Below are 130,744 nucleotides of genomic sequence, written 5' to 3' on the forward strand. Positions count from 1 at the left end.
ACTGTGATAAATGACTGACACCGTGTATATAGTGTATTGCCTGGGGCTGCTTTTTGTCATTCTATTATGGACAACTGATGGTTATCTGTGGGACATTGACTTTGGTGACAATTTTTGACTCAGATATGCTGGGAGCCTACCAGTCTGGAGAGGGTAGTGGTGGGGACACGGAGTAGGACTCTGGTGTGGCTTTAAAGACTGAGCATCTCCGGACATTTTAGTTCTCTAACTGTACTGAAATGCTGATGATAACTTCTAAAAGGTCCTAAAAACTTTCTTGCTCTTTCTAAGGGTAAAAAGTTGATTGACACCTAGAGCCTGACAGCAGGGGATTATGTAATGTGGTCTTTGTTCTATCTCAGCATGAACTGCAAGGCTCTAACATTCAGTCTACTAGTCAGAAGTAGCAGAAGAAAAAGGGCACTTTGAAAATGATTATAGTGTTTATTGGTAAGTTGTAAAACGTTTCCTATGAAAGTTATCCAAGGCTTAAAGTGGAAAGATCCTTAGTGGGGAAGGGGAAAAATTCTTCTTTCTTTGTCCTCAGTACTTATACATCTTTCAGTATTCATGATCACATGTTAAAAAGTTCATCACAAGTTCACACAAAAAATTAAATCATAAATTGAGATAGAAGTTTACAACAGAGTATGTTTACATGCATACCCATTAGGAGTAAGTATCTGGCTAAACATCCCTCACCTGTCACAGCTCCACAGATTCGTTGTAAGTTCAAAACAATAATTAAGTTTTTAGTTAAGTTTTGTATAGATAAACCCCATCAATATGTTTTCTTCTGTCCTAACACCTATAATAAATTGATAGTTCCCTTTTTATGACATTTGGGTAATTGTTGTACAACCTCTGGCAATGTGTTCTGAGTAGGAGAAAATCTGGTTACACTTGGGAGACTGTCAGAGTTCTCATTTCAGTTTTGACTATCAGAAAAGGACTCAGTAGCAGTCCCAGTATAAAAGAGCTTAATACTCACTGATATCATTTTAGGAATTCTTATAGGATCATCATTACGACTGAAGAAGTCATGTGTTTGTCTATATAGCATCACTATAAGACAGTAAATCTTCGTAGATCTGCAGAGAACTGCTCTAAAGGGGTGGGATAATACCCAGTTATGTTATACATGTTTAATCATAACTGGAAAAGTATATTAACAGCATATTAAAGTATATTAAAATGAATTGTCTTATGGCCTTGCTTGATAAGAGTGAATCTGTCACCGGTTATATTGTAATCCTAAGCAAACCATCTCAGGAAGATCATCTGCTAGTTATCAGCCCATCCTATGGTGGCTCCTGACACAGATATTGTTGAAATCACTTACATGGTTGCTGGTGAAGTTTGGACGGCAAAGTTGGGAGAAGTTTGGCCTCGAATGCTGGTGAAAATTTGTGCTCAGACACTGGTGAACCTACTTGGACTTTGACAGTGATCCCTTTTCATACTTAACTGCCTGTGGCGTGAATGTTCTGTTCTGACCATGCTTTCCATGAAGTTTAAATGCATCAGTAGATCATTTGGGGCACCTTTTTTTAAAGTGCAGACATTTAGAACTATAGCTGTATCTCTTAGACCCACTTTTTTTCTTATTTTTAATTGGATTTTTTTAATTTACATTTCAAATATTATTCCCTTTCCTGGCCCAGACATAAGCCCCCTATCCTATCCCCCTTCCTTTCTTCTATAGGGGTGTTCCCCCTCCCCAACCACCCCAATGCTGCCCCCCCCATATTATTCCCCTGTACTGGGGATGTCCAGCCTTGGCAGGACCAACAGCTTCTCCTCCCATTGATACCCAACAAGGCCATCCTCTGCTCCATATACAGCTGAAGCCATTGGTCTGTCCATGTGTAATCTTTGTTTTAGTCCCTGGGAACTCTGTTTGGTAGGTATTGTTCTTAAGGAGTTGCAAGCCCCTTCAGGTCCTTCAGGTCTTCCTCTAACTCCTCCAATGGGGACCCTGTACACAATTCAATGTTTCCTGCTAGCATTGGCCTCTGTATTTGTCATACCCTGGCTGAATTTTAGGCTCACTTTTAATTCACTTTATCTCACATTACTAGTTGGTGTTGACACTGAACATTCCTATCAACAAAGACAAAGAGATGGCAAGGGAGTCTGGTCCTAAGGTCCAACCCTTTAGGTGAAGACAATTTAAGGGCCTATTAAAGAATCTTAAAGATCCATGGCCAAGGAGCACTCATCATAGTAAAACTGACTAGCCATGTCCTCATGCACACTATGGTAGCAGTTAAAATTCTATCAAAAGGGAGAAAGAACACCCTCATCAAATCAGAAATTGAAATTATAAAACCTCTGCATCACCCTCATATTCCTAAACTTTTGTACACTATAGACAAAAATCATTTATATGATTGCAGAACATGAGGTGGAATGAGAGTTGTTGCACAGAATTGGGGAGATTGGAAACCTACCTGAGCAAGAATCCCTTAGGCTATTTAAGAAAATGGTATATAGCTACTATTACTGTCACCAAAGTATATGGCCCTCAGAGAACAAAGGGCACAAATATTTTAGTGGAAGGCAAAAGGAATATAAAACTTAGTGATTGGTCAAGAAGACTATCATGAGCCAGACTAGCAACATCCTATGGCAATCTCCCTTACTGGGCCCAGAACTCTTTGAAGGTAAAGGGTATGATGGCCACGCAATTGATCTCTGGACCTTGGGGGTTGTGCTATGCCATATGTGAACAGCATGCCTCTCTTTTCATGGAAATAACAATGAAGCAATATAGCAGACAACCTTGACATGAAAGTACTTCTGTAAAAATCAAGCTATCACCTAAATTTTGTGACATGTTTGCTAACTTGTAAACCCTGCATAACAGCCGACTCTACATGACATTGTGAACTTAGAATGGTTAAAGAGTGACAATGAAGGTTCTTGCAGTTCCTTTAAAGAGAACACTGACTGCCATCCAAACCCCACTATAATGGACATAGTGTGTATCATGGTATAGAAACAATGAGAGATAAAATAAAGTTTATAGGAGAAAAAGGTTGACGATGTGATGGCTATAGATTTGATGCTGAAGCAAGAGTCAACACAAGAGGGGAAACTCGATTAAAAAAAAACCTCCTAGGTCCAGTAATTAGGATCAAACTGTGAAATACAAAGTGCCAAGCATGAAACAACAAACAGCTATCATGAAGGGATCTACTGTTCCTACTCCTCCCACCTTAAGTTTGCCTAGTTTACTTGAAAGTCCCAAGGAGGAAAAACAGAGTACAATGAGGTATCCTATGCTACCTACTCTGAACTACTTGAAGAAGAAGACCGTTCCCATTTGCAGAATCTGCCCTCAGTTTATCCACAAGTCTCACTTCACAAGCAGGACATGGGGTTAGAGGAGGAGAACAGTTACATCTCGGATGAAAGCTCTATCAGAATGTCTTCAGAGGATTCATCATTGGAAATCTACTCTAGCCAGTCATCCATGGATGTGTTGAAAGCTGGCTCTAACAATTTAAAGAGCCAGTGTCCTCATGAGGTGTTTTATGTTATCATGCCTCTGTGGAGGAAGCTCAGTGTAAGGGGACCATCATACCCAGTGAAAAGACCACAACCTCACATCAGGATGACTTCATGGGACACCTCCATGACACAACTACAATTGGTTCAAAGGACAACAGGACCTCATAGGATAGATCATCTCCATTCTCTATCAAGGAGGCCTCAGGTGAGGTTTCCTGTGTAGAAGAGTGTCGAGCCTGTCTTCCCCACATATAGGGACACCTTCATGACTGTTCATAGACTGAACCCCAGGATCCCTTTAAAAGGTGGGTCTCAAAGACCCTGAAAAATGGAGTTATAAAAGGCTTGTGTCAGTAACTAAGATCCAACCACTTTGAAGAAGCGGCTTTACATGACCATTAATAAATCTTAAAGACCTTTGGACAAGGAGCTTACAGGAAATTTACTTGTCATCTCCTCCTGCAGACTATGGTACCAGTTAAAATTCTATCACAAGGGAGACAGAACACCCTCGTCAAATCAGAAATTTAAATGATAAAAACTCTGCAACACTCTTATGTTATTAATCTTTTGCATATTACTCACAAACAATTTATATTTTTCTGGATTATGATGAGGGAGGAGAGATGTTAGGCAGAATTGTGGTCTTTGGCTACCTAAGAGAGGAAGAATTCCATAGGCTGTTTAAGCAAATGGTAAGCGTTCTCTAACATTGTCACCAGAAATGTATTGTCCACAGGGGTCAAAAGCCCAGAAAAATTTTAGAGGATGCTGAAGAAATAAAAAAAAACCTTACTATTTACAGATTAAATTAAAAAAATCTGTGGTCAGAAGTTACGAACTTTCAATGGGAGCCTTCTGTATTGTGCTGAAGAACTGTTTGAAGGTACAGGGTATAATGACCATGCTATTGATATGTGGAGCTTAGGGGTTATGCTATACTTTATGTGAACAGGATGCCTTCTTTTCCAGGGAAGTAAGTATAAAGACATGAGGCAGAAGACTTTGGCGGACAGTACTACGTAAAATTCAAGCTGTACCCAGAAATGTGAAATGATTGTCACTTTGTGAAACTGTACACCCTGAACAGAGGCCATGATAGTGAGATTTGAATGGCTAAAGCATGACAATTAAGGATGAAGTAGTTCCTTTAGAAAGAATACAGACAGCCACCCAAACCACACTGTAATGGTCATCATAGGTCTCATGGGATACAAGCAAGGAGAGATAAATGGAAGTTTACAGGGGAAATATAATCAAGCCATGGCAACTTATTTAATGCTGAGGCAACAGTCATCCTGGGAAGACAACTCAATAAAAAGCCTAAGCCCAGGTAGCGGGATCAATCCTTGAAACATACAGGGACAAGCATGAAACTCTAAAAGGCTATAAGGACGGGATCTAATGTGTCTTCCCTTCCCACCTTCAGCTGGCCCAATCGAACTGAAAGTCTGGAGAAGGAAGAAATAGTACAATGAGGTAGAGTACACCACCCACCCTGAACTGCTTGAAAAAGAAGAGAACTCCCATTGGGAAAAGCTGCCCTCAGCTTGTCCAGAAGGCTGACATCATGAGCAGCACATTGGAGGTCAGGGGAGACAGAGAGCAGTGACACTTCTTAGGAAAGCTCTACTGGAGTGGCTTCAGAGCTTCATCACTGTGATTCTACTCCAGGCAATCATCCATGCATGTGTCCAGAGCTGGCTCTAAGAATGCGAAAAGCAAGGTGTCCTCCCTGAGTGTTTCACTCCACCATTCCTCTGTGGGGAAGCCCAGTGTAAGGGCAACAACATATCCAGTTAAAAGTTCAACAATGTCTCCACAAAGGTTACCTCAAGGGACCCTTGCCAGACAGCTCCACACCATGACTACAATTGGTTCAAAGAACAACACAGCTTCACAGGCTGGATCACCTCTATATTCCTGCCAGGGGTCTCAGGGTGAGGGTCTCCCAGAAGAAGAAAGAGTCAATCCTTTCCTTCCCGTATATGCCCCAGTGACACCTTTCTGATTGGTGAAGACAGTAATCGGGGTACCCTTTAAAATATGAGCCTCGAAGACCCTAAAGAATGGGTTTATAAAAGGCCTGTGCCAGGTCTTAAAGTCCAATCACTTTCATGGAGAGGCTCTATCTAAATGTTATAAAATATTAAAGACTCTTGGCCAAGGAGCATTCAGGGAAGTCAAATTGGCTAGCCATATCCTCATGCAGACTATGGTGGCAGTTACAATTCTACAAAAGGGAGAAAGAACACCTTCATAAACTCTACACCACATTCATATCATTAATCTTTTGCACATTATCAACAAAAAACTTTATATGGTTTTGGAACACAAAGTGGAAGGAGAGTAGTTGGGCAGAATTTTGGAGTTTGGCTACGTACCTGACAAAGAACCCCATAGGCTATTTAAGCAAGTGTATGTGCCCTCCAGTATTTTCACTATAAACATTTGCCCACAGGGATATAAAGCCCAGAAATACGGTAGTGGAAGGCAAATGAAATATAAACCTTATCGATTACAAATTGTGCAAGAAGGTTATCACGGGCTAGAAGCTTGCAGCTTTTGCTGGGACCCTCCTGACCTGGCCCAGACCTCTCTGAAGGTAAAGGGTATAATGTCCTCATGCAGACTATGGTGGTTGATGTGTGGAGGCCAGGGATGTGCTCTGCTTTATGTCTAGAGGATGCTGGCCTTTCCAGAAAGATAACTGTGGCGACCTAAAGCAGAGTGCCTTGGCAGGACTTCAACAGAACTTTGTGATGTGACTGCTAACTTGTTAAGTGTGAACTCTGGACAAACGTCAACACTTCATTGCATTTTTACGTTTTCAAAGACTAAAGCATGAAAAAGGAGGTTCTCCCAGTATTTTTAGAGAGAAAAAAGACAGCAACCCACACCCGACTGTAATGGTCATCATGGGATATAAGCAACAACATACAAAGTAGTGCTTACAGGAGAAAAATATTGACCTTGTCATGGCAACATATTTGATGCCAAGGTAACAATAACCCGGGGAAGACAACTCAATAAAAATACCTAAGGCCCAGGCAGGGTGTTAATAGCTTGAAACATCCAGGGCCAACCATGAACCAACAAGTGGCTAAGGCAGGGATCTAGGTCGCCTGCCCTTTCCACCTTCATTTGGCCAAATCAACCTGAAAATACTTAGAAGGGAAAAATAGTAGAATAAGGTACATTATGCCATCCTCCCTGATGGCTTGGAAAAGAAGAGAGTTCCCATTCACAGGATCTGCCCCCAGCTTGTCTAGAGGGCTCGTGTCACGAGCAGCCCCTAAGGGAAGACGGGGGGCAGTGAGCCTCGATGAAAGCTGTACCAGAGAGTCTTCAGAGGACTGATCACTGGAAATCTACCCCAGCCAGCCATCCTGGATGTGTCCAAAGCTGGCACAACCAATCCAAAGAGCCAGTGTCCTTACAGGGTGTTTTACCTCATCATGCCTCTGTGGAGTAATCCCATGTCACTCCACCAACACCCCTTGAAAAGAATAACATGTTGTCCACAGTCCTCACCTCAGTAGGACCTCACAGCATAGCTCAGTGTCATGAAGACCACTGCTTCAAAGGACAACATGACCTCACAGGATAGAACACCTTCATTCTACAGGAAGTAGGCCCATGGTGAGGGTCCTCCTGTGCAAGAAAGACACTCAAGCCCGTCCTCCCTAAACACGCTCCAGTGACACCTTTTTGGCCACTATCCTCCTGTACCCAGAGTCCCCTTTAAAAGAAAGAGTCTGAAGCCCATGAAAACTGGGGTTAAAAGGGCCTGCCTCAGGTCCTAATGCTCAACCCCTTTGATGAAGAGGCTTTATCTGAACATTATAAAATACTAAAGACCCTTGGACAAGGAGCATTTATGGAAGTAAAACTGAGAAGCCATTTCCTCACCCAGACTTTGGTATAAGACAGAAAGAACTTTGACCAAATCAGTAATTGCAATTAGAAAAACTGTATACCATCCTCACATTATTAATCATTTGCACACTACATAAAAACGTTTATCTGATCCTGGAACAGGAAGTGTGGGCAGTTGTTGGGCAGAATTGTGGAAACTGGCAACCTACTTGATGAGGAATCCCACAGGCTATTTAAACAAATGGTATGTTCCCTCTAATAGTGTTATCAGAAGTGTATTGCCCTCAGGGAGAGAAAGCCAGGAAATATTACAGTGAAAGGCAAAGGAAATATACAACTTAGTGGTTCAGATTAGACAAAAAAGACTATCATGGTCCATGAGCTAACAACTCTCAAACAGACTCCCCGATTTTGTCCCAAAGAACACTTTGAAGGTAAAAGTTATCATGGCCATGCAATCAATGTCTGGAGCTCTCGAGTTCTGCTTTACTTTATGTCCACAGGATGCTTCCCTTTCCAGAAAAGTAATCACGGAGAACTAAAGCAGAAGACATTGTGAGGAAAGTACACTGTAAAATTCAAACTGTCACCAGAACTTGGTGACATGACTGCTAACAAGTTAACTATAAACACTGGACAAAGGCCAACAGTACATGATATTGTGAGCTGTGAGTGGCTAAATCACGACTATTACATTTGCCTCATTTCCTCTAAGGAGAATACGGACAGCCTGCCAGACCACACTGTAATGGTCAACACGGGTGTCATGGCATATGAGCAATGGGAGATGACAGAAGTTTTACTGGAGAAAAAGTTCGACCATGTGATGGCGCCAAAGCTGATGCTGGGGCAACAATAACCCTGGGAAGAAAACTCAATAAAAACCTAAACCCAAGCGGTGGGATTGAGTCTTGAACCATATAGGGCCAACCAGAAATAGCAAATGGCTATAAGGAGGGGATCTAGTGTGCCTGCCTTCCCACCTGCCTTTGGTCAACCCAACTGGAATTCCTTAAAATGGAAAAAGAGCTGAATGAGGTACAGTATGCCACCCACCCTGAAATGCTTGAGCAAGTAGAGAACTCCCCTTCCCAGAATCTGCCCCTGCCTTGTCCACAAGGCTCTCTTCATGAGCAGCATCTGAGGGGAGACAGAGAGCAGTGATACCTCAGATGAAGGCTGTACCAGAGAACCTTCAGGAGATTTCATCCTTGGAAATCTATTCCAGCCAGTCATCCGTGGATGTGTCCAAACTGGCTATAATAATTCAAAGAGTAAAATGTACAACCTCTTAATTGCCTCTGACCAGGAAGCCCAGTGTAAGTGCACCAACTTATCCAGTGGAAAAATCAACTCACTCTTCCACAAACTTCACCTCAGGGATCTTCCCACACTGCTTCCTGACATGACTCACTCTGGTTCAAGGAACAACATGACTTCTTAGTACAGATCACCTGCATTCTGCAGCAAGGAAGCCATGGGTCAGGATCCCATTGTACAAGAAACGGCATGGAGCCTGTCCTCCCACATATGCCCAAGAGACACCTTCACAATTGCTATAAGACTTTAGGAAGGACACCCTTAAAAGTGGGCATAGAAGACCCTGAATAATGGGGTCATAATAGGCCTGTGTCAGACCTAAGGTCCAAAAACTTTGATGAAGAGGCTTTATATGAACAGTATAAAGTCTTAAATACCCTTGGTCAAGGAGCATCTGGGAAGGAAAATTGAATAACCACCTCCTCATGCAGACTATGGAAGCAGTTAACAGCCTAACAAAAAGAAGAACACACTCATCAAATCAGAATCTGAAATGATAAAATTCCTATTCTACCCTCATATTATTAAAGTTTTGCAAATTATCGTGAAAAACATTTATATGCATCTGGAACACAAAGTGGAAGGAGAGTTACTGGGCATAATTTTGGAGTCTGGCTATCTACCTGAGCAAGAATCCCATAGGCTATTTAAGCAAATGGCATCTGCCCTACAGTATTGTCACTGTAAACATAGTGCCCACAGGGATTTAAAGCAATAAAGGAATGGTTACAGGAGAAAAAGTATGGCCATGTCACGGCAACCTACTTGATGCTGAGGCAACAGTCACCCTGGGAAGACAACTCAATAAAAAAGCCAGCAGTGGGATCAAAACTTGAAACGTTCAATTCCAACCATGAAACAAAAAAAGGCTATGAGGAGGGTATCTAGCCTGCCAAGCCTTCCCTCCTCCATGATCTCCAATCAGCCTGAAAACACTGAGAATGGAGATGAGAGTAGAATGAGGTACAATATGCCACACACCCTAACATGCTTAAACAAGAAGAGACATCCAATTTACAGAAACTGCCATCAGTTTGTCCACTAGGTTCAATGCATGATCAGCACACGTGGGTTAGGGGAGAGAGGCAGAGAGCAGAGAGCCTCAGGTGAGAGCTGAGAGTCTTCAGAGGATTCATCACCGGAAACTCCCTCCAGCCATCCATCCATGGATGTGTCCAAAGCTGGCTCTAACAATTCAAACAGCAAAGTGTCCTCACAGGATCCTTTATCTCCTCATGCCTCTTGGAGTAAGATCAGTGAGGGCACCAAGTACCCAGTGAAAAGTAAACACACATTTCCACAAACATCACCTCATCAGGAACCCATGGGACAGTTCCACAATGTGATTACCACTGGCTCAAAGGACAACATGACCTCACAGGATAGATTTCCTCCATTTCCAGCAAAGAGTCCCAGGCTGAGGATCCCACTATACAAGGAACAGAGTCAAACCTTTCTTTCCCAAATACACCTAGGGGACAGCTTTGTGGCAGATATCAGACTGCACCCAGGGCCCCCTCTAAAAGGTAGCTATGGAATACCCTGAAGAATTGGGTTATAAAAGACCAGTAAACCTTATGTTGCTGCTTGCCAATCTGAGAGGATGAATAGACAGCAACAAAATCCAGGCTGTGAGTTAAAAGGCAGGTGGTGGCATCCAAGGTGAGAGGCAACTGGAACAGGCTATAATGTACTTTTACATCTATCTTTTTAGAAAGATATCTGTTACTTTAAGGAAAAGGATTTATTGATGTTATCTGCATAAAGATTAACTTGCAGAATTCAGTTCTTTCTTTACACCATGTCTGTCCTGGGGAGTGGATTAAGGTTCCTAGGTAAGCAGCAAATTAACTCTCATAACTATTTCCTGGATTAAATGAAAGATATTATGAAAGTCCACATTTTAGGGCTTGGTGATAATATATTATCTCACCAGAAATCCAACCCCACAGTATATTTTTCCTGAGTAACTAGGCTTCATGTGGGGAGCAGAGAAATGTCTAGTGAGGCTGGGCAAGGATGCTGGAGAAGGGTGGGTGAAGGGATCCATGGAGAACTCAAGAGGAATCAGCCTGAGAGCGTGTGCCATCACAGGGCCTGCAAGATTCTACTACGTGGCCCCTTTCTATTTAAAGTGTACTTGGAAGCATTTTACTTTCTGGAAAATGAAACCAGAGAGTAGATAGCAGCTTGCTGAGAATGAGGACAGGTGTAGGAGAGAATCAGGTAGGAATTTCCTAGGGTTATGTGCCAGAGGGCAGCCATGACTACATCATAGGCTTTAACTAAGGGCGAACTATTTCTGTATCTGCACATGAGCAGTGGATCTATGGGTGCATACCCTTCTCAGATCCTTTGGGACCTGAGGACTGAACAAAGATTCTAAGAGATAGGTCTGAGCTCATGATTTACCTCTCTCTGCCCTCTAGGTAGGTTCATAATGGCTGGTGTTGTCACAATTGTGTCAGCCAAGTGAGGAGCTCCATGGAACTAAGAAGTATTATAAAGAAGGTACCAAGGAATGTGGGTCATCATCAGGAAAACAGGCCTCAATAGACCTTGCAGGCATGGTGAGAACTTCAGCTGCTTGCCTCCAGATGTACCTGTGAGCCATTAGGAGAGACAGTAGGCACTGGAAGCAGAAGAGTACCTCAGAGTGCCTGACCTCTTTGCATTTGTGTCCAAGATTATTATTGCTGACAAGAATAGAGAGAAACAGAGCAATGATGAGGCAGGGAATGTCCATCTAGTGCTCATAAGTGAAGAGAGGGGGGACAAGAACAGGCGAGTCCACTCCCTAGGGTGCAGCTCTCAAAACCATCCTGGCTTGCTAGACAGCTTGCTCCCAACCCACCAATATTCAGAACCCTTCACAATTCATCCAATCACTGTTGTTGGTGAGCTTCCTTTTTGCTCTGCATGCTGCAACTTCTGAATGCACTCTTCTGTACTGTATATCTGGACAGACAGCAAAACACAAACACCTATACAAACCCCCCTCCAGATGTACCTATAGACAGTTGATGCTGGTGAAATTTGCTTCAAATGGAGGGAATCTCCATGCTAAACAAAGTCATTTCATAATTCATGTGCCTGTAGATGTCCCTCCAAGTCAGTTTTCCCTCATGTCCATGCTCATTTGAAACACTTTCCACCTCCTCTTCTACTTCGTAGGAGACGTTTGCCATGCCACGCTGCACACTTTGTCTCGGGGTGTCTGACTGCATGAAAGGTGAGGCACACACTGTGCGTTGAGTAGAGTCAAGGTGAAGTCTGCAGTGTTTGACAGCTGAAGTCAGAGCGGGAGCTGGTTCCAAGCTTGATCCTGGATAAGAACCTGTTGATGGAAAAGCAATTGAGACCCTCTGGTCTGACACTGAGGGCTTTCCTTTGGGTGGCTTATGGTCTCCCGCCACCCTCATCTGCCCAAGAAAAGTCAGGGACTTAAGGTGTCAGATTCATACTCCTCTTTAGCCCCACTCTCTCGCATTTCTTATTTTCAACAGTATTTCACACAAAGACCTATGCTGCTTTTTTTCTGATATCCTGTAAGGATGTTGCTGCTATGAAGTTTTATGTCCCCAGGCAGCAGGCTCGCTCAGAAAGTCTGGTGCCTTTGCTGACTGTAAGACCCTGTGCTGAGGCCACCAAAGAACTCCTGGGACCACACTCAACAAGGCACAAAGCCTGAGGCCAGCCTCATCTGCATGGAACATAGGGAAGGAGGTGTCCCTCAATCCAAGACTCCGGTTAGCATGGGGACACACAGAGACACAGATGATGATCCCTTGTTCAAACATGGGGAAGGCATGGTTGGTCTACACTTGTTGATCTCACCCAAACCCCCCGTTTTCAGGTCTCCCTGATGGAAGAGTCTTCTGCTGATTGGCAGATAAGTAGTGCCAGATCTAGAAGAGCACAGAAGAATTCCATCAGCCAGATGGACTGGGAACAACAAGAGAAGAAAACCATGTTCTGATCCCAGGTCACCCATCTCTTTATCCTATTTGTTGTGGGAGAAGACTATGTGAGGAAAATTAGAGACCTTCCTCATTGTGTACACTTTTCCATTCTCTTGTCAGGAATCAAGTCATCAGAGTGAGGTGCTTCTCAAGCCCCCACCATCCACCACCTCCACTGTTGGGTGTATGGGGCAAGAAGAGTGGTTTTACTGACCCCTCAGTTTCATAAGGATGGACACCACTTCCCCTGTAAGAAGTCTCAATAAAGATGGCTACCTGCATGTGCCAGGCATACAAGTCAAATAGAACATCGAGGCATTGTGTAGGACACCTGGGGGACTCTTTATAGCAGTGACATTAACCAATACTTACAGCAGTGAAATATGGAGATATCCTGTCAAAATTTTGAGATATTGAAAGCTGAATGATTTCTTATCTTCGGCAGTCTATGTTTGAGAGAAGATCAGCCACTGAGTCCTCAGACAGCGGAGTTTAATTTCATAGGCAGAAGTGTTACCAAGAGTGTGACACACAGGAACCTGGACAGAAAAATAGGACATAACTCTGAACACGTAGCCTATTGCCTTAGTATACTGAACTTTGTGTGTTTAAAACATTTGGGGGTTGGGGATTTAGCTCAGTGGTAGAGCGCTTGCCTAGGAAGCGCAAGGCTCTGGGTTCGGTCCCCAGCTCCGAAAAAAAAAAAAAAGAACAAAAACATTTGTTGTGGTATAATAATTTATATCTTATAAATCTACAGATACTGAACTTAGCATGTATTTCTTGTGAATGAACAATTATCCCAGTGGTGAGAGCACAGTAATTCTCCAGGATGCACTGTGGACTTCATCCATTACGGCTCTGCCCACGTCCTCCTACATACTGCCTGTTCTGCATCCTAGAGACATCTTTCCATCCCACTATTGTTTACCACCAGTAGAGACTTGTTTTAGGCTTCAATTAGGCACCCTTTCCCTCTCCTTTGAACATTATTTTTCTTAGCATAATGTCCTTCAAGTTTACCCAGTGTGACCACAAAGCTCCATATCCCTCTCCCCTTTATATTTCTGAGACAATGTCTTGCTGTATAGCCGAGACTGACTTACAACTGCTGACCCTCCTGCTCAGAATCCTGGGTGCTGTGGTGAGAGGTTTGCACCTTCTTCCTCAAGAAACAGGTGGAAATAGGGTTGACACTTTTTTTTTTACAGGATTAGGTTTTGAGTCCTTTTGAAATACTGTCAATACTCTCTGAAGTCGCCTTATCCCAGTGTCTTCAAAAACCTACTTGTCATTGGGTGTGGAGAGTTTCACCAGGGCCTTGACAACTGTTCCCAAAGCACTGACTTATGTAGCCTCAACTTGTATTTCTGCCCTGCCATTCATATTCTGTTGAGGGGTCAGAGTTTTCTTCAGGGCACAAAGGATGCTCCGTGTGTCGTGTGAACAGGTAATGGAGAGGCTTCCAAGATGGCAGGAGTCCTGGCCTCTTGCAACCAAATCACTGTGGGAAGAAACAAAGAAACCAGTTAATGTGCCTACTTGTGGGGGTGCAGCCAGCTGGGGCCATCTGGCAGGTCCATTTTTGGTGTTGTGAGGGATCTTATGCTGTGCTGTATCAGTTCTTCACTCTCTGGACTCTGGTTGTCTCCATAGCTTGGCTCTCATATGTGTCTGACACATGGCCCAGTGCAGAAGTCTCTGACATTCTGAGATCCTTTTCTTGGTACGTACTTAATTTTGGGATGCCTGGATCACAGGAAAACATGGTTTCACCTTTTGAGGAATCTCCACACTGTGTTTTATGATTGTTATATCAATTTTTGCTCTGCCAGCAGTGTGCAAGGGTTGTCAATTCACACTCAGGTTATCTTTTGTCTTTTAATAATGTCCACACTAGTTCATATGTTGACATTTATGACAACTCAATTATCAATGGTTGGCCATATTTCCTGGACACATCAGTTCAGTTCACAAAGTTCTAACCTTGGTGAGTTTCTCCTACTTTCCCAATAGCAATTTCAGAATGTCAGGTCTTACGTTAAGGTCTTCTATCCTTTTGAAGTTGATTTTTATGCAGGCAGAGATGAAGATCTAGTTTCACTCGTCTACATTAAATGCCAAGTTTTTTCTATCACCATTTGAGGTGTATATAGGAAATTTGACACCATTCTGGGCTAAACAGTGAGACTCTATCTATATATAAATATATGAATAGAAAATGTAAAAGACAGATATCTAGATTTACCTTAAAATAGTTTTTCTTTTCTTAATAAACAATCTGTTTGTAAAACATAATCAGGAAGATATTCACACAGGAGCCGGGTCAGCTTCTTCATTCCTAAACTGTGCCATGGGTAGATGTGAGCTCTGTTTAAGGAATAATTTGAGTGTTTTGTACAGCATTTGTTAGTTAGAGACCTGGGAAAAATGGAAGTCAGTCTATATGCAGAAATGTTTGTCTATCATCTTTTGACATTAAAAAAAATTAAGAATGTCATTTAATTGATACAGTTGGATCTTTCTGTAATCTTGAGAACTTGGTCTACACTCACGACAGATTCAGGCAAAGATTTAGCAGAGCTTAAAACATCAATGAGCATCTCATCCACAGTTATAAAAATCTGGAGTCTGTGTCGTTTGAAAAATTGGTTAAGAGCCTTTTCTGCTGATAAAGGGATGGAGGTTCAATTCCTGGCACCCACAAAGGGTGGCTCACAACTGGTATAATTTTAACTCCATGTATCCAACATCTCTGGCCTCCATGGGTACCTGCACTCATATGCACTTGCAAAAGTTTCATCTTCCACGTTGATAGTAAGAACACTTTTGGCTTTCTGTAGGATTCCACTAAGGAAGTTCAGGCTGAGCCACGGGAAGCAAAATGCCATTCTGCAGAGCCCTTCTGAGGAAACTGCCATTGTATGCCCAGAGCCCTACAAATACAATGGTGCTGGAAGTGCATGAGTGGAAATGCCCAAATTTTACACATCTTGTGTTCTGCCTCCCAGTGCAAAGAGACCACCATGCTTGGGTCAAATCAAAATCATGGTAGAGCTAAGTAGATTTCACTACCATGTGCTCTTGGGATGCTCTCTTGTTCACAGTGTGGATGCATCATCTCTTAATAAATAATGATGGCTTATTACAAAGGGTAGGAAGTAGAAGGTGGGAGCTTCAGTAGAGAGATCAGAACTCCAGGAAATAGTCCGAGGTGGGTGATGTGACCCGGATGAACTCTGAAGAAGTTGGACATACGGAATTAAGGAGAGGTAACCAGCCATGTGGCAGATAGAATGTAATTTAAATGGGTTAAATAAGCAAAGAGAATAGATGAGCTCTTACTGTTGAGAATGCAAAGAAACATACCTGAAACCTTTAACCCCCCAAATGTTCAGGCTTTTCATTCAAATGTTTGTTCTTCTCCTTAACAGGAATGCCAGAAATGATATTTGTGCCTTTTATCTCAAATTTTTCATAATTATTTATTTAAACATTTATTTTTCTCCCTGACAGGAATTCCTGAAACTATTTTCATGCCTTCTAAATAAAATTGCCCTAAAAATTTACAAGGTGTTTAAAATTCCTTTTAAGCTTCAAAAACATATTTAACCTACTTGCCCAGGTCAAACCAAATATGTTAATAATTTAGTCCCTAATTAACAACCAATTTCCTTTTACAAACAAATTGTCACTGCCTATCCCAGATACATAATTAACATGGTTTTTTTTCCCCTCAGCTATATAAAGCAGATGAATTCTCAACTCTTTATCTCTGGTTTCTTTAATACAACACAGATAATTCCCCACTCAAAGGATTTCTACCAGGACTAAATTCCTCAAACACCCTTGTCTTTTTTCTAGGACCATAACGTCAGACCAGCAATGTGCTCACAATCAAGCTGTTTCAGGCTTCACATAGACCCTACCCACCCTATGCAGACGTCCTTCTGCTGTCATCCTGCTCCCCTGCTGTGATTACTCTACAGGTTTATCACTACAAAACGGGGAAATAGAGTGCGGCTGCCACAGCCAGACAGAGAGACCCATCAGCCATCTCCTTGGTCCTGCCTGGGGCTATAAAGTTACCTTGGTCCAGATACATCTGACTGAAGGCTTCCAAGACCAGCAGATGGTCAGACCCACAGATGACAGCTGAGACCCACAGAAGACAGACTTGGGAACTTGCAGCAACAGATGAACTCTTCTGCCTGAGCCTAATGGCTATGGAAGTTGGGAACATAATACATAAAATGTTATGTCTATATCAATAAATCAAATGTTGTTAAAAATCGATGTTAACACACAGGAGCATTCAAGGGAAATGCATGCAGAGAGTGTAGTGGTGAGGAGTCAAAAGCCAAGAGACATCTGGGATTGCAAACCAGCATCTGAAGCTTACATGCTCTCTAAGAGCTTCCAGTATGCCCATCCCTGACAAGACCTTGGTTTTAAACTCCTAGACACCAGAGTGTGAGACAATAGATTTATCTTAATTCAAGTTTGTTACAATAGATTTATCTTAATTCAAGTTTGTTACATCAGCCTAGGAATGCCAATTCCTCTCCCTCCCCTGACACCATTCCACCATCAATTGCTGGGATATCCTTCCATAATGAAAAAGAGGTCTTTAAAAACATGGAGTAACCTGCTAAGATAGGTACAAAAATGTAGTGGGCAAAGCTGTGAGCTACTTTACAAATCAAGTAAGGAAATGAAACAGTGCTAAACTGTCTACTACACCTAGCTTAAAAAAACAATCCTTGCACCCAGGAAGCTCATACAGGGAATAAAACAATAATGGTCTCCCGCGGTGAATACTTGTATTAGGTAGACATTAGATATTTTAGTTAAATGTGCTGTCTAAAATTTTAGACATATACTGCATTTAAACCCTTTTCACCTGAAACAACCGTCTCCCCGAGCGCACAGCCCAGGAGTCCAGAGGAGTCCTCCAAGTACAGGCAGCAGCACCGCACACCAACTGCTTCATCCAGAGGCCTTTGCGCAGGAGCAACAGCAAAGCTCGTTAACTGCTTTACCCAGAAGCCTTTGCGCTCAAATACAATGCACGCCAACTGCCTCACCCAGAAGCCTTTGCGCTCAAATATAATGCACGCCAACTGCCTCACCCAGAAGCCTTTGCTGCTCAAATATAATGCACCACAAGTGCCTCACCCAGAGCCCTTTGAGCCCCAGGCAGCCAGAGGTACTGAAGACATGCAAGGCCCATTTCTTTTACCTACGTGCATTACTAGAATACCTGTACATTAAAGACTAATGTCATCACCTCAGGCAGAAAACACTGCACCTGGACGTGGCTGTGAGCACACAGTGAGCCTCAGTTTTCCCAGTGGAGGAGGTGGGTGTGTAATGTTTGCTTCCTGAAAGCCGAAGTTATTTCTAATGAAGTTCGTGTCCCCATCAAGAAGAGCTGTGTATTCCATGATCCTCCAGAATTCCAGATGTGTCAGTTGCACAGCTCTTACGTTCTAAGAAAGACAGAATTTGTTTATTAGTGAGAGAAAATGAAATATTGGCAACATGGTACAGAAAGCCAAGTTTAAAGATCTCTCAGTATGGCTGGGTAAGTACTGAAGTAAAGATAAATAGCTAAAAGCATCAGTTATGCCCAGTCAGCACTTTTTATGTAAACGTTTTTAGGACGGACTGACCACCATTACAGGGTTCATCCCTAGAGTACACTCATTTAACCTCTTTTGGCAATTTTTCACTGCCTCTAACATTTCTTGTAGTGCTCTTGTGAGACTTCCTCTGATAATGTTGCAACAGCGTCTTGGGTTGTCATCATGCAGATCTTGTCAGGACAACCATATGGTTAAGAGTTATGGTTAGAGTTTCTTAGAATACAGAATCCTGGGCCACATAGCAAAAATAATTAAAGGAAGAGAGGCCACGGATTTGAGTTGGGAGACACAAAAAGAGAAATTACATAAATATGGAACACGTACATGAATTTTTAAAACACATAATGAAAGTGAAAGAGTTTCTCTAATATGAGGATTTAATGGAATATTTTCTAAATAATGGATTTTTGGATTTCCAATAAAAATACTTTTATCTAAATCTCAGTAAAAAGATCTGCAATTTTTCATTTTATCTATGTTGTACATAATGTTTTCTTCTCTTTAGTTCTACCTGACCGAAAGATTGCCCTAAATAGATTTGTGAGTATATTATTAGTTGTGACAGTATCTGTCCTTTCATAGTATTTTTTTCATTCAGTGTTGAATATTCTTGTAGAGAAATACACTTTTAAAATAGGCTATAAACTTCATGTATGGTAGAAATAATGATGAATCCATAAGTTAAGTATAAGAAGGCAATACTCAGATATTAATATTTTACATATTTAATGCTTGCTTGAAAACATCTTATGGATGTGTGGACCCACAAAGAAAATATCTAGTAATTTAAAAAAAAGATTTCTTAATTAAAAATAGATCATAGGCTGGTGAGATGGTACCAGCTGTTCTTCCAGAGTTCAGTTCTCAGCAAACACACAGTGATTCATCACTATTAATAAAAGAGGATCTGATGCCGCCTTCTGGAACTAACGTATACATGAAGACAGAGCACTCGTGAATGAATAAATACTTTCTTTAAAAATTTTAAAATATTTTCTAGTTCCATCCATTTGCCTATGAATTTCATGAAGTCATTGTTTTTGATAGTAGTATTCCATTGTGTAGATTTACCACATTTTCTGTATCCATTCCTCTGTTGAAGGGCATCAGGGTTCTTTCCAGCTTCTGGCTATTATAAATAAGGCTGCTATGAACATAGTGGAGCATGTGTCTTTGTTGTATGTTGGGGCATCTTTTGGGTATATGCCCAGGAATGGTATAGTTGAGTCCTCAGGTAGTTCAATGTCCAATTTTCTGAGGAACCTCCAGACTGATTTCCAGAATGGTTGTACCAGTCTGCAATCCCACCAACAATGGAGGGGTGTTCCTCTTTCTCCGCATCCTCGCCAGCATCTGCTGTCACCTGAGTTTTTTATGTTAGCCATTCTGACTGGTGTGAGGTGGAATCTCAGGGTCATTTTCATTTGCATTTCCCTGATGACTAAGGATGTTGGACATTTCTTTAGGTGCTCCATGGCCATTCATTATTCCTTAGTTTAGAATTCCTTCTTTAGTTCTGCACTCTATTTTTAATAGGATTATTTTATTCTCTGTAGTCTTTTGAGTTCTTTTATATGATGGATATTGTATATATTGTATATATCAAGTTTAGGATTGGTAAAGATCTTTTCCCAATTTGTTCGTTGCCATTTTGTCCTAATGACAATGTCATTTGCCTTACAGAAACTTTGCAATTCTATGAGGTCCCATTTGTCCATTCTTGATCTTAGTGCAGATGCCATTTGTATTCTGTTCACAAAATTCTCCCCTGTGCCTAGGTGTTCAAGGCTCTTCCCCACTTTCTCTTCTATTAGTTTCAGTGTATCTGGTTTTATGTGGAGGTTCTTGATCCTCTTGGACTTAAGCTTTGTACATGGTGATACATTTGCATTCTTCTACATGCTGACCTCCAGTTGAACCAGCACCATTTGTTGAAATGCATTTTTTCCATTGGATGGTTTCAGTTCCTTTTGTCAAAGATCAAGTGACCATAGTTGTATGGGTTAATTTCTGTGTTTTCAACTCTATTTCTTTGGTCTATGCCTTTCTCGGTACCAATACCATGCAGTTTTTATCCTGATTAGTCTATAATACAACTTGAGGTCAGGGATGGTGATTCCCCTAGATATTCTTTTATTGTTGAGAATAGTTTATGCTATCCTGGTTTTTTTGTGATTCCCAATGAATTTGCAAAATGCTCTTTTTTTCTTAGATATATTTCTTTACTTACATTTCAAATATTATTCTCTTTCCCTGTTTCCTGTCCATAAGCCTCCATCCCCTCCCCATCCCCCATACAGGTATTCCCCCATCCATCCCCCTTACTGTCACCCCCGCATATTCCCCTGCCCTGAGGGTCCAACCTCGGCAGGACTAAGGGCTTTCCCTTCCACTGGTGCCCCCAAAAAGCTATTCTCTGCTACATATGCAGTTTGAGCCCTGGGTCAGTCCATGTATAGTCTTTTGGTATTGGTTTAGTCCCTGGAAGCTCTGGTTGGATGGCATTGTTGTTTTTATAGGGTTGCAAGCTCCTTCATCTCCTTCAATCCTTCTTCTAATTTCCCCCAAGTGGTCCTGTTCTCAGTTCGGTGGTTTGCTGCTAGCATTAACCTCTGTATTGGACATGCTCTGGATGTGTCTCTCAGGAGATATCTATATCCGGTCTCTTTCAGCATGCATTTTTTAGCTTCATCAATCTTCTCTAGTTTTGGTGGCTGTATATATATGGGCCACATATGGGGCAGATTCTGAATGGCTGTTCCTTCAGTCACTGCTCTAAACTTTGCTTCCATATCCCCTCCTATGGATATTTCTCCCCTTTTAAGAAGGAACGGGAGCATCCAATTTTAGTCATCCTTCTTGAGCTTCCTGTGGTCTGTGGATTGCATCTTGGATAGCTCCAGCTTTTGGGCTAATATGCACTTATTAATGAGTGCATAAGGCTGCTATGAACATAGTGGAGTGTATTTGGTTTTATGTGGAGGTCTTTGATCCACTTAGACTTAAGATTTGTCCAGGGCAATAAGGATGGATTGATTTTCCATCCCACAGCTCCCTGCACCCAAATCCTGTGGGGGAAGAGAGCAGACCGCTCAGGAGTGCAGACATCCTGAGGCCATAAGACAGACTGCCACCTTTGCACGCCTCGGCCCACATCCCTGGTCCAAGGGGAAACTGCACAGTGCCTCTGGACACAGGGATACAGGAACAGACAGCCGCCAGTAAGCACAGTTCTGGTCTGTGCCCAGGATTGAACTGAAGTGGCCAAACAGCTCCCTGCACCCAAATCCCATGGGGGAGAGGGCTGGGTCCTCAGAAGTGTGGCTACTCATGAGAAGTAAGAGGAGAATACCCTCTGCCCACAGTCCAGACCCAAGAGGGAATTGCACAGTGGCAACTGTGCCTGTGGGGTGCAAGGACCTACACGAGCAGTCAGGGGCAGGACCCTTTGATTCCTACCCATGCCTAGAGCTGGAAGACAGTCTCCAGGAGTGCCAACACACCTGAAATAAGCACCTGTTCTCAGGAAAGGCTGAAAGAAAACAGGAAAACGTTCTACAGGAGTGCTGACACAGAGGCCTACAGCAGGGTCAAGTCACTCTCAGAAACAGCAAGACAAGCAAACACCAGAGACAACCCAATGGCTAGAGGCAAGTGCAGGAACCTAATTAACAGCAACCAAGACTACTTGGCATCGTCAGAGCCCAGTTCTCCCACCAAAGAAAACACTGGATATCCAAAACACCAGAAAAGCAAGGTTTAGATTTAAAATCACATTTTTGATCATGATGGAGGACTTTAAGAAAGACATAAAGAACTCAGATAAATGCAGGAAAACACAAGAAAACAAGCAGAAGTCCTTAGAGAGGAAACACAAAAATCCCTGAAAGAATTACAGGAAAACACAATCAAACAGGTGAAGGAATTGAAAATGGAAATAGAAACAATAAAGAAAGCACAAAGGGAGACAACCCTGGATATAGAAAACCAAAGGAAGAGACAAGGAGCTGTAGATACAAGCATCACCAACAGAATACAAGAGGTAGAAGAGAGAATCTCAGGGGCAGAAGATACCATAGAAAACATTGACACAACTGTCAAAGATAATATAAAACACAAAAAGCATCTAGCACAAAATACACAGGAAACTCAGGACTCAATGAGAAGATCAAATGTAAGGATAATAGGTATAGAAGAAAGTGAAGACTCCCAAGTTAAAGGGCCAGTAAATATATTCAACAAAATTATGGAAGAAAACTTCCCTAACCTAAAGAAAGAGATGCCCATAAACATACAAGAAGCCTACAGAACTCCAAATAGATTGGACCACAAGAGAAATTCCTCCTGTCACATAATAGGTAAAACACCAAATGCACAAAACAAAGAAAGAATATTAAAAGCAGTAAGGGAAAAAGGTCAAGTGACATATAAAGGCAGACCTATAAGAATTACACCATACTTCTCGCCAGAGACTATGAAAGCCAGAAGATCCTGGACAGATGTCATACAGACCGTAAGTGAACACAAATGCCAGCCCAAGTTACTGTATCCAGCAAAACTTTCAATTAACATAGATAGAGAAACCAAGATATTCCATGACAAAACCAAATTTACACAATATCTTTCTACAAATCCAGCCCTATAAAGGATAATAGGTGGAAAATTACAACACAAGGAGAGAAACTACACTGTACAGAAAGCAAGAATATAATTTCCTTGTAATGAAACCAAAAGAGAGACAAACAATCATAATTCTACCTCTAACAATGAAAATAACAGGAAGTGACAATCACTATTCCTTAAAATCTCTCAACATCAATGAACTCAATTCCCTAATAAAAAGACATAGACTAACAAAAGGGATACATAAAGAGGACCCAGCATTTTGCTGCATGCAGGAAACACATCTCAGAGACAAAGACAGACACTACCTCAGAGTACATGGCTGGAAAACAACTTTCCAAGCAAATGGCCCGAAGAAACAAGCTGCAGTTGCCATTCTAATATCAAATAAAATTGACTTTTAACCAAAAGTCATTAAAAAAGATAAGGAAGGACACTTAATTTTCATCAAAGGAAAAATCCACCAAGATGAACTCTCAATCCTAAATATCTATGCTCCAAATGCAATGGCACCTACATTCATAGAAGAAACCTTACTAAAGCTCAAAGCACACATTTCACCTCACATGATAATAGTAGGAGATTTCAACACCCCACTCTCATCACTGGACAGATCATGGAAACAGAAATTAAACAGAGACGTAAAGAAACTAACAGAAGTTATGAACCAAATGGATTTGACATATTTATAGAACATTCCATCATAAAACAAAAGGATATACCTTCTTCTCAGCACCACATGTAAACTTCTCCAAAATTGACCATATAATTGGTCACAAAACAGGCCTCAACAGGCACAGGAAGATAGAAATAATCCCATGCACCCTATCAGATCACTACACACTAAGACTGGTCTTCAATATCAACAATAATGACAGAAAGCCCACATACACATAGAAGTTGAACAATGCTCTACTCAATGAGAACTTGGTCAAGGAAGAAATAAAGAAAGAAATTAAAGACTTCTTAGAATTTAATGAAAATGAAGATACAACATTCCCAAACTTATGGGACACAATGAAAGCAGTACTGAGAGGAAAACTCATAGCTCTCAGTGCCTGCCAAAAGAAACAGGAGAGAGCATATGTCAGCAGCTTGACAGCACACCTAAAAGCTCTAGAACAAAAATTTATAAATAAACACAAGAGGAGTAGAAGGCAGGAAATAATCAAACCCAGAGCTGAAATCAAACAAGTAGAAACAAAAAGGACTATACAAAGAATCAACAAAACCAGGAGCTGGTTCTTTGAGAAAATCAACTAGATAGATAAACCCTTAGCCAGACTAACCAGAGGTCACAGAAAGTGTATCCAAATTATTCAAAATCAGAAATCAAAAGGGAGACATAACAACAGAATCTGAAAAATTAAAAAAAAATCATCAGATTCTACTATGAAAGCCTATATTCAACAAAACTGGAAAATCTGGAGGAAATGGACAATTTTCTAGACAGATACCAGGTACCAAAGTTAAATCAGGAACAAATAAACCATCTAAACAACCCCATAACTCCTAAAGAAATAGAAGCAATTATTAAAAGTCTCCCAACCAAAAAGAGCCCAGGTCCAGAGGGGTTTAGTGCAGAATTCTATCAGACCTTCATAGAAGACCTCATACCAATACTGTCCAAACTATTCCACAAAATTGAAACAGATGGAGCACTACCGAATTCCTTCTATGAAGCCACAATTACTCTTATACCTAACCACACAAAGACCCAACAAAGAAAGAGAACTTCAGACCAATTTCCCTTATGAATATCGACACAAAAATACTCAAAAAAATTGTTGCAAACTGAATCCAAGAACACATCAAAATGATCATCATGATCAACTAGACTTCATCCCAGGGATGCAGGGATGGTTTAATATACGAAAATCCACCAATGTAATCCACTATATAAACAAACTCAAAGATAAGAACCACATGATCATTTCATTAGATGCTGAGAAAGCATTTGACAAAATTCAACACCGCTTCATGATAAAAGTCCTGGAAAGATCAGGAAATCAAGTCCCATATCTAAACATAGTGAAAGCCATATACAGCAAACCAGTAGCTAGCATCAAACTAAATGGAGAGAAACTTGAAGCAATCCCACTAAAATCAGGGACTAGACAAGGCTGCCCACTCTCTCCCTACTTATTCAATATAGTACTTGAAGTCCTAGACAGAGCAATCAGAAAGTGAAAGGAGGTCAAAGGGATACAAATTGGAAGGGAAGAAATCAAAATATTACTATTTGCAGATGATATGATAGTGTACTTAAGTGACTCCAAAAGTTCCACCAGAGAACTACTTAACCTGATAGACAACTTCAGCAAGGTCTCGGGGTATAAAATTAACTTAAATTGGTTGCCTTTCTCTACTCAAAGGATAAGCAGGCTGAGAAAGAAATTAAGGAAATGACACCCTTCACAATAGTCCCAAATAATATAAAATATCTTGGTGTGACTTTAACCAAGCAAGTTAAAGATCTGTATGGCAAGAACTTCAAGTCTCTGAAGAAAGAAATTGAGGAAGATCTCAGGAGATGGAAAGATCTTCCATGCTTATGGATTGGTAGGATTAATATAGTTAAGATGACTATTTTGCCAAAAGCAATCTACAGATTCAATGCAATACCCATAAAGTGCCTACTCAATTCTTTATAGAGATAGAAAGAGCAATTTGCAAATTCATTTGAAATAACAAAAAACCCAGAATAGCAAAAAATATACTCAACAATAAAAGAACTTCTGGGAGAATCACCATCCCTGACTTCAAGCAGTATTGCAGAGCAATAGATAAAAACTGCATGGTATTGGTACAGAAACAGGCAGATAGATTGGTGGAACAGAATTGAAGACCCAGAAATGAACCCACACACCTATGGTCACTTCATCTCTGACAAAGGAGCTAAAACCATCCAATGGAAGAAAGATAGCATTTTCAACAAATGGTGCTGGTTCAACTGGAGGTCAACGTGTAGAAGAATGCAGATCGATCCATGCTTATCACCCTGTACAAAGCTTAAGTCCAAGTGGATCAAGGACCTCCACATCAAACCAGATACACTCAAACCAATAGAAGAAAAAGTGGGGAAGAGTCTCGAACACATGGGCATTGGGGAAATTTTCCTGAACAAAACACCAATGGCTTATGCTCTAAGATCAAGAATCGACGAATGGGATCTCATAAAACTGCAAAGCTTCTGTAAGGCAAAGGACACTGTGGTTAGGACAAAACGGCAACCAACAGATTGGGAAAAGATCTTTACCAATCCTACAACAGATAGAGGGCTAATGTCCAAAATATACAAAGAACTCAAGAAGTTAGATTCCAGAGAGCCGAATAACCCTATTAAAAAATGGGGATACAAAGCTAAACAAAACATTCTCACCTGAGGATTATCGAATGGCCAAAAAGCACCTAAAGAAATGTTCAACATCCTTAGTCATCAGGGAAATGCAAATCAAAACCACACTGAGATTTCACCTCACTCCAGTCAAAATGGCTAAGATAAAAAAACTCAGGTGACAGCAGAGGCTGGCAAGGATGTGGAGAAAAAAGAACACTCCTCCATTGTTGATGGGATTGCAAATTCGTACAACCACTCTGGAAATCAGTTTGGAGGTGCCTCAGAAAATTGGACATAGCACTACCTGAAGACCCAGCTATACCTCTCTTGGGCATATACCCAAAAGATGCTCCAACATACAACAAAGACACATGCTCCACTATGTTCATAGCAGCCTTATTTATAGTAGCCAGAAGCTGGAAAGAACCCAGATGCCCTTCAACAGAGGAATGGATTCAAAAATTTGGCACATCTACACAATGGAGTACTACTCAGCTATCAAAAACAATGACTTCATGAAATTCATAGGCAAATGGAATGAACTAGAAAATATCATCCTGCATGAGGTAACTCAATCACAGAAAACACACTTGCTATGCATTCATTGATAAGTGGATATTAGCCAAAAAGCTTGAATTACCCAAGATGCAATCCATAGACCACAGGAAGCTCAAGAAGAAGGATGATTAATATCGGATGCTCCAACTCCTTCTTAAAAAGGGAAAAATTATCCATATGAGGGGCTATGGAAGCAAAATTTAGAGCAGTGATTCAAGGAACGGCCATTTAGACCCTGCCTCACATGTGGCCCATATAAATACACCCACCAAAACTAGATAAGATTGATGACTCTAAAAAATGCATGCTGAAAGAGACCGGATATAGATCTCTCGTGAGAGACACATCCAGAGCATGTCCAATACAGAGGTCAATGCTAGCAGCAAACCACTGAACTGAGAACAGGACCCCCTTGGGGGAATTAGAGGAAGTATTGAAAGAGCTGAAGGAGCTTGCAAACCCATAAAACCAACAATGCCAACCAATCAGAGCTTCCAGGGACTAAACCAATACCAAAAGACTATACATGGACTGACCCAGGGCTCAAACTGCATATGTAGCAGAGAATAGCTTTTTGGGGGCACCAGTGGAAGGGAAAGCCCTTGGTCCTGCCAAGGTTGGACCCCCAGTGCAGGGGAATGTGGGAAGGGCAGTAAGGGGGATGTATGAGGGGAATACCCGTATGGAAGATGGGGAGGGGAGGGGATAGGGTTTTATGGACAGAAAACCAGAAAGGCGAATAACATTTGAAATGTAAGTAAAGAAATATATCTAATAAAAAATTTTAAAAAAGAAGTATGATTAGGCTTATGTGGCTCTCTTTTGTGGTTGCTGTGAGATGATTAATTTCTTGGTTTTTGTTTGATATAATTACCCTCTGTGTTTTGGAGTTTTCCTTCTAATATCCTTCATAGGGTTAGATTAGTAGAAAGATATTGCTTAAATTTGGTTTTGTTATAGAATATCTTGATTTCTCAATCTACAGTGATTGAGAGTTTGCTGGTTATAGTAGCTTGGGCTGGCATTTCTGTTCTCTGAGCGTCTGCATGACATCTGTCCAGGATCTTCTTCCTTTTAGAATCTCTGTTGAGAAATCTGGTGTAATTCAGATAGGCCTGCCTTTCTATGTTACTGGGACTTTTTCCCTTTAGATTTCTTTCTGTGTTCTGTGTATTTAGTGTTTTGATTATTTTGTGACAGGAGTTGTGTTTTGTTTTTGTTTTTTGTTTTTTTTTTTTTGTGGTCTAATCTATTTGGTGTTTTGTAGGTTTCTTGTACATTTATGGCCATCTATTTCTTTATGTTAAGTAAGTTTTCATCTATGATTTTGTTAAAGATATTTTCTGGTCCTTTGATTTGGGAATCATCACCTATTATTCTTAGGCTTGGACTTTTCATTGTGTCCTTAATTTCCTGGATATTTATGTTTATGAGCTTTTGCTCCTAATTTAATTGACTTTGACAATAACAGAAAGAACAGAAAGCCCACACACTCATGAAAACTGAACAATTCTCTACTCAAAGATAACTTAGTCAAGGAAGAAATAAAGACAGAAATAAAGACTTTCTAGAATTTCATGAAAATGAAGGCACAACATAACCAAACTTTTGGGATGCAATAAAAGCAGTGCTAAGAGGAAAACTCATAGCTCTGTGTGCCTCCAAAAAGAAATTGGAGAGGGCATACATCAATACCTTGACAGCACACCTGAAATCTCTAGAACAAAAAGAAGCAAATACATCCAAGAGGAGTAGAAGGTAGGAAATAATCAAACTCAAGGCTGAAATCAACCAAATAGAAATAAAAGAGACTATACAAAGAATTAACAAGACCAAGAGCTATTCCTTTGAGAAAATCAACAAGATAGATAAACCCTTATCCAGATTAACCAGAGGGCACAGAAAGAGTATCCAAATTGCAAAATCTGAAATCAAAATGGAGACATAACAACAGAAACTGAGGAAATTCAAAAATTATCAGATCTTATTACAAAAGCCTATACTCAACAAAACTGGGAAACCTGGAGGAAATAGGCAATTTTCTAGACAGATACCAGGTACCAAAGTTAAATCGGGATCAGATAAACCATCTAAACAGTCCCATAACCCCTATAGACACAAAAGCAGTCATTAAAAGTCTTCCAACCAAAAAAAGCCCAGGACAGACAGGTTTAGTGGAAAAGTATATTAAACATTCAAAGAAGACCTAATACCAATACTCAAAATATTCCACAAAAATAGAAACAGAAGGAACATTACCCAATTCCTTCTATGAAGCCACAATTATGCTTATACCTAAACTATGCAAAGACCAAAGAAAGAGAACTTCAGACTAATTTCCCTTATGAATATCGATGCAAAAATACTCAAAAATATTCTCGAAAACTGAATCAAAGAACAACACATCAAAACGATCATTCACCATGATCAAATAGGCTTCATCCCAGGGATTCAGGGAAGGCTCAATAAATGGAAATCCATCAACAGAATTCATTATATAAACAAACACCAAGAAAAAAAAAACACATGATCATCTCATTAGATGCTAAGAAAGCATTTGACAAAGTTCAATATCCCTTCATATTAAAAGGCTTTGAAAGATCAGGTCCATACCTAAACATAGTAAAAGCAACATACAGCAAACCAGTAGCCAACATCAGACAAAATGGAGAGAATCTTGAAGCAATCCCACTAAAATCAGGGACTAGAAAAGGCTGCCCACTCTCTCCCTACTTATTCAATATAGTTCTTGAAGTCCTAGCCAGAGCAATCAGACAACAAAAGGAGGTCAAGGGGATACAGATCGGAAAAGAAGAAGTCAAAGTATCACTATTTGCAGATAATAGGATAGTATACTTAAGTGACCCCAAAAATTCCACCAGAGAACTACTAAGCCTGATAAAAAAAAGTTCAGCAAGGTGGATGGATATAATATTCTAGAAACTTCTTTTTTTTTCTTGGAGCTGGGGACCGAACCCAGGGCCTTAAGCGCTCTACCATTGAGCCAAATCCCCACCCCCTTGATGGATATAATATTAACTCAAACAAATCAGTAGCCTTCCTCTACTCAAAGGATAATCAGGCTGAGAAAGAAATTAGAGAAAGGAGACCCTTCACAATAGTCATAAATACTATAAAATATCTTGGTGTGACTCTAACCAAGCAAGTGAATGATCAGTATGGCAAGAACTTCAATGTCTGAAGAAAGAAATTGAAGAAGATCTCAGAAGATGGAAAGACCTCCCATGCTCATGGATTGGCAGATTTCATAGAGTAAAAATGGCCATTTTTGCCAAAAGCAATCTACAGATTCAATGTAATCCCCATCAAAATTACAACTCAATTCTTCATAGAGTTAGAAAGATCAATTTTCAAATTCATTTAGAATAACAAAAAACGCAGGATAGCAAAAACTATTTTCAGCAATAAAAAATCTTCTGGGGGAATCACCATCCCTGACCTCAAGCTGTATTACAGACCATTTGTGATTTAAGAAAACTGCATGGAATTGGTACAGAGAAAGCCAAATAGATCAAAGGAATAGAATTGAAGACCCAGAAATGAACACACACACCTATGGTCACTTGATCATTGACAAAGGAGCTGAAACCATCCAGTGGGAAAAAATTGCATTTCAACAAATGGTGCTGCTTTATCTGAAGATCAGTATGTAGAAGAATGCAAATCAATCCATTCTTATGTCCTTGTAAAAAGCCCAAGTCCTAGTAGATCAAGTACCTCCACATAAAACCAGATACAGTGAAACTAATAGAAGAAAATGTGGGGAAGAGCATCAAACACAGGCACAGAGGAAAATTTCCTGAACAGAACAAAAAAAGTTTATGCTCTAAGATCAAGAATGGACAAATAAGACCTCATAAAATTGCAAAGCTTCTGTGAGTCAAAGGACACTGTGAATAGTACGAAACAACAACCAACCAATTGGGGAAAGGTCTTTACCAATCCTAAATTTGACATATACAGTATATACAATATCAATCACATACAAAGAACTTAAAAAGTTAGACTCCATAGAATCAAATAACCCTATTAAAAATGTGGTACAGAACTAAAAGCAAGAATCCTAAACAAAGAAATACTGAATGACCACGGAGAACCTAAAGAAATAAACATCCTTAGTCATCAGGGAAATGCAAATCAAAATGACCCTGAGATTCCACCTCAAATAAGTCAGAAGGGTTAAGATAAAAAACTCAGGTGACAGCAGATGCTGGCGAGAATGTGGAGAAAGAGGAACACTCCTCCATTGTTGGTGGGATTGCAGACTGGTACAACCATTCTGGAAATCAGTCTGGAGGTTCCTCAGAAAATTGGCTATAGTACTACCTGAGGACTCAGCTATACCATTCCTGGGCATATACCCAAAAGATGTCCAACATACAACAAAGACACGTGCTCCACTATGTTATAGCAGCCTTATTTATAATAGCCAGAAGCTGGAAAGAACCCAGATGCCCTTCAACAGAGGAATGGATACAGAAAATGTGGTACATCTACACAATGGAATATTACTCAGCTATCAAAAACAATGACATCATGAAATTCTTAGGCAAATGGATGGAACTAGAAAATATTCTTAAGATTTTAAAGAAAGGGGGCTGGGGATTTAGCTCAGTGGTAGAGCGCTTACCTAGGAAGCGCAAGGCCCTGGGTTCGGTCCCCAGCTCCGAAAAAAAGAACCAAAAAAAAAAAAAAAAGATTTTAAAGAAAGTATTTATTCATTCACGAGTGCTCTGTCTTCATGTATACCTTAGTTCCAGAAGGCGGCATCAGATCTTCTTTTATTAATAGTGATGAATCACTGTGTGTTTGCTGAGAACTGAACTCACGACCTCTGGAAGAACAGCTGGTACCATCTCACCAGCCTATGATCTATTTTTTTTTTTTGGTTCTTTTTTTCGGAGCTGGGGATCGAACCCAGGGCCTTGTGCTTCCTAGGCAAGCGCTCTACCACTGAGCTAAATCCCCAACCCCTATATGATCTATTTTTAATTAAGAAGTCTTTTTTTTTAAATTACTAGATATTTTCTTTGTGGGGCCACACATCGATAAAGTCTTTTCAAGCAAGCATTAAATTTGTAAAATATTAATAATAACTGAGGAATTGGCTTCTTATATTTAATTATGGTTTTGTCATTATTTCTACCATATATAAAGTCTATAGCCTATTTTAAAAGTGTTTTCTTTATAAAGATATTAAACTCTGAATGAAAAAATTATTATGAAGGGACAGATACTAGCACAATAAATAATATAATAATAAATCTATTTAGGGCAAACTTTAGGTCAGGCAGAACTAAAGAAAAAATATACAACATTTCAAATTAAAAATTGCAGGTCTTTTATTGCCATTTCCATGAAAGTATTTTTATTGGAAATCCAAAAATCCATTTGGAAAATATTCCATTAAATCCTCCTCATATTAGGGAAACTGCCTTTCATTTTTTGTTTTAAAAGTTCATGTAGGGGTTGGGGATTTAGCTCAGTGGTAGAGCGCTTGCCTAGGAAGCGCAAGGCCCTGGGTTCGGTCCCCAGCTCCGAAAAAAAAAGAACCAAAAAAAAAAAGTTCATGTATGTGTTCCATATTTATGTAATTTCTCTTCTTATATCTCCCAACTCAAGTCCGTGCCTCTCTTCCTTTAATTATTTTTGCTACGTGGCCCAGGATTCTGTATTCTAAGAAACTCTAACCATAACTCTTTTAACCATATGGTTGTCCTGACAAGATCTGCATGATGACTACCCAAGACGCTGTTGCAACATTATCAGAGGAAGTCTCACAAGAGCACTACAAGAAATGTTAGAGGCAGTGAAAAATTGCCAAAAGAGGTTAAATGAGTGTACTCTAGGGATAAACCCTGTAATGGGACATCCAGTACCAGGTGGTCAGTCTGTCCTAAAAACGTTTACATTAAAAGTGCTGACTGGGCATAATTGATGTTTTTAGCTATTTATCTTTACTTCAGTACTTACTCGGCCATACTGAGAGATCTTTAAACTTGGTTTTCTGTACAATGTTGCCAATATTTCATTTTCTCCCACCAATAAACAAATTCTATCTTTCTTAGAACTTAAGAGCTGTGCAATTGACACATCTGGAATTCTGGAGGACCGTGATTGAATACACAGCTCTTCTTGATGGGGACACGAACTTCATTAGAAATAACTTAGGGGCTCGAGAGATGGCTCAGCGGTTAAGAGCACCGACTGCTCTTCCAGAGTTCCTGAGTTTGATTCCCAGCAACCACATGGTGGCTCACAACCATCTGTCAAGGGATCCGATGCCCTCTTCTGGTCTGAAGACAGCTACAGTGTACTTGTATACATAAAATAAATAAATCTTTAAAAAAGAAAGAAAGAAAGAAAGAAAGAAAGAAAGAAAGAAAGAAAGAAAGAAAGAAAGAAAGAAAGAAAGAAAGAAAAAGAAATAACTTAGGCTTTCAGGAAGCTCACAGCCACCTCCAGTTGCAGTGTTTTTCTGCCTGAGTTGATGACATTAGTCTTTCCTGTACAGTTATTCCAGTTGCCTGGGGCTCAAAGGGCTCTAGATGAGGCACTTGTGGTGCATTATATTTGAGCAGCAAAGGCTTCTGGGTGGGGCAGTTGGCGTGCATTATATTTGAGCGCAAAGGCTTCTGGGTAAAGCAGTTAACAAGCTTTGCTGTTGCTTCTGCGCAAAGGCCTCTGGATGAAGCAGTTGGTGGGCGGTGCTCCTGCCTGTGCTTGGAGGACTCCTCTGGATGCCAAGGCTGTGCGCTCGGGGAGACGGTTTCAGGTGAAAAGGGGTTAAATGTAGTATATGTCTAAAATTTTAGACAGCTAAAAGTTTAAACATTTAACAAAAATATCTAATATCTGCCTAATACACGTATTCTCTGTGGGAGTCCATTATTGTTTTTCCCCTTTAAATGAGCTTCCTGGGTTCACGGATTTTTTTTTTTAAACTAAGTGTAGTAGACAGTTTAGCACTGTTTCATTTTCTTGACTGGTAAAGTAGCTAACAGCTTTGCCTGCCCATTAGATTTTTGTACCTATCTGTAGCAGGTTACTCCATGTTTTTAAAGACTCCTTTACTATGGAAAGATATCCCAGCAGTTGATGGTGGAATGGTGTCAGGGGAGGGAGATGAATTGGCATTCCTAGGACTGATGTAACAAACTTGAATTAAGATAAATCTATTGTCTCACACTCTGGTGTCTAGGAGTTTAAAACCAAGGTCTTGTCAGGGATGGGCATACTGGAAGCTCTTAGAGAGCATGTAAGCTTCAGATGTTGGTTTGCAATCCCAGATGTCTCTTGACTTTTGACTCTCCATCACTACACTGTCTGCATGCCTTTCCTTTAAAGGCTCCTGTGTATCTAGTCTATGTGCTTTACACTGTATATGAAAGCCAACAGATTAGAGCCCACTCTAGTCTCATGAACTCAGCTTGGTTACACCTTGAAAGATCCTTAATATGGTTTGAACCTGAAATGTGCCCTATAGACTCCTGTTTTGAATTCTTGGTTGGTCTTCTCTCCAGCTTTGCTATTTGGGGAAATTCTGGAAGCTTCTGGACAATGGAAGATGGCACTTACTGGTTTTCAACCATAAAATATCTCACGGATTCTCTCTGCTTGGCCCACAGCAATGTGTGTGAACAGCTGTTGTGTACTGCACACTGCTACCACTATGTCCTTGTCATCAAACTTACAGAGCCAAGCAAATATGAACAGACATAGTATGTCAAAATACATCCCTAGTCCCAACATTGTTGCATTAACAGGTTCTGTAAATAGAACGTAACAAATATTTTAAGAGCATGGAATTCTACCTACAGAAACATATAATCTTATTAGCATTGCTCATAAAAATACCTCTGATCTGAGGAGGATCTTGGTTGGTAAAATGTCCTTGGTTGTGAGAATGAAGACGTTATTCTTGATACCCTGTTCCTATGTAGGAGCCTAGGTTGGTATTTTGTGTTGATTACCCTGACCCTGACGAGAGGAAGACCTTCTCCCCTGGAGCTCACTGGCTTGCCACTCTAGCTAAGTTTGTGTTCCCCGGGTGCCAGTGAGTCTGCCACAAAGGACAAGGTAGACAATGACAAAAATAAGTATCTCCGGAAGAGGTTGGCCTTTGGTCTTTGTCCATGCACATGCCTGGACCTCCTGCCTCGAATACCTTCCTTTTAACTGTGTCCTTGCCTATTAGTACATTATCCACTTCTCATTGTTGAGCAAAAGTTCTCTGGGTTCTTTGTGTTCACACTCCCTCCTCCTACTGCCTTTCAGGTAGTTTTCTTTGGGATTGGAATGGTGTAGGCATTCATGTCTACTGATAATTCTTCAGGTCACAGATGGTCCAGTTTCCCTGTACTAAATCCAGTCATCCGTTCTTAGCCTAAACCTGGTACTGGGAGGGTCAGTGCCTGTTTTGTGACCCTCCCTTCAGCTTCCTCAGTGTTTCTACTCTCAGCTTTAGCCTTTGGCCTTTTGGCAACCACTGGTCCTGCCAACGTTTCCTGTCTGATCTAATGCTTTGATTGTAATTACTTTGACAATATAATTTCTTCAACATTGTTTTGGTGTTTTCCAGTTTCGTTTCATAAAGTTTCATTCCTGTACCATTTTTCTTATATCCCTTAATTTTACTCAAGGCATTAAGCCAAATTATGAGAAAAAATTTAATATGTGACAGAGATATTGGGCTTAAATTTTTCTTTCAGTATATGTAGTTAGGACTGAATCTTGCTATGTAGTTTTAGAATAGTCTTGAAGTAAGGATCTTCTTGACTTTTTGGTGCTAGAATTAGAATTCTGAGCCATGATATCTGACATTATTAGTTATTATTATAACTATTATTGTTATTGTTGTTGTTGTTAGTTTTTTTTAAAGGTGGTCTCACTATGTAGCTCTGTCTCTACTAGAACTCATTATATAGACCATGCTGGCCTCAAATAGCGAGAGATCTGCCTCGTTCAGGTGCTGGATTTAAAGGTGTGAACAATTATGTCAAGCTCACATTCGACTTTAAATTTTATGATGCATTTACTTTTAAAAAATTGTATTGTTTTGTGTATGGATGGTTTGTCTTCATGTACATATGAGCAGCACATGTGTGCCTGGTGCCCACGGAGGTCAAATCCCCTGGAAGAGGAAATAGAGATGTCACCAGTCGCTATGCAGGTGCTGAGAACTGAATGTTCTAAGTATTTCCTACAGCTTCTGCAAGTGCAGCAAGCGATTGCAACTGCTGCTGCGCCATCTTTCTACTTCCTATTATTACTTTTAAAAATCTGTCTATTGAGTGTAATTAGTGCTGCCCATGGACACATGGATGTGGGGCCATCCCTTAGAGCATTCTCAATCTACCATGAACCATACGCCTAAAGAAAAGTGACTCTCCTTCTCCTAGTAGCTATGAACTGTAAATTGTTCCTCGGAGTGGAGATTCATGTGCCCTTCCTGAACCATGCATCTGTGATTTGTGCGTGAGTGTGTGTGCGTGTACGTGTGCGTGTGCATGCGTGTGTATCACCTTTGACACCTTAACCGGTGGCTACACCACTGAAGAAAATGTCTTTCCCTCTCTCAGAACCATTAGCTACTTTAAGGTCCTCAAAGTGTGTGGTGGCCTCCTGAGCCCTTTCCCTTAGCAACTATTACCTTCCTATGAATCTTCGGAAGAAGTTGGAAACTGTGCGTCCATGATAGGGTGTGGATATGCTCCACCGTGTGGATGTCATTACAGTTGCTATGAGTTTAACACTGCCGCAAACATGTTATGCCTGGAAGACAGTGTTGTACAATTCCCAACCTTTCCTCTGTACAATTAACAATGTATGAGCTGTCGGTAGTAATGTTTCCTCTATTGTGAAATTCCTACAGACTTAATTTGGGGATTCACCATCTTCATATGGATATCTAATCCATAACTTTTTTTTTTTGGTTCCTTTTTTCGGAGCTGGGGACCGAACCCAGGGCCTTGCGCTTCCTAGGCAAGCGCTCTACCACTGAGCTAAATCCCCAACCCCTCTAATCCATAACTTTAATCTGAAAACTTCTCCATTATTTTGTGTCTCATGTATACAAACTTTTTGTGTGTCCCATAGTAAATACACCAATCCTTGGAAACCAAACAATGTGGTGAAGAGTAAGAGTTGTCAGTTTGATAAATTGCAACTTTATGCTCAACCCTTACTGGCTGGCTATGTGAGTCAGGTAGATGTGGTCTAATCACAAATAAGATGGGAATATATGAAACTATATTTTAGAATAAATACATACACTTTCCATTATTTGGTTATACTTCTTAGATTTAAATAACTTGATATTGTTTTCATTGTTTTAAGCAAATGCAACTGAAAATAATTTTTAAAAACATAGCTCTCCAGAAGTCATTTGAGGTACTCTGAACAAATTACTAAATTCCCTAAACAAAAAAAAAAAGTTACGGGATGTAAATTTAATCAGAATATCACTTATTCTGATTGATTAAATGGTATAGGGCTTTATTCTGAATCTTGCACTGTTTTATTTACAGGGAGGGGTTAAACTATTCATCTATAAATGGGAAGCGAAGCACATCACAAAGCGAAGCCAGTAAAGCTGGTCTCTCACTAGCCAAAGTGAAATGACTGGAAGATGCCAAGCTCCTGAATATGGCGAGACACCAGCTGGTTCCCATGATAGGGAGCTTCCCACAATGGCACCGGGTCTGGTGATTCTCTAGTAGGATATTCAGGACTCACCACACAGTTACACATGGATAAGATTTTCTCAGGTGCCAGTTTAAAGCCAATTTTGTGATAGCCAGACTTTGGAGGACAGTGTACTTGGTGCTTGAGTGTTCACGAACAGAATGGCTAGGCCTAGAGCAACCCTTCATTCCTACGAAATAGGGTGAAGCCAACTCTCCTTGGCGTCTTCCTCTTGATAAATGATAGGCAGGGGTTGGAAGTTTGTTCATGACACTGGCAGTAAGAACTCTGCTAAGGTCACGGCAGATGGATTCACATTTAGCTTTTCTAATATAATTTTAAGCTGTTAATTTATTTCATTTGCTTTGCACTTCTTCATAGGCTCCTTCAGTGGAAGAATCTATGGATTTAGCAGTGAAAATGAAGACAAATCATGAAACTTTGCTTCTTTATCTGTAAGTATTTTAAGTCTAACACAGAGGAGATTATAATGGAGAGGCTTACAATTGACTTTTGAGGATATATATATATATATATATACATATATATGTGTGTGTATAAATACATAATATATATATTCAAAAAGAATATATAACCCAAGAAATGATTCACTTAAGAAACTCTAATCTCAGTATTGAAATAAGTCATGTCTGTATTTTGAGTGTATATTTGTATAGTGGGAAATATTTTATTATATGGATAGAAAAGCTACTGTAAGATCTTTAGTTCGTTCAGAGACACTAAGGGGCATTCTCTCTCAAGCCAAGGATGAGTGCTGTGAACAGACGCCACCCAGCGTCACACTAAGGTGCAGAGAGGAGCTCTGGTCAAAGGCAGACTCAGCTCAGCCCTTTGGCTTCCAACTCCTGCCGAGTGACTTTGGCTAAGGTACTGGTGACATCTGTACCACACAGGTGTTCCGTGCTTCAGTAGGTGCAAGGAATCCTCCAACATTGGGAAGCACTTAAAATTGAGGGCCTTCCAGGGATCCCTGGCAGTGCTGTGAGGCAGCAACTGGAATTTTTAAAAATGCAGGAAAAGCGAAGAAAGCCTGTGTTAGTTTTACAATATGAACTAAAGACAGACAAGAGAGTAACCAGAAGGAGAGTGAGTGCAAGAAAGTTTTCGTTTCTTTTTTTTTGTTTGTTTGTTTATTTGTTTTGGTACAGTTTTTTGCTTTGTCTGTTTTTTCACTCTTGTCCTTTTAACCCTTTGTTGCTTGTTTATGGTGAGGTCATGAGAGAGGTCTCTAAGTACTTCTTCTTTTTTTTTTTTTTTTTTGGTTCTTTTTTTCGGAGCTGGGGACCGAACCCAGGGCCTTGCGCTTCCTAGGCAAGCGCTCTACCACTGAGCTAAATCCCCAACCCCTCTAAGTACTTCTTATATTCACACTCTCAGTCCCAGACAGGGAAAACTGTCATTATCCCCTTCCTTAACACAGTGTTTGTTCAATCTAGTTCATGGTGCTTTGGCTAAAGAACACTTCTTGTGGAGTTGTGAAGTCTCAATTTCTTAATGCCAACAATGTCCTCTTTCAGAAGATGTAGCCTTTCTTCTTCACACAGCTTATCCGCCTCCTGGAGGAACTAAGAAACAATGTCAAGGTTGATAATAATGACAACCTTCCTGTCTTGGGTAGTGGGCAGATTCCACGGAGACCCCAAGACTCCAGAGCAGACAAGCACAGTCAAATGGCCCTGAGCGCCCCCTTGTGCTGAGTTAGCTACAGTGCACACCTTCATTCTCAGCTCTTAAGTCTGCTTTCAGTCAGCTGAGGTGTAGAGCATCTCGGAGGAGAGTTATGGTAGGCTCTTTTCTGCAAGCATAAAAGAGCATCATTAATAGTGTCAGGGACTGGTCCTCATCCACAGGAAAAGTTTCAAAGTGGGCCATTTATTGATTGGCCATTCCATCAGTCTCTGCTTCATCTTTGTCTCTGTATTGTGTGTGTGTGTGTGTGTGTGTGTGTGTGTGTGAGTGTGTGTGAGTGAAAGCTGTTAACAGGCCATCGCCTGCAGCAAGGCCTCCAGCAGCAGCTTCACCACCTGCAGGTGGATTCCCTGCTACTGTGCCTGGGCAGCCAGGCCTAATGGCTCCACCACTGTGGATGTGACTGTGGTCTCTGTTGTGGGGCACCCATGGATCAGGCCCTCGCCAGAGACTTCAGTGCCTGTGGTAAGGAGGAGAACAAAGCTTGACATCAACCACCAGGAGCTCAACCACTGGAGCAGCAGCCTGGTGACTCTTGCTTTTTTGAGATCAAACATTTTCTGGAAAGCACTCAGAAAAATGATGTCAAGTTCTATGGGGTTTGCACAAGGGGCTGAGGGAATTCAGACTGCCAGTTAACTAATCTATCTCAGAAGTTCATTTTGAAGAACTGGAATATGTGGCTGTAATGATCAGAGACTTTGGTATAAAAAATAAACCTGATGGCACCGGTATGGGCCCTGAGTAAACTTTATTAACATAACAGCCCTGCTGCTTCAGAACTGCCTTGAAAGAGAGCTTTCTGTGTATAGAAGTTCACTGAGGTCTCTGCTCCCAGACCCCGTGAGAGAGAGAGACCTCACCGCCTGGTCAGGTGGGCACTCCTGAGGCTGCAGAGCGGAAGAGACCACCAACACTGCTCACCCCTGCCCACATCCCTGGCCCAAGAGGAAACTGTATAAGGCCTCTGGGCTCCCGTGGGGGAGGGCCCAGGAGCGGCAGGACCCCTGCCTGAGACACCGCCGGAACCTGAAGGAAACAGACCGGATAAACAGTTCTCTGCACCCAAATCCCGTGGGAGGGAAAGCTAAACCTTCAGAGAGGCAGACAAGCCTGGGAAACCAGAAGAGACTGCTCTCTGCACACACATCTCGGACGCCAGAGGAAAAAGCCAAAGACCATCTGGAACCCTGATGCACTGAAGCTCCCGGAAGGAGCGGCGCAGGTCTTCCTGGTTGCTGCCGCCACAGAGAGCCCAAGGGCAGCACCCCGCGAGCGAACTTGAGCCTCAGGACCACAGGTAAGACCAACTTTTCTGCTGCAAGTGACCTACCTGGTGAACTCAAGACACAGGCCCACAGGAACAGCTGAAGACCTGTAGAGAGGAAAACCAACACGCCCGAAAGCAGAACACTCTGTCCCCATAACTGACTGAAAGAGAGGAAAATAGGTCTACAGCACTCCTGACACACAGGCTTATAGGACAGTCTAGCCACTGTCAGAAATAGCAGAACAAAGTAACACTAGAGATAATCTGATGGCGAGAGGCAAGCGCAGGAATCCAAGCAACAGAAACCAAGACTACATGGCATCATCGGAGCCCAATTCTCCCACCAAAACAAACATGGAATATCTAAACACACCAGAAAAGCAAGATCTAGTTTCAAAATCATATTTGATCATGATGCTGGAGGACTTCAAGAAAGACGTGAAGAACTCCCTTAGAGAAACACAGGAAAACATTAATAAACAAGTAGAAGCCTACAGAGAGGAATCGCAAAAATCCCTGGAAGAATTCCAGGAAAACATAAACAAGTAGAAGCCCATAGAGAGGAGACACAAAAATCCCTGAAAGAATTCCAGGAAAACACAATCAAACAGTTGAAGGAATTAAAAATGGAAATAGAAGCAATCAAGAAAGAACACATGGAAACACCCCTGGATATAGAAAACCAAAAGAAGAGACAAGGAGCCGTAGATACAAGCTTCACCAACAGAATACAAGAGATAGAAGAGAGAATCTCAGGAGCAGAAGATTCCATAGAAGTCATAGACTCAACTGTCAAAGATAATGTAAAGTGGAAAAAGCTACTGGTCCAAAACATACAGGAAATCCAGGACTCGATGAGAAGATCAAACCTAAGGATAATAGGTATAGAAGAGAGTGAAGACTCCCAGCTCAAAGGACCAGTAAATATCTTCAACAAAATCATAGAAGAAAACTTCCCTAACCTAAAAAAAAGAGATACCCATAGGCATACAAGAAGCCTACAGAACTCCAAATAGATTGGACCAGAAAAGAAACACCTCCTGTCACATAATTGTCAAAACACCAAACGCACAAAATAAAGAAAGAATATTAAAAGCAGTAAGGGAAAAAGGTCAAGTAACATATAAAGGCAGACCTATCAGAATCACACCAGACTTCTCCCCAGAAACTATGAAGGCCAGAAGATCCTGGACTGATGTCATACAGACCCTAAGAGAACACAAATGCCAGCCCAGGTTACTGTATCCAGCAAAACTCTCAATTAACATAGATGGAGAAACCAAGATATTCCATGACAAAACCAAATTTACACAATATCTTTCTACAAATCCAGCACTACAAAGGATAATAAATGGTAAAGCCCAACATAAGGAGGCAAGCTATACCCTAGAAGAAGCAAGAAACTAATCATCTTGGCAACAAAACAAAGAGAATGAAAGCACACAAACATAACCTCACATCCAAATATGAATATAACAGGAAGCAATAATCACTATTCCTTAATATCTCTCAACATCAATGGCCTCAACTCCCCAATAAAAAGAAATAGATTAACAAACTGGATACGCAACGAGGACCCTGCATTCTGCTGCCTACAGGAAACACACCTCAGAGACAAAGACAGACACTACCTCAGAGTGAAAGGCTGGAAAAGAACTTTCCAAGCAAATGGTCAGAAGAAGCAAGCTGGAGTAGCCACTCTAATATCAAATAAAATCAATTTTCAACTAAAAGTCATCAAAAAAGATAAGGAAGGACACTTCATATTCATCAAAGGAAAAATCCACCAAGATGAACTCTCAATCCTAAATATCTATGCCCCAAATACAAGGGCACGTACATACGTAAAAGAAACCTTACTAAAGCTCAAAACACACATTGCACCTCACACAATAATAGTGGAAGATTTCAACACCCCACTCTCATCAATGGACAGATCATGGAAACAGAAATTAAACAGTGATGTCGACAGAATAAGAGAAGTCATGAGCCAAATGGACTTAACGGATATTTATAGAACATTCTATCCTAAAGCAAAAGGATATACCTTCTTCTCAGCTCCTCATGGTACTTTCTCCAAAATTGACCATATAATTGGTCAAAAAACGGGCCTCAACAGGTACAGAAAGATAGAAATAATCCCATGCGTGCTATCGGACCACCACGGCCTAAAACTGGTCTTCAATAACAATAAGGGAAAAACGCCCACATATACGTGGAAATTGAACAATGCTCTACTCAATGATAACCTGGTCAAGGAAGAAATAAAGAAAGAAATTAAAAACTTTTTAGAATTTAATGAAAATGAAGGTACAACATACCCAAACTTATGGGACACAATGAAAGCTGTGCTAAGAGGAAAACTCATAGCGCTGAGTGCCTGCAGAAAGAAACAGGAAAGAGCATATGTCAGCAGCTTGACAGCACACCTAAAAGCTCTAGAACAAAAAGAAGCAAATACACCCAGGAGGAGTAGAAGGCAGGAAATAATCAAACTCAGAGCTGAAATCAACCAAGTAGAAACAAAAAGGACCATAGAAAGAATCAACAGAACCAAAAGTTGGTTCTTTGAGAAAATCAACAAGATAGATAAACCCTTAGCCAGACTAACAAGAGGACACAGAGAGTGTGTCCAAATTAACAAAATCAGAAATGAAAAGGGAGACATAACTACAGATTCAGAGGAAATTCAAAACATCATCAGATCTTACTATAAAAACCTATATTCAACAAAACTTGAAAATCTTCAGGAAATGGACAATTTCCTAGACAGATACCAGGTAGTGAAGTTAAATCAGGAACAGATAAACCAGTTAAAGCTATCCTCAACAATAAAAGGACTTCAGGGGAAATCACTATCCCTGAACTCAAGCAGTATTACAGAGCAATAGTGATAAAAACTGCATGGTATTGGTACAGAGACAGACAGATAGACCAATGGAATAGAATTGAAGACCCAGAAATGAACCCACACACCTATGGGCACTTGATTTTTGACAAAGGAGCCAAAACCATCCAATGGAAAAAAGATAGCATTTTCAGCAAATGGTGCTGGTTCAACTGGAGGGCAACATGTAGAAGAATGCAGATCGATCCATGCTTATCACCCTGTACAAAGCTTAAGTCCAAGTGGATCAAGGACCTCCACATCAAACCAGACACACTCAAACTAATAGAAGGAAAACTAGGGAAGCATCTGGAACACATGGGCACTGGAAAAAATTTCCTGAACAAAACACCAATGGCTTACGCTCTAAGATCAAGAATCGACAAATGGGATCTCATAAAACTGCAAAGCTTCTGTAAGGCAAAGGACACTGTGGTTAGGACAAAACGGCAACCAACAGATTGGGAAAAGATCTTTACCAATCCTACAACAGATAGAGGCCTTATATCCAAAATATACAAAGAACTCAAGATGTTAGACCGCAGGGAAACAAATAACCCTATTAAAAAATGGGGTTCAGAGCTAAACAAAGAATTCACAGCTGAGGAATGCCGAATGGCTGAGAAACACCTAAAGAAATGTTCAACATCTTTAGTCATAAGGGAAATGCAAATCAAAACAACCCTGAGATTTCACCTCACACCAGTGAGAATGGCTAAGATCAAAAACTCAGGTGACAGCAGATGCTGGCGAGGATGTGGAGAAAGAGGAACACTCCTCCATTGTTGGTGGGATTACAGACTGGTAAAACCATCCTGGAAATCAGTCTGGAGGTTCCTCAGAAAATTGGACATTGAACTGCCTGAGGATCCAGCTATACCTCTCTTGGGCATATACCCAAAAGATGCCTCAACATATAAAAGAGACACGTGCTCCACTATGTTCATCGCAGCCTTATTTATAATAGCCAGAAGCTGGAAAGAACCCAGATGCCCTTCAACAGAGGAATGGATACAGAAAATGTGGTACATCTACACAATGGAATATTACTCAGCTATCAAAAACAACGAGTTTATGAAATTCGTAGGCAAATGGTTGGAACTGGAAAATATCATCCTGAGTGAGCTAACCCAATCACAGAAAGACATACATGGTATGCAGTCATTGATAAGTGGCTATTTGCCCAAATGCTTGAATTACCCTAGATCCCTAGAACAAATGAAACTCAAGACGGATGATCAAAATGTGAATGCTTCACTCCTTCTTTAAATGAGGAAAAAGAATACCCTTGGCAGGGAAGGGAGAGGCAAAGATTAAAACAGAGACTGAAGGAACACCCATTCAGAGCCTGCCCCACATGTGGCCCATACATATACAGCCACCCAATTAGACAAGATGGATGAAGCAAAGAAGTGCAGACAGACAGGAGCCGGATGTAGATCGCTCCTGAGAGACACAGCCAGAATACAGCAAATACAGAGGCGAATGCCAGCAGCAAACCACTGAACTGAGAATAGGACCCCCGTTGAAGGAATCAGAGAAAGAACTGGAAGAGCTTGAAGGGGCTCGAGACCCCATATGTACAACAATGCCAAGCAACCAGAGCTTCCAGGGACTAAGCCACTACCTAAAGACTATACATGGACTGACCCTGGACTCTGACCTCATAGGTAGCAATGAATATCCTAGTAAGAGCACCAGTGGAAGGGGAAGCCCTGGGTCCTGCTAAGACTGAATCCCCAGTGAACTAGACTGTGGGGGGGAGGGCGGCAATGGGGGGAGGGTTGGGAGGGGAACACCCATAAGGAAGGGGAGGAGGGAGGGGGATGTTTGCCTGGAAACCAGGAAAGGGAATAACACTCGAAATGTATATAAGAAATACTCAAGTTAATAAAAAAAAAGAAGAAGAAGTTCACTGAGGTATATGATAAACAGTACAGGCCATTTTTTTGTTTCCATGAGCCAGTCGTATTATTTGTGCATTATTTGAAGATGCCTATGCCTATGTGCAGACACACCAACAGTTGAGTGCACAGTATGACCAAAGTATACATCTATTCTGTTCCAGGGGCCTCCCTGCTCCTTCCTCCAAGCGTAACAGAACATTCAGGCCTTCACCTTGAGCTTCAAGTTTATCCCCGCTATGGTTCCAAGTGTCAGAAGGCCAGAAAATTTGCTGGTAGACTCGGGCCAATAGATACATGTCTCTTCTGCCCGTAAGGTTATGTGTTGTTGTTAAATATGTGTGGCTTGATAAAGATGTGGATTAGTACTGTGCCTGTAGCACCTCAGCTGACTTAGAGACTACCACATTGACAGTCCCCACAGTGGTGGCTGTCTGGGTCAAGGCAACAATAATTCACATAGTTGCCCCGAGTCAGGATTAGGGAGAGTGTCCTTTTGCACAGTCTATGAATAAGACCCACATATCTAGCTTTATTAGCATCAAGAAAGATCATAGTTGCCAGGGGAATGGGGCAAAAGATAAGGGGCTTGTGCTATGGGGTTTAGCTCTAACTGGCAGCTGGGATAAGGCAGTAAGAAAATTGTCCTGTGGCATGTGTTTATCCAACCAGACTGTGAACCATGCCACCATTTTTGAATGCTGATGGAACCTAATAATATGTTGGGGAATATCATAAGGAAAATGGTAGAATTCTTTAAATTCTCTTTGCCAAGCCACTTTCCTTAAGGGTAATACAGAAAGCAATCCCAATCATAAGGTAAATAAATCTGAGTGGACCTGTTATTATAGTGACGTCTGTCCCTGTGTTAACCAACCCTTAACAGGCATACAGTCTGAATGTACAATCATCATCAGGGAGTGTGGAAACACAGGCAAGGTCCAAAAGACTCCTTGCTGAGCAAGGGGGGTCCCTCTTACTGGTGGGGCTGAGAGGTGTCCATTTTAGAGTTTAAATTGTCTTCCTGGTTTTACGAACAAAAATCTTTAACCCAAGGTAAACTTGTGTTACAACAAGAACATCTGGTCTTGGGTCTAGCTGAGGGTCAGTCCTGTCTCAGGCGACTCCCATGGGGTTCATACCAATGCTGACATTTGGAAAGGTTGATACCAAACACCCTATCAAGAGACCCTGCCCAATATCATGTCTCTGCTGGAAGCTATCAGGTTCCCAGTGTAGGTGGTAATCGTTGCTTGCCAGGCTTCCCCAAAAGAAAGTGACTAGTTTTCACTCAGATAACACTAAACCATCAGCCAAAGCAGCAAGTGGGCTGCCACCTCAGCCATCATCCTTCCCCTTCCCATACCTTATGAGCACAATACCCAGGAAAAGACTGCCATCAGTAGCCAGATGTTTCACTCGTCTCTCTTTCTCCCGTGAGGTTGGTGAATGGGGAGCTAAATTATCCATTGAGAAATTCTGCACAGCCCCTACCAATTATGCCCCCCCACACTATCCCCAGAGCAGCCCTGTCCATGATGGAAATGTATTACAAAAGCTGTCTTGGAGCTTTGTAGAAGCAGCAGCCAGCAGTATGCAGCACGTGCTCTGGTCTCATCCCCGTAATTCTGATAACTCATAGTATGACCACACGTGGAGCCCAACAAAATCTCTGGTCCTATATTACCTTTCACTACAACTTACAGTCTTTTTCACATTTCTCAGCGAGGTCAAAAGCTGCCTCCTGCAATTAATCTGTTGAGTGATTTGTTATTTGATGGTGGCTATCCTAATCATAGTACACCATTTTTCTAACAGGCCTTAACCTACTCATTCCTCATATTGTCTGTGTATTGATTACTAGCCAATGTTTTAAAATGACATAGCACTTCTATGAGACTCCTGCCCTCTACATAAACAGTCATACTCTGAGTCCTCCTGGCATCTGAGAATCGTAAGTGCAACATAGGTTTTCTAGATAAAGACAGGAAAGCATTCTGTCATGGACCTCACTTGTCTACAAGTGCTCACAAGAGAGACCACAGGAATTCCTTATGCATATAACCAAGTTCAGAAGGTATGGCACACCAGCTTGATAGTGGATACCAATTAGTCCTAGATCTTTTTTTTTCTTTTATTTGATATTTTTTTTTTATTAACTTGAGTATTTCTTATATACATTTCAAGTGTTATTCCCTTTCCCGGTTTCCGGGCAAAATCCCCCTCCCCCCTCCCCTTCCTTATGGGTGTTCCCCTCCCAACCCTCCCCCCATTGCCGCCCTCCCCCCATAGTCTAGTTCACTGGGGGTTCAGTCTTAGCAGGACCCAGGGCTTCCCCTTCCACTGGTGCTCTTACTAGGATATTCATTGCTACCTATGGGGTCAGAGTCCAGGGTCAGTCCATATATAGTCTTTAGGTAGTGGCTTAGTCCCTGGAAGCTCTGGTTGCTTGACATTGTTGTACTTTTGGGGTCTCGAGCCCCTTCAAGCTCTTCCAGTTCTTTCTCTGATTCCTTCAACGGGGGACCTATTCTCAGTTCAGTGGTTTGCTGCTGGCATTCGCCTCTGTATTTGCTGTATTCTGGCTGTGTCTCTCAGGAGCGATCTACATCCGGCTCCTGTCTGTCTGCACTTCTTTGCTTCATCCATCTTGTCTAATTGGGTGGCTGTATATGTATGGGCCACATGTGGGGCAGGCTCTGATTGGGTGTTCCTTCAGTCTCTGTTTTAATTTTTGCCTCTCCCTTCCCTGCCAAGGGTATTCTTTTTCCTCATTTAAAGAAGGAGTGAAGCATTCACATTTTGATCATCCGTCTTGAGTTTCGTTTGTTCTAGGGAACTAGGGTAATTCAAGCATTTGGGCTAATAGCCACTTATCAATGAGTGCATACCATGTATGTCTTTCTGTGATTGGGTTAGCTCACTCAGGATGATATTTTCCAGTTCCAACCATTTGCCTACGAATTTCATAAACTCGTTGTTTTTGATAGCTGAGTAATATTCCATTGTGTAGATGTACCACATTTTCTGTATCCATTCCTCTGTTGAAGGGCATCTCGGTTCTTTCCATTTTCTGGCTATTATAAATAAGGCTGAGATGAACATAGTGGAGCACGTGTCTCTTTTATATGTTGAGGCATCTTTTGGGTATATGCCCAAGAGAGGTATAGCTGGATCCTCAGGCAGTTCAATGTCCAATTTTCTGAGGAACCTCCAGACTGATTTCCAGAATGGTTTTACCAGTCTGCAATCCCACCAACAATGGAGGAGTGTTCCTCTTTCTCCACATCCTTGCCAGCATCTGCTGTCACCTGAGTTTTTGATCTTAGCCATTCTCACTGGTGTGAGGTGAAATCTCAGTAGTCCTAGATCTTAAAAAAAGGACCCTTGCTCCAACCACAAATAAAGCCTTTAATGGTATGTCAATCATTCTTCCAATTACTCCTATAATTCATTACCTTGCAAGTTTTGATTTTCTTTACTCACATATACCCAATGTGAATAACCTCCCATTCCTAGGCTCTTAAGACAGATATGCATTTATGTCAAGGACATAACATTTATTTATTTATTTAACAACATTTATTCTCTTGGGTCATGAAACCATTCTTTCTCATTACCAGGGATGAGCTCCACCCAGCCTGGCTGTGCTGTAGCCATGTGAAATTACTTCTTCCTTCCTGTTTTGTTAACAGGAAGAAGGACTCTCTTCAGAATTGCAACTACCTTAGACTTTCAAGCACGCTGAGCAATTTTTTTGGGTGCCAGTAAGGGTAGGATAGGAGCCAAGATGGGTGCCTGGTAAGTGATTGGTATTACCAGGACTTGTCAGGAGGGTGTCCATCACATTGTAGTCAACTACCTATCCATTCTATATCCAAAATTATTTCTCCATTTCTAAACACTAGAAGACAGGTACAAGACTCTGAGGTAGGCACAGATTCCTAGGAAGGAGGTTCCTAGGAATGAGTGTAAGATTAGGTTAAGGTCCAAAGGGAGCAGGAGGCAGGTGTTTGAAACTTGGCTGAGAAGTGCCAGGCAGATGAACACTGTCCAAAAGGGTTTTATCCATCAACAATCCTGCTATCCAGGCAACTCTCAGAGGCTTTGAATAGCTTCCTTACAAAGCATCCCAGATACCAGGCAAGTTGTGTGGACACAGAGACTAAACCATGGACAGAATACCTAGTCACACTTATCACCCGACTTCTTCTATTTGCTGTTTGGCCTGACAAACAGCATTTCTCTAAAGAATCCAGATGCCTAAGAAAATCACTGCTCAGTCCTAGCCTGGATTTACTTTCCCACATTACCGTCATAGCAACTCAAATCACACTATCAGATATCTACTTTCAAGCCATACCTGTTCCTACTGTGAATCTCATGCCACCATGACTCAAACAGACTGAAGCATGCAAAGCAGGATTCTCCTTATCTATGCTATCCTGTACAAAAGGAAAAAACAGTTAGGAAACTGAGAGGCTGGACAAGGGTTCTGTCCCTGTGAATGAAGCTTTCCAGGTGGCAGGACCTAGGTGAGCTGATAAGTGGCACACACATTTATTGAGAGGACAGTGCATTATTCTCTGAGTGAAACCTGTCTGCCAATCCTTGATGCTGTGGGATTTCCTCAATGTTTAGCTGAAGCATGATGGGGCTTCCAATATCCTTGATACTGAAAATTGCTACTGTGTGATCTTACTGTTGCATGGGTAGATACAATGATAGATACAATACACAATAGAAATGTCTACCTAACTATATCTATATGTGTGTCTGTCTCCTTCTCTTTCTCCATATCTCTGTCTGTCTCTGTCTCTCTGTCTCTGTTTCTCACTGTGTGTCTCTGTCTCTCTCTTTCTCTCTCCATATCTCTCTGTCTGTCTCTCTGTCTCTGTCTGTCTCTGTTTCTCTCTGTGTGTCTGTCTCTATCTCTCTGTCTCTGTCTCTCTCTTTCTCACACACACACACACACACACACACACACACACACACACACTCATCAGTGACTTTCTCTAAATCTGACAGATGACTTTGAGTGGCCTGGTGAAGCTGAGAGCAGGACAGAGTTGTCAACTCCCTATGACTCAGACAGGTTAAAGTCTCCCTGATCCCTTATTATGAATCAACCAGCCCCCATGGACCAGGGCTGGCTCACCTGATTGCTGAGCATGGGTAACACTCCTGTTATCTAATGCAGTTCCTGGTTCATCTCATCCTTTATTACTTGTTGCTCTACAACATATTAAGGCTTTCTTCTCTCATGCTGCCTGCCTGAAGACATGTGTCTGGGCTCATCCATGGCCCTGATCTGTCCTAGAGTCATTCAGGGTCAGCTAACTTGGCTCTCTGATATATCATTCCTCATAATTTGAGAGATTTGGCAGGGGCACAATTGCTTCTCACCATCTAATGAGAGGTGGGAGGGGAGGAGGAATCTCTAGTAACAGCTTCTCTGAGCCTGTCCTGAGTGGGAACCCCAGCCCAGAGAGGTGGCCAGAGCCTTAGCTCTAAGGGAGCTGCTGTTTTCCTCACCTAATTTGGTGTTCCTTGATATCACTGGCATTGCTGCTATGGACCCCTTACCAGAATCTTGGCACTTGAAGGAAACTTGTAAACTTCAGAGACCTGGCTGACTCAAGGTTATGGTCTTTTTATTATTGGATATTTTTTATTTACATTTCAAATGTTATTCCCTTTCCCGGTTTCCTATTCATAATCCCCCATCCATCCCCTACCCTTTCTTCTACGAGGGTGTTCCCCCTCCCCAACCACCCACCCTTTCCTGCCTCCCCACCCTGACATTCCTCTACACTGGGGCATCCAGCCTTGGCAGGACCAAGGGCTTCTTCTCCCATTTGTGCTCAACAAGGCCATCCTCTGCTACACATGCAGCAGGAGACATGGGTCTGTCCATGTGTAGTCTTTGATAGTGGTTTAGTCACTGGGAGCGTTGTTTTGTTGGTATTGTTCTTATGGGTTTGCAAACCCCTTCAGGTCCTCCGATCCTTTCTCTAACTGTTCCAATGGGGATCCCATTCCCAATTCAATGGCTTGTTGCTGGCATTCACCTCTGTATTTGTCATGCTCTGGCTGAGACTCTCAGGACACAGCTACATCAGGATCCTGTCAACATGCAGTACTTGGCATCAGCATTATTATTATTGTCTGGGTTTGGTGGCTGTATGTATATGGGCTGGATCCCAGGTAGAGCAGGCTCTAAATGGCCATTTCTTCATTCTCTGCTCCAAACTTTGTCTCCATATCCCCTTCTTTGAATATTTTGGTTCCCCTTTTAAGAAGGGGTAAAGCATCCACACTTTGGTAATCCTTCTTCTTGAGCTTCATGTGGTCTGTGGATTGTAACTTGGGTAATTCAAGCTTTTGGGCTAATATCCACTTATCAGTGAGTGCATACCGTGTGTGTGTGTGTGTGTGTGTGTGTGTGTGTGTGTGTGTGTGTGTGTGTGTATTTGTGATTGGGTTACCTCACTCTGGATGATATTTTCTAGTTCCATCCATTTGCCTATTTAATTTCATGAAGTCATTGTTTTTGATAGCTTAGTAGTCCTCCATTGTGTAGATGTACCACATTTTCTGTATCCATTCTTCTGTTGAAGGGCATCTGGGTTCTCTCAAGCTTCTGGCTATTACAAATTAGGATGCTATGAACATAGTGGAGCATGTGTCCTTGTTATTTGTTGGAACATCATTTGAGTATATGCCCAGGAGTTGTATAGCTGCATCCTCAGGTAGTACTATGTCCAATTTTCTGAGGAACCTCCAGACTGATTTCCAGAATGGTTGTACCAGTCTGCAATCCCACCAACAATGGAGGGATGTTCCTCAACATCCTCGCCAGCATCTGCTGTCACCTGAGTTTTTGATCTTAGCCATCCTGCCTGGTGTGAGGTGGAATCTCAGGGTTGTTTTGATTTGCATTTCCCTGAAGACTAAGGATGTTGAGCATTTCTTTAGGTGTTTCTCAGCCATTCGGCATTCCTCAGCTGTGAATTCTTTGTTTAGCTCTGAACCCCATTTTTTAATAGGGTTATTTGTTTCCCTGCGGTCTAACTTCTTGAGTTCTTTGTATATATTGTATATTAGTCCTCTCTCAGACGTAGGATTGTAAAGAACTTTTCTCCATCTGTTGCTTGTTGTTTTGTCCTAACAACAGTGTCCTTTGCCTTGCAGAAGCTTTGCAATTTTGTGAGGTCCCATTTGTTGATTCTTGATTTTAGAACATAAGCCATTTGTGTTTTGTTCAGGAAAATTTCCCCAGTGCCCATGTGTTCAAGGCTCTTCCCAACTTTTTCTTCTATTAGTTTGTGTGTATCTGGTTTTAGGTGGAGGTCCTTGATCCACTTGGACTTGAGCTTTGTACAGGGCAATAAGAATGGATCAATTTGCATTCTTCTACACATTGACCTCCAGTTGAACCAGCACCATTTGTTGAAAATGCTATATTTTATCCACTGGATGGTTTTGGCTCCTTTGTCAAAGATGAAGTGCCCATAGGTGTGTGGGTTCATTTCTGGGTCTTCAATTCTGTTCCACTGATCTATTTGTCTGTCTCTGTACCAACACTATACAGTTTTTATGACTATTGCTCCATAATACTGCTAGAAGTCAGGGATGGTGACTCCCCCAGAAGTCTTTTTATTGTTGAGGATAGTTTTCACTATCCTGGGTTTTTTGTTATTCCAAATGAATCTGCAAATTGCTCTTTCTAACTCTATGTAGGATTGAGTTGGAATTTTGATGGGGATTGCAATGAATCTGTAGAATGCTTTTGGCAAGATGGCCATCTTTACTATACTAATCCTGCTAATCCACGAGCATGGGCAATCTTTCCATCTTCCGAGATCATCAATTTCTTTCTTCAGAGACTTGAAGTTCTGGTCATACAGATCTTTCACTTGCTTGGTTAGAGTCATCCTGAGGTTTTTCTATTATTTGAGACTATTGTAAAGGGTGTCGTTTCCCTAATTTCTTTCTCAGCCCATTTATCCTTTGAGTAGAGGAAGGCTACTGATTGTTTCAGTTGATTTCATATCATCCACCTTGCTGAACTTTTTTGTCAGAATTAGCAGTTCTCTAGCGGAACTTTTGGGGTCACTTTAGTATACTATCATATCATCTGCAAATAGTGATATTTTGACTTCTTTCGAATATGTATCCTGTTGACCTCCTTTCGTTGTCTGATTGCTCTGACTAGAACTTTGAGTACTATATTGAAAAAGTAGGGAGCTAGGGAGCAGCCTTGTCTAGTCCCTGATTTTAGTGAGATTGCTTCAAGTTTTCTCTCCATTAGTATGATGTTGGCTACTGGTTTGCTGTATATTGTTTTTACTATATTTAGGTATGGGCCTTGAATTCCTGATCTTTCCAAGGCTTTTAACATGAAGCATTGTTGAATTTTGACAAATGCTTCGTCAGCATATAATGAGATGATCCTGTGGTTCTTATCTTTGAGTTTATTTATATAGTGTATTACATTGATGGATTTCTACATAGTGATTGATCCCTGCATCACTGGATGAAGCCTACTTGATCACAATGGATAATCCTTTTGATGTGTTCTTGGATTCAGTTTGCAAGAATTTTATTGAGTATTTTTGCATCTTATTCATAAGGGAAATTGGTCTGAAGTTCTCTTTCTTTGTTGGGTCTTTGTGTGGTTTATGTATAAGCACAATTGTGGCTTCATAGAAGGAATTGTGTAGTGTTCCTTCTGTTTCTATTTTGTGAACTAGCTTGGACAGTATTGGTATTAGGGCACTTTTTTGATGGGAGACTTAATGACTGCTTCTATTTCTTTAGGGGTCATGGGATTGTATAGATGGTTTACCTGATCCTGATTTAACTTTGGCACCTGGTCTGTCTAGAAAATTGTCCATTTCCTCCAGATTTTCCAGTTTTGTTGAATATAGGCTTTTGAAATATGATCTGATAATTTTTTAATTTCCTCAGATTCTGTCATTATGTCTCCCTTTTCATTTCCGATTTTGTTAATTTGGATATTTTCTCTGTGCCCTCTGGTTACTCTGGCTAAGGGTTTATCTATCTTGTTGATTTTCTCAAAGAAACAGCTCCTGGTTTTGTTGATTCTTTGTATAGTACTTTTTGTTTTTACTTGGTTGATTTCAGCTCTGAGTTTGATTATTTCCTGCCTTCTACTCCTCTTGGGTGTATTTGCTTCTTTTTGTTCTAGAGCTTTTAGGTGTGCTGTCAAGCTGATGACATATGCTCTCTCCTGTTTCTTTTGTGAGGCACTCAGAGCTCTGAGTTTTCCTCTTAGCACAGCTTTCATTGTGTCTCATAAGTTTGTATGTCGTGCCTTCATTTTCATTAAATTCTAAAAAGTCTTTAATTTCTTTCTTCATTTCTTCCTTGACCAGGTTATCATTGAGTAGAGCATTGTTCAACTTCCATATGTATGTGGGCTTTTTGTCATTTTTTGTTGTTCTTGAAGACTGGTCTTAATCCATGATGATCTTCTAGAATGCATGGGCTTATTTCAATCTTTTTGTATCTTTTGAGGTCTGTTTTGTGACTGATTTTGTGGTCAATTTTGAAGAAGGTGCCATGAGGTGCTGAGAAGTCATATTCTTTTGTTTTAGGATGGAATATTCTATAGATAGCTATTAAATCCATTTGGTTCATAACTTCTGTTAGTTTCTCTGTGTCTTTGTTTAGTTTCTGTTTCCATGATCTATCCATTGATGAGAGTGGGGTTTTGAAGTTTCTCACTATTTATGTGTGATGTGCAATATGTGCTTGGAGCTTTAATAAGGTTTTTATGAAAGTAGGTGTCCATGCATTTGGAGCATAGATATTCAGAATTGAGAGTTCATCTTGGTGGATTTTTCCTTTGATGAATATGAAGTGTCCTTCCATATCTTTTTTGATAACATTTGGTTGAAAGTCGATTTTATTAGATGCTAGAATGACTGCTCCAGATTGTTTCTTGGGACCATTTGCTTGGAAAATTGTTTCCAGCATTTTACTCTGGGGTAAAAGCTTTCTTTGTCACTGAGGTGTGTTTCCTGTATGCAGCAAAATATTGGGTCCTCTTTACATATCCAGTATGTTAGTTTGTCTTTTTATTGTGGAACTGCATCCAATGTTGTTAAGAGATATTAAGGAATTGTGATTGTTGTTTCCTGTTATTTTCATTGTTAGAGGTGGAATTATGATTGTCTTTCTTTTGGTTTCATTACAAGGAAAGTATATTCTTGCTTTCTGTATGGTGTAGTTTCTCTCCTCGTGTTGGAGTTTTCCATCTATTATCCTTTATAGGGCTGGATTTGTAGAAAGATATTGCCTAAATTTGGTTTTGTCATGGAATATCTTGGTTTCTCTATATTAATTGAGAGTTTTGCTGGATACAGTAACCTGGGCTGGCGTTTGTGTTCTCTTAGGGTCTGTATGACATCTGTCCAGGACCTTCTGGCTTTCATAGTCTCTGGTGAGAAGTCTAGTGTAATTCTTTTTTTTTTTTTTTTTTTTTTTTTGGAACTGGGAACCAAACCCAGGGCTTTGCACTTCCTAGGCAAGCGCTCTACCACTGAGCTAAATCCCCAACCCCCTGTCTAGTGTAATTCTTATAGGTCTGCCTTTATATGTCACTTGACCTTTTGCCCTACTGCTTTTAATATTCTTTCTTTGTTTTGTGCATTTGGTGTTTTACCTATTATGGAATTTCTCTTCTGGTCCAATCTATTTGGAGTTCTGTAGGCTTCTTGTATGTTTATGGGCATCTCTTTCTTTAGGTTAGGGAAGATTTCTTCTATAATTATGTTTAAGATATTTACTGGCCCTTTAAGTTGTGAATCTTTGCTCTCTTCTATACCCATTATCCTTACGTTTGATCTTCTCATTGTGTCCTGGACTTCTTGGATGTTTTTGGGTTAGGATCTATTTGTGTTTAACATTATCTTTGACAGTCGTGTCAATGTTTTCTATTGTATCTTCTGCCCCTGAGACTCTCTCTTTTATCTCTTGTTATTTCTTGGTAATGCTTGCGTCCATGACTCCTGATCTCTTTCCTAGGTTTTCTATTTCCAGTGTTGTCTCCCTTTGTGATTTTTTTTATTGTTTCCATTTTTATTTTTAGATCCTGGATGGTTTTGTTCAATTTGTTCACCTTTTGACTGTGTTTCCTGTAACTCTTTAAGGGATTTTTGTGTTTCCTCTTTAAGGGTGTTACTTGTTTACCTGTGTTGTCCAGCATTTTTTAAGGGAGTTATTTATGTCCTTCTTAAAGTCCTCTAACATCATCATCATCATCATCATCATCATCATCATCATCATCATCATCATCATCATGAGATGTGATTTTCAATCCTAATCTTGGTTTTCCAGTGTGTTGAAATATCCAGTATTTGCTTTGGTGGGCGAATTGGGCTCTGATGATGCCAAGTAGTCTTGGTTTCTGTTGCTTCGGTTCCTGTGCTTACCTGTCACCATCTGGTTGTCTCTGGTGTTAGCTGGTCTTGCTGTCTCTGACAGTGGATTGACTCTCTTATAAGCCTCTGTGTCAGCACTTCTGTAGACCTGTTTTCTTTTAGCCAGATCTGGGAACAGAGAGCTGCTCCTGGGTTTGTGTGACCTGAAGCCTTCAGGCAGGTGGTTTGGCACAGAAGAGTTGGTCTTACCTCTGCTTTCACATGTGTAGGTGCTCCTGGTGACTGGCTTTCAGCTCTCAGCACAGGCAGAAACCCTAAGTGTCCTGCCCCTGACTGCTCCTCGGTTCCTGTGCTCAGAGGGCAGAGATGGCACTAGGCAGTTTCCTCTTGGGTCAGGAATGTGGACAGAAAGTAGTTGCCTCCTCTGAGTTCTCAGGTTTGTCTGCACTTCTGAGAGTCCAGTTCTCTCCCCCATGGGGATTTGGGTACATGGAGCTGTGGAACTGGTTCAGTTCAGTTATGGGCTTGGGCAGAAACCAGCAGGTTCCGGCTTCTGACTGCTCCTATATTCATGTATCCAGAGGCACTATGTAGTTTCTTCTTGGGCCAGGAATGTGAGGAGAAGTGGGCAGAGGTGGCACTCTCCCCTGAGGTCTCAGGATTGTCCTCACTTCTGTGAGTTCACCTCTCTCCTCATGGGATCTGGGTGCAGGAAGCTGTGGGATCCATTCAGTTCAGATCTCAGCACAGCCAGAAACGGGAAGTGTCCTGTCCCAGAGGACTTCTGCCTTTGTGTGTTCTGAGGCCACCAGAAAGGTCACTTGGAGCAGAAAAGTTGGTCTTACCTCTGCTGTCAAGTGTGTATGTGCTCATGGCGACTGGCTTCAGCTCTCAGTGCCAAAAAAAAAAAAACAAAAAAAAAAACAAAAACAAAAACAAAACAAAAAAAACCAAAATAAAAAACAAAAAAACTATTTTAAGTAAATCTAGTTGTCTGTCTTTCACATTTTCTATTCATATATTTATATATAGATAGAGTCTCACTGTTTAGCCCTGACTAACCTTCTATATACTCCTCAAATGGTGATAAAAAAAACTTGGCATTTAATGTAGAAGAGTGAAACTAGATCTTCATCTCTGCCTGCATAAAAATCAACTCCAAAAGGATAGAAGACCTTAACGTAAGACCTGACATTCTGAAATTGCTATTGGGAAAGTAGGAGAAACTCACCAAGGTTAGAACTTTGTGAACTGAACTGATGTGTCCAGGAAATATGGCCAACCATTGATAATTGAGTTGTCATAAATGTCAACATATGAACTAGTGTGGACATTATTAAAAGACAAAAGATAACCTGAGTGTAAATTGACAACCCTTGCATACTGCTGGCAGAGCAAAAATTGATATAACAATCATAAAACACAGTGTGGAGATTCCTCAAAAGGTGAAACCATGTTTTCCTGTGATCCAGGCATCCCAAAATTGAGTACGTACCAAGAAAAGGATCTCAGAATGTCAGAGACTTCTGCACTGGGCCATGTGTCAGACACATATGAGAGCCAAGCTATGGAGACAACCAGAGTCCAGAGAGTGAAGAACTGATACAGCACAGCATAAGATCCCTCACAACACCAAAAATGGACCTGCCAGATGGCCCCAGCTGGCTGCACCCCCACAAGTAGGCACATTAACTGGTTTCTTTGTTTCTTCCCACAGTGATTTGGTTGCAAGAGGCCAGGACTCCTGCCATCTTGGAAGCCTCTCCATTACCTGTTCACACGACACACGGAGCATCCTTTGTGCCCTGAAGAAAACTCTGACCCCTCAACAGAATATGAATGGCAGGGCAGAAATACAAGTTGAGGCTACATAAGTCAGTGCTTTGGGAACAGTTGTCAAGGCCCTGGTGAAACTCTCCACACCCAATGACAAGTAGGTTTTTGAAGACACTGGGATAAGGCGACTTCAGAGAGTATTGACAGTATTTCAAAAGGACTCAAAACCTAATCCTGTAAAAAAAAAAGTGTCAACCCTATTTCCACCTGTTTCTTGAGGAAGAAGGTGCAAACCTCTCACCACAGCACCCAGGATTCTGAGCAGGAGGGTCAGCAGTTGTAAGTCAGTCTCGGCTATACAGCAAGACATTGTCTCAGAAATATAAAGGGGAGAGGGATATGGAGCTTTGTGGTCACACTGGGTAAACTTGAAGGACCTTATGCTAAGAAAAATAATGTTCAAAGGAGAGGGAAAGGGTGCCTAATTGAAGCCTAAAACAAGTCTCTACTGGTGGTAAACAATAGTGGGATGGAAAGATGTCTCTAGGATGCAGACCAGGCAGTATGTAGGAGGACGTGGGCAGAGCCGTAATGGATGAAGTCCACAGTGCATCCTGGAGAATTACTGTGCTCTCACCACTGGGATAATTGTTCATTCACAAGAAATACATGCTAAGTTCAGTATCTGTAGATATATAAGATATAAATTATTATACCACAACAAATGTTTTAAACACACAAAGTTCAGTATAATAAGGCAATAGGCTACGTGTTCAGAGTTATGTCCTAATTTTTTGTCCAGGTTCCTGTGTGTCACACTCTTGGTAACACTTCTGCCTATGAAATTAAACTCAGCTCTCTGAGGACTCAGTGGCTGATCTTCTCTCAAACATAGACTGCCTAAGATAAGAAATCATTCAGCTTTCAATATCTCAAAATTTTGACAGGATATCTCCATATTTCACTGCTGTAAGTATTGGTTAATGTCACTGCTATAAAGAGTCCCCCAGGTGTCCTACACAATGCCTCGATGTTCTATTTGACTTGTATGCCTGGCACATGCAGGTAGCCATCTTTATTGAGACTTCTTACAGGGGAAGTGGTGTCCATCCTTATGAAACTGAGGGGTCAGTAAAACCACTCTTCTTGCCCCATACACCCAACAGTGGAGGTGGTGGATGGTGGGGGCTTGAGAAGCACCTCACTCTGATGACTTGATTCCTGACAAGAGAATGGAAAAGTGTACACAATGAGGAAGGTCTCTAACTTTCCTCACATAGTCTTCTCCCACAACAAATAGGATAAAGAGATGGGTGACCTGGGATCAGAACATGGTTTTCTTCTCTTGTTGTTCCCAGTCCATCTGGCTGATGGAATTCTTCTGTGCTCTTCTAGATCTGGCACTACTTATCTGCCAATCAGCAGAAGACTCTTCCATCAGGGAGACCTGAAAACGGGGGGTTTGGGTGAGATCAACAAGTGTAGACCAACCATGCCTTCCCCATGTTTGAACAAGGGATCATCATCTGTGTCTCTGTGTGTCCCCATGCTAACCGGAGTCTTGGATTGAGGGACACCTCCTTCCCTATGTTCCATGCAGATGAGGCTGGCCTCAGGCTTTGTGCCTTGTTGAGTGTGGTCCCAGGAGTTCTTTGGTGGCCTCAGCACAGGGTCTTACAGTCAGCAAAGGCACCAGACTTTCTGAGCGAGCCTGCTGCCTGGGGACATAAAACTTCATAGCAGCAACATCCTTACAGGATATCAGAAAAAAAGCAGCATAGGTCTTTGTGAGAAATACTGTTGAAAATAAGAAATGCGAGAGAGTGGGGCTAAAGAGTATGAATCTGACACCTTAAGTCCCTGACTTTTCTTGGGCAGATGAGGGTGGCGAGAGACCATAAGCCACCCAAAGGAAAGCCCTCAGTGTCAGACCAGAGGGTCTCAATTGCTTTTCCATCAACAGGTTCTTATCCAGGATCAAGCTTGGAACCAGCTCCCGCTCTGACTTCAGCTGTCAAACACTGCAGACTTCACCTTGACTCTACTCAACGCACAGCGTGTGCCTCACCTTTCATGCAGTCAGACACCCCGAGACAAAGTGTGCAGCGTGGCATGGCAAACGTCTCCTACGAAGTAGAAGAGGAGGTGGAAAGTGTTTCAAATGAGCATGGACATGAGGGAAAACTGACTTGGAGGGACATCTACAGGCACATGAATTATGAAATGACTTTGTTTAGCATGGAGATTCCCTCCATTTGAAGCAAATTTCACCAGCATCAACTGTCTATAGGTACATCTGGAGGGGGGTTTGTATAGGTGTTTGTGTTTCGCTGTCTGTCCAGATATACAGTACAGAAGAGTGCATTCTGATGACTCAGATTGCAGAGCACCAGGGAGGCTCACCAATAATGACTCACAAATGGGGTGAGATGTGAAGGTTTCTGGATCTAGGTGGGTAAGGAGCAAGCTGTCTAGCAAGTTAGCATGGTCTTGAGAGCTGCATCATGAGCAAGGAACAAACCTGTTCCTGTGCCCTCTACCTTCCCTTATGAGCACTAGATGGACACTTCCTGCCTCACCATTGCTCTGTTTCTGCATCCAATCTGGTCAGCAATAGCCATCTTGGACACAAACACAAAGAGATCCGGCACTATGGGATCCACATATGCTTCCACTGGCCACTTTCTCTACTAATGACTCTCATGTACATCTGGAGACAGACAGCAGACAATCTCACCATGAATGGAAGGTCCTCTGAGGCCTGTGTTCCTGATGATGACCTACCTACCATGGTACCGGGTTTACAGGATTTCTAAGTTCCATGAAGTATCGCACTTAGGAAGTGCACTTTTGGTACCACAAGGCATCACGAAGGACTTAAATGGAAGTGTAAGAACAACCATGAGCTAAGAACTTCCTCCCAGAATCTTTGTTCAGTCCTCAGGTCCCAAAGGATCTGAGAAGGGTATGCACCCATAGATCCACTGCTCATGTGCAGATACAGAAATAGTTCGCCCTTAGTTAAAGCCTATGATGTAGTCATGGCTGCCCTCTGGCACATAACCCTAGGAAATTCCTACCTGATTCTCTCCTACACCTGTCCTCATTCTCAGCAAGCTGCTATCTACTCTCTGGTTTCATTTTCCAGAAAGTAAAATGCTTCCAAGTACACTTTAAATAGAAAGGGGCCACGTAGTAGAATCTTGCAGGCCCTGTGATGGCACACGCTCTCAGGCTGATTCCTCTTGAGTTCTCCATGGATCCCTTCACCCACCCTTCTCCAGCATCCTTGCCCCGCCTCACTAGACATTTCTCTGCTCCCCACATGAAGCCTAGTTACTCAGGAAAAAATTACTGTGGGGTTGGATTTCTGGTGAGATAATATATTATCACCAAGCCCTAAAATGTGGACTTTCATAATATCTTTCATTTAATCCAGGAAATAGTTAGGAGAGTTAATTTGCTGCTTACCTAGGAACCTTAATCCACTCCCCAGGACAGACATGGTGTAAAGAAAGAACTGAATTCTGCAAGTTAATCTTTATGCAGATAACATCAATAAATCCTTTTCCTTAAAGTAACAGATATCTTTCTAAAAAGATAGATGTAAAAGTACATTATAGCCTGTTCCAGTTGCCTCTCACCTTGGATGCCACCACCTGCCTTTTAACTCACAGCCTGGATTTTGTTGCTGTCTATTCATCCTCTCAGATTGGCAAGCAGCAACATAAGGTTTACTGGTCTTTTATAACCCAATTCTTCAGGGTATTCCATAGCTACCTTTTAGAGGGGGCCCTGGGTGCAGTCTGATATCTGCCACAAAGCTGTCCCCTAGGTGTATTTGGGAAAGAAAGGCTTGACTCTGTTCCTTGTATAGTGGGATCCTCAGCCTGGGACTCTTTGCTGGAAATGGAGGAAATCTATCCTGTGAGGTCATGTTGTCCTTTGAGCCAGTGGTAATCACATTGTGGAACTGTCCCATGGGTTCCTGATGAGGTGATGTTTGTGGAAATGTGTGTTTACTTTTCACTGGGTACTTGGTGCCCTCACTGGTCTTACTCCAAGAGGCATGAGGAGATAAAGGATCCTGTGAGGACACTTTGCTGTTTGAATTGTTAGAGCCAGCTTTGGACACATCCATGGATGGATGGCTGGAGGGAGTTTCCGGTGATGAATCCTCTGAAGACTCTCAGCTCTCACCTGAGGCTCTCTGCTCTCTGCCTCTCTCCCCTAACCCACGTGTGCTGATCATGCATTGAACCTAGTGGACAAACTGATGGCAGTTTCTGTGAATTGGATGTCTCTTCTTGTTTAAGCATGTTAGGGTGTGTGGCATATTGTACCTCATTCTACTCTCATCTCCATTCTCAGTGTTTCCAGGCTGATTGGAGATCATGGAGGAGGGAAGGCTTGGCAGGCTAGATACCCTCCTCATAGCCTTTTTTTGTTTCATGGGTGGAATTGAATGTTTCAAGGTTTGATCCCACTGCTGGCTTTTTTATTGAGTTGTCTTCCCAGGGTGACTGTTGCCTCAGCATCAAGTAGGTTGCCGTGACATGGCCATACTTTTTCTCCTGTAACCATTCCTTTATTGCTTTAAATCCCTGTGGGCACTATGTTTACAGTGACAATACTGTAGGGCAGATGCCATTTGCTTAAATAGCCTATGGGATTCTTGCTCAGGTAGATAGCCAGACTCCAAAATTATGCCCAGTAACTCTCCTTCCACTTTGTGTTCCAGATGCATATAAATGTTTTTCACGATAATTTGCAAAACTTTAATAATATGAGGGTAGAATAGGAATTTTATCATTTCAGATTCTGATTTGATGAGTGTGTTCTTCTTTTTGTTAGGCTGTTAACTGCTTCCATAGTCTGCATGAGGAGGTGGTTATTCAATTTTCCTTCCCAGATGCTCCTTGACCAAGGGTATTTAAGACTTTATACTGTTCATATAAAGCCTCTTCATCAAAGTTTTTGGACCTTAGGTCTGACACAGGCCTATTATGACCCCATTATTCAGGGTCTTCTATGCCCACTTTTAAGGGTGTCCTTCCTAAAGTCTTATAGCAATTGTGAAGGTGTCTCTTGGGCATATGTGGGAGGACAGGCTCCATGCCGTTTCTTGTACAGTGGGATCCTGACCCATGGCTTCCTTGCTGCAGAATGCAGGTGATCTGTACTAAGAGTCATGTTGTTCCTTGAACCAGAGTGAGTCATGTCAGGAAGCAGTGTGGGAAGATCCCTGAGGTGAAGTTTGTGGAAGAGTGAGTTGATTTTTCCACTGGATAAGTTGGTGCACTTACACTGGGCTTCCTGGTCAGAGGCAATTAAGAGGTTGTACATTTTACTCTTTGAATTATTATAGCCAGTTTGGACACATCCACGGATGACTGGCTGGAATAGATTTCCAAGGATGAAATCTCCTGAAGGTTCTCTGGTACAGCCTTCATCTGAGGTATCACTGCTCTCTGTCTCCCCTCAGATGCTGCTCATGAAGAGAGCCTTGTGGACAAGGCAGGGACAGATTCTGGGAAGGGGAGTTCTCTACTTGCTCAAGCATTTCAGGGTGGGTGGCATACTGTACCTCATTCAGCTCTTTTTCCATTTTAAGGAATTCCAGTTGGGTTGACCAAAGGCAGGTGGGAAGGCAGGCACACTAGATCCCCTCCTTATAGCCATTTGCTATTTCTGGTTGGCCCTATATGGTTCAAGACTCAATCCCACCGCTTGGGTTTAGGTTTTTATTGAGTTTTCTTCCCAGGGTTATTGTTGCCCCAGCATCAGCTTTGGCGCCATCACATGGTCGAACTTTTTCTCCAGTAAAACTTCTGTCATCTCCCATTGCTCATATGCCATGACACCCGTGTTGACCATTACAGTGTGGTCTGGCAGGCTGTCCGTATTCTCCTTAGAGGAAATGAGGCAAATGTAATAGTCGTGATTTAGCCACTCACAGCTCACAATATCATGTACTGTTGGCCTTTGTCCAGTGTTTATAGTTAACTTGTTAGCAGTCATGTCACCAAGTTCTGGTGACAGTTTGAATTTTACAGTGTACTTTCCTCACAATGTCTTCTGCTTTAGTTCTCCGTGATTACTTTTCTGGAAAGGGAAGCATCCTGTGGACATAAAGTAAAGCAGAACTCGAGAGCTCCAGACATTGATTGCATGGCCATGATAACTTTTACCTTCAAAGTGTTCTTTGGGACAAAATCGGGGAGTCTGTTTGAGAGTTGTTAGCTCATGGACCATGATAGTCTTTTTTGCCTAATCTGAACCACTAAGTTGTATATTTCCTTTGCCTTTCACTGTAATATTTCCTGGCTTTCTCTCCCTGAGGGCAATACACTTCTGATAACACTATTAGAGGGAACATACCATTTGTTTAAATAGCCTGTGGGATTCCTCATCAAGTAGGTTGCCAGTTTCCACAATTCTGCCCAACAACTGCCCACACTTCCTGTTCCAGGATCAGATAAACGTTTTTATGTAATGTGCAAATGATTAATAATGTGAGGATGGTATACAGTTTTTCTAATTGCAATTACTGATTTGGTCAAAGTTCTTTCTGTCTTATACCAAAGTCTAGGTGAGGAAATGGCTTCTCAGTTTTACTTCCATAAATGCTCCTTGTCCAAGGGTCTTTAGTATTTTATAATGTTCAGATAAAGCCTCTTCATCAAAGGGGTTGAGCATTAGGACCTGAGGCAGGCCCTTTTAACCCCAGTTTTCATGGGCTTCAGACTCTTTCTTTTAAAGGGGACTCTGGGTACAGGAGGATAGTGGCCAAAAAGGTGTCACTGGAGCGTGTTTAGGGAGGACGGGCTTGAGTGTCTTTCTTGCACAGGAGGACCCTCACCATGGGCCTACTTCCTGTAGAATGAAGGTGTTCTATCCTGTGAGGTCATGTTGTCCTTTGAAGCAGTGGTCTTCATGACACTGAGCTAGGCTGTGAGGTCCTACTGAGGTGAGGACTGTGGACGACATGTTATTCTTTTCAAGGGGTTTTGGTGGAGTGACATGGGATTACTCCACAGAGGCATGATGAGGTAAAACACCCTGTAAGGACACTGGCTCTTTGGATTGGTTGTGCCAGCTTTGGACACATCCAGGATGGCTGGCTGGGGTAGATTTCCAGTGATGAATCCTCTGAAGACTCTCTGGTACAGCTTTCATTGAGGCTTACTGCCCCCGTCTTCCCTTTGGGGCTGCTCGTGACATGAGCCCTCTAGACAAGCTGGGGGCAGATCCTGTGAATGGGAACTCTCTTCTTTTCCAAGCCATCGGGGAGGCTGGCATAATGTACCTCATTCTACTCTTTTTCCCTTCTAAGTATTTTCAGGTTGATTTGGCCAAATGAAGGTGGAAAGGGCAGGCGACCTAGATCCCTGCCTTAGCCACTTGTTGGTTCATGGTTAGCCCTGGATGTTTCAAGCTATTAACACCCTGCCTGGGCCTTAGGTATTTTTATTGAGTTGTCTTCCCCGGGTTATTGTTACCTTGGCATCAAATATGTTGCCATGACAAGGCCAATATTTTTCTCCTGTAAGCACTACTTTGTATGTTGTTGCTTATATCCCATGATGACCATTACAGTCGGGTGTGGGTTGCTGTCTTTTTTCTCTCTAAAAATACTGGGAGAACCTCCTTTTTCATGCTTTAGTCTTTGAAAACGTAAAAATGCAATGAAGTGTTGACGTTTGTCCAGAGTTCACACTTAACAAGTTAGCAGTCACATCACAAAGTTCTGTTGAAGTCCTGCCAAGGCACTCTGCTTTAGGTCGCCACAGTTATCTTTCTGGAAAGGCCAGCATCCTCTAGACATAAAGCAGAGCACATCCCTGGCCTCCACACATCAACCACCATAGTCTGCATGAGGACATTATACCCTTTACCTTCAGAGAGGTCTGGGCCAGGTCAGAAGCGTCCCAGCAAAAGCTGCAAGCTTCTAGCCCGTGATAACCTTCTTGCACAATTTGTAATCGATAAGGTTTATATTTCATTTGCCTTCCACTACCATATTTCTGGGCTTTATATCCCTGTGGGCAAATGTTTATAGTGAAAATACTGGAGGGCACATACACTTGCTTAAATAGCCTATGGGGTTCTTTGTCAGGTACGTAGCCAAACTCCAAAATTCTGCCCAACTACTCTCCTTCCACTTAGTGTTCCAAATCCATATAAAGGTTTTTTGTTGATAATGTGCAAAAGATTAATGATATGAATGTCGTGTCGAGTTTATGAAGGTGTTCTTTCTCCCTTTTGTAGAATTGTAACTGCCACCATAGTCTGCATGAGGACATGGCTAGCCAATTTGACTTCCCTAAATGCTCCTTGGCCAAGAATCTTTAATATTTTTTAATGTTTAGATAGAGCCTCTCCATGAAAGTGATTGGACTTTAAGACCTGACACAGGCCTTTTATAACCCTATTCTTCAGGGGCTTCTAGACCCATAGTTTAAAGGGGGACCCGATTACATTGTGTCACTAGTCAGAAAGGTGTCACTGGGGCATATATGAGGAAGACAGGCTTGACTCTTTCTTTTCTGGGGAAGCCTCACTCCTTTTTTGAAAATAGAGGTGATCTAGCCTGTGAGTCTATGTTGTTGAACTTTTAACTGGATATGTTGTTGCCCTTACACTGGGCTTCCCCACAGAGGAATGGTGGAGTGAAACACTCAGGGAGGACACCTTGCTTTTCGCATTCTTAGAGCCAGCTCTGGACACATGCATGGATGATTGCCCGGGTAGAATCACAGTGATGAAGCTCTGAAGCCTCTCCAGTAGAGCTTTCCTAAGAAGTGTCACTGCTCTCTGTCTCCCCTGACCTCCAATGTGCTGCTCATGATGTCAGCCTTCTGGACAAGCTGAGGGCAGCTTTTCCCAATGGGAGTTCTCTTCTTTTTCAAGCAGTTCAGGGTGGGTGGTGTACTCTACCTCATTGTACTATTTCTTCCTTCTCCAGACTTTCAGTTCGATTGGGCCAGCTGAAGGTGGGAAGGGAAGACACATTAGATCCCGTCCTTATAGCCTTTTAGAGTTTCATGCTTGTCCCTGTATGTTTCAAGGATTGATCCCGCTGCCTGGGCTTAGGCTTTTTATTGAGTTGTCTTCCCAGGATGACTGTTGCCTCAGCATTAAATAAGTTGCCATGGCTTGATTATATTTCCCCTGTAAACTTCCATTTATCTCTCCTTGCTTGTATCTCATGAGACCCATGATGACCATTACAGTGTGGTTTGGGTGACTGTCTGTATTCTTTCTTTTTTTTTCTTTTCTTTTTTTTTCTTTTTTCAGAGCTGGGGACCGAACCCAGGGCCTTGTGCTTGCTAGGCAAGCGCTCTACCACTGAGCTAAATCCCCAACCCCCGTCTGTATTCTTTCTAAAGGAACTGCTTCAACCTTAATTGTCATGCTTTAGCCATTCAAATCTCACAATATCATGGCCTCTGTTCAGGGTGTACAATTTCACAAAGTGACAATCATTTCACATTTCTGGGGACAGCTTGAATTTTACATAAGTACTGTCCGCCAATGTCTTTATACTTACTTCCCTGGAAAAGAAGGCATCCTGTTCACATAAAATGGAGCACAACCCTAAGCTCCACATATCAATAGCATGGCCATCATACCCTGTACCTTCAAGGAGTTCTGCAGCACGATACAGAAGGCTCCCACTGAATGTTGGCAACTTCTGACCACAAATAATATTTTTGCTTAATCTGTAAAAAGACTAAGGATTATTTCTTCAGCGTCCTCTAAAATATTTCTGGACTTTAGATCCCTATGGACAATACATTTCTGTTGATAATATCAGAGGATGCTTACCATTTACTTAAATAGCCTATGGGATTCTTCTTCTGTTAAGTAGCCAAACTCTACAATTCTACCTACCAACTCTACTCCCATATCATTTTCCAGAAAAATATAAATGTTTTTGTTAGTAATATGCAAAAGATTAATAACATAAGGATGTTATAGAATTTTATTAAATTTCTTATTTAATGATGGTGTTCTGCCTTGTGATAGAATTTTAACTGGTACCATAATCTGCAGGAAAACATGACATGTTAATTCCCTGAATTCTCCTTGGCCTAAGGTCTTTAAGATTTATTAATGTTCAGGTAAAGCCGCTTCTTCAAAGTGGTTTGGACCTTAGTTACTGACACAAGCCTTTTATAGGAAAGCCATTTCTCAGGTCTTTGAGATCCACCTTTTAAAGGGATCCTGGGGTACAGTCTGTGACCAACCACAAAGATGTCCCTGGGGTGTGTGTGTGTGTGTGTGTATATATATATATATATATATATATATATATATATATATATATATGGAAGACAGGTTTGACACTCTTTTACAGGGGGAAACATCACCTTAGGCCTCCTTGCTGGAGAATGGAGATGATGTAAGCTATGAGGTCGTATTGTCCTTTGAACCAGTCATACTCATGTCAGGATGACGCATGAGGTCATCCTGAGGTGAGGTTTGTGGAAGAGACCAGTGATCTTTTCACTGGGTATGCTGGTCTCCTTATACTGAGCTTCCTCCACAGAGGCATGATGACATAAACACCTCATGAAGACACTGACTCTTTCAATTGGTAGAGCCAGCTCTCAACACATCCATGGATGACTGGCTAGAGTAGATTTCCAATGATGAATCCTCTGAAGACATTCTGATAGAGCTTTCATTTGAGATGTAACTGCCCCACCATGTGCTACTAATGAAGTGAGACTTGTGGATAAACTGGGAGCACATTCTGTGAATGAGAATAGTCTTCTTGTTCAAGTAGTTCAGAGTTGGTAGCATAGGATACCTCATTGTACTATTTCTTTCCTTCTTGGGAATTTCAAGTAAACTAGGAAAACTTAAGGTGGATGGGTAGGAACAGTAGAGCCCTTCATGATAGCTGTTTGTTGTATCATGGTTGGCCTTGTGTGTTTCAATGTTTGGTCCTACTACCTGGACCTAGATTTTTTTTTTTATTGCGTTTCCCTGTGTTGACTCTTGCCTCAGCATCAAATCTATAGCCATCACATGGTCAACCTTTTTCTCCTATAAACTTTACTTTATCTCTCATTGTTTCTATACCATGATACACACTATGTCCATTATAGTGGGGTTTGGGTGGCAGTCAGTGTTCTCTTTAAAGGAACTGCAAGAACCTTCATTGTCATGTGTTAGCCATTCCAAACTCACAATGTCATGCAGTGTTGGCCTTTGTGCAGAGTTTACAAGTTAGCAATCATGTCACAATTTTGAGGTGACAGCTTGATTTTTACAGAAGTACTTTCGTGCCAAGGTTGTCTGCTATAGTGTTTTATTGTTATGTCCCTGGAAAGGGAGGCATCCTGTTCACATATGGCAAAGCAAAACCCCCAGAGTCTAGTGATCAATGGAGTGGCCATCATACCCTTTACCTTCGAAGAGTTCTGGGCACAGGAAGGGAGTTTCCCACAGTTTTTTTTTGTTTGTTTGTTTTTGTTTTTTTGCTAGTTTGGCCAGTGGTAGTCTTTTTGTCTGATCTGAAATCACTAAGTTTTATATTTCTTTTGCCTTCCACTAAAGTATTTCTGTGCTTTAATTCTCTGAGGGCCATATATTTTGGTGACAATAATGTAGCTACATAGCATTTTTTTAAGTAGCCTAAGGAATTCTTGCTCAGGTAGGTTTCCAATCTCCCCAATTCTGTGCAACAACTCTCATTCCACCTCATGTTCCGCAATCATATAAATGATTTTTGTCTATAGTGTACAAAAGTTTAGGAATATGAGGGTGATGCAAAGGTTTTATAATTTCAATTTCTGATTTGATGAGGGTGTTCTTTCTCCCTTTTGATAGAATTTTAACTGCTACCATAGTCTGCATGAGGAGATGGCTAGTCAGTTTTACTATGATGAGTGCTTCTTGGCCAAGGAACTTTAAGACTCTTTAATGAGCCCTTAAATTGTCTTCACCTAAAGGGTTGGACCTTAGGACCAGACTCCCTTGCCATCTCTTCATACTTGTTAGGAATCTTCAGTATCAACACCAACTTGTGATGCAAGATAAAAGTGAATTAAAAGAGGGTCTAAGAGAAATAGCTATAACTATAAATGTCTGCAGTTAAAGAAAAGGTCCCCCAAGTTATCTACTGATGCATTTAAACTTCATGGAAAGCATGGTCAGAACAGAACATTCACGCCACAAGCAGTTAAGTATGAAAAGGGATCACTGTCTAAGGCCAAGTAGGTTCACCAGTGTCTGAGCACAAATTTTCACCAGCATTCGAGGCCAAATTTCTCCAGCTTTCAGTCCAAACTTCACCAGCAACCATGTAAGTGATTTCACCAATATCCGTGTCAGGAGCCACTATAGGACAGGCTGATAACTAGCTGATGATCTTCCTGAGATGGTTTGCTTAGGGTTACAATATAACTGGTGACAGATTCACTCTTCAAGCAAGGCCATAAGACAATTCATTTTAGGAAAGATTCCTGCTGTTAATATACTTTTCCAGTTATGATTAAACATGTATAACATCACTGGGTATTATCCCACCCCTTTAGAGCAGCTCTCTGCAGATCTACGAAGATTTACTGTCTTATAGTGATGCTATATAGACAAATACATGACTTCTTCAGTCGTAATGATGATCCTATAAGAAATCCAAAATTTATAAGAAATACTCAAGTTAATAAAAAAAAAAGAAATCCAAAATTTATATCAGTGAGTATTAAGCTCTTTTATACTGGGACTGCTACTGATCCTTTTCTGATAGTCAAAACTACAATGAGAACTCTGACAGTCTCCCACATGTAACCAGACTTTCTCCTACTTAGAACACGTTGCCAGAGGTACAACAATTAACCAAATGTCATAAAAGAGGAACTATTGATTTATTATAGGTTCTAGGACAGAAGAAAACATATTGATGGGGTTTATCTATACAAAACTTCACTAAAAACTTAATTGTTGTTTTGAACTTACAACGAACCTGTGGAGCTGTTCTCACCTGTGGTGAGAGATGTTTAGCCAGATACTTACTCCTAATGGGTATGCATGTAAACATTCTCTGTTGTAAACTTCTATCTCCATTTATGATTTGATTTTTTCTGTGAACTTGTGATGAACTTTTTAACATGTGATCATAAATACTGAAAGATGTATAAGTACTGAGGACAAAGAGAGAAGAATTTTTCCCCTTCCTCCCTAAGGATCTTTCCACTTTAAGCCTTGGATAACTTTCATAGGAAACGTTTTACAACTTACCAATAAACACTATAATCATTTTCAAAGTGCCCTTTTTCTTCTGCTACTTCTGACTAGCAGGCTGAATGTTAGAGCCCTGCAGTTCATGCTGAGATAGAACAAAGACCACATGACTTAATCCCCTGCTGTCAGGTTCTAGGTGTCAATCAACTTTTTACCCTTAGAAAGAGCAAGAAAGTTTGTAGGACCTTTTAGAAGTTATCATCAGCATTTCAGTACAGTTCGAGAACTAGAACGTCCAGAGATGCTCAGGATTTAAACCACACCAAGGTCCTACTCCGTGCCCCCACCACTACCCTCTCCAGACTGGTAGGCTCCCAGCATATCTGAGTAAAAATTTTCACCAAAATCAATGTCCCACAGATAACCATCAGTTGTCCATAATAGAATGACAAAAAGCAGCCCCAGGCAATACACTATATACACGGTGTCAGTCATTTATCACAGTGACTCCTTGTGATATCTAAGCAAAGCATAGACCAATGAGGGGTGGCAAACTCCTGCCCAAAAGGACTGAATTAACTACTGTGCAGTCACTGCTACCAAGTGGCAACAAGAAGCAAGATAAGCATCTATTTTGGCTCAAACTTTGAGGAAACAGAGAAAGTTTGGTAGCAGGAGTTGTATACAGTGTTAGCATGTGGCTGCTCACAATGTATTGTGGTCATGTCCTGTCCAATAGCAGGCCAGAAAACTGCTTCCTAGAGCTAGACTCCACCTCCTAAAGCTAGACTCCAGCTTCCCATGATAGTATCACCTGCTAGAGACCACGTGTTCAAACACCAGTCTATAGGGCACATTTTAAATGCAAACCACAGCAAGGACTGTCTCCACCGTAGTGGAAATAGTAGCAGGAATGGGAACAGTAATAAAATAGGCCCCCAAGGCTTCACGCTTGGCTGGGTATAGACTCTGATATTCACCAGTAAGAATGTGAACCCTGAACATGTTTCAATGCCCTTTGTGAATAAGACCAAAAATTCTGTAATGTTGGCTGCTACAGACCTTAACATTTCTACATTCAAAGTAGTCATTCCTCCCTCTAAACTTGGATTGGTGTCCAAAGTATGGCCCTACTGTCATTGTGCTACTGTAACAATATTTTGTTTCTCAAACCCCCTTGGGCATATTACTAAAGTATAAGCTCAGCTACTGATTCCATTGGGGTTTTGTTCTCTCATGGGAAGAAGCAGAGGCTCAGTCTAGTGGCATTGCTAGCACAGTGGAAGGAATTACAACAAATGGAGTCCATCCTCAGTGGGTCCACTCCAGCAGCTATAAAGGCAAGCATACCAAAATAAGAGTTGTAGTGAAGGCCTTTGGCAAAGCTTCTCTCTATGGTAGCACAGAACTAACCGTACAATGGTATGTTGTGGTGTAAAATTGGCATTATTATTAAGGATATAACCACATCTTTCTCACTAGATTTAAGACATGCCCTGTCAGAAGGACTTTGTGTCTGGTACTATAAGCCACATTAAACCTGTGGCTGTGAGTTCAAAGCTCCAGTAGGGAAGTAACTGTTCCTGCTTTGTTAAATGGATGTGCCAAGGCTATCAAACTGCCTCTACACACGTGTGCATACTTACACCTTCAAACACGTGTGCACACTTACACCTCCAAACATGACTGCATACTTACACCTTCAAACACGTGTGCATACTTACACCTCCAAACATGACTGCATACTTACACCTTCAAACACGTGTGCACACTTACACCTCCAAACACGTGTGCACACTTACACCTCCAAACATGAGTGCATACTTACACCTCCAAACACGTGTTCATACTTACACCTCTAAACATGAGTGCATACTTACACCTCCAAACACGTGTGCATACTTTCACCTAGAGATCACTGTTGTTGTCTGCTCTAACTGACATGGAAGGAAACTTCCTTTTCAGAAATGATGATGTGTGACAGAATGCATAAACACTGATGAATATCCCAAGATTGGGTAACTATTGCTATGGCATCGTGGCCCAATACGTAGTCAGAAACACACATGTCTATCATGCTCTTCAAGGCTCAGGGTATATTGCAGAAGAGGGGACAGAAGATTTTAGGAGCCAGAGAAAGGGATAGAAATTTTTTTTGCCATTTTTTGTCAATTTGAATTTTTCCCCCCTAGAATTGAAATGTTCCTTCCCTCCAGGAGGGAGGAAGGAGGCTCATCAAATTCAAGAAATAACTCACAATACTAGGAAGTTCTTGAAGCTAAAAAGACTCATAAGGCCCCTCCTCAAATTTATGGTTGTTAGAAACAACTGCTGGGGCAGAGATTCTCTAGGTATGGAGCTCTTTGGCCCTGTAGAGAGCTCTGCACTTACAGCTCTTGTGAGTTCCCACCTAGGAAACATGGGCACTTCAGTGGTATAGTTCTTTATCAGTCACACATGGCCTTACATGTAGCCCATATTCATTTTAATAATCCTAGTAAACTTACTGGTTTATCATAGTGGACTTTGGTAGAATTATTACTTTGGTCTGCCATCAGTTCCTTATCTGAGGTGTGTAGACCTTGGCTTGTATTTCCCCACAAAACATCACGCAACAGCACTTAGGCCCCACTCATCTTGTCTGTGTGTCTCACCCACCCTTCCTGAGGGCTCCATGAATTTTGAAAAGAGTAACTCCTGTAGGGAAGTTAGTGATCAAACACACGACTGGTTCTTGACATTTTATATTGGACCCATAACAAGGACCTTCTCCATAACATCAGATACTTATGATGATAATGGTACTTTATTTTAAAGGATAAATATCATACTTTATTTTTATTTCTCTACATGGACAGTGAGCATGGGCAATGCATCCCTGGCCTTCTCAAACTGTCCTAATAGATTTGTTCTCAATTTTTGGCTTTTATACTTCCCGTTATACTATTCAAGCTTAAACTTTTTGATAAAATAGGACCAAGCCAAGTATTTTATATCAACTGATTGATGAGAGGTAGAGAGCTTTACCATAGATTTCCACAAAGACCTCAATTTTTTTTCTAAGTTTAAAATTTCTGTGTGTACCTATGTATGAGAATGGGCATATGTGTGGTACCATGCACAGAAGGGAGCATTGGATCCCCAGGAGCTAGAGGGACAGGCCATGGGGACCAATAAACATAGGTGCTGTGGAACTAAACTTCTCCTCAGCAAGATCAGAGAATTGTTCTTAACTGCTGAGCCACCTCTGTAGCTTTTCCTTGAAACTATGTATTTCCCACAAAAATGTATTTCTCACCAGTCACGAAATATATGTGTTGACATATTTGAAATGGTGAAGTCAGAAAGGTGAATCCAGAATCCCACAGAAAACAAAATATCTTTCCCAGAGATGTGGTAGATAAAACCATGGTTCAGTTATGGCTTCTCTATGTGAGGTGAAACATCATATCCGAAAAGCCAAAAAAGAGGAAAGAACTTATGTGGCCCATACTTCGACATCGCTGTCATCATTAAAGGAAGGCAGGACATCATTAAACTCCAACAGGGCAGGAATCTGGAGACAGGAGCTGATAAAGAAGCCACGGAGTGGTGCTGCTCACTGACTTGCTGTCCATGACTTGCTCAGTCTATTTTCTTAACAACCCTGGGACCACCAGCCAGAGATAGTGCCACACACATTAGTCTGAGTCCTCCTCCCCTAATAATTTAGGAAGTGCCTTGTAACCACATCTTCTGGAGGCATTTTCTCAACTGAGTATCCCTCCTTCCAGATAAGTGTAGTTTGTGCAAAGTTAACATAAATTAATACGCACAGGCCATTCCAGATGTCCTAGTGATTCCCAGTTATACAATGTAAACGCCTTAGACTGAGAAGTTATTAAACAGCAGAAATTGGTTCCTCATACCTCTAGAGGTTGGGAAACCAAGTCAAGATTTGTGAAGATTCAGAATGTGATGAACTTTAATAGGTTGCTTTGCTGAACATCCAGCCAAGGGAACAGTAACTGGCTTCCTCAAACGCTTTCTCAATGAATGCATTGCGTTATACCAGTGAAGCTCTTGATGTCCGACCATCTGAGGACCCACTTATTCCTACTGATCCATTAAACACTCACTAAAACAACACAGCTCATGACCTAGAGCTGGTTTTTACGAGATATGCCTGCCTGAGGGGAACAGGGCACACTTAGCAGAAGGACACTGGGCCAGAAGTCTTAAAAAGTAGAAGGGCTTCAGTAAGGTGAGCACACAAGTTATAAAGTTGTCATGCTGAAAACAGGGAGCCTAAAGGGCCAGAATAAAAATATACCAGACTAGAATTGATATGAAAGTTTAAAAATAATATGTGCCAATGACTGACAGATACTATGCAATTAATCATAAATGCCCCAGTCTTTGAAATTAAAGTAAGCTATGTGCTGTACCTTGAGTTATTGATTCAGAGTCATATTTGAATAGAGTTCAGTGTGTTGAGGCAGTAGATTGTATATCATTCTTCTGCCTGAGACAAGCTGTGTAGGTTGAAGTACTAGTGGCTATTAAGAGTTAGGCTGAAAGTGTTTCTTTAAGACATCAATATCCACTGGGTCAGGCTTCAAGAACTTATGTGAGACACTTAGAGAATAGGGAATATTTTTTGTTGTGAGTAATTAAATCACTGGGCATGGAATGGTGTCCACTATGTATTCCCTGGTAGCCTTCAGATAATTTGTTATACAATTCAAGATCATCTACATAGGGACCACACTGATTACATGTGGCTAGGCCTTCCCACATCACCTTTTTAATCAAGAAAATGCACCACAGCCCTGTCCATGGGTCAATCTGTTGAAGGAAATTTTTCCCTCTCTATTCCTGGGTAACTGAAGCTAGTATTAGGTTGACAGAAACTAAGCAGCATGTTCATATGTGAGGAAATCACAACTTGCTGGTTTCTGGGCAGGCCCATATCCCAGGCAACCAGTAATGTGGTACAACCAGGGAAAGACCAAGGTTCAGGAGGTTGCTTGGATGCAGACCTCCTTCTAGACCAGGACCCAGAGTGTTGAGCCTAAGGCATGACTTGTATTCAGGGGCCTTCACATAGGCTGTTGTAAGATCAGAAAATACCCATGAGGCATCTTCCTACTTCTACCCAGTTCTGACACACAATCAGAACTAGTACCCAGGAAAGTGACACATTGTTCACCTCAGACCAGGCACAGAATATGTGTTTCAATCCACATGTGTGATAACCAGAGACCAAACTGAAGTTTATCCCGAGGTCAAATATCATGTGGAGTTTTATATTCCCTTCCTCATACACAATCAGGTCTCCACCTTGCATACAGCTCAATTCGAAAGCCCAGGGACCAGGGGCTGAGAGCGCATTGCCCGGAGAACAAAGCCCATTTTCAATATGAATCAGAGCTGAGGCACAGATAGCCACACACTGTTCCTCAAGGCAGGAGCTGTGCCCAGGATTGGAACTGCAGGCTAACACCAGGACAGGCCAGCACCCACGTTGGCCACAGAAATGGCATCTTCCAGGAGGTTACAATAGCCAGTGACCACCACATTGTACCTTCCTGGTGGGAAAAATATACAGGGCTCATCCCCTAACTAACCTCAGGGAAGGCACAATGCCAGAGGCTGGACCTTGGACTGGAAACAAGGAAGTTCACTCACTACTGGGCCCAATTCAATGTATTGCTGCTTTAGTCCCAGCACATGCCCGCCAAGGCAGGTTTATTATCCTGGGCACCAATTACAGGATGACTTTAGTGAAGGCCTTGTGTCAAAGGGGCCACACCAATGGTGACAAATGGCAATGGTAGTATCCAGGGACCCTACACTACTTCTCTTTAGGGGAGGATCAGTTCCCGGTAGCCATCGTCATGTTCAGCATGAACAGAGGCCCTTGAGAGAATATAGCATATCTGATAGAAGTAGAACAGGACACCCACCTCAGTTCAGGAAATGTCCAATGACCAGGACGGGAGTGTTTGTCTATAAATAAAGTTGGCAGTCATTATGATGCCATACATTTGCTTACCTCTCTGCCTCCTCCTTTCAACCTTTCTGCCTGATGTTCAGTTACTTGTCTACCCCATAGAATGACGTTCACAGTATCCCAAGATAAGCATACTTCCCCCATGACCCTCAAAACCTTGTCCTTTCAGGAATGAACATACCATCTCACCGCCCCAGACTCTACCCCCTTAATAAGCAGAGTGCATGAGTGGCCCTGAATGATAGTGCCATCCCTTGCTTAGATTACTCTGGAGGATGCACAACAGGGCACTGCCTCTTGGTCCCACATGGAGACACCAAAAGAAAATGCCTTGGCATCAAAGTCTGGGCTCCTGGGAACATCTTCAAGCTATTAACTCTTTAAAGTACTGAAGGCAACAGGTATGTAAAAATCAAGAAAGTACAGAACAACTCAGGTCACAATGGAGGGGATGGAGTGAACCCCTGTGATTACGAGGAGGGTTGGATTGCAGGAAGGGCCTGATCAACACACCCACGTGTCTAAGAAGAGAAATTTTAAGATTAGGCCTAAAAGTACGAGAGGGGCAAACCTATTACCACACCACCCAGGATCGAGAAAAAGATGGCAAGTTACTGGCCAGCTGTGCTTCACAACAGCAACTGCTTCTGAGAAAGAACAGAGATTCTGACATTGATATCAGGATGGGTAAAATGGGAGGGCAATGAGCTGAGCACAGGAAGCTACAATAGGAGGAAAATACTGGATAGAGGAACCTAACACGAGATGTTAAATTGATGGAAGATGTTGGCCTAAGGATGGAAATGAGCCAGTGGTGTGACAGGAAGAAGTCACCACCATGAATGTGGTGGGTTGTTGTGAATGAAGCCGTTTCTGGTCACCAGGGGAAATAGTATAATTGTGAATGTTTCTACCGAGATGGAAGGGTATCCAGGGACTCGGCAGCCCAGGAACCATATAGTACTGAGGGGAGAAGGTATCCCAGTGGAAGGTATCCTGAGACATGAAGGCCCAGGAACCACACAGCCCTGAGGGAGGACAGTGTCCCAGGGAAAGACTATCCTGAGACATGGGACCCCAGGAATGACATGGCTCTGAGAAAACCCCTCCTCAACAGAAGCATTGCAGCTCCCATGGGAGGGTACCCGCAACTAAGCTAAGGAGCTTAAGATCTCAGCCTGGCTCCTGCTTTTCTCCTTGTCATTGCTTCTCTTCTTCTTTGTTCCCTCAAACAACAGAGTCACAGCAGGGAGAAAACATGAAAGAGATTCATTGAAGGGAGAAATCCAGGGGTGGCTACCCTCTGCTTCTGGGAGCAGACAGTAAGGAATGGAACAAGGGGGAGTACTTACACACGATTTAAGGGCTCAGCATTTCTCAGGGCAGAGATTTCCAGGGTAAGAATGGGTTGGGATTTCAAGTCCTGAGCTTGGAGAGCTCAGGAATTGGTGGGTTTTCCTGGACAGGGATTGCTGGGTATTCCTGCTTAGGGATTGGTGAGTTTAATGGGATATTCAGGAATTGGGGGGGGGGGTGTTCCTGCTCAGGGATTGATGGCTTCTTTTCACTTCCTATTCTCTTAATTGGGCCTGTGGCTTAGGCTGGAAATTCCTTCCTGGCTGCAGCTGGCTTTTGCTGAGGTGCCATCACTGCTGGACTGCTGGGGAGGCAGGAGAATAGCTGCTGCCACTGTGGACAGCTCCTGTGGCACAGTGCCTGAAGTGGCCTCTCACAAAGGCTGTAGGCTGAGGCAGGATGGGTGTCAAGAGCTTATACAGAGCCTCAGGACTGCAGTAGACTGAGAAAAAGTGTTGCAGCTTGGACAGTTCAAGTCAAGAAACTTCGTCTGGACAGGCGATGTGCCCCAGTGGACAGATCCTGTGAGTGCTCCAGACTGAGGAGATGTCCCAGTGCAGCTACTTTGACAGGAGCTGACATTTTGACAATTTCTTTGCCATTCTGACAGTTGTTGGGGGTGGGGAATTATGTCCCTGCGACCTTAGGCTGGAGCAGGAAGGGGGGGGGCTTGCTGCTGCATTGACTCAGGGACTACAATGACGAGTTGGTGTATGAAGGAATAGTGGTGGCATTTGGCATCTGAAGTGGACAATAACACTTCTTTTAATAGAAGATATTCATCTCTGTTCTGCAAACATGGAGGTTTTTTCAAAGTTCCTGTGCATGGCACTCTTGGTGACACTTCTGCAGGCACAGCATGGTGCCCAGTTCTCTGTGCACTTCCCAGGTGGCTGATCTTTACCCAGACACACAATGCCTAACATCAGTAACCTCTCAGTTTTCAAACTCTGAGTCCCTTGAGAATGGTTCAGCTCTGCAGGCATTGGCTACTGTCACTGCTGTCTGTGATGCCAACATAAACCCCAACGTGACTGTCAGGATTCTGGATGTCTGACTCTGGAAGATGGCAGTCTTTCTTGAGACTTCCTAGTGGGGAAATGGTGTCCATTCCTAGGTGATCAAGGGGTCAGTAACACCAGCTGTCTCTCCTTGCTCCATGCACACAGCAGTAGAGGTGGTGAATACAAGAGCTTTGAGAAACACCTTGCGCTGACCACTTGGTTACCTCCAGGACAGAGAGGAACTGCCCCAGTGAGGAAGTTCCCCCAGCTGCCTCCTCCAGGCTCCTGTCACGGCTAAGGGTCAGGGTAAGGCTCTGGGTGCTGCTGGGACCAGGACACTTTTCCTGTCTTATTGCTCACAGTTCATCTGGCTGATGTGCTACTAAGTGACTCTGGTGCCACTTCCCTGTCAATCAGCAGGAGCCTTTCCCCCGAGGAGACCTGAAAACAAGGGGTTTTGGTAAATTACCAAGTGTTAGCCAATCATGCCTTCCCCGTGGCTTGAGCAAGGGAGCATCATGTGTGTATCCCTCTTCCATCCAGTGAGTTTGGGCTTGAGGGGCCTCTCCTGCCCTATGGAGCACTTCACTGTGCAGAAAAAGCTGGCCTCAGGCGTTGTCCCCTTTTGGGTGTGGTCCCTGAAGTCCTTTGGTAGCCCCAGCCCAAGGTCATAGGTGCTGCAAAGGCAGCAGACTTTCTCAGCCTGCTGCCTGGGAACACAAAACTTCAAAAGAGCAACATCCCTACAGGATATCAGAAAGGAAACAGCATGGATCTTTGTTTGAGATACTGTTGAAAATAAGAAAGTTAGTATATACTAGAGTGCGAAGGTGAGGAGGAGTATGAGTCTGACTACTTAATTCCCTGGTTTCCTTAGGTGGTGGAAGGTGGCAGGAGACCATAACCCACCCGAAGGAAAGCCCTTGTTGTCCGACCGGAGGCTGTTGTTTTCCCTCAACAGGTTCTTATCCATGACCATGCCCGGGACCAGCTCGAGATCTGAATTCTACTCTCAAACTCTGCAGACTTCACCTTAGCTCTACTCAGAACATCGACGGTGGCCCTCATCCAGCACGTGGTCAGATGCCCTGGGGTAGAGTGTGCACCATGGCATGTGCTGGCTTTGCATGGCTCCTATGAACCAGTAGAGGAGGTGTCGATGTGTCAGATGGGGGAAGGAACAAGAGAAAACTGATTCGGAGGGACACCTAGAGTTACACAAAATGTGAAATTACTTTGTTCGAAGTCCAGATTCTCTCCATTTGAAGCGGATTTCACTTGCATCAACTGTGCACAAGGTATGTCTGGTGGTATGAGTGTGGGAGTATGCTCATGTGAGTATGAGTGTGCATTACATACGTGAATGTGCATGTGTGTGTATGTATGTGCACAGACACATGGGGGCACACATTTCTTTGCATGTCCCTCTCTGACCAGAGAGAGTACAGAAGTGTGTGTGTGTGTGTGTGTGTGTGTGTGTGTGTGTGTATGTGTGTGTGTGTGTGTCCTTGTCTGTCTGGTTATAGAGTACAGAAGTGTGCATCCTGATGACTCAGGTTGCAGAGCACCAGGGTGGCTCACCAATAATGACTCAGCAAACGGGGTGAGTTGTGAAGGTTTCTGAATCTTGGTGGGTAAGGAACAAGCTGTCTAGCAAGCCAGGATGGTTTTGAGAGCTGCACCATAAGCAATGGACTCACCTGTTCCTGTGCCCTCTACCTTCCCTTATGAGCACTAGATGGACCTTCCCTGCACCGCCTTTGCTCTGTTTCTGGCTCCAATCTGGTCAGCAGTAGTCGTCTTGGACACAAACATGAGGAAGTCAAGTACTGTGGGGCCCTTGTCTGCTTCCATTGCCCTCTGTCTCTTCTAATGGTTCACAGGTACGTCTGGAGAAAGGCAGCTGATGATCTCACCATGCATGGAAGGGCCTCTGAGTTTCCCTGATGATGGCCTGTGGTACCTTGTTTACAGCCTTTCTGAGTTCCATGGAGCACCGTACATGCCTGCAGAGTTGTGACACCAATAGCCATCAAGAACCTACCTAGAGGGTAGAGGCAGGAGAGTCGTGAGCTCAGAGCTGCCTCCCAGAATCCATGCTCAGTCCCCAGGTCACAAGGGATCAAAAAAAATGCGTGACAATCCCCCAACCCTCGCCTCCAAACAAACACTGCTCATCTGCAGACAGTCACAAGTTTGCCTTTTATTTCTACCTGTGATGTAGAAATGGCTTCCCATTGGCACCCAGCTCGGAGAAATTCCAACCTGACACACCTGTGCCTGTTTACATCCTCAGTAAGCTGCCACCAACTCTCTGGTCTCATCTTCCAGGAATCACAGTGCCTCCAAGGGCTCTTTGAACAGACAAAAGAAAGGGGACTCTTGTAGAAATCTTCAGGACTTAGGCTTGGCTGTGCTGACCCTGTGCTGACGTGGGCCCTCAGACTGATTCTTCCTGGGTGTTCCATGGATCCCTTCACCCACCTTTCTCCAACATCCGTGCCCAGCATCCAGACACTGTCCTCTGCTGTCTACATAGAGTGATGGTACTCAGGGAGAATACTGTGGGAATGGATTTTGGTGTGATCATATATTATCACCAACCTCTAAAATGTATACTTTTACAATCTGTTTGTATCAAAGCATATTATTTAGTCCAGGAAACGTTCACTGGGTAAAGGAACTGGCTACTAAGCCTGGGGACCTTAATCTATTCCCCAGAACAGACAGGGTGCAAAGGCAGAACCTCCAAGCACATACAATAAATAAATATATTTTCCTTAAAGGAAGGGACATTATTTTTTTTTTAAAAAAAAAAAAGCCTAGGGATAAAGTACATTGTAGCCTCTCTACTTATCTGTTACCATGGCTGCCTCCAGGGCCCTTTTAATCCACAGCCACAATTTTTTTGTTGGCTAGGTGCACTCTTTTGGATTGGCAGTTAGCAACATAAAGTTTACAGTCATTTTATAAACCCCATTCTTCAGGGTCTTCTAGAACCACATTTTAAAGGAGGTCCTGGGTGCAGTCTGACATCTGCGAGCAAGGTGTCCCTGGGGCTTAGCTGGGGAGGACAGGCTCGACTCTCTTTGTTGCTCAGTGGGACCCTCACCCTGAACCTCCTTGCTGGAGAATGGAGGCGAACTGTCTTGTGTGGTAATGTTGTCCTTTGACCCAGCTGTAGTCATGTTGTGAGGCTGTCTCATGAGGTCCTCCTGAGGTGAGGTTTGTGCAAGAAATGAGTTGTTCCTTTCACCGAGTTTGTTGGTGCCCTTTCACTGGGCTTCCCCCACAGAGGCATGATGAGATAAAACACCCTGTGAGCACACCTTGCTCTTTCAATTGTTAGAGCCAGCTTTGCACACATCCGGTGATGAATCCTCTGAAGACACTCTGGTGCAGCTTTCATCTGCGGTGGCACTGTTCTCTGTCTCTCCCAAGGTGCTGCTCCTGAGAGAGCCTTGTGGACAAGCTGTGCGGAGGTGTGAGGCGGGGGGTGGGGGGTGGGGGGGATCCTGTGCATGGGACCTGTCTTCTTGATCAAGCAGATCAGGGTAGGGGGCATACTACCATTTTCCATTCAGATATTTTCAGTTTGATTGTCCAAAATGAAGGTTAGAAGGCTAGGCAATTAGACCCCCTCCTTATAGCCTTTTGTTGCTTCATGGTTGGCCCTGTATGTTTCAAGGTTTGGTCCCACTGCCTGGCCTTAGGATTTTATTAATGTGTCTTCCCTAGGTGATTGTTACCTCAGCATCAAATATGTTGGCATTACACAGTCAAACTTTTTCCTCCTGTAAACTTTCCTTAATCTCTTGTTGCTTATATCCCATGACAACCATGGTGTCCATTACAATGGGGTCTGGATGGTTGTCTGTTTCCCCCTAACAGAATTAGTCTTGCTTTAGCCATTGAAAGCTCACAATATCAAGTACTGTTGGGGCTTGTTAGGGCTCACAATTCACAAATAATTAATCCTGTTGCAAAGATCTGGTAACAGCTTGAATTTTACAGAGCACTATCCTGCCACTGAAGGAAAGCAGGCAGGCAGCAGGCTGGCAGGAAGGAAGGAAGGAAGGAAGGAAGGAAGGAAGGAAGGAAGGAAGGAAGGAGTATGGGTCTGATTGTTAAGGTCCTGCTCCCCAATTGGTTCTTGATTTGTCATTAGAGAAAGTCATGGGCTAATTGCCTGGCAGAAGGTACAAGTTGGACTTCCAGGTCCCAGGAGAAAAAGGCAGACAAAGGAAAGAGGAAGGGAGTTTCTGCCATGTGTTGGGGGGGAGAAGAAGTAAGCAGCCATGTCAGGTCTCCTGAGGAGCTGGGCCTGTGGCTACCACTATAAACATCAGGGATATTTGGGAGGGGCTAGGTGGGACTAGCCACTGAAGTTTAGGGCAGGAGTGGGAGGAGCAGAGATAAAAATATTTTAAGGACATGATTTTCCAGATAAAAGATAGCAGTGAACAGCAATTGTGCCCTAAGGCAAGTTGAAGAGTAACAAACTGTGTTTGTGTGTGTCTTCTGTCCAAGGATTCAAGGGAAGCTGGGAGGGGACTGGTAGTGTGGGCATTTCCTGGAGCTAAAGGTGGGTAGAGCTTAAATCTATACACAACAGGAAGAAAGGAAGATAGAAGGACGGGAAGATTGAAGATCAGAGCTGGGCCAGGTGACAAATGCCTGTAACCCTAGTATTTAGGAAGCAGAAGCAGGTATATTGTGAACTCTGCCCTTACACCCCATGAATACACACACACACACACACACACACACACACACACACACACACACACACACGGATGGTCTTTTCTTTGTGACAACATGTATAAATCTACTAGGCATTATACTAACTGATCCAAGCCTAGCACAGGAAGACACTGTATAATCAGTGGAAGATAAAAAGTGTGATCTGAGAAACAAAACAGAAGAGCGGTCACTGGGGGAAGGGCAAAGGGTGAGGGAAGATATGTTGAAGAGAGGTAGGTCAGAGAATATAGAATTTTAGAGGAACCATTCAGGACATCTACTGTAACACATAGCCTGCATCTAATGACAAAGACAATGTATGTTAGCCCAATTTAGCTACTCCTCAATGTGTAGAGATTTCAAGACATTGTTTTGGACAATTCATACAATTGTATTTGTTGACACTTAATTTTTGAGCAAAATAAAACAGTATAAAACAGTGTGCTAATTAGTTTTATGTCAGCAGGACAACAAACTAGTCATCTGAGAGCAGGGAGCCTCAAACGAGAAAATGCCTCTATAAGGTCAGCCTCTAGATAAGTCTGACGAGAATTTTCTTAGTCAGAGGTTGATTAGGAAGGACCCAAGCCATTTCTGGTAGGGCCAACCCTGGGCTGGTGGTCCTGTTTTCTATAAGGATAGAGACTGAGCATCGCAAGTGAGGCCAGCCAGTAAGCAGCACTCCTCCATGGCCTCTGCATCAGCTTCTTGCACCAGGTTACTGCCCTATTTGAATTCCTGTCCTGAATCTCTCCAGTAATGGGCTACAATGGGAAAATGTAAGCCAAATAAACCCTTTCCTTTCCATTTTTTTGTTTGATTTTAGTCATGTTGTTTCATAAAGGCAATAAAAACCATGACTACAACAAGCCCTATTACAATATCACCAAGAAACTCTCATGATTTCTAACCTAAAGGACATCTCAAGCATCACAAGTGTGTACACTGGGTAATGTTTTATCAAGTTAAATACCATTTTGGCACAGGCTCTGCTGTATATGCTGAGATGTCATCCAACTGGGAGTTCTCCCATTTCGGCATCTGAGGGCTGAGATTACAGGCATGTAATCCCATGGGATTACAGCCACCATGCCCAGCTCTTACTTCAAACTCTGAAAGGAACCTTGTATACCTAAGAACAATATTACTGATGGCAGTACTTGGAGAATACAATGTCTTCATAATTGAAAAGATGCCTTTTTATGAAACTATTTCAAGCCGCAAAATTTCTTGCTCCTCATCCCACCCTGCTTCCGGAGACCATATCACGCCACTGTTACTGGCATTGTGCATTGTGACAGGCCAGAAGGCTAGATGCTTCCCTCTGCCTTTGTTATTTTTTTTTAATTTTATTCATTAGTATCTACTCACTGTTCTGTTACTGTAAAGAGATGCCACGACAAAGACAGCTATTGTGATGAATTTAATTAGGGGCTTGGCTATCGTTTCAGAGGTGGCAGGCTTGGGAGCGGTAGCTGAGAGCTTTACATCCTGATCTGAAGGCTGAAAGGGACACATTGGAGCCCTGGTTCTTGAGCCTGAATTAAGATCAACATATTAACATTACCACAGCTGTAAGGTATCAAAATGGCAGCATGTGTCAGAACAGCAACACCTCCGGTAGCTGTGGTCAGGAAAAGCTGTCCACAGTGGCATCATCTTCCCTGCCTGAGCATGCCCCTCCCCTTCAACAGTTATCTGCCTTTCTATCCCAGGATGGAGGTGGACCCCTTGAATCTGCCCATTCATCATCTACTACAGACAACTAAAAGGTCTAGCTTTTCACAACACTCCTGCCAGTTTGAGAGTTTAAGAGGGCAACAGCCATGTGTCACCAAGAGATCATTGTTTTGCAATGCCTAGCTGCACACTGCCTCCATGACAGTCCCAGTATCAAAGGTGCTATCCATGCAGTCATGTGTGCCCATACTCTTATGCAGGTCCCACCATAGGTTGACCTCACTGTAGGTCCAGTATCCAAGGCTGGCCTATACACTACCTCTCATTGCATCCTTAGTACACAGCATGCCACATGCAGGGCAGCAGCAGTACCCAGGGTGCTGCACCAAGGATGTGCCCAGGTGAGGCTCAGTACCCTTGTGGACACACGCACACTCATCTTGGTGCAGATTCAGTGCCCAGGACTGACCACAAGCTTCCCTCAAGGTCATGCCTGATTCCGGAGAAGTGTTCTCTCACCATGCCAAGCCTTGTTTCAAGGAGCCAGCTAGCACTGTTTCTACCAGGGAAGGCCTGAAACCCAGGAGTTCCACTTGCACAGTAGGATTCTCAAGTGTCTCTTCTCCAATGGAAGGGCAACCCGAGACACGGGTCCCAGGAACCACACAGTTCTGAAGAAAGACAGTGTCCCAAGGGAAGGACATCATGAGATAGGGGAGCTCAGGAACCACGCCACTCTGAGAGGAATTCTTCTGAGCAGAGGAATTGCCGCTCCCACTGAGCAGAGCCATTGCAGCTCCCAGGGGAGGATATCCCCAGCTGAGCAGGGGACTTCGTGAGCCTCAGCCTTACTCCTCAACGCTTGTCTCCTGCTGACTGCAGGTCATATTTATAGTTTATAGTCCTTTCACCTGTTTGCCATATCAAAATCTCCTTCACCTGAGTCTGCTTCGGGAAAACATTTTCCATGTGTTTTAGCAAGACGTCCTTTAGCCTATGTGACCCAGCAAAACATCATTTGACATCGCTAACTCTCCAGAAAAACTAGTAGTTTCTGCTTAATTCACCCCTCTCTTTTTTGTTATAAAAATGGCATGGCACTTATATTTTTAAAATCAGAAAAATAAGTCGCAAATTCTAAGTTCAGAGGCTGAACAACGGAATGGGGCCCGTCAGGGTAAATGGTACCAGGTTAGACTGGGGGCCCTGGCCCACTCAGCCCAAAGAGGCCCAGGTAGCCAGAACAGAAGGTCCAAGTCTACTAGTGTCCTCTGCTCTGGTCGCTTCCCCATCAGGGGCTCAGTTTAGCCTCTTGGACTCCAGCGATGGGACTGGGGAGGGGGTTAACAACCCTGTTCACAGGTAGAGTGGGCTGTGTGACAGGTGCACGCCCAAAGATGTCTCTATAGTAACAGGTGTCAAAATCGGGGCTGAACTGTTGTAATGGGAATAAAGAGTCCAGATAAGGGCTTCTAGTTGCCCTACTGTGCCTCTGGGGTGGAGGAAGAGCCCCGAGAGGTGGGGAAGCAGTCACTAAGTCATCACCCTTCACGTCTCTCACGTAGCTGGAGAATCTTCAAGTGGACACTAGCATCATTCCACAAGCCAAGAAAACTGTGACCTGAAATGCGGCCAACCAAATCCACCGTGTGGCCCTGAGTCACCTAAGCCATTGTGCTCAGGGCAGGGGATGCATTGGTGTAAAGAGGGAGTGAGGGGGAAACAGGAGATTGAGGCGTAGGCTGGCACTTCATCACACATGTCCACCACATTCAGGCATATATGTACACAGCATTCACACCTGCACACGTGCCTGAGAGACTCAGAGTTGCAGAGACAGTGTTGGCCATTAGAGGGACCAACAGATGCTCAGAGAAGCCAGCATCTCCAAGTCCTTAGTGTGATTGTGTAACCTCTCCCAGGAGTTGTCCACCACAGAGCAGCACATCTGAGGAGCACAGTGACACCAAGAGGCCTGACACCTATGGAGGGGACAGTGGGATGACATGGAATTCATCTCTCTTTCTGATGCCATGGACCCAATCAGCCAAAGTAGTCTGAGAACAGCCTTGGGGCAGTCGGGGAAGCCATCTTAGGCTTAAAGAGAGCTGCTTCTCACTAGAGCAGTCCTATTGCAGCATAACAAATTCACCCGGGAAGTTATCTATAAGCCTCAGGCTCCAGGACTCACAGATGGGGCTTGGTGGGCCACCCCTGGGGCAGTGTTGAGTCCTCTGTGACCTCAGGGGACTGAAGGAATGGACCAATGGGGAAGGCTGGGGATAACAAGCTGGCACCGTTCCCAGCAGGGACTTCCTTCTCAGCTGACAACCGAGCCTCAGGAGAGGCTGGGCTACAGGTCTGGCTGCCCCAGAAGTGAAGGGTGATCAGGAAGAGAAAGAGGAAGAGGAAGAGGAGAGGAGTTTTCTTGGCTAGTCTGGACCCGGAAGTGACTGCGGGGACATTTTGGGCCCATGAGGGGCGATTGCTCCAGGCTAAGACATGGGTGCTTTTCTTGTGCCTGTCTAGGACTCAGCAGGGTAGGCTTGGGAGAACTAGTTTGTTCTAATCCTTCAACTAATTGCTGAGGCTGCTTGGGGCCCACTTATGACTGTTGCAAGCAGCTAGGCTGGACCAGGAGGGCTCTATGGGGCTGGCTCTGCTGATCTGGGGCCAAGAGTGCCTGCTGGGGGCAGCAGCACTGGCCTGAAAGGCAGCAAGTGGGAAGACAGAGTGGTTGCAATGTCAGAGTCTGAAGGGTCCGGCACTGCTGGCATTAGACTAGCAGAGACTGTGGGGGAGGGCAGTGCTGTCCTGTGGTAGCCGCACAGGGCTGGTCACAGGGACACAGTGTGGTCCATGACTTCAAAAGTTAGCAACGGTGCCAGAAGGTCAATAGAGACCAGCAGAGGTGACATGAGGTCAACAAGGACTGAAGTGTGTGGTTGGGCCACAGGCGCTGTCTTAAGCCCCAAAGCGCCAAGAGCGGCAGGTGGGTCTGAGAAAGGCTTGAGCGCTGGTTCTGGCTGAGCTAATCTGGGACTGGAAGCAGAAGCTGAGGATAATGGTGCTGACCAGGACCCAGAAGCCACTCGGGGCTGGCATGGCTGTCTCACGCTTAGAAACAATTGATGGGGCCAAGCATGCTGGCTTGAGTGGCTGGGCTGTTGCTAGTTCTAGGATGGGATAGGCCTTTCTGGGAACGGCGGCTGGCTGGGAGCACATCTGTTTGGAGGGCTGCAATTGTACCTTCCTAGTCCTTTCATCACAACTGGGCTCCGTATTCTGCCCTGGACTGCCCACCTCCAGGTCCTGCCTGTTCTCCCTCAGCTCTGCAGATGGGCAGCTTTTTGACTCTAGGGGTTTTCCACGAGGTGTTGATTGTTGATCCCATTTCTCCCTCTGATCATGTGACTTCAGAGCCATATCTTTCTCCAAGGCCTCCAGGGTGCTGTAGCTGGCTACAGAGAAGCTGTCAATAACCTCTTGTCCCTCCTATGAGCTGGACTCATGGTGACAGCGCCACAGGGGTGTTGCGGGTGCTGCGCAGCGTGCAGAAGCATAAGGAGCTGAGGCAGAGATCAGTGAAGTCCACAGTTCTCCTTGCCAGGCCTGGGCTGTGGCTCTTCACCCATCAAAGGGCTCTGCACTGGGTCTTCCAGGGTGTCTTCCCAAAGCTGGCCGCTGCCCTGCTGTAAGTGTAAACACCTGGTCGGCTGGACCTTGATCTCCATGGCAGTGCCTTGGCAGTGACCTCGGTGTCCTGTGCCACCTGCTAAGCCTTGCGGCCATGCGTGCTAGGGGCTGGGGCAGGCTCAGGGCCGGGGCGAGCATGCCTGGTGGGGACTCTCAGCACCGGACACCACACAGACTAGGACACCAGGTCCAGGCCTGGTGCATCGGGATGTAGAGGGCTCTCGGCTGCCCTAGACCAGGACCCCAGCAACACAGCCCATGGTGACAGGTGGGCTGCAGCAGGCTGAGGCCAAGGGCAGCTTGGGGGCAGGGGGGGTCTGAAGACACTTCCCCCTTTCTGTTTAATTGTCCTTTCTCAAACTCTATTACAAAACAACCATGATAAAAACTGCATGGTACTGGTACAGAGACAGGCAGATAGATCAATGGAATAGAATTGAAGACCCAGAAATGAACCCACACACTTATGGTCACTTGATCTTTGACAAAGGAGCCAAAACCATCCAATGGAAAAAAGACAGCATTTTCAACAAACCATGCTGGTTCAACTGGAGGTCAGCATGTAGAAGAATGCAGATCAATCCATTCTTATCTCCTTGTACAAAGCTCAAGTGCGAATGGATCAAAAACCTCCACATAAAACCAGATACACTGAAACTAATAGAAGAGAAGTGGGGAAGAGATTGAACACATGGACACAGGGGAAACTTCCTGAACAGAACACCAATGATTTATGCTCTAAGATCAAGAATCGACAAATGGGGGTATTTTCAGGATTTTCCTAAGAGCACTAACTTTCTGCCCCTTCCCTGACCCAGCCCTGATCCAGATCTCGACCTCCACCAGATCTTACCCACCACGCCCATGGTGGCTGGAGGAGATCAGACCCTCCCCTAGCTCTGAACCCCCTCTCCTGCGCACCCTTATCCTCTTGCCCACCCCTATCCTGATCTCTTCCCCTCTTCCCCATCCTGCACCTCTCTTCACCTTAGGCGGGCGTCTGAAACTCTGGGAAGTTGAACCCAGGCCTAAGCCACAAGACACAGCAGGGCCTAGCCCAAAATATGGACCGTTGCTACGATCCAGGTTTGGATGGCATCCCTGAATATGATGATTTTGAATTCAGCCTCTCCACTGTGGAGCCCAAAGATCCAGCCCCAGAGATAGCTGAAGGCCCCTATCTGGTGGTTGTGGAACAGCCTAAACAGCGAGGCTTCAGATTTCGATCGGACTGTGAAGGCCCCTCCCATGGAGGTCGCCAGGTGCCTCCAGTGAGAAGGGCCAGAAGACTATGCGATTGTCACGATCCATAACTATGAGGGACCGGCCAAGATTGAGGTGGACCTGGTGACACACAGTGACCCACTTCACGCACATGCCCACAGTCTGGTGGGCAAGCAGTGTTCCGAACTGGGAATGTGTGCTGTGTCTGTGGGACCCAAGGACATGACTGCTCAATTTAATAATCTGGGTGTCCTGCATGTAACCAAGAACAACATGATGGAGATTATGATTCAGAAACTTCAGAGGCAGCGGGTCCGCCCCAAGCCTCAGGGCCTTACAGAGGCAGAGCGCTGGGAGCTAGAGCAGGAGGCCAAGGAGCTGAGGGAAGTCAGGGAGCTGAGCATTGTTCGGCTGAGCTTCTCGGCTTTCCTTCGAGCTAGCGATGGCTCTTTCTCCTTGCCCCTGAAGCCTTTGATCTTCAAGCCCATCCACGACAGCAAGTCTCCAGGGGCCTCAGACCTGAAGATTTCCCGAATGGACAAGGCAGCAGGTTCCGTGCGTGGTGGTAACGAAGTTTATTTGCTTTGTGATAAGGTACAGAAAGATGACATTGAGGTTCATTGCTATGAGACTGAGAACGGATGGCAAGCCTTTGGGGACTTCTCTCCCACAGACATTAATAAACAGTATTCCATTGTGTTCCGGACACCGTCCTATCACAAGACGAAGATTGAGCAGCTAAAATGCAAGCATCAGCATCGGAGCAATGTCTCCGACTCCAAACAGTTCACGTATTACCTTCTGGTGGAAGACAAGGAGGAAGTACAGAGGAAGCTGAGAACGGTCTTGCCTACCTTCTCCCAACTCTTCGGGGCGAATCCCACATGGGTGGAGGTTCTGGGGGCTCCGCTAGGGATTATGGAGGTGCTGGAGGAGGTGGCGGCCTCGGCTTTTTCTCCTTCACCTACAGCCCCTACCAATCAGGTGCAGCCCCAATGGGCTGTTTCCCGGGTGGGGAAGGTGGAGCGCAGATGGCCGGCTCTGGACTGGACAGGGATGCTGGCGAGGCAGCGGAGCAGACCAGAGCACCCTCGGAGGCCCCGCCAGGTCGAGCCGCAGGCCCTCGACCTGCTGCAGTGAGCTCTCGAGTACAAAGCGCGCCTGTTCGGTCTGGCGCTGCAGAGCTCCCGAGAGGACGCGCGTGCTCTGCTAGCGGGACAGCGCCACCTGCTGATGACACAGGACGAGAACGGAAACACACCGCTGCACCTGGCCATTTCCATGGGCAGAATGGTGTCCTTGAGCAGTTAGCCTATGTCATTTACCAGGCTCAGTACCTTGGGGTCATCAAACTCACCAACCACCTGCATCAGACACTTCTGCACCTGGTAGAAATCACTAGGCAGACAGGAGTGGTGAACTTCCTGCTGCAGGTGGGTGCAGACCCCACACTGCTGGATTGGCATGGAGACTCAGCTATCCACTTGACTCTCCGGGTAGGTGCTAGAGCCCTGTTGCAGGCACTGTTGCAGAGTGGAGCCCACGCTTTGCCCCAAATGTTGCACATGCCTGATTTTGAGTACACCTGGCAGTCCATGCCCGAAGCCCTGAGTGCCTGGATCTGTTCATTGACTGTGGAGCTGAAGTGGAGGCAGCAGAGAGACAAGGGGGCCGAACCCCCCTGCATCTAGTCACAGATATGGAAGAGCTGGGGTCGGTCACACATCTGGTCACCAAACTCCATGCTGGTGTGGATGTCCGGACCTTTGCTGGAAACACACCCCTCCACCTGGCAGCTGGACTTGGATCCCCAACCCTCACCCGCCTCCTTCTAAAGGCTGGTACTGACATCCATACGGAGAATGAAGAGCCATGCCCTCACCCCCTACCTCTGGGGAGCGACTCAGACTCTGAAGAGCCTGAGACGGATACCCAAAGAAACTTCCGAGGCCGTACCCCTCTTGACCTCATTTGCAGTACCAAGGTGAAGACTCTGCTGCTAAACGCTGGTCAGAACACCACGGGGCCGCCCTTGGCCCCACCCAGCCCTGCAGGGCCAGGGTTGTCAGTGAGGGGGATGCAGCCCTGCAGAACCTGGAGCAACTGCTAGATGGGCCAGAAGCCCAGGGCAGCTGGGCAGAGCTGGCAGAGAGGCTGCGGCTGAGGAGCCTGGTGGACACATACAGGAAGACCCCCTGCCCCAGTGGCAGTCTCCTTCGTAGTTACAAACTGACTGGTGGGGACTTGGTCAGGCTATTGGAAGCCTTGTCTGACATGGGTCTTCAAGAGGGAGTTAAACTGCTGAAAGCTCCTGAGACTGGAGACAAGCTGCCCAGCACAGAGGCGAAAGAAGACAGTGCCAACGGGAGACAATCAGTGGAGCAGGAGGCAGACCTGTGTCCACCCCGTGAGCCTCCAGGAGGGCTCTGCCATGGGCGCCCCGAGCCTCAGGTGCACTGAATGCTGCCCCATCAACTTCCACCTGATTCCTCTGTACAGCATCCCTGCCTAATTGAAATCCTTTTAAACCTCAAGCCCACACCTCAGTGGGCCAAATAAAGGAGAAGACCCCTTCCCAATTTACGGTATGGAAAGACAAAAAAAAGAATCGACAAATGGGACCTCATAAAATTGCAAAGCTTTTGTATACTATCAATAGTACAAAACAGAAACCAACATATTTGGAAAAGATCTTGACCAATCCTACATCTGATAGAGGGCTAATATCTGATACATACAAAGAACTCAAGAAGCAAGACTCCAGAGAATCAAATAATCCTAATAAAAAATGGGGTACAGAGCTAAAAAGAAAGAATTCTCAACTGACGAATGCTGAATGGCTGAGAAGCACCTAAAGAAATGTTCAACATCTTTAGTCATAAGGGAAATGCAAATCAGAACAACCCTCAGATTTCGCCTCACACCAGTCAGAATGGCTAAGATCAAAAGTTCAGGTGACAGCAGATGCTGGCAAGGATGTGGAGAAAGAGGAACACTTCTCCATTGTTGGTGGGATTGCAGACTGGTACAACCATTCTGGAAATCAGTCTGAAGGTTCCTCAAAAAATTGGACATAGTACTACCTGAGGACCCAGCTATACCATTCCTGGGCATACACAAAAGATGCTCTAACATACAACAAGAACTAAATCACCAAACAATGAGTACACATGGAGGGACCCATGACTCCAGCCACATATGTAGCAGAGGATGGCATTGTCCAGCATCAATAGAGGGAAAAGCCTTTGGTCCTGTGAAGGCTCATTCCTCCAATGTAGGATAATGCCAGGGCGTTGAGGTGGGAGTGGGTGGGTGGGAGTGGGAGCATCCTCACAGAAGCAGGGGGAGGGGGAGGGGGTATGGCAGAGGGGAGACAGGGGATAACATTTGAAGTGTAAATACGTAAAATAGTCAAGAAAAATAAAATTTAAAAAGTAAAAATTAAAAAAATAATTGTCCTTTGCTCTATCATTAGCAATCTACACACAATAGAAATAGTTGTAAGAACCATCACATTTTCAATAAATGTCATATGTACAAAATAGTCAGTCTAAAAGAGCAATCCTAAATTTCCCTCAATATATACGATATCTCAAACAAATCCATTTTTAAATTCCTCTCAATATACAATAATTCAAACAAAACAACTTTAAATTTTTATCAATAACTGATAACCTATAATAACCTCCCATCCTAGATGATAGCAATTATAACACATCGAATGGACAACTTACCACCCCAACTTAAGGGACTAGGGCAATGATCTATGCTAAATTGCTTCCTGCTGATTTGGGGTGAAGAATTCCTGTGTGGGCCCATAGGGAAGAAATGGTTTGAAAAATGCTAGCTGTAGCATTCGCTGCCCAACCTCTGAGTTTATCCAGTCTCTGTGTTGTCCAGTTTCTGTGTGATCGATCATTGGGGCTAGCCTTTCTGAAGTTGATTTGCACACATATTTTGTAGTAGCGTGTAACTGAGACAGTCTGTAAGTCACCTGCATTAACTGCTTTGTGAAGACACTGATGTCTCAGCTGATAAGAGGTTTTCTCTGGTCAGATCTAATCTTTACAAGTTCTGTTAGTATGCATAGCTTTTCAATCCTTGTAGAAACAAGAGCATAATCACGTCCCCACCTTGAGGCTACTGCAGTTTTCCACTCTAATGTCAACGTATCCTAACAGTAAATTGTTGGCTCAGTTCCTCACTTTTTTCAATAACCCAGTGTCCTTCAGCTGGCGTCCTTCCTTTCCCACCAACATTAAAGACAACTGAGAGTTAATGCATTGTTTAATCTGCACTTTGGGTCTTTTACTCTCCCTGTTCTCTTTAATAGGCACTCTTTTAAGGTACGATTGGCTCTTCCTACGATTGCTTGTCCTGTGGGATTATGAGGTATACCAGTAACATGCTTTATATTTTAAAATGCAAAGAGTTGTTGAATCTTCGTGGATACATATGTGGTGGCAGTATCAGTTTTAATTTGTGCAGAATCCCCATGATTGACATTATTTCTTTTTTGTTGTTTCGGTTTTTTTTGTCGTTGTTTCCTTTTTGTTTGTTTTTTGTATCTTAATTTTCTTGGATATTTTATGTATTTACATTCCAAATGTTATCCCCTTCCCACACTCTCCCCTCCCCCTGCTTCTATGAGGATGTTTCCACTCCCACCTACCCACTCCCACCTCCCACATGAATGCCAGAAATGACAAGGACTATTGTGAATTATATCCTAAACAACACCATTGCTTCAAAAAACAGTCGTGCCTTCTTGACAAAGTTCTTCCCCAGGAAGGGACAGATAGTCTAGACAGCCAAGAAATGACACATGGGAGCACCCACGATGCACTGCTGCATTTTATTTATCTGTTCTTTTAGCAATGTCCTTTTCAATGACAAATAATGCTTGTGTACATTTATGGCAGGGGTAAATTCAGTCCCTGGGCATTCGAGGGCTCCTGTCACTGCTCTGCCCCCAGGACTGTATTCATTTCCCCATATGTTTTAGATTCAAATTTCCGATGACCAATATATCTATTTCGTCTATCACATCTTCAACGCTTAAGAGTCTCTTTTCCACCTCTTGTGTGCTCTTAGAGATGGCTCTGTCTGCAGTTCCCTTTTGCTTACCAAGATTTTCCATTGCTTGAATTCCCTCAGATTGTATCTTCTTTATTGCTTCAATTTCCATGTTCAGGACTTGACCAGTTTCATTCAGATTTTTCAACTGCTTGCTTTTCTTGGCTTTCTCTAAGGGATTTACTAATTTCCAATTTTTTGTCTTTCGCTTCCCTCAAAGATTTCTTCAAGGGTTTTTTTTTTAATTCACTTCTTAAACGACCTCTGTCATCTTCATAAAGTTGGTTTTAAGGTCTTTCTCCGTGCTTCAGCTGTGTTCTAATACTCAGGACTTGCTGTAGTCAGATAGCTGGGCTCTGACTGTGACATATTTCCCTGGCTGTTGTTCTGTTCTTACACTGCCTTCTAAAATTCTGGTGTTCAGATGATTATAGGTAAAGGTGCCACTTTCCAGGTCTGTCTTTATTAGGTGGATGCTATGTTCCTTCTTCTATTTCCCCTCTAATCTTCTGGCTTGTCGGTTATGTGGTTGATGGGGGCTATATTACTTCTGGACTTCTGAGGATGGGAGGTGTCTCTGAGTTGCAGTAAGAGTTCTGTTGCCCTGCATGGCAGCTGGTCTAACTCTTCCTGAATCTCAGACTAGGGTATGTTGAGGAGTAGAGAAGGGAATTGAGATATTGTTGGAGGATGGGGGTTTGACAAAAAGCCTACCTGGTCTTCTGTCAGTCATGGCTTGTACTTCTGAAGGAGATGTCCGCTGGATTGTGGATTGGGACATAGTGAATAACAGGGGACAAAAAACTAAGGAGTTAGTTGAACTAAAACAGTGAAGAAGATTGGTGCCCGGGTGGCACAACAAGTTACCATGGTCTCTGGTGGCATGCCCTGTGGTTGAGCAAGAAGTGTTTGGTAGAAAAAACTAAGAGTGGGGAGAGTCCCTGGACAGCTGTCCTAGCTGAATTCCTGGAAGTAGGAGTTTGGGGAGTTGTCAGTCTGAGGGAACCAAGAGAGTAAGCTAGGTGCACAGGCAGCTGGTCTACATGGCCTTCAGACAGAAATGGTGGTGTTTGCCTGAGGGAATAGAAGGTGGGGAAGGCTCACAAACTGGAGACCTACCTGCTCTTATGGTACTGTGTGTTATGGTTTGGCCGGTCTAGAATGTGCCTAGGATAGGGTGTTAATGTGTTCAAACACTCTGAAGTAGGTGTAAGAACAGGATGACCTTGGGGGAGGAGGAGGGATGAGTAAAGAGCCAGTCCATGGACCGTCAGTATGGTCACCACTTGCTTTCACCACCATGACTTGTCAAAAATTTTGTCACAGAGATGAAAACCCTTAGAAGCCATTGAGGTGGGATGCTGTCTCCCACTGTCAACTGTAGATGCCTCCTTCTATTCTCTTAGAAATGGGAAAAAGAGAATCCTGTACTATACCTATGTGTATCCTATGTGTAGGTATCTGGGCTTTGTTGAAGCCCACTAGAGAAAGATACCTCCTCCTAGTCCAAAGAAAGTTCTTTCTCTGTCCCTGCTTCACCCTGTCACTTGTAAAGACTCAAAAAGTTACATAGTATTCTCTTATCCTTTAAAGAAAGGGGAATGCAGCCTGGCCCTGTAGGAAATCTGGGCTTGTCCAGATGAACACCCATAAGGGCTGGCTCCACTGAAGCCATGCTATGAAGGGGGAAGAGGAGTTATGTCCCGAATGGGACGTCTGCTTCTAAAAGTCTGTCAAGAACTAAGCTTGCAGCTTTCACTTGGAGCACCACCGAGCCTGCCTAGTTTTATAGTCCTGCCTCAGAGTAGTTTTCCCTTCTCATTCTCATTTCTTTGTAGGACGTACATTCTCTGCTCTGTGATGTATTCCTACACTCCTGCACACCTTGGAAATCCTGTCACAGGCTCTGAAGCCTTTAGAACCAGTCCCAACATATGGGTTGCTCCCTGGACTCCACTTTAGAGTTCATGGCTTTCTCCCATCCTCTTCATCTCCCTCTTGCTGGCACCTGATTTACTGTCTTCTGTGTCTCACAATTGAATAAACACTTGTAGGAGCCAAGCCTCGGAAGCACGGCAAGAGACCCCAGATTACATTGGGCATGGAGGACTGTGTGCTTCTAAAGCTAAGGGCTCACAGAGTCAACTCCATGCTCCTCCTTCCCCGGCCGTCCTGAATCAGTCCTCCTAACTGGGCTACCTGCAGGCACCAACAGATGACTGCAAGGAGAAATGGACCCAGTCCTCCTCAGAGCCCTTCACAGACAAGAACTCTCTCAATATGTCCTTTCACTCACCTGCCATCTTCACTGAATTCACCCCTACCACAGGGCTGCCATTCCCCCAACCTGTTCTCTCTTACCCAGACTCTGGACACCTGCCCATGAGGTCTGCACCTCACAGTGCCACAGGCTAAGCACCCTGTGCTTGTAACCCTGTTGATTCTCTTCCTCTCATGGCTGCTATACAAACTGCATCCTAAAGCTGAAAGGGGAAGAAAGTTCATGGTATGTGTAGGATGAAGGGCTCCTCAAGAAGTCAGATCCCACAGTTATTCATAGTCTTATGCCTTTCATTCATTAATTGTTTACATACTCATTAATTTCTCTCTTAGAGCATTTCCTGAGAGCTCTCTATGGCTTGAATGCTCTTCCAAGGGCTGTGGAAATGACTGAGGGAAAACAAAGTATCCTGTCTCCTTGTTGCTTATGTTCTTTGAACCGAACAGTGCAAGCCTTACAACCTCTCCATGGTTTCCCATCTTACCTTAGTAGAGTCTCGTGGCCTCTGACATGTCTATGAAATAGGTCAGCGCTGCCAATGATAGTGGATAAGTGTGAGTCTACATTAGATTATTCATTACTGTTGGCTGTTTTCAGATGTGTCTACTGAAAAGCATGTTTCTGCTCCATGCAGCTTGTCCTTGTGAGTGCACACATACTCAGGTGACTCTTCTCAACTCTCAGAGTATAAATTCCCTGATACTCTGATAAAGAAGTTGTCTCTTCTTTGAGAAGTTAGTCCTCCTACTTTATGGGCTCCTATTCTCTCAGGTCCTGTGGATCCTGTAGCAGTAAACAATTAATTCTACATGGGATAAATAAGGTGTTTTGAGTTTTGTTTTCTTGTGTGGCTCATGATTCCCCAGGAATAGACACTTAACACTCAATCTTGACTTGAATTCACTCAAAACAAGGCCGGCCTCGGAGGCTCCATCCTTCTCTCTCAGCTTCTCAGGCAGCGGGCACTGCAAGTCTTATTCCCCCAGAGCCAGATTAAAGGTGCGACAATCTTCCTGCCTTCAATCTGCCTGGTTGAAACTGCACATTAGAAGAAAGCTATGCTTCGACTCCGGTTCTTCTCTGCTCTCTCTGGTGCTTTAGGTGAAGTGCACTGTGGCAAAGAGTATTTCATAGACCCTGGCCAGTTTCCCCAAGGACTGTATCTAGTGTAAGAGCAGGCTGAGTGACCCAAAGCACCGTGCTTGACATGTCCAGCTTCAGGCGACAGCAGTGCTAAAAAACAAAAAGTACTATTTAACTAGATAGGAAAAGTTCAACCCATCCCTTCATTTACAGACCCCACCAAAAACAGCCCACAAAATAAACCTAACCCACCCCCTGATCAGTTATGAGACTTCAACCCCATCTCACCATTATTATGCAGTCCATTCTACAGGTTTCCCCTTCTGTGGCCTTACCAAGGTGAATCTATTACATCCTTTCTGAAGTGGGAGTCTTGGTGTAAATTTATTAATAATCCATGCGCCACCAGCCTGTCACTTTCTAGAGCATCTAACAAGTCACCATAGCACCTCCACTAGTAGGCTGGACCTATAGAAGGATGCTCATAGCAGAGTTGAGGTGGACATGTATCCCTCACAGAGAAAACTCATAGCTCCCTAGCCAAAATGCTCAAAAGCAAGCAAGAGTAGGGAGGAGTTGAGCTGAAACAGTAGTACAGGTCTTTAATACCAGCACTCAGGAGGTGGAAACAGAAGCAGCAGGCAGTCTTTGAATTCAAGGTCATGTTGATCTACAGATGCAGTTCCAGGACAGTCAGGGCTACACAGAGACACCCTGTCTCAAAAAGAGTGGAGACAGGTGAAGCTGGGAGCCTCCTAAGTCATCTATCTATCCCTCATTTTCAAGGTTAAACTGTTACCATCCTTCACTCTGCTAAGTTGTGATGCAATCCCATCAGTTCAGAACTGACTGGGTTTTCAGTGAGTTTCCCATCAGCTGACTACATGATTTGGTTTTCTTCTCTTCTTCCTATACCTGACTGAGAGCAGCATCACTGTGCATGAAACCGCTCCTAAAGAATGAATGAGTGAACACATGGAATGACACGTAGGTCAGACAATGAGGGTCTCAGAGGGAGTGGCCTGTGCAAGTCACTCTCAGTCTTTTTGCTCCACAGAGTCACACTGTCAGAAGGAAAAGCAGGAGTAGGCTCTGCTGGGGACATTGTCAACTTGTGAGCCAGCCTCAGGGCATGGCTGCTCATTAGGACAGCACTGGGTTGGTGTGGATGCCATCCTTTGGTATAACTGCAGATCAGTCCCACTGTAATCAGCTGTCCTGTGGAGGCTGTTCAGAACAGTGCCCGTTACAGTGAAGCAGATGCCCTCTACTGGGTGACAAAGGGTGACTGAACCAGAGAAACAGGAGGCTGAGTTTCCACGCATGGTGATAGTGGAGGTGGTGGTGGTGGTGGTGGTGGTGGTGGTGGTGGTGGTGGTGGTGGTGGTGGTCGGTGGTGGTGGTGGTGGTGGTGGTGGTGGTGGTGGTGGTGGTGATGGTGGTGATGGTGGTGGTGGTGGTGGTGGTGATGGTGGTGGTGGTGGTGGTGGTGGTGGTAGTGGAGTGTGTGTGTGTGTGTGTGTGTGTGTGTGTGTGTGTGTGTGTGTTAGTCTGGAAGCCATGAGTATTGTTATGTAGAGTGCCCTGGATATTTGGGAGAACATGTGGAATGGACCGACTGGGGTACACTTCATACCTGAATGGCAAGAGAGTCAGCTTTAAATTGAAACCAGAGGGGTTGGGGATTTAGCTCAGTGGTAGAGCGCTTGCCTAACAAGCGCAAGGCCCTGGGTTCGGTCCCCAGCTCCGGGAAAAAAAAAAAAAACAAAAACAAAAAATAAATTGAAACCAGAACCTGACCACAGGGAGAGTTGTGGGTTGAGCTGTAAAGAGACATTGAAAATAGAGGCTTGGTCCAGTTTTTCTCCAAATTTCCAGGTTAGGACATTTAAAAAAAAACTGGGGTTGAATCTACAGCCTCACACATGACAGTCAAGTACTCTGCCACTGTGCTACTCCTCAGCCTTTTAGCATGGGTTCATTTTCTCTCGTTTTGTTGCCCAGACTGACCTTGAACATGCTTTGCAGTCCCACTCTCCTGTCAGCCTCCTGAGCAGCCGGGATGGTAGGCTTAGGTTGTACTTTCCCTTGGACCTGGTAAAGTCCTACTGAGTGTCTGGTTCCTGTCTTTACCTGTAAGTTGGAAGTACTAACCTCTACCTGGTAGAGGTTTGTTTTAAGGTGACATAGATAATACTGTGAATATAGCACTTTCCACATGCTGAGGGGGTCATAAGGGCCTGCACTCACAGTTAGTCCTGTTGTCTTCTTGATGGCTGTAAGGCTGGGCAGGAAGGATGATTAGGAATCTGCCCTTGGGCTGGAGAGATGGCTCAGTGGTTAAGAGCTCCAACTGCTCTTTCAGAGGTCCTGAGTTCAATTCCCGGCAACCACATGGTGGCTCACAACCATCTGTAATGGTATCTGAAACCTTCTTCTGGTGTGTCTGAAGAGCTACAGTGTACTCACCCTACAGTGTCCTCACATACGTAAAATAAATAAAAATCTTAAAAAAAAAAAAAAAGGAATCTGCCCTTACTGCTTCCCTGTAATGTGCCGCATTCTGAATGGCCTCTGTGGACCTTTTCTTTTCTTCTTACCTTTTTTTTCTTTAATTGGATATTTTTATTTATATTTTAAATGTTATCCTCTTTCCAGGTTTCCCCTCCAGAAAACCACTATCCCATTCCCCTTCCCCCCTACTTCTATGAGAGTGCTCCCTTACTGGCCCACCCACTCCCTCCTGCCTCCCTGCCCTGGCATTTCCCTACATTGGGGCATCCAGCCTTGATAGAACCAAGGACCTCTCCTCCCATCGATGCCTGACAAGGCCATCCTCTGCTACATATGTGGCTGGAGCCATAGGTTCATTCCTGTGTACTCTTGGACTGGTGGTTTAGTCCCTGGGAGCTCTGCATTGTCTGGTTGGTTGATATTGGTTTTCTTTTTATGAGGTTGTAAACCCCTTAAGCTCCTTCTGTCCTTTCTCTAACTGCTCCAATGGAGACCGTGTTCTCAGTCCAATGGTTGGCTGTGAGCATCCACCTCTGTATGTGTCAGGCTCTGGAAGAGCTTCTCAGGAGACAGCTGTATCATACTCCTGTCAGCATGCACTTTTTGGTATCAGCAATATTGCCTGGGTTTGGTGGCTGTATGTATATGGGCTGGATCCCCAGGTGGGGCAGTCTCTGAATGGCCTTTCTTTTAGTCTCTGCTCCAAACTTTGTCTCCATATCTCCTCCTATGAATATTTTGGTTCTTCCTTCTAAGAAGGACTGAAGCATCCGCACTTTGGTTGTTCTTCTTGAGCTTCATGTGGTCTGTGGATTGCATCTTGGGTAATCCGAGCTTTTGGGCTAATATCCACTTATCAGTGAGTACAACTATTTGTGGTTTTTTTGTGATTGGGTTACCTCACTCAGGATGATATTTTCTAGTTCCATCAATTTGCCTATGAATTTCATGAAGTCATTGTTTTTGATAGCTGAGTAGTACTCCATTGTGTAGATGTACCACATTTTCTGTATCCATTCCTCTGTTGAAGGGCATCTGGGTTCTTTCCAGCTTCTGGCTATTATAAATAAGGCTGCTGTGAACACAATGGAGCAGGTGTCTTTGTTTTATGTTGAAGCATCTTTCAGGTATATGCCCAGGAGTGGTATAGCTGGGTCTCTGTGAACCTTTTCAATTGGTTACAGTGGGACTGATCTGCAGTTATACCAAAGGATGGCATCCACACCAACCCAGTGCTGTCCTGATGAGCAGCCATGCCCTGAGGCTGGCTCACAAGTTGACAATGTCCCCAGCAGAGCCTACTCCTGCTTTTCCTTCTGACAGTGTGACTCTGTGGAGCAAAAAGACTGAGAGTGACTTGCACAGGCCACTCCCTCTGAGACCCTCATTGTCTGACCTACGTGTCATTCCATGCGTTCACTCATTCATTGCTTAGGAGCGGTTTCACGAACAGTGATGCTGCTCTCAGTCAGGTATAGGAAGAAGAGAAGAAAACCAAATCATGTAGTCAGCTGATGGGAAACTCACTGAAAACCCAGTCAGTTCTGAACTGATGGGATTGCATCACAACTTAGCAGAGTGAAGGATGGTAACAGTTTAACCTTGAAAATGAGGGATAGATAGATGACTTAGGAGGCTCCCAGCTTCACCTGTCTCCACTCTTTTTGAGACAGGGTGTCTCTGTGTAGCCCTGACTGTCCTGGAACTGATCTGTAGACCAGGCTGGCCTTATTCAATATCCGCCTGCCTCTGAGTCTCCTTGTCTTGGGCTAGCCTGCCAGTGTCAATGCATTGGTGATTTGATAGACGTTGTGAAAAGTGAGAGGTCGGGACTTGGACTAATGTAAGATAGGAAACCATGGAGTTGTTGTGACGCTGGACTGTTCGGTTCAAAAACCATAACCAACAAATAGACAGGATACTTTGTTTTACCTCTATTGTTTTCACAGCCCTTGGAAGAGCATCAAGCCATAGACAACTCTCAGGTAATGCTGCAAGAAGGAAATACAAGAGGAAGTAAATAATTAACGAAATAAAGAAATGAGACCATAAGTAATTTGCGAGATCTGACTTCTTCAGAAATCCTTCACCCTGTGGGAAAACTAGCCCCTCCCTACTCACATCCATCGACCTTCCACTTCAGTCTTTAAGGTACGGTTCGTACAGCGGCCACCAGAGGGCGCGAAACGGCTGGGTTTCCCGCACGGAGGGCTTTTCCTGTAGCACCGCATTGGGCGGAGCCTAAGGCCAGGCGCCCTGCCGCTGGACACTGTAGAACGGCGGGCGGAACGCAGACCTGGGTTCGGGCTGTTGCAGTGTCCGCCGGAGCGGTTTGGGGAGTGCACGGGGTGAAGATGGCGGAGGAGCGGCAGGACGCGTTGAGGGAGTTCGTGGCGGTGACGGGCGCTGAGGAGGACCGGGCCCGTTTCTTCTTGGAGTCAGCTGGCTGGGACCTGCAGGTAGCGCCGCGAGGCGGGCCGCTTCGGGTGGGCTGGGGAATGCGGAGCGCGGAGGTCTCCGTGGTCCCTACGCGGCCGAAGCGCACAGTCATCCCTGCGTGGCTGGGCCCTAGCCCAGGCCTCATGGTCTCTGGGGTCGCTTGCCACGCGTCGCCGGCCTGGCTTGGAAGTTAATGGTCGCGGGCGGGCTCCGGCCTGCTCTGCAGGGCCTCAGTTTCCTGCGGGCTCGCAGTGTTGGCGAGACTTTGGGCGCTGCTGCAGTCCGCGTGGAGGAGTCGCCTGGGGGCGTGGCTGTCTCGGCGAGTGTCTGCGGGTGGCCTGGTGGATTCAAGTGACCAGCTTCCAGATGGAGCCCCACTGAGGTCGTGGTGGCCCTCCAATTCCGCTTCCGCAATGGTGCGGTGCCTGGGGGTGGGGGTGGGGGACCTGCCCGGGAATCAGCCCACGCCCCACTGTTGCTGGGAGAAACTACCTGTGGGATTGTGGCACAAGTTTGGGGTCTCTTCACTTTTCGTAGTTAACTTACTGTAAAATGGGGATTTCTTAGGCACTTACTGCCTTGTTCACTAGCATGTGGTAAATAGTCACAAAGTAATTAATTTAGAAGACAAGCTCCACCAGGCATGAAATGTTGCACACTTCTGATCCCTAAAGTAACACCCATCTCTTAGTGCTCAGACACATACAGTAATTAATGTTAGAAAGAACTGATTGCATAAATGTCCTTGGCCAGCCTACATCTTAGGTAGACGATGACTAATATTTCTTGAGCACCTACTACAAGCCAAGCACTGTTCAGCATTACAAAATGTCTCATTTACATGTCTCACATTTTTCAGCTGAGACTTTGGAGGATAAGTAACTTGCTGAAGAACTCATTAACTACTAATTAAACAGGTAAAGACTAACCCTATTTTATGGATGAGGACTTCAAAGGGACACCAAATGTGCTTAATGTGTGAGCTTTCTGATGTACAGTCTGCTGACTGTAGCATTTAAATAGCCTCCCAGACATTAGGAATTTTTACTCCTTTAACCCTTTTTAGCACTCCGGAAGCAGAAGATCTCTGAGTTCGAGGCCAGCCTGGGCTATATAGTTCCAGAATGACCAGGAATAAATGTCCCTCTTTCAAAAACATAACAAACAAAAAGAAATGAGATGCTCTTACAGGCACTGTAAGCCTCCGGGCTAAACAGAAATGCTTAAGAGAAAAACTTCTATCCCAATAGATCATCCGAACTGAAGCTCTTACCTGTGTGGTAACTTGGCTACCAGTGCCAGGACTTGAATGCAGTTCTCTAAATGTCAGTTTAGTGCAGCGCCTAAGGTGGCACATGACTTCCCAGGAAACTGGTTATATTATGTGAAGAAGACCTTCAGGCTGATTGTCCCATGACAGCTCATTGCCTTCTATATGATTGGTTACCTTGTGGACCGGAGGTGCCTCCTTGAGCTCCTTGGGACCTCATTGTTCTGTCTTATCTCTTTGCTTGGAGAATGTTTATAAATAAATGCCTTCTCATTGAGTTGGTGATGGCCACAAATGGCCAGAGGACTCATGACAAAGGACTTCCGTGTGTGTGAGGCTAAGGTGACTGCATTTATCTTAGCGGTTATCTCCTTTAGTGTTACAGGTTTGGTGGAACTGCATCCCCATTGCAAACAAGAAACTGGGCTTCACAAAGAAAGGAAATGTAGCATCTATATGTCCCTATACTGTCACTTCTACCTCTTAGAACATAAGAGTGAGGGCCTGAGCATACTGCCTGGGGTTGAACCTGACCCCATTTCTTACCTCCAGAAACTGTTTTCATTTTGTAGTCCTTCTATGCTAGCTATAAAAAGAGACAACCTGACACACAAATAACAAATAGATGGTGGTCTTATTTTATGTTTTCCATATTAATTCCATATTGATCTTATTTATTATCTTTATTCGCCATAGTGGGTGGATTCCCCTGAGGGACATATCCCCACCTCCACGTCCAGGCTAATACATGTCTATTGCCTTTCCCTCTAGTCTTTGGTTCCAGGCATAGGAATTTTTTTTTAAGTATGGTTTTTGTCTTCATGTTTTTGTTCCAGTGTCAGATATGTGTCAGATGAGAGACTGGAGGATTCCAAAGTACTCTCTCTTTGTTTCAGATTGCACTTGCAAGCTTTTATGAGGATGGAGGGGATGAAGACATTGTGACCATTTCACAGGCAACCCCAAGTTCAGTGTCCAGAGGCACAGCTCCTAGGTAAGGACCAACTTCAGTTGCTACATGAGTGTTTCCAGAAAAGGGACTTTTCTTTCTGACTTGACAGAAGGTTCAGGTCCAGATTAATGAACCAAGAGGTTTGAGGATCTACTAAAAGAGAACTGAGGGATTCAAGGGTCAACTTAAGTTTTTTGTGGTTTGGGTTTGTTTGTTTGCTTGCTTGTTTTTGTTTTTAATGTGAGTGGGTGTTCTGCCTACGAGTATGTCTATGTACCATGGGGGCCAGAAGAAGGCAATGGATTTCCTGAAACTGGAGATAATGGATGGTTGTGAGCCACCATGTGGGTGCTATGAGTTGAAATGGGGTTTCTGAAAGAACATTCAATGCACTAACCACCAAGCCATCTCTCTAGCCCTTAAGATTTTTAAGAACTATGTTTATGAACTTCGAGGAATGACTGTCTTATCTCTGGAAGTTTTCATTCCTTTAAGAGTGGCATACTATAGATGAAGTCAATGACGTTAGGAATGTCTGTCACGTTACTAAGATGATCATGGAAATAAAGGGACGCTAACTGACAATTATACCACCTTTCCTGGATCTTCAGCTTCAGTCTCCAATCACTGCTGTGATCTTCTCATGAGGAGAATGTTGGTCTTCTCAGATGCACTGAAGGATTCTTCCACAGATGCGTCTGAGCTCCTGGACACTTCTTTCTGTAATGTTAGTCTAATTGCACTTATTCCAGTGTATGTTTTGTCAGAAAATTTTGCTGGGTTTGAATTCAGCTCCAGAATGCAGAAAGAGTGTCTTTCTACCCTGAAATAGTGAATTCTCAGAGAGTCTCTGAGCTTTAAACTACATTTGTTCCCTTGAGAAATAGTAACACCAAATCTCACTGTCCTTCATGTCTTTCTCTGCCTCCAGTTTCCACAGAAAGGAGGTCACAGAAAAGTGATCTTTCAATTACTTGCAGTGAGATACTGATGAAATATTGTAGTGTTATTGCCTGAGGCGTGAGTTGTAAGGTTGCTGGCAAAGGGGGCTGATTTGTGATCTAACTCTTTGGGTTATTGACATGTCAGAAGTACCAGGGAGGAGGAATTGAAATGTACCATCTGATGCTAGCCATTTATTACTTCCTTTCTTCTCCCGCAGTCCAGAATAACCCTTAGCACAGCAAGGGTTTGGTTAAGCCCTAGATTTGATTGTGGGCTTCAGTGAAATGTAAAAGGGGGGGAGGGATGGTTTGTTATGTCATTGTCTTTCTTTAGGAGGAAAATGCTGACTGAATTTTCTCAGAAGAAACTAAACTGTAGTAGCACCCCAAAGGAATTTGGTGGTGGTCAGGGGAGCAACTGCTGTCCAGCCTTTGACCTAGCCATTACAGGACACTTAGCCTGCTGCTGACTGACCTCTGTTCTCCTGTCATCTACCTTTCATGTTAGCGCTAAGCTCTTCCTTTGACTCTGGAATGGGGCATTTAGTGTGGAGCCCTTGAGCCTCCAGGAGGACCCTGTAGAAAGGGATAGTAGATGTCTTTAGATCAAAATTACTGTAGGTATGGGTTTAACTATACTTTGGTAGGTATCTTCTGGCAAGAGAGTATATTAGATTCCCCTAAGAAGAATCTAATAAGATGTTTTGCATAACTTACTATGGAAGGAATTCTAAGATCAATGTAAATCTTTATCATTACTGAGCACTTAGTGCCAACCCATGAGTTAAGCCTTTATATACATTTTTTTAGTTGTCTACCTTGTGAGGTGAGTACTGTACCCTTCCCCCAGATAGATGCAGACACACAAGAGCTGGGCTCCTTCTCCAGATCACACAAGCCAGCAAATGGAGGAGGGTAAAAGTCAGAGTAGTTCTGCTTCCTGAATCTCAGTTCTCAGCACAGCATGCTACTTGTCATGGGTTTTCAGAAGTCCTCCAAAGTTTTTCCTGAATCTGCCTTTCTCATCTTAACCCCTTTCCTTTTCTTAAATTCTTTGTTCCAACCAAACCAATTCCTTTGATGACCTACCCATCTCTGTGATATGCGTGGTTCTGTCTTTGGTGGTGTTCTCTCTAAATTGCTGTAGTGGCTGTCTTGCTTTCTGCCTGTCAGTCTCAGCTCACATCCCACACCCATGTCTGCCTTATCCTTGATCCTCTGCTGAGCAGCACACCACAGCCCTATTCCTCAGAACTCCAGTTGCAGCTCTAAATCTGTTTACTTTAGCCATGTTCATGTATTAATAAGTAACACCTCTCTCGTGTTGTCTTGAACAGTTTAGCTTTTCATATTAATAAAATGAGAAGTAGAGTTATTGTACTAGCCATCTGTCTGTTGAAGCTAGATAGCCTCACCTCCGTTCTCGAACACCCTTCAGCAGCTTTGAAAGTGGGGGGTGTACTCACTACCCTCAGATCAAGAGACAGCATCTTAGAAAAGCTGAGTCACACCTGCTGCCTGCTGTGTCTAAAGTCAGAGCTAATGATGCTGCCTTCCTGTCCAGCACTTCACTGACTCTAACAGGAACAGGCAGTTTCTATTTTTTATTCTCTCTTTCACCTCCCAGAATCTATACTTGTTCAAGTTTCAGGACTTGCATTTTCTCCTTCTCTATAGCTACCTTGTTTACGAGGCTACTGTTAGCAGTCACTGCATTTATTTTTCCAGTCAGGGTCTTTACATGTAGCCCAGCCTGGCTACCCATAAAATAGTTATCCTTCTGCTTTGGCTTCCTAAATGCCGAGATTATAGGTTTGTGCCACCATGCTTCGGCCTAACCACATATGCTGAATGGCCAAAATGATGTCTTGTCCCTTCCTGGCTTTGCAGATAGATAAAGCATTTCCATGGTCACAGAAAGGTGTGTCACAGAACCAAGATGGCCAGCTTTAAAGCAGAAAATATAAGGAACTTCTGTACTACTTCAGGATACCAGGTACCCTAGGAGGTAGCTTAAGGCCTCCAAAGGAAAACCCTCAAACACAGGAGTCTGTCATTAATAATGTACCCCAGCACATCGGGGCCATAATATGACTCTCTAAAGCATTACCGGAGAGCAGTTGTCCTCAAACTCGAGGCTCCTTCTCCTCCTCCTCCTCCTCAGCAGGGACTATGCGAACACCACTTCGAGATTCCCAAGCCTGGAAATTTAAAGTGGTGTTGAGGATTCACAGGCTCACCTCAGAGCTCTTGGTACTCCTGATCTAGCAACCACACTTTAGAATTACTTCCAAAAAGTAGTTCCTAAGTGCACCACGGAATGCAAAGGTCTCTACATACCAACAGTGCTCAGAAGACCCAAAAGGTTAGTATTGGCCTTATATCCATTAATATAGGAGAAAGCAAGCGATTAGAGAATTTAAGTAGCATGTCCCAAAGTACAGAGCAGAATTAGCACGGGATCCATCTACAGTCGCACCAAATATGTCAGGTGCTACTGGATTTCGGTATATACGTTTGGGAGAAAGGTAAAACCCATGTGGAGAGTATGCTGTTTGCTCAGTATATATGAATCTATTTAACAACAAAGCAGTAGCAACTTTGCCATGGATTCTCAGTCCTAGCTTATCACTCATTCAGAGACCTGAGAAAGAGAGTGGAAGTTGCCTCTCTAGGCATTAGTTAGATGTCATTACTGAGATCCTTATACTATATCATATAGCCCTCCAGGAATACCTGGAGGTTACTCCCAATTATCTCTAGCAGGAACTGTATTTGCTCTGGCTTTGTCTTCTTGTTTCCAACAGATGAAACCTCAGACTCTCTCTCTTGTCCTCTGCTTGCTCCCTTGAAACATGGCTGTCACTTTTCCCTAGTAAATAGCTATTCCCTCTCTGCCCGGCCTCATGAGCCCTCCCATTCTACATTGTAAAAAAACTACTTCACTCACGAAATTAAAATTGTTTTTTTTTTCTTTATAAATGAAATGCTTGTCTTATGGTCCTTAAACCTTTGTTTACTGAGAATAGATTCAAATTGAAAACAATTGCACAGTTAACCCCTCAAACCTCTCCTCTACACCCTGTGGGATTTGTGGGCCCACCCCACCCCCGAATACTAGTAATAATACTTGCCAGGTGAGGTACCCTGTGCCTATAGTCTGAGCACCTAGGAGACTGAGAAATGGGGATCTAAATCTAAACAAGAGATCTTTTTTTTTTTTTCTTTCGGAGCTGGGGATCGAACCCAGGGCCTTGCGTTTGCTAGGCAAGCGCTCTACCACTGAGCTAAATCCTCAAACCCTAAACAAGAGATCTAAAGAAACTCTTTAAAATCATCCTGCAGTAGAAACAGGCAGGGAACTCTCTAATGCTGCCTGCCACCCACACATTCATTCTGCAGGACTCCTTGACCTTTCTCTAGTGTGTTAGACTTTTGTCTCTGCATTTACATACGTGTTTCCATAATGCCATTTTAGTTCCCGTTTCCCACTATCTCCACCATCCTTTCCCACTCAATTGCCTGTTCATCAGTTCTTGGTAATGGTCCAAATGTATCTTTTTGTAGGAAGTCTTTCCCTCACAGGAGACAAGAGGCTTTGTGTTTATAAAGTCATGTGTACTGACTGCCATAGCCCCTATTGTGCATCGTTGTAGTAGACAGTTGCTTATCTGTGCCACTAACCTGTAAGACCAGTGTCTAATTATCTTTATAAATCCAACATTTAGTTAATGTCTTAAATGTTAAAGGTTAATAATAAAACTTCAGTAGTAAGAATTTTGTTTTAATTTTATGTGTATGGGTATTTTGCCTGTGTTTGTATGTATACCATGTACGTGGCTGGTGCCCACAGAGGTCAGAAGAGGATGTTGGATTTCCCAGAACTGTACAAATAGTTGTGAGCTATCCTATATACTACATGTATGCCCAGAACCAAACCTTGGTCCTCTGCAAGAGCATCAAATGCTCTTAATCACTGTGTCATCTCTCCAGCCCTCAGTAGTTTGCTTTAGAAATAGTGAATAGCTCATTCCCCCATTTCCAGAACAGCTTAAATTGGATTCCATTTTACCTCACAGTAGCATTAGCTAATTTATTCTCAGTCCTGTGTGACCTTAACAGACAAATACCACATCCTTTGTTATCTAAACTTAGGTCAGTCTTCATCTGTGTTCTTCATATCACAACATCTCACTCTAGAGTCCAACTCCCCAATTGATATAGGTGCTGCATTTCTTTAATTATTCCTGAAATAATTTTGCTCCTTTTTGTCTCCAGTGATAATAGAGTAACATCCTTCAGAGACCTCATTCATGACCAAGATGAAGAGGAAGAGGAAGAAGAGGGACAGAGGTAAGGCTTTGAGAGGGAGCACGATTCATAGGAGGTACACAATGGTATTTAAATCACCTAGGATAAGGTGTGGGACACATGCTCACTATTGCCAACCATCACTGTTGTGCATAGCGTATAACATCCTAAGAACAGTTTGCTCAGTGTAGTTTAAAAGTAATTTCTCGTCTGGTTGCTGCTGCACCCCCCTTTGTCATATTCTGGGGCTGTGCTCGCGCAGGCATGCACTCTCTCTCTCTCTCTCTCTCTCTCTCATTGTTACAGGAAGGTATTTATAGAAGATTATTATAAAGAGGGAAGCAAAACCTCTAAGAATGAGAAAGTTACCCATAATATCACAGTGCAGACATAGCCAAGTATTTATTTGTGCTGTTTTTACCCATATAAATTAATTACACAATAAGTAGAAAAATAGGGTTATAAACGTGTATACTCCAGACACAATCATACTGTTTTTACTTTTAGGAATGTTGTAATAGAATTATTGCTTCGTTGTAGAAAATGTGAGTCCCATAGAATGAAAGTATAGTGTTCATTCTTTGATAATTATTGTTAATATTTTGTTATGTTTCTATGCAGTTCTTGTTCTGATTATACATGGTGAAGTTGATTTATTTCTTGATTTGGATTAAGCAAGGTCTTAGATACTTCCCTGCTGACACTAAAATTCCTGTTTTCCATGACTTTGCTAGCCCCTATGTCCCATAGTTTTGGTATGTCTGTGTCTATTCTACTGTAAATGTCAATTCCATGAGCATTTATATTAGTCTTTAACCACTTTTGAATTACGTTCTTAGAGTGATTCCTCTAACAGAAATACCAGGTCAAGAACATAATACTTTTAAGACTGTTATTCACAGGCTCCCAGGTCTTAAGCCAAGACTTAAAATCCCTCAGCTAAGACTTTTCAGCCCAGGCAGAACTGTATTTATCTGGATTGAACAAGAATAAGCTGGCTATAGCCTCATTTCTCAGGCGTTTATTCTTCATGGGTCTGCTTTGGTCTTTCAAGCATTTCTCAGGGAGATGAGAAGATAACCATTGTGGAAATGTAGTGACTTCACTGTGGAGACTTGAGAAGCCTGTGTTCATGTAGTGCTTCACACTATCTCAGAACTTTGCTTTTAAATATACTGGAGACTTGGAGATGTAGGTAGTTTTAAGGTTTTATACTCCTCAAGTAGAAGGCACTAACTCAGCCCCATGTGTGACTGCCGAGCTCCCAAATACCACCTCCACCTTTTCCAGCCTGGTCACAGCTTCCACTGTGACCCTCCACTGTTTCACAGCCCTTTAGATTCCTTGCCTACTTTAGACCCTACACACTTTAGACTCAGCCCTAGCCTAAGTGTTGCCTCCTGTTCTAGGGAAATTGTAAGACTTACATGCCAAGATTGATTCCTACTTAATCCTTTTTAGAGACAAATTGCTGAATTAGTGTAAGACTGATGAGGAAGCAGCTATGTGACAGTGCCCTCTTAGATCCAGATTAATAAAAGTGCTAATTTAATCTCAAGCTGTTCTTGGACTACTAGAGTGCCTGGGGTAGATATCTTGGAGCGTATCTTTGAGATTGGAGCTTCCCTGGCTTCTAGTGCATCTCCTGAGGCTCCCCGTGTGCATCGTAAGAATGGCAGGTGAAGCGAGTCTGGGGGGCGTTTTGGTGTGGTGTCAGTCCGCCTCACATGTACATTGCTCTGCTTGCTCTTTTGCATACATCTGCTGATTTGAACCTCGACCCTGACTTAAGGAGCAGGTAGGTAGGGCATGTAATCCTTTCATTTTAAAGCAACAAAGAGTGCAAAGCAGTGCACTGGCTTATTCAGGTCATCAGTTGCAGAGCCAGGACTGGGTCCTAGCTGCTTGTACTAACTGCACCACCACCATTAATCCAGAATTCTTAGAGTTAGCTGCTTCTGACGAGGACCACAGCTGCCTCCTCCTGGAAAGGGGCTTCCATATGATGGTTCCTGCTGACATTCTCCTGCATTAATGTGTTGTCGTGCATGCCTGGAATGTTCTTCCCCCATGTCTTTATCTGATAACTGCATCCTCAAGAGGTCCAGGAGATGTCTCGGCAGCCTTGTTGTTGTCCCTGTCTCTCCATCTCCATGCCACCACCGCCATTGTCCCCAAGACCCTTACTGACTTCATGGCTGTTCCCATTGCATCATATCTGCCTGCACCCTTCCATGTTTTCCTAGCTAGCCAATAAAGACATTATACCCGAACCTGGTACATCTTCTGTTCATTTTTGGTGTGTTTGGCATTTTATACACAGGTTTTATGCTGGGGGCTCAGAGAGAAGTGGACAGCAGATTGTTGGTCCTCCCCGGAAGAAAAGTCCCAACGAGCTGGTGGATGATCTGTTTAAGGGTGCCAAAGAGCATGGGGCTGTAGCTGTGGAACGAGTGACCAAGAGCCCTGGAGAGACCAGTAAACCGAGAGTGAGCATAAGGGTTGTTGTACCCAAAGGAATTGATTCCACAGTGACGAGTGAGGCCTCCTTCTCTCTAGCAGAGATTGGTTTCTTTGTTTTTTCACTTGGCTACTTGTTCTCCTGTGTAGAAGACTAATGTGTCTGTGCTGGATCAGAGCTCAGAAACATACCTATCCAGTTTAGCCAGCTTAGTGATTTCCTTTCACTGTAATTAAATTCATTACTGGTTTCGGGGGAGGATTTTTTGGGGGGGGGTGGTTTTGTTGTTTTTTTTAAAAAACAGGATTTTTTTGTGTAGCCCTTTCCATCTTTAGAATTTTTTTCTGTAGACCATGCTTGCCTCAAGCTCACAGAGATGCCTGCCTCTGCCTCTGCCTCTGCCTCTGCCTCTGCCTCTGCCTCTGCCTCTGCCTCTGCCTCTGCCTCTGCCTCTGCCTCTGCCTCTGCCTCTGCCTCTGCCTCTGCCTCTGCCTCTGCCTCTGCCTCTGCCTCTGCCTCTGCCTCTGCCTCTGCCTCTGCCTCTGCCTCTGCCTCTGCCTCTGCCTCTGCCTCTGCCTCTGCCTCTGCCTCTGCCTCTGCCTCTGCCTCTGCCTCTGCCTCTGCCTCTGCCTCTGCCTCTGCCTCAAGTGGTGGGGTTAAAGATGTGCTCCATCATGTCCAATTTTGTTACCAGTTTTTATGTAAAGATTTCTGTCCTTCAGAAAATCAAAAAGTCATTGTTGCTGTCCTGTCCCCATATTCCTGAATTATTACTGAGTTTACACTGAGAGTGGTAGCCGTTCCCTTTAGCTGGGCCTTCTAGCCTTCACCTCTTATCCTCGCTTGTGACAGTCAGTGTGCTATTCAGAAGTTAAGGAACTTGATCAGATGCTGCCTTTCTGCTTCATCCCTTATATGTCTTCGTACCTGAGTAATTCCACCACCAAGTGTTTATGAACTTGTCCCTTTACAGCCATTTGCAGGAGGGGGCTACCGCCTTGGAGCAGCACCAGAAGAGGAGTCTGCCTATGTGGCAGGAGAAAGGAGGCGGCATTCAGGCCAGGATGTGAGTCTGCCTTGCTCAGAGACGTTTGTGAACTGTTCATTGTGCCCATTTCAGAAGGGGCTGGTTACATGTGTGAACGATCAACTTCTGAAAGATGAGCCTGCTGTGGTCTCTACAGGGCTGTTCACAGCAATGAGACAGTTTTCACTTGGTGGGCAGAGGGCCAGGGCAAGGGGCGGGGAAGAAGATGGGCACAGGAAGGTTTCTTGAGTGTTCTTTGGATCACAATAAGGGGGCAATATATGTGTGTGTTGGATGGGAAGGGGGTTCTCTGATGTTTGGGGAATGGTTGAAGAACCTCCTTGAAAGTGCCAAAGAAACCTGAAATATGGATGGATTTGGTTGGTTGTGTCCATTTTGTTTCATTTTGCTTGATTTTTCTTTATCTTCCACACACATTCACACACACACACACACATTCTCCATGCAATATTGTATAATTTTGAGTCTATAAAAATTTTTAACATTATGTTACAAAATACTTTGGCCTTCCTTTGTGTTTATTCATTTCTGTGATGTATATTTTATATTTAAATCATTTTAGTTTTACTCCCAAATAAAGTCAAGCAGGAAAACAGTAAAACTTTTATAGACTTGTAGCAGTGGCCTACAGTACATTAGTTGTTAGCTTTTCAAACCTTTTTCTCTAAGTGCATATAGGAAGTTGGCAAATTATGTATATCTTCTTGAAATTTCTTTAATGTCAAGGGGGCAGGGGATATGCACATGAGGACAGAGGTTATAGGGGGTATTTAGATCTTCAGGAACGAGGGTTAAAGACAGTTGGGAGGGACTGGCATGAGTGCTAGTAACCAAACTTAGTTCCCTCTATCAGAGCACTATTTGCTTTTAACCACTGAGCCATCTCTCCAACCCCAGATATCATTTTTAATCACTGCAAAATAGCTGAGGAGTGGATTTGACACTAGCAGTCCTTCAGTTAGGGAGCCAGAGCTGGGGTTGAGTCATCTCTTGTATACTCACCTCGCTAGCAAACTCCTTAGAACAATGCCCGTTTTCCTAACCTTCATCATAGCATATTCCTAGTTTAAGTTGGTGCATATGTACTTGGTTGATAACCCTTGATGTGTGTGTATCTGTCTCATGATGTTTTTGCAGTGACATGGTGAAATAGTGAAAACCCACTTATTTGTAGGTTCAATTGCATTTTCTAGGTTCCTCACATTGTAACTACCTGCTTATTACCTCCTGTTGTCACAGGTTCATGTAGTGCTAAAGCTCTGGAAAACTGGATTCAGCCTAGACAATGGTGACCTTAGAAGCTACCAAGACCCATCCAATGCCCAGTTTCTGGAGTCTATCCGTAGAGGGTAAGCAGGAAAGCCCACGTTAGTTTCACATTAGTAAATGAGTTGTCGGCTGGGGATTTAGCTCAGTGGTAGAGCGCTTACCTAGGAAGCGCAAGGCCCTGGGTTCGGTCCCCAGCTCCGAAAAAAAGAAAAAGGAAAAAAAAAAAAAAAAAGAGAGAGGTTAGTAAATGAGTTGTCAGGTGGGGAAGGAAGAAAAGTTATTAAACCAGATTTAGCACAATTGGCAAAAGATTCACAGATCGCTCTAAAAATCTTTGTCCATGTTTTGGCTTTTCCCCTGAGGCATAGCTAAGTAGCCAAGTAAACAAACCATGCTGTGACTGAAAGGTGGAAGCAGACCAGTAGCACTTTCATAACCAGACCCTGGTGACCATAGCATAACCAGTCTCCCTCTTCTCAGGCTGTTGGGGTGAGAGATGCTGTCACTGCCTTGGGGTGGGGCTTCCCTCATCTTCTCCCCAGTTCCTCTCCTCATGAAAGTCCTTGGGGATAGAGAAAGAGAGAGATGGAGAGACAAAGGAGAGGGGCTTGAGAAAGCAAAGGACTTGAGAGGTTTGGTCTCACCTGTGTGCTCTTCTAGTGTGCTTTCTGTTGCTGTGATAAAACAGTAACCAAAGGCAGCTAAGGGAGCAGCAAGTCTGTAACAAGGCTTATTGGTTTGCTTGCCGACTCCTGCTCTACTGGCTCGCTGACAGAGCTACGTTCACCTGCCCAGACAGTGTGGTCCCTGGTGGCTGGGCCTTCCTGCATCGCTTGTCAGTGATACAGTCTCTCAGAGATATGGCCACAGGCCAAGCTGGGGAAAGCAGTTCTTCAATTGGGGTTCTCTCTTCCCAGATGACTGCAGAGGATATCAAGTTGACAATAACAACTTAACCAGCATTTCCATCCTTCTCACAATAACCCCAACATTGCCTTTTTCCTTAGGGAGGTTCCTGCAGAGCTTCGGAGGTTAGCTCACGGTGGGCAGGTGAACTTGGATATGGAGGATCATCGGGACGAGGACTTCGTGAAGCCCAAGGGAGCTTTCAAAGCCTTCACTGGCGAGGGCCAGAAACTAGGCAGGTGAGAAGCCGTGTCAGCTGGACTACCAGCCAATCCTGTGTCCTCACTGTGAGGAGCTTCGTGTTGTTTGCAGGGTAGTTGAATTTTGTTTCAGGGGAGGGAGAGTAAGGAGAGTATGGGTTCTGGAGTCGAGACCTGAGTTAAGTCTCTGCTTGTCTTTCCTTTACAGCTGTGTGACCTTAGACTGCACAGCTTCAGTTTCCTCAGCTATAAAGTAGGGTGGATAAGAGTCCTTGCCCTCAGGATTGTACTTGGGAAGAATAAATGAGCCAGTGCATGTAGAACTGCCTGGCGTGAGCACCAAAAGGAGCATAGCTGCTGCTCTGACTCGGAATCCTGAGTATTGGAGAAGCTGCGTCTCCTGGCTGCTGTAAGCCTAGAATAAGCATGCAGGGCTTAGAAACTTCCAACTTCCTATCCAGCACAGCCTCCCAGGAGTGTTGCTCAAGATAGATGGGACATCATAGCCCTTGGAAAGGTTGCTACTGCTTTGGAGATGAGGCTTTTAGTGTGTAGCCCAGTCAAGACTGGGGTTCTGTTGCCCACAGCTGGTCCTTATCTCAGTATCCTCCTGCGTCAAAGTGCTAGGGCTAGAAACATGTACCACCCATCACACTTAGGTTCACTATCATGTTGTCATCCAGAATAATTAGGAACTAAAACATCTTAGGTTTTTTTCAGGTTTATCTCAAATATAAAATAAACTTGAGATTTGAGGGTTTGTTTTTGAAGTTCTATATAAAACGTTAAATCGTATAGTGAATGGAACATTGATCTCAGTTTAAGGCATTAAGAAAATCGAGTTGTGTTGAATATTTGTAGTAGATTTAGGCTTCACATCCATTGATTTGAGCGGGAGCTTACCTGACAGTTCGGTAAAGACTGCATGTATTTCTGTTTACACCAGGCATGTCTAGGGCACTGTTAGAGATGAGTGGTAAGGTTTGCTGCTCCCCAGGCCTTCTACAGTGATGGTTTTATGAAGGCTGGCACTGAATTCTAGTGTCAAGGATTATTGAAAAACTACCTTAGCACCAGATCATTCCATTGTGAAAGCAATGAGCATCTGAATGACGGGTTCTTCTCATGAGAGATGCTTCCTTTCCATTGCGTTTTTAGGGAGACACCAAAGAAAAGCCTCTGGTTATAGAGGTTAAAGTTTACCTTCCCTGCCCATGGGTGAAATTCCATTACTGTTGTATAGGTGGTCAACTGTTCTGGAGAGCAGTAGCTTAGGTGGAAGCAGTTCTTGGAAGGAGTAGGCAGAGGGCCTGTCCTGTGAACATAGCTGCCCTACAAAGTTATGTGGAGTGGTTTGGAACTAATGTTCTCCAAGCATATTGTTCTTTTATTATTATTATTTTAATTATTTTTACACTCTAAATTTTATTTCCCTCCTGGTCTACCAGATGTCCCCACTCTACCCACCCCACCAGACCTCTAAACTTCTTGGAGCCTCCAGTGTCTTGAGGGTTAGGTGCACCTTCTCTGACTGAACCCAGACCTGGGAATCCTCTGCTGTATATGTATGTGTTAGAGGCCTCATCTCAGCTGATGTATGCTGCCTGGTTAGTGATCCAGTGTCTGAGAGATCTCAGGGGTCCAGGTTAATTGAGACTGCTGGTCCTCCTACACGGTTGCCCTCCTCCTCAGCTTCCTCCAGCTCTCCCCTGTTTCAACCAGAGGGGTCAGCAGCTTCTGTGGTTGGGTGGGTGCACCTTTCAGCTGCCTGTTGGGTCTTTTGGAGAGCAATCATAGTAGGTCCCTTTTTGTGAGTGCCCCATAGCTTCAGTAATGGTGTCAGGTCTTGGGGCCTCCCCTTGAGCTGGATCCCACTTTTGGTCTGTCGCTGGACCTTCTTTTCCTCAGGCTCGTCTCCATTTCCATCCCTGCATTTCTTTCAGACAGGAAGAATTATGGGTCAGAGCTTCGGCTGTGGGATAGCAACCCCATCCCTCACATGATGCCCTGTCTTTCTGCTGGACGTGGATTCAATAAGTTCCCTCTCCTCACTGTAGGGCCTTTCATCCCCCCACCCCCCACCCCATTTTGAGTCCTGAGTGTCTCTCACATCCCAGGTCTCTGGTACATTCTAGAGGGTCTCCCCACCTCCTACCTCCCAAGGATGCCTGTTTCCATTCTTTCTGCTGGCCCTCAGGACTTCAGTCCTTTTCCCCCACCCAATACCAGATCATGTTCCCCTCTCCCGGACCCCTACTCCCGTCCCTTTTCCCTTCTCTGTCCCTTCCTCCCTTCCCCCTTGTGGTTGCTTTCTTCTCCTCAAGTGAAGGGTGTCCTCACTTCAGCTTGTTGACCTTTTTGAGTTCTGTGGACTGTATCTTGGATATTCTGTTGTTTTTTTGTTTTTGTTGTTGTTTGTTTTGTTTTTGTTTTTGCTAATATCCTCTTATTAGTGAGAACATACCATGCAAGTCCTTTTGGGTTAACTCACTCAGGATGACATTTTCTAGTTCCATCCATTTGCCTGCAAAACTCAGGATGTCCTTGTTTTAATAGCTGAGTAGTACTCCATTGTGTAAATGAACCACATTTTCTGTATCCATTCCTCTGTTAAAGGACATCTGGGTTCTTTCCAGCTTTTGGCTACTATAAATAAGGCCGCTAAAAACATAGTGGAAATGTGCCCCTGTGTCATGATGGGGCATCTTTGGAGTATAATCCCAAGAGTGGTATTTCTGGGTCTTTAGGTAGGTCTATTTCCAATTTTCTGAGGAACTTCCAGATTGATTTCCAGAGTGGTTGTACAAGTTTGCAATCCCACCAGCAGTGGAGGAGTGTTTCTCTTTCTCCACATCCTTGCCAACATGTGTAGTCACCTGAGGTTTTGATCTTAGCCATTCTGACTGGTTTAAGGTGGAATCTCAGGGTTGTCTTGATTTGCATTACTCTGAACACTAAGGACTTATGTCTCCCTTTTCATTTCTGATTTTGTTAATTTGGATACTGCCTCTGGGCCTTTTAGTTAGTTTGGTTAAGGCTTTATCTATCTTGTTGATTCTCTCAAAGAACCAGCATTTGGTTTTGCTGATTCTTTGAATAGTTCTCTTTGTTTCTATTTGGTTGACTTCAGCCCTGAGTTTGACCATTTCCTGTCATCTACTCCTCATGGGTGATGTTCTAGAGCTCTCAGGTGTGCTGTTAAGTTGCTAGTGTAAGTAAGATCTCTCCAGTTTCTTTACCAAAGCACTTAGTGCTATGAATTTTCTTCTTAGCACTGCTTTCATTGTGTCCCATAAGTTTGGGTATGATGTGTCAACATTTTCATTGAATTTCAGGAAGTCTTTAATTTCTTTATTTCATCCTTGACCAGATTATCTTTGAGTAGAGCATTGTTCAGGTTCCATGTGTATGTGGGCTTTCTGATATATTTGTTGTTATTGAAGTCCAGCCTTAGTCCATGGTGGTCTGATAGAGTGCATGGGATTATTTCAATCTTCTTGTATTGGTTGAGGGTTGTTTTGTGACCAATTTATATGGTCAGCTTTTGAGAAGGTACCATGAGGTCCTGAAAAGAAGGTGTATTCTTTTGTTTTAGGGTATCTGTTAAATCCATTTGGTTCATGACCTCAATTAGTTTCACTATGTTTAGTTTCTGTTTCAGTGACCTGTCCATTGGTGAGAGTGGGGTGTTGGAATCTCTCACTATTATTGTGTGGGGTTCAGTGTGTGTTTTGAGCTTTCCTAAGTTTCTTTTATGAATATGGGTGCCCTTGCATTTGGGGCATAGATATTCAGAATTGAGACTTTCTCTTGGTGGATTTTCCCTTTAATGAGTACAAAGTGTCCTTCATCATCAAGCTTGATAATATTTTGGTTGAAAGGCTACTTTAATGGATATTAGGATGGCAACTCTGGCTTGTTTCTTGGGACCATTTGCTTTTTAGACCTTTTACTCTGAGATAGTGTTTGTCTTTGTTAATGAGGTGTGTTTCTTGTATGCAGCAAAAGGCTGGATCTTGTTTGTGTATACAGTCTGTTAGCTACTGTCTTTTTATAGGTGACTTGAGTCCATTAATATTGAGAGATATTAAAGACAGATGGTTGGTTCCTGTTATATTTGTTTTTATAGGTGGCTTTATGTGCTTGTGGTTTTCTCCTTTTGGCTTTGTTGTGAGATGCTTAATATCTTCTCTTTTCTTTGGTGTAGGTATCTTCCTTGTATTGGAGTTTTCCTTCTAGGATCCTCTGTAGGGCTGGATTGGAAGATAGATACTGTTTGAATTTGGTTTTGTCCTAGAATATTTTTTTGTTTCTCCATCTATGTTGATTGAAAGTTTTGCTGGGTGTAGAAGTCTGGGCTGGTATTTGTGTTCTTTTAGAGTCTGCATGACCTCTGACCAGGCTCTTCTGGCTTTCATACTCTCTGTTGAGCAGTCTGGTATAATTCTGATGGGTCTGCCTTGTATGTTACTTGGCCCCTTTCCCTTGCAGCGTTTAGTATTGTTTCTTTTTTCTGTGCATTTAGTGTTTTGACTATTATGTGATGAGAGGATTTTTTTTTTCCTGGTCCCATTCATTTATTTGGTGTTCTGTAGGCTTCTTGTACCTTTATGGCCATCTCTTTCTTTAGGTTGGGGAAGTTTTCTTCTATGATTTTGTTGAAGACGTCTTCAGGTCCTTTGAGCTGGGAATCTTCATTCTTCTCTATTCCAATTATTCTTAGATTTGGTCTTTTCATTGTGTCCTGAATTTCCTGCATGTTTGGGTTAGGAATTTTTTATGTTTTGAATTTTCTTTGACTGTTGTGTCTCGTCTACCTTATCTTCTACACCTGAGATTCTCTCTTCTATCTCTTGTATTGTGTTGCTGATGCTTACATCTGTAATTCCTGACCTCTTTCCTAGGTTTTCATTTCCTGGTTTGCCTCCATTTGTGTTTTCTTTATTGTTTTACTTCCACTTTTAGGTCTTGGACTGCTTTATGCAATTCCTTCACCTGTTTGATTGTGCTTTCCTGTATTTCTTTAAGGGATTTATTCGTTTCCTCTTTAGGGACTTCTACCTGTTTACCTGTGTTTTCCTGTATTTCTTTCAGTGAGTTATTTATATCCCCTTTAAAGGACTTCATGAGATGGGATTTTAGGTCAGCTTCCTGATGTTCAAGTGTGTTGGTGTATTCAAGGCTTGCTGTGCTGGGAGAACTGGTTCTGATGATACCTGAGTACATTGGCTTCTGTTGCCTATGGTCTTGCGCTTGCCTCTCACCATCTTGTGTTTGCTGGTCTGGATGACTCTGTCTGAAGTCTACCCCTGTTGTCCATAGGTTGCAACAAGTCTCCTAGCTCTAGCAGACCTTCTGTGGGGCTTTCTAACTGGGGGTTATTCAGAGGGGCAGAGAAGTAGCTGATTTGTTGCCCTGACTGCAGTGGATCTGGGAAGCCTTCAGACTCTTGGGTTTTCAGAGGAGCAGTCACAATGTTGTCCTGTGAGAAGCTGTTCTCCAGAGTGGGGTGGGTCGGGGTCAATGGACTGTGGTTTCTGTTTCCTTGTGTGCAACCACACTCCAGGGAGCCTTTCAGTCTTTTGCGTCAGTTGCCCTACATGCATCAGAGCCCCTGAGAGGTCTTCAGACTGTGGTGTCAATTGCCCAGTTGCCCTGTGTACAGAGGAACTCCTGGGCTGCCCTCAAGCTGTGGTGTCCTGGGTACAGTGGATCTCCTGGGACATCTCCAGTTGTGGTGTCAGATGCCCTGGGTGCAGCAGGTCTCCTGGGATGCCTCAGGATGTGGGATCAAATGTTTCGAGTATAGTGGTTCTTCTGGTATGCTTCAGGATATGATATCAAATGTCCTGAGTGCAGTGGGTCCTCTGGTATGTCTCAGGATATAGCCTCTTCCAGAGAGCAGACTAGCATTCCGTCCCAGCAGAAAGGAGCAGGCTGAAGGGTAGTATATTGTTCTTAACTAATCATGAAGCTCAGTGTCGGAGTATTTGCCTTTCTCTCTTCTGTCTTTTCTGAAAGATCATTTAGAACTCATGGCTAGACCTAACATCTTGTTCCAAAATTCTGATGACCTTTAAGAATGATAGCATGTTTGAAGTTTTCTGCTGTTTGCTGTGTGCAGTATTAAGCATTTCTATAATTAGTGCTTTAATACTACTTTACCCCGGTCTACATAAAAGAACCATAGCTTAGAGAATGAGGCCTTTCCCTGGGGCCACAGTACTGACCAGTGCCAGACTAGGCTCCTTCTAGTCTCTGTTCTTACTGCCAACACTATCCTAGAGATAACTGTGAACAGCGACAGAAGTTTTTGGGCCTCTAGTATATGCCAAGTGCAACATGTCCTTTGAGCTGCTTTCTCAACTCTTCTGGGAAATCTTAATTTGTTTGTCTGTTTGGCTTATTGAGATAGTGTCTCACTGTGTCACCCAGGGTGGCCTCAAACTCATAAAACACCACGTCTGGCTGTTTACTTTTTTCTTAAACAATTTTTATTAAATCTTTGAGAATTTCTTTCAGTGTATTTTGACCATATTCACCTTCCCTCACCCAATCCCAACCCTACTTACCTACCCAGCTTCATCTTCTGTCATTCTTGTTATCTCTCTCTCTCTCTCTCTCTCTCTCTCTCTCTCTCTCTCAAACACATCAAGTCTAGTTTATTGGTTTTGTTTGATTAAGGAAAGTGAATCTTAGGTCAGTTTCCCCAATTCTGCCTGTGTCTGTAACTCCAAGGCCTAACCCTGTTTTAAGAGCACACACTAGACGCCTCCTGATGGCTAGGATTATGCCCTGGGTCCTCCACCTCAGACCATTGCTTGAGAACTTTACCTCACTGTGCCTCAGCTTGCTCTCTTTTATAATGAAACACAGAAAAAGATTTATTCAGTATGGCTACACTGGGAAGAAGATCAAAAGCATGACTCCCAAGTCCTTTCCAAGGTCTAGTTTTAGTTTTTAAAACTCTGTCTGCCTTTGTAGCACAAAGCTAGCCTTGAACTGGTACTAAACTTCCCAGCCTGAGAAAGAATTTTTTTCTTAAGATTTATTTATCTATTGTGTATACAGTGTTCTGCCTGCATGTATGTCTGCAGGCCAGAAAAGGGCACCAGATCTCATTATAGATGATTATAAGCCACCGTGTAGTTGCTGGGAATTGAACTCAGGACCTCCAGAAGAGACAGGTAGCATGATACTTGGCACTGTCCCAGGATTGGGACTTACAGGTTAGGAATCTGACATAAAAACAGCTCCTCACGAATGAAAGCATGGTTGCTACTCTTTGAGCTCCACTTTTAATTCTCTCAGCCCCCATCTCTTCACAGAAGAGGAAGTCCATTTCTTGGCCATTCTTTGCTATTTATTGTTCCTGGGTAGCATTTCCTAAATACATCCATGAAGTGCTTTTTCTGTAGAAGGTTAACTTGTGTAACATGTGGCAGGACCTAGTACTGAGTGAGTTTGCCTTCACTTCAGTCTCACAAGAACTTGAATAGGCTGGTGTCTAATAATGGAGCTGTTGAAATGTTGTATTTCCTGAACTTTTCAGATTTGTCAATGGACTAGGGTCATGTGAAACACACATTGAAGAGAACTTTCAGTTGGACTTTTTAAGGGTACTCTTTTTTTTTTTAGAGATCTTTATTATTATTTTTAGCCACGTGTACTTGTGTATGTGAGTGTGACTATGTGCATGTAAGTACAGACGCCTGTGGAAGGTGGAGATTTGGATCCCCTGGAGCTGGAGTTAAAGGCGGTTATAAGTTAGGAACTGAACTGAGGTCCTCTACAAGACCTCTTAACCTTTGAGCCATCTCTCTAACTCTCCCTCCCCCTTTTAGGCTATAAAGAGGAACAGGAAGGATAAGGTCTGGGAACCTGCCTAATTGAAAGCTTTGTGCCAAGATTGGGGGCTTTCACCTAGTAGTCTTCCTTCTCTTCAGAGATGGAGGCCAAATCATCTGCTGGGCTAGTAGGCGATTCAGAGAACAGGAGACCTCCGAATGGTTGTAAAGAAATGGGGACCTTGTGTATGTCGTATTTGTCAGACACACCAAGTATACTATGTAATTCTCCCTTTAATCCTCACTAAAGCTTAGCAAGACAGGCATGTGTGACCCTCGTTAAGGTCCTTGCTACTGCAAGTCCTGTTAAAAGTCCTATACTGAAACTTGGATGTGGTAGTGCATGCCTGTACCACTATGGAGGCGATGGCAGAAAGATTGCCACATGCCCTAGGTCAGCCCAGGTACATAGTGAGTTCTAGGCCAGTGTGGGCTACATAGGAAGATCCTGTCTCAGTAAAAACTAAAAAATGGAACTTGGTTTGCCCAAGGCCACACAGCTAATGGGTGAATTTGGATCCTGGTCCATCTCATTCTTAAGATGTGAGCACAAATAAACTGGCAGATGCTCCATCCTGCTCATTGTGTGGCTAACCTTGGCTGACCTTTAGGAATCCTTCACCACACCATAGTTGGCACATATGAAATGCACTTGCGAGTTCATAGTAAAGCAGTAGTTCTCAGCCTGTGGGTTGCAACCCCTTTGTGGGGGACGTGGGAGGGTGTCAAACAATCCATGCACAGCAGTCACCTAAAGTCATTGGAAAACACAGATATTTTACAATTCATAACAGTAGCAAAGTTACAGTTACAAAGTATTAACAAAGATAATTTTATGATTCGGGGTCACTATGCATGAGGTACTATATTAAAGGGTTTCAGCATTAAAGGTTAAGAATCACTGTACTAGGGGCTGGGGATTTAGCTCAGTGGTAGAGCGCTTACCTAGGAAGCGCAAGGCCCTGGGTTAGGTCCCCAGCCCCGAAAAAAAGAACCAAAAAAAAAAAAAAAAAAAAGAATCACTGTACTAGAGGGCGCCTGCCTGAAGAACATAACACAACCAGTCACTCACAATTTTGCCAAGGCTGCCTCGGTCACAGATTTAGAACGCATCCTCCAGCCATGTCACTGAAGCTGAGACATGCTGATCTGGGTTCTACGCCTCACAACCGTCTCATCTCTACAAGTACAAGCTGTCCTCTTTCTAGACTTTGTCACATAGGGCACCTAGATTGAGCACCTGACCTGAGTGAGTGTTGCTTGCAGTTAGAGATAAATTCTTCTGGACAACAAACAGTATGAGACACAGGTTTGGGCAGGTTTGCTCAGTGAGAACTCATAGCTTTCTGCCTTGTGCCTCAGAGGCCTTGTTTCTACACTGCCCTGATGTACTTCTTTCTCCTCAGCACGGCCCCGCAGGTTTTAAACACCAGCTCTCCAGCCCAGCAAGCAGAAAATGAAGCCAAAGCTAGCTCGTCCATCTTAATCAATGAGGCAGAACCTACCACGAACATCCAAATCCGACTGGCAGATGGCGGGAGACTGGTGCAGAAATTCAACCACAGCCACAGGTACCTGCTCTATCTGAACTACCTTTTGCCAGCAGTGTCTAGTCCCAGAGTCTAGCATAGATGTGTGGGAAGCAGGCAGCTGTTCTCCCTCGTGAACACCATCAAGCAATCCATGTTTTCCCTGGAGGAGGCAGTGGGTTGGGATGATGAATGTACAAGTAGCTGGGTCTGTCTGTCTGTCCGTGCCTCATCTGTAGGTCTCATTCCTCATCATTAGGATTAAGCTACCAGGTTCCTTGTTCAAAGGAAGTGTCTCTGTGGCTTTAAACTTAGGGAAAGTAAGGCACCATTGAGTGAAGAGACTAGCAGAGAGGTGTTAAGGGTCTATAACAAGTGTGGATACTTAGCAGCTCTTTTCTTTCAAAGAAGATGTCTAAGTTTCATCCATGGTGGGCCAACTAAGCCAGGACTCAGATGTGCGTCACTAGTAGTTTGGCAATTTTTGAGTGATGACCAAGTGTTCCTAATGTTGGTGCTTCCCTCTCAGAGGGAACCCATCTCACCAACCAGTTACTGCTTTAGTTCCCCTCACTGGTTAACCCTGCCCCGGTGACAGCCTGCACAGAGTGTGGGTGAGGGTCTAGGCTGCACCTTGTGTATCCAGGCTCTCATGAACCACTACTACCTAGTGGCAGGAAGAGACTTCTGTTGGTAGGGTATAAGGAAGAACTCCATTTCCAGGGACTGTATCCTTGTGATTCCCAGTTGCACAAAAGTGCCTGGAGGGGGCTCCTAGGACTGAGGTGCTGCTGACATATAGTTGAGAAGTGCCCCTTATGACACCCAAATAAGGTGTGTCTACCCTGCTGGGATTCATGGCCTGTAGGCATAGGCTGTATAGTCAGATGGTCCCAGAAGTGTGTGCTTACAGCCACTTCTATAGCAAGATGGGAACAATAGAAGACAGCCCTTTGTGAAGAGTCCTGAAGTAGAATAGAAATGATGAAAGAAGGCAGAGTGTGGAAGGAAGAAAGGAGAAGAGATATGAGAGCAAGGAAGAAGAGCAAAATAAGGCCGGCTTTGGGACTTCAGGAGATTGTACCTGCCAGGAATGGGTGGGGGGCCTTGGGCAGGGGAAGAAATGAGACTGATGTGCTTTGGCTGCTTGTAGAGAGGAGACACAGGACAGCAGGCAAGGCGAGAAGGAGCCTTCAGACGTATTCCTCTTCCCAAAGGCCAGGGTTGGGGGCCAAGGCAGAGACCCTATTCATTACCTCCCACTTACCCTACTCCTCCAGGATCAGCGACATCCGGCTCTTCATCGTGGATGCACGGCCGGCTATGGCTGCCACCAGTTTTGTCCTTATGACTACCTTCCCTAACAAAGAGCTGGCTGATGAGAACCAAACCCTGAAGGAAGCCAATCTTCTCAACGCTGTCATCGTGCAGCGGTTAACATAACCGCCCAGCTGCTGCCTCACCTCCCTATGTGTCCCCCATGACTGTGGCCATGCCCGTGGGGATTACCTCCTGCCCCCTGTACACCTAGCTCTTCCAGTGCCACGTCTCGTCCGTAGCTCTGGATTCTTAGACTTCAGTTGGACATTTGTTTTCTCTTTAGTTGTATTTCCTGGGTTTTTGTGATGATCAATGGACTTTAAAGAAAAAAAATAAAAAACACAAAAAATTGAAGAACTACCACCAATTCTGTTATATAGAAGCTCCACTGGAGCTGTGATTGATTGCTAGAAAGTCTTATCTCGGGGCATGGTGAAGGGACTCTGCTTTCGTGCTCTGCATAAAGTCACTGGCACACGTACTCCTCTCCTGGTGTGTCCTCCTGCCCAGATGGTCATGTGGAGGTTCCTCCTGGAATGGAGGGTTTCTTCACATTGGGATGTGGGTTCAGTTAGGTATCTAGGAAAAAAGCAGAAAATGACACTAATGCTAACAGCAGATTCAAGTGTGGGGATGAGTATTTATGCATCTTGAGTGCCATTAACTGTAGTTGTAGTTGCAAGAGTCTTAACGAGAAGCAAATTTTATTTGGGCACATGTAATTAACATGTAGCTTTGGAGCACAAGTTCTGTTTTATACTTGTTGCCTGCCCTGTGGACCTTTTGACTTGCAGCAGCTTAAGGCATAACCCAGCCCGGTGAAGACCTACACCATTGAAGGCAGGAGGAAGATAGTAGGGAACTTAGAGCGAGCCTCTTCTGCCTCCCTGACTCTACTGCACTCTGCCCTGCCCTGCCCTGAGCCAGGACTCACCTTGATACTGGGAGCTACCAAGAAGCATCCTTAGGCAGGATCTTGGAAAACAGTGCCCTGCTGGGGCTGCAGTATCTCCTGCAATATGGCCTCTGGCATGTGAAGGTAGCCAGAACCAAAGGTCTGGAAGAACAAAAATTAGTTGTTAAAAACAGAACAAGGACAGTAGAGTTTGTCCTTTATATTGAGCTGCCTGGAAGGAAGTCGGCAGCACCACTATTTCTGCACTTCACATGCGCAGGTCACACTTGGCAAATGGTAGCGTACATGGGCAAGTTTCCAGGAACTGTGCTCTGACACCCAGGCCTTCCTACAGAATTCAGGCCCTTTCTATTCCCTGGTTGTAGCCTACATCCTCCAGTGGTTTGCCAAGGGTTCTGGTTTTTCCCCACCTGTGAAGTAAGTATGGATGGCAGCTGCTCGAACTTGCCCCAGTCTTGTGCCTGGCCCAAGGCCAAAGGAACTGCATAGAATGGGCTCCATGCCCAGGAAGGCTGTTTCCAGCTAGGGGCTTCTGTTCTGGAGGCTCAGATGGAAACATCTGTCCACCCAGATGGGCTTTCATCAGATACTCCAGCTACTTGTCCTGGGCTGTTGAACTCGGCAGTTGTTCTCAACTGCAGCATTTTGGATCATCCTAGCATTTCATGAAAAGTAAGGGAATCACTTGGAATTAAGTGGGCTGTGCCTTACAATGCCTGGACATGTCTTGATCTGATGGAAGAATACTTCATATTCACCAGAGTAAAGGTAAGTTAGTTATGATGCCTGTTTTGTGTTTTTCTTTTGGGGGATAGGGTCCCACTTTTAGCTCTGGCTGGTCTGGAAGTTACTCTACCTCCATTCCAGGCTCCGTGATGCCTTTTCTCACAAGTGCAGTTCAAGCTTGTCCAGAGAAACGTGCTGTTTGTCTCACTACATACATCTGTTCCTCCTTAAAAGATGATCATGGAA

General features: G+C 43.5%; 1 protein-coding gene, 3 long non-coding RNA genes and 2 pseudogenes across 6 annotated transcripts; 3 read left to right on the top strand and 3 right to left on the bottom strand.

Annotated features, from left to right (window-relative positions):
• Nucleotides 1-439: 439 nt before the first annotated feature.
• Nucleotides 440-33,461, bottom strand: LOC102548278 (uncharacterized). The gene is given in 6 exon segments (NR_185102.1): nt 440-12,052; nt 13,050-13,216; nt 13,966-14,181; nt 16,767-16,901; nt 17,581-18,169; nt 33,327-33,461. It is a non-coding gene; the product is annotated as an uncharacterized LOC102548278 (long non-coding RNA).
• A 36-nt stretch (nt 33,462-33,497) lies between these two features.
• On the top strand, nt 33,498-78,104 carry LOC120101749 (uncharacterized). 2 transcript variants are annotated; one of them, XR_015684710.1, is made up of 6 exons: nt 33,498-33,642; nt 37,935-38,008; nt 58,453-58,668; nt 59,314-59,480; nt 60,475-60,801; nt 77,873-78,104. It is a non-coding gene; the product is annotated as an uncharacterized LOC120101749 (long non-coding RNA). The 2 variants fall into 2 exon arrangements; XR_015684709.1 differs by lacking the exon at nt 77,873-78,104 and having other exon boundaries at nt 60,475-62,094.
• A 10,522-nt stretch (nt 78,105-88,626) lies between these two features.
• Nucleotides 88,627-90,355, bottom strand: LOC147995754 (uncharacterized; annotated as a pseudogene).
• Nucleotides 90,356-91,210: 855 nt separating this feature from the next.
• On the top strand, nt 91,211-93,866 carry Nfkb2-ps1 (nuclear factor kappa B subunit 2, pseudogene 1; annotated as a pseudogene).
• A 2,376-nt stretch (nt 93,867-96,242) lies between these two features.
• Nucleotides 96,243-105,211, bottom strand: LOC102548446 (uncharacterized). The gene is made up of 3 exons (XR_015684711.1): nt 104,482-105,211; nt 104,293-104,351; nt 96,243-99,996 (listed from the first exon to the last, which is right to left on the bottom strand). It is a non-coding gene; the product is annotated as an uncharacterized LOC102548446 (long non-coding RNA).
• Nucleotides 104,607-129,210, top strand: Nsfl1c (NSFL1 cofactor). 2 transcript variants are annotated; one of them, NM_031981.2, is made up of 9 exons: nt 104,607-104,819; nt 106,966-107,063; nt 112,244-112,318; nt 114,600-114,765; nt 115,711-115,803; nt 117,025-117,134; nt 118,062-118,199; nt 127,414-127,578; nt 128,817-129,208. In NM_031981.2, exons 1-9 carry the CDS (start codon nt 104,715-104,717, stop codon nt 128,977-128,979), a joined length of 1,113 nt encoding a protein of 370 aa, NP_114187.1. In that variant the 5' UTR covers nt 104,607-104,714; the 3' UTR covers nt 128,980-129,208. The 2 variants fall into 2 exon arrangements, with proteins under 2 accessions (NP_114187.1, XP_087510874.1); XM_087654748.1 differs by lacking the exons at nt 104,607-104,819; nt 106,966-107,063; nt 112,244-112,318 and adding an exon at nt 113,854-114,074 and having other exon boundaries at nt 128,817-129,210.
• Nucleotides 129,211-130,744: the final 1,534 nt, after the last annotated feature.

This window comes from Rattus norvegicus, chromosome 3 (assembly GCF_021556685.1).
Source record: "Rattus norvegicus strain SHRSP/BbbUtx chromosome 3, alternate assembly SHRSP_T2T, whole genome shotgun sequence".
NCBI lineage: Eukaryota > Metazoa > Chordata > Mammalia > Rodentia > Muridae > Rattus > Rattus norvegicus.

Bases quoted from the DNA above. Each gene is read 5' to 3' on its own strand.
- Nsfl1c (NM_031981.2), top strand. From the start codon at position 104,715: ATGGCGGAGGAGCGGCAGGACGCGTTGAGGGAGTTCGTGGCGGTGACG. The intron at 114,766-115,710 runs GTGAGCATAAGG...GTCCCTTTACAG, and splicing joins GAGAGACCAGTAAACCGAGA to CCATTTGCAGGAGGGGGCTA. The intron at 115,804-117,024 runs GTGAGTCTGCCT...CTGTTGTCACAG, and splicing joins GGCGGCATTCAGGCCAGGAT to GTTCATGTAGTGCTAAAGCT.